Below are 121,896 nucleotides of genomic sequence, written 5' to 3' on the forward strand. Positions count from 1 at the left end.
CAGCTGGGGGCCGGGCCCCGCGTGTGTGCAGCCGTGCGCTCGGGCACATTACCCACACATGGGCACGCTCGTGTGCACAAGAGGAAGGCCTGCCTGGGGCGGGTCTTCCGAGGTCCAGGGTCGGGGCAGGTCCCGTCCTGCGGGCTCCCAGAGTCCAGGGCGGAGGCTTCTCCCGGGGTGGGGGAGGGGTGGCTGATCTGTGCTGCCCCCAGGGCCTGCCAGAACCCACAAGTCCCCCTGCACAGGTTCCCCCCCCCCCCCCCCCCAGGCTTCCCTGGCCTCCCCGCCTCCAGAGGCATCCGCCTCTCTGGGGAAGCTCTGGCTGGAGGAGAGAAGGAGAGGAAATAGAGAACCCTCCAGAGAACCCTCCGGAGCACGTGCGGGTTACAGCATCTTCCAGAGGGCTCCCTTGTCCTGTCCGCAGCCTCCAGATCCCTGCGTCCTGCCCCAGCCCCCGGATGGCGGTGACAGCAGCCCTGTTCACCAGCAAACACTCCCCACTATGTGCTGCCCTTCGGAGTAACTTGATAACCTGCGCTGTCACTGCCGGGATGGGTTTACCATTGTGAACAATAGTGATTTGCCACATTTTTCGTGTTACACTGCTGAGCTGTGGTCCTGGCTTGAGGAGGGGCTGGCAGAGCCGGGGGAACCCTGAGGGCTGAGTCATTAACGGAGTGATTAACAGTCCTCAGCCTGGTGGCACGAGAGCCCAGCGGGGGGGTGGGGGGGGGGTGGGGGGGGTGGGGGGGGGTGGCTTCCTGAGGTCTGAGGGTGGGGGCCCAGCTCCAAGCTGGCAAGGCATTGGGCGGGGGACTCCCGGAAGCTGACCTGAGGTCATGGGGCACCTCTGTCTGCCCTCCTCCCAAGCAGTGAGCCCAACTCCCCCAAAGGCAGATAGGATCCAGTGCTGTGTTTGGGGTATTCGGAGAGCACTTTCTGAGGGTATCTTCCCCAGACGTATTCCAGGTTTTGCCCCCAAAGCGGCAGGCTGTGGAGAGATGCTGGGATGGGTCCTTCCTGGATGGGCTGGCGTGTGACTGGTCAACATGGGACCCACCCTACTGCCCAAGCCCTTCTCCACCTTAGGCCACCTTGCTGTTCGGGAAACGCTTTACGGCCGCATCTCCCGGCCCCCCTGCCCACCGGCTCCTGTGCTGACCGCCCGGTCTTGGTGGGCGTCCCCTCCCGGGTCCCCAGCCCACAGGGGGCTGGAGGAAAGAGTGCTCCCTGCCTGTCGCTTCAGGAGAGGTGAGGCTCCCGGCTCTTGCCTGTCTCTGGGGGTCCCTCAGCCTTGCCCGCACGCCTGCAAATTTTCGTGTATGAGATTCCTTTATGTGAAGCCTGTTTCCTGCTGGTAGCCTGGGAGATACAGCGGCAGGAAGCGAGAGGGACCTCGCCACGGCCCCTGAAGACAGCCGTGAGCCCAGACGCACACGGGCCAGAGGCGAGAGGTGCTCCCGAGTCCTTTCCCTGAAAACCTCTCAGACGCCGGCTCTGCTCAGCACCGCCCACTCCGTGCCATTGGCAACAGCACCCAGTGCCCACACGGAAGCCGCACCATCACCACGGCAACGCCCACCGGGCACCGAACGCAGTGCCGTGGACTGGCCGTGTAATCTGTGGGGCCCGGTGCAAAACTCAAAACATGGAAACGGTGCCGTTACAGGCACCAAATGAGAGGGGTTTTTTTTCTTCCACAGCCTTCCTCCCTCCGTCCCTTTCTGCTCACAGAGGGTTTTCCACTCGGTACTTGATGCCGTTCTAACTAAATAAAAAATCGAAATTATAAGCACGAACTGTGCTGTTCCGTTACACCCTGTGACGCGTTTCAAATGCACGCAACAGAGCCTGTGATTCACAGCCAGCGTCGCCGAAACGGCGTGCTTCGCGTCATGCGGCTGGTCCCCGAGGGTGCCTCGACCTGCCACAGGGAAAGCACACACCCGTCCAGGGAAAGTCACAGGAGGAACGGGTCCCCCAAAGCTTGGAGCCTATTGTCAGGCTGCTCTCTGGGGGCTGTTGCCAAACAGCGAGATTTGATAGGAAATGTGAGGTTGGGCCAGGCCGGCAGGTCAGGGCCCGGCTGCCGTCGAGAAGAGTGTGTTCCTCGGGGGCCCAGAGGTGGGGCAGCCAGGCCACGGGGGGCATTCGGGGCCAGGAGGCCAGGGTGGAGGAGGCTGGGCCGGAGGCTGTCCTGGGCCGGGTGGTTTGCACGCCAAGGGAGCCCCTCAGGCAGGCTGTCTGCTGCCCCTGGGAATCGGCTGGTCCAGGAGGACGGTCCCTCCACCCTGAGGACAGCGAGGCCCAGGAGTCACGTCATCAGACACAGAAAGCCAGCAGGCGAGGTTCACACACAGGCCTGGCTTTTCCCTCCGCAGCAGCGGAATCAGGGACGGTCACTCCACCCTCAGGACAGCGAGGCCCCCGGTGCCCAGCTGACGAGAGGGAGAGCCCCAGGCCTGGGGGTTTCTGTGGGACCCGCGTGGCCCCTCCCGGGCGCCCAGAGCCCAGCCCTTTCAACGTGGGCCAGCCCTGGGACCGGACAATCGCCAGGTGCCCCGAGAGTCTGATGGCTGGGGCAGGAATAGGGGGAGTCGGATTAGGCATCTCTCCACAGACCCACACCACCACCCAGAACGGGTGGGTGACCCTTAAGGAATTAAATCTCCGCACCGGGCCACGTGTGGTTCCCGAATCCGGCACTAAGTCACAACCTCCTGCTGACACCCTGCCCTGCAGGGGGAGCCCCCAGTCCTGACCCTGACCCTTGCCCTGACCCCTCCGCCCTTGCCCAGGCCCCCGTTGGGGCGGCCAGCCAGGGTCTGGCAGGGGAGATGGTGGTGCAGAGCCTGTGCCGGGGAGGCTGGGCCCACACTCCTTTGTCCCATCGACCTCGTCACAAAACAAACCCCGGGACAAAATCACTGCAATGGTCACGACTTCGGCCAGGGAGCATTCAAGTACGGCGAGGTCCCCTTCGGGACAGGCTGGTGCCGGTGCAGGGCTCTCGGGCCCCGTGGCTTCGGAGACAGGGTTTGGATCAAGGATGGAGCCAAGGAACAGCAGTGCCAAGACCCTGTGGTTGCAGGGGAGTGAGCGAGGGGAGGCTGTGCCCGGAGAGGCCGCGGCAGGAGACCACAGGTGCACCTCGACCTGGAAATGCGCAGCAGCTGGAGGGGGTGTGGGTGGGCCAGGGCCTCCCGGAGCTGCTGCCAGCCCATCCCCCCCAAGGGGCTGGGGTTCACGGGCACAAGTCACAAGGCCGTTGGCTGCAGGGCTGGGAAAGCCCTCTTTCAGCAGCGTCTGCTCTTGTGAAACAGGAAACGAGGTCTCAAGTCGGCGGGGGGGGGGGGTGGGGGCGGGGGGGGGTGTTCAGGGGAGAGGAGAGCCGGCCTCCAACACAGCCCGCAGCCCAGAGAGCTGCCTGGAGCTCTGTGGCCGTGAGCCTAAAGCGAGACCAGTTGGCACATCACTCCTGTTTCCCTGCAGTGACTCAGCCGAAAGAGGCCAAGAACAGAAAGAGACCTGGATTTAACCAGAGTCGCCGATTTTCAGCAAAGCAGACGCAGGGTGTCAGGACACAGGAGCGGCAGCAAGCCAGAGTAGGAGCCCCGAGGCCAGGCCGATGGGGTGCAGCCTGGGGACAGGAGGCGAGGGTCATTCGTGGTAGGGGGACCCGTGATCCAGGCGGGTGCTTGAAACAGGTGTCGAGGGACCCAGAGGATGCCGGAGGGTCACCACCGTCGACCCTGAAATAGGGCCAATGGGGGCTGCCCCTGCACACGGGGGAGTGGGGACCTGGGAGCTGTGCCCCGTGGGACGTGCCCAGGCAAGCGCGAGCCCAGCTCGGGGAGGCTGCTCCAGGCCCCGTCTGGCCACACCTCGTGACACTAATCATTGTTGGGGACACAGGGGCTGCCCTGCTCCTGCCCATTCTACCAGGGAGGTCCCGTCTCCTGGTCCATAAGGGTCTGCGGGACAGGCTGCTGCTGCCCGCGCTGACGGTGGAGAAACGGTGGGGGTAGGGCGTCCTCAGAGCCCAGACACTCCCCAGGCCCTCCTGGGGTCAGAACAGGGCAAGCGCAGACCCCAAACCCGCGACCTCGGTGCCTCCACTGACCTGATCCTGGTGCACATGCGGAGGAGACAGCATAATTCCTTCCCTGTCACCTGCAAAGTTGGGGGGGTCACCAGGACCACTCCATTTCTGACTCGTGTGAAATATGCATTCACTTCGCTGTCTGTCTCGGGTGCGAAATCGGCTGCCTCCGTGGGTGGGGATCCCCCAGGCTCTGTGCTGCTGTCCTGTCTGCAGAGGGCCATTTGTGGGCTTTGTGGGGGGTGTGTGAGGAGCTGGAGAGGTGGAGGGCTCAGCAGGTGACAAGCCCGCACCCCATCACCGGGGGTCTGCAGAAGTCCTGGCTGGCATCCCGGCTCAGTCTTGTCGTCCGGGCACCCCTTGGCCGCTGACCCATACCGGGCCGGGCACTGATGTGTGAGCCACGCACGGGACTTCGGGCTGTCCCAGGGGCTGGCCCGTGTCTGGTGGGTCAGGATCTGAGGCCGTAGACAGCTGCTCCTAGGGAGGGAGGCGGGTCGGGAGAAGACAGCAAGATACGGCCCCCCAGCCCATGAGGGCCCCGGTCAAAGCTGCTGCGCGGTTGTCCCCAGCGGACCCTGGAGCCTGCCGGGTGGCTGTCAGGATGGCCCTGCACACTGGGAGGCACAGCAGGGGGTGGTGAGTCCTGTCACTGAACCGTGCCCCCTGAATGCCCACCAACACCCTCAATGCCCCCCCGTGCCCTGCCAGTCCCCCCCTGCGTGCCCACCGACATGCTCAGTGCCCCCCATCCCCTGCCCATCCCCAGACAGGGTGCCCTCTGCCTGTGGTACCAGCTCCCTCTGAACCCCAGAGGCTCCAGACTGACGTGGGATCCCAGCGGTGGCTCCCACACAGGGTCCTCGAACGCTCACCGAGTCCCCAGCCATCACACTCCTGTCTCACAGCCACAGTGCACAGAAGGGCACAGACTGGGTCTCCCTGCAGGTGCCCATGCAGCCGGCCCACCCACCACCCAGAGCCACAGGCCCTAGAAACAGCCAATAAACGCTCCTCTTGTCCTAAACCCCCCAGGACAAGTACGGTCCGCCAGAGCCCCAGAGGGACTGATCTCCTCCTGGAGACGCCTGAACCCGCTGGCCCAGCTGCTCAGGGGCCCCGCTGGACGTGGGGTGCCCCATCTGCCCTGGTGATGTTCCGGCACCCTGGCATCCACCACACGCTGCTGGCCCCAGAGGGCAGAGGTGGCCAGGAAGGCAGACCGGCCTGTGTGGGAGCAGCGGAGCCTGGCGTCAGAGGCCACGAGGCTCCCTCGCGGCGTCCGCTGCTGAGCACGCATCGATCAAACACCGGGCAAGACGCCCAAAGTACACACGACCTGCGTCTACCCAGCTTGGAGCAGCACCAGTACCCCCCAGGAGGGACAACTAGCCACCAGGAAGGCTGGGTTTTCAAAGCAGGCCACCTGAATGGGCTGATGTAAGAGGTTCTGAACCCCCACCCCACTGCGTGGACACCTCCTGGCAGGGAGGGTACCGAAGGCCTGCAGTGCAGGGGTAATCAGACCACCCCGGGGGGAGGCCCCCAGGAGTTGGGCCAGGCCTCATTGCCCCTGGGAGCCCAGCCCCCAAGGCCTGTGTCCCTCCCACCCCCCAGAGGCCAGTGGGGAGGAGAGTGAGACTGGGAGGGGCGGGGGGGGGGGGGGGTGTGTGACATCCTGACCTCGCCCTGGGGCCAGAGGGGAGGAGGGTGAACCTGGGGGGTGGGCAGCCAGGGCAGGGAGGCATCCTGACCTCGCCCTGGGGCCAGCCTGCAGGGCCATGGCCACCCCTCCCCGGGAGGCTCTGGGGCCTGCCCCTACCCCTCCTGGCCCCAGGACCACATCCGCTCCCTGGTCTCCAAGTGTCTGAATAGAGAGCATTTCCCAGTGTGTGGTCTCTGGGGGTTTCTCCAGGATTTCATTGATTTTCTACAGCACGCAGCCTGAACATGCTCTTAAATGGGAGGGACTGAGAAAGCCACGGGCCAGGGTAGTGGGAGGGGAACGAACGTGGCAGGGGGAGCCTAGGGGCCGCTGCACACACGCCCCTCCCCCACCAGGTGACCCTGTGACATCAGTGAAGGCAGGGAGCAGGGTGGGATCATCCACGGGGCGCTCGGCCACTGAGCACGCTGACCCCCAGGGACAGGCGGAGGCCAGGCAGGGCCACCTGGGCAGCCCAAGGCACATGGAGGACAGATGGACGGCTTTGGAGGTCAGGCCCGGGGGTCCCCAGACAAGATGTCCACGGCCACTGGTCCCTCCATCCCCTCCCCGAGACCCTCGGGTCCCTGGAAAAGGTTTCCAGGGCTGCAGCCCCCCAGCTACTGCGGCCCTCGGGGAGCAAGTGCGGAGCATGGAGGGAGGGACCGAGGCCCGGGCTCGGGGTCCCCAGCGCCGCCTCTGAGGGGTCACCCCCAGCCACTCCCTCCACGAGAGCTACACGGCACACTCTTCCACGGCACGGACACCTGCTTGTTGTCTCCACGGAAGGCGCCCTGACTCACTTAAGTTTTCACCTGTGGGCTCGTTAACCGTCTGGGGACTCCGGAGGGCCCTCTTCTCGCAGCCTCGTTGTGTCCCTCCTCCCCTTACAAAGACCCCGGTGCCTGGATTCAGGGCCCACCCTGATCCCATACGACCTCATCTTAACGGGCATCTGCGAAGACCCACTTCCGGCCCCTGGCCTCAGGCTGCTCCTCAGCCCCCAGTCCTAACACGGCCCCTCCCCCAGGAATCCTTCCCGGGTCACCTCCCCTGCTCACCCCTGAAGCCTCGCAGGCCAGTCCTCCTGGCTCTCCTCAGGCCCCTAAGGAGGCACCAGCCACCACACAGCTTGGCTCCTCCGGGCCACGAGGCCCCGTCTTGCTCATCTCTTGTGGGCCCAGATCCTGGCACGGCGGGGCCAACCGTGTGCCCCACCGACGTCTCGGGGTCCTGTGTGGAGGGCTGGGGGCTCCAGGGAGGGCTGGCCCCAGCAGCCAGGTTCCTGACCCACCGGCCTCTCACCAGCCAGCAGCAAGAGGTCGGGCAGGGAACTGAGTCCCGGAATCCCCGCGGTGACTCAGGAAGTGCATTCATCTGCAGTGAGTGGGGCTGAGCTGAGCAGGCCCTGTTACTCCCCCAAAGGGGGATTTGGTGAAGCCAGGGAGACCCGGGGCCGGTTCGCCACGGGCCCTGGACGGCCAGGCGTGGGGGCGCCCCACCCGGCCTGGCCCTGCCCCCAGCCTGCCGGCAGCGGCCCCGGTGAGGGCGAGCGGGCGCCCAGCCCCGGTGGTCAGGGGCCCCCATCCTTGGCCTGCGTGGGGAGGGTTAAGGAGACGTCTGGCCCACAGCGTGGGGGCCTGGGGCCCGGGGGCGGGCCTCCAGAGACGTTCCTGAGGACTGCGGCTTTTCTTCTGGGAGACGGTGTGTGGTGTGAAGGGGTCCCCAGAGCTGCCTGCTCCTTGGACCCCCCCGCTTGGCCGGGCCCGCAGATCCGCACGGGACCCACGACCCACCTCCGATCTCTGCTTCCTTCCCACTGCCCGGGAGCCCCCTCCTCACCCCTGCCTGCCCCTGAAGGCATTTGCCCTTCTCTGAGGGACAGGGGTGAGGAGCCCGAGGCGGAAGCAGGTCTGGAAAGCCCAGCTTCACAGAGACAGTGGGAGAGGGCTGAGGCTACCCAGGGCTCCTCCCCACAGATACAGGTGTCCGTGGGGCCAGGAGAGCGCTGGCTGCAGATGGGCGGCCAGCGTCCCGGGAGGGTCCCCAGGGAAGCCAGAGACCCTGGCCCCTTCGTGACAGCAGAGGCAGGTGGTGGGAGACAGGGGTCTGGGCAGCGCTGCCTCGGGGAGCAGGTGGGGCAGGGGTCTCCAGGGGCCTGGGGCTGCTCAGACAGGAGAGCTGCTGACTGGTGTAGGGCCCTGCTTTCTCTCTGCTCCAAGGCCACAGGGAAGAGACCAGGGGTGCCCAGGGGCCCCGGCAGAGACCCGGGATGCCCAGGGCCCCCCGGCGGAGACCAGGGGTGTCCAGGGGCCCCCGGCAGAGACCCGGGATGCCCAGGGGCCCCCGGCGGAGACCAGGGGTGTCCAGGGGCCCCCGGCAGAGACCCGGGATGCCCAGGGGCCCCCGGCGGAGACCAGGGGTGTCCAGGGGGCCCCGGCAGAGACCAGGGGTGTCCAGGGCCCCCAGCAGAGACCCGGGATGCCCAGGGCCCCCTGGCGGAGACCAGGGGTGTCCAGGGGCCCCCTGAGAAGACCAGGGATGCCCAGGGGCCCTATGCAGAGACCCCGGGATGCCCAGGGGCCCCCGGCAGAGACCAGGGGTGTCCAGGGGCCCCCTGAGAAGACCAGGGATGCCCAGGGGCCCTATGCAGAGACCAGGGATCCCCAGGGGCCAGGCATGAAGGGGGCACCAAGAGGGTTGCTGAAGACTTGCTGCCCTGAGCATTACACCAGCATGCAGGCAGATGGCCTGGGCAGGAGAGCCCTGTATTTGGAATAAACATGGGTGTTTGAAGTCTTAGGGTTACAGCTTTATAAGGAAAATCCTGGGTCTGTGTGTGAGTGTGTGAGCACGCGTGTGCAGGTGCACACCCAGCAGACGGGGTGGGCTATGAGGTCAGCCAGGAGCACAGCTTCCTGAAGTTCAGAGCAAGGGCCCACACGCATGCCCTGCTGGGTGTGGGGCGAGGCGAGGCCCGCCAGGCCCCGCTGTCCCCTGCGCTCAGGCCCCTCCTGGTGCAACTTTGCCGTCTCCCCGTCAGCTGGGGTCCACGTGCCCCAGCCCAGATCAGGGCCCGCCTTGTGTCCAGCCTTGACCATTAGGACGTGGGGAGGGATGCCACATGAGCTCCTGGCCCAGATCTCAGGGCCCTCAACAACCCTCCTGTCCTTGGGGAGCCCAGAGGCGGCTGCTGCAGAAGCCATCGGGTTAGCGGGCTGGAGAGCAAGAGACGGCGGGGGCAGGAGGGGCCCCTCGACGGCTGTGAGCTGGCAGCCAGGTCAGGCTTACAGCTGTCATGCTGGGAGGCTTCCTTCCAGGTCCGTGCAGAGACACCAGAGACAGGTGAGGTGGCTCTCGGAGGGTGAGGAGGCTGGCCCCAGGCCCCTGCGCGTGCCCCGCCGCGCCACCCAGCGCACAGAGCTCACGGCGTGTCACACGCTCACCTAAGCTCTCGTCGGGGGGCGGACAGCCCCCAAAACAATGTGCCCAAGCCCTCACCCCCAGCACCTGAATGCAACCTTATTTGGAAGAAGTCTCTGCCGATGTGATCAAGTTAAGCCGAGGCCTGGCTGCCACACTGATCCCAGAATTTATGAATATATTAGGTTACACGGCAGGGGGATTAAGGCTGCAGATGGAATTAAAGCCGATAATCAGCTGACCTTAAAATAGGATTATCCCGGATGAGCGGGTGGGCCCACTGTCTTCGCGAGAGGCCTCTCGGGGAGGCAGAGGAGCCCGGAGGGGGAGAAAGACGCCTGATGTGAAAACCAAAGTGTCCCTGGCGGCACGGTCACCCCCGGAGAGACCCCTGCACCGATCTGACGTGCCGGCAGGTGTCCACGCCATCCACAGGCCCAGGGCCGTGCGGGGCTCTGCTGCAGAGGCGGGGGCCACAGGAAGCCCTTCTCCCCTCCATCCGAGGGCCCTGGGGGGCGGGGGGCCCGGGAGAGTGGACCATCGCAGAAGGGAGACACGGCGCCCCAAGGAAGTCGGACACGAGGCGCCGGGAAGACAACGTCCCTCGAACCCCCCCCCCCCCCCCCCCCCCGGTTCCGCGTGTTGGAGGTGCCTCTGCACGCCTTCGCCCAGTCCAGGACCCCCAGGACGCTGGCGGCAGGTGGCGCTTGCTCCCGCCTCCAGGAAGCGTCGTGTGGTGTCACGGGACCCCTGGGACGGTAGTGACCCCGGGCCTCCCGACCAGAGCGGCCAACGTTTGCGAGCACTGACCTCGTGCTCACACCGTGCTCGGTGCGTCGTGGTGCGTCGCTTTTCTGCCGCCGCTAGACCAGCCACCCCGAAACTCGGCGGCTCAGTCCGCTACGCTCATTTCTTTCGCTCGTGAACCCGCACGTCTCTGCCCGGGACTCGGTCACCAGAGGAGCTTGGCCAGGCTGAGGGTGCACGTCCGCGGTGAGTGGCCGGGGGCCGAGGGCTTGGTTCCTCCCCCCACCCCCGTGGCCTCTCCCCACGTGGGCTGCCGGGGCTTCCTCTCAGCAGGGTGGCTGGCCCTGAGCGTGGATGTCCTAGGAGAGGAGACTTCGAGGGGCTGCTCCGGCCAGGGCACGAGCCCGCCAGGTTCCACTGCACGCGGACGGGAGGAGAGCACATGGGTGGGGGAGCTCTGTCGGCGTGTCTGGAGGTGCACCTGCCGTGCCGGTGTCACCCTGCCTCAGCCCTCGCTCCCCTTCCGAGGCAGACTGTTCCTGGTGAGGAATCGGGGACACAGAGTGGTCCGTAACTCATCCGAGGCCACGCGCAGCACGGCGCCACCTGTCCTCAAGGTGGGACACGACGTTGTTGGCACGGCCCTTGGGTCTCTCTCTGGGGGACCCCCCCCCCCCACCGCCTTCATGATTGGCACAGGGCGGGGCCACGCCTCCCTCCCACCGGCCTCAGCGGCTGCAGCTCATCCCAGAACACGTCGAAAGTCTGCCAAACATACTGCTAAAATGCACGTGGTCTTTTTTCTTTTTTTTAAAAATGGCTTTATTTACTTTTGAGACCGAGAAAGACAGAGCATGAGCAGGGGAGGGGCAGAGAGAGAGGGAGACACAGAATCGGAAGCAGGCTCCAGGCTCCGAGCTGTCAGCACAGAGCCCGACGTGGGGCTCGAACTCACGGACCGCGAGATCGTGGCCTGAGCCGAAGTCGGACGCTCAACCGACTGAGCCACCCAAGCGCCCCTAAAATGCACATGTTTCAATATCCAGTGAGGCTCTGTGTCACTCAGGTGTGGTGGGCAGAAGAGTCCCAGGGACACCAGGTCCTGCTCTGTGTGCTTATAATGTGAATACGTCAGATTGTCAGGCAAAGGGCCTTTGAAGAGATTGTTAAACTAAGGTTCCTCAGTGGGAGACTGTCCTGGATGACCGGGGAAGGGGCCCAGTCACCCAAAGGGCCCTTACCGTCGGAGGTGGGAGGGTGAGGCCCGGAAGGGGTCGAGGCCGCAGCAGAGGCTGGGGTGACGCAGAGCCGAGGATGAGGGCAGGCTCCAGAAAGCACACGGGGCGGGGGGTGCGCTCCCCCCAGAGCCTCCAGAGGGACCAGCCCGGCCCACGCGTGGGCCTCGGACGTCTGACCCCGGACGTGCCGCTCTGAGCCACAAGTCCGTGCAGATTAGGTAGGCAGCAGGGACGGTGACTGCTCCCTCTCTCTGTGCCCTGGAGCATCATTTCAGGTGAGAACGTCGCCTGAGGCCCGTGTCCCAGTGGTCCGTGGGCTCCATGCCCTGTGCCCTCGTGGACACGGGAACCTCCCTTGGTTTTCTCTGTGTCCCCAGCCTTGTCTCCCCAGCCAAGAGCCCTGCTGGCTCTGCTGGGGTGGGGGTGGGGGGCACGTGGACAGCCCAGGCCCAAGGTTCGCCCTCACCGCTCAGGGACATACAAGGCCGTGTCTGTTCAGAGAGCTGGGGAGCCGCCTGGCACCCCCTGGTCAGAGGTAGCGGCTGGGACGAGAAGGAATCGGGGAGGCAAAGGCAGAGCCAGCCCTCAATCCCGGCCCTTCTGGGGCCCAGCGCCCCACACAGCAAACCCGGGGAGCCCCGCCACAGGGAACCGCCTCCTCAGCGCCTCCTGCACCTGCCCCCAGCCGCCCCCCAGGACTGACTTTCGGGGACACCAGGCCTCTCTTGTTTGTAGGTCAGGCTTTAAGTTAAATTTTCATCTCGTTTAATTACCTTCATCGTCCGCGTATGTGTGTGCTCGGAAATGAGCGGTGCCGAGGAGCAAGGCAAGCACCGGGTCGCCCCGACATCCGCAGCCCTCAGCCTACCCCCTGCACTTCCTAAGACCCACGTCTTGATTTGCAGCGGTGGCCAGCGTGCACCTAAAGCCTGGCATGCACCAGCACCCCCCGGCAGGCTCGGTGTTTAGTGAGTCATTACTCGTGGGTAAGGGCCCCGCCCCCCGGGCCCAGCCCTTGCTGACCGTTTGGTGGCCCCAAAAGAGGTGTCCATGGGGCGCATGGACTTCATCTGGAAAAAGGGTCTTTGTGATGCAATTATGTTATGAGCCCAGATGAGGGTGGGCCCCAAATCCAGGGACACAGAGGCAGAGGGCACCTGACGTCGAGGCAGAGGTGGGCCGCAGCCATGGGACAAGGACACCAGCAGCCGGGGGGGGGGGGGGGGGGGCAGCGGCCTGTGACACCAGGATCTCAGCTTCCGGCCCCGGAGGGGAAACTCCTGGGCTCTTCGCCCCCGGGGCTGTGGACACTTGTCTGGGCCGCCTGTCCCGGCTGCCCGGAGGGAGGGGTGGGGGGGTGGCGGGCACGCCGATCTGCCCCGGACGTTCCTTCAGCTTCTGTGTTTGAAAGCTTTCATGACGAAGTGTTGGGAAAAAATAAAACTCTCCCGCCCCCCCACCCCCCCACCCCGCCGTTCAGTGGAACCGGAACGGATGTTGAAAGTCTGCAGCGTGAGGGCAGCTAAGCTCTTGCCCGGCCGGCTGGGGCCCCACCAGCGGGCAGAATCCAGGCCACCGGACTGTCCCCTGCAGCCTGTGCTCCCCAGCCCCTCCCGTCTGCCCTCAGCCTCGCCTTCCTCTCTCACTCCCAGCCCCCGGGTGCCCAGGTGAAGGAGCTCCCGGGGGCCCACACCCCAGCCCCGCCTGGCCCCATCGCGTCTCCCACAGAGGCTGCAGTGTCCCTGGCCTTGCGAACCCTCAGCAGGGGGCCCTGTGTCTCCCTCTGATGTGTCCGGTTGGACATTCTTGGAGACAGTCGCTCCAGAGGCCGCCTGTGAAAGCCCCACGCCGGGCAGGGCCCCTCACGTCTTGGCCTCTGCTGGTTACCAGCGCCCAGAACAGGGCCTGACCCACAGCACACGCACCGTCACCCTCGCTCACGAGCGGATGCAGGGATGAGCAGGTGACCTGGCCTCAGGCGGCTGTGGTGCCCAGGCCTCCTCACGTCCGTGTAGACAAGCCCCGTCGCGGGCAGAGCAAGTGACGCTGCCCTCTCCTCACGCCACAGCTGGTGTGGCTGGAAGCCACAGTCGATGCGACCCAGGGCGGCTGGCCTCCTGCCCCCGCCCTCAGAGCCCGCGGCCTCTGCCAAGTGCCGCTCTGGCTGCTGTTCCGTCTTCGTGCAGAATGGCCTGGAAGGGGGAGCACGGGCCGCTGAACCTCAGCAGCATGACTTCCAGCTGAGTGATCCGGGCTCCGACCGTCCGCTTTCACGGGAAGCCGGGCACGGTGACGCCTCCTCGGTGGTCTCGCGCCCCAGGGAGGTAACTGGATAAGGCGCCCAGAGTGCACGAGCCGCAGAGGCTGTCACTGTTACTCCAGTGACCACGTGGTGTTAGACATTTCCTCCTGAACAAAGTCCATGTGGGGGCGGAGGTGGCCTTAACCCTTCTATTCAAACCTGGGGACAGCCACACCACAGACACACTCCAGAGCCTGTGATCCCTCGGGAGGTGGGGGTCGGGGGGGCCACAGGGCTGCATGGAAGAGGAAGCTGAGCTGGGCGCAGGTCAGAGACCCGGGGACACGACAGAAGTTGGACGGGGCAAGAAGGGCCCTCCCCGGGGCTCTCCAGAGGGAGCCCGGCCCTGAGGACACATTGATCTCGGACGTCTGGCCTCCAGAACTGAGACACGACATGTCTCTTGTTTGAAGCCACGCGGCTGGTGGCGCTTTGTTACTGTGGCCCCAGGACACAAACGTAGCACCCCAAACCCGCCTCTCCCCCCGCGCCCCGGCTTGAGAACTGGCCAGTCCTTCCGGGTGGCTTAGGCCAATAGGAAACCCTTAAGGCCTTCCCGCGCGTCTGTCCTCTGGTCCACAGCCAGCTCGGCGGCAAAGGCCAGCGCCTTGCCTGGAGGGGGGTGCCGATGCGCACAGCAGGTCAAGGACGGGTCTCCGACCACGCCTCTCCTCTGGGCGGGCACCGGCTTCCCCCCGGGCCTCTTGCCTTTGCTTCTTTATAGGAGTTGGTTCCCTCCACGCTGGAGACTCAGCAGCCCCCGGCCGGCCGGCCGTCTGCACGTGGGAGGCCTGGGCAAGTCTGTGCCGCAATGCAGGCTGAGTTCTAGGACCGCCGGGGTAACCACGGTCCCGGCGCAGAGCAGCAGACACGAGGCGCCCCAGCTCACCGCCTCACCTGCTCCAGGCGAGGTGCCTCCCAGCGGGCCCTTCCCTGCACGCTCGCCCCCTACCCCTCCCGCCTTATTTCTCTCCGTGGCACCTGACGTGGCACCCAGCAGGCCAGCTGGTGCAGCTGCGTCCCGGGCCCAGAACGCGGGCCTTCGGCAGGGGCTCCAGCCACGTCTGGGCAACCAGTGAGCATCCAGCACAGCCCTGGGGCATCAGGAGGCCCCACACCGTGTGCTCGCCATGTGAGTCCCCGGTCCCCACCCTGGCCCGGAGCACAGACCGATCAGTGAGTGGCCTGGTTGGATGTGAGGGTAGGAGAGAAACTGGGGGGGCCTTCCAGATTCTAGGAAAGCCGTCAGGTCTCAGCAACAGAGAGCAAGGCTGGAGCTGGGCTGAACCCGCTCTGCCCGTGCCCAACCCCCTCCCCCCCCCCCCCCCGCAGAAAAGCTTTTGTCACAGGTGTGAGCCAGATGTCACATTCCGTCAGGTCTGTGCAGACATTGGGTCCCCCCCAGGCCGCAGGGACACCCTGCTTCTGCTTCGTCTGGATCCCAAGCACGTGGCAGGGGGCCTCTGAGGGGCTGAGGGCCCCATCACACGTGGGTCTGACCTTGACTCAGATCACCTGGGGCGCTGGGCTGTCCACCCATACCTTCCACGTCTGCCATACCCTCCCCCCCACATACCATCCACTCATGCTCTCTACTCGCCTCACCTCACACGGTCCATTCCCTCAGCTCCCAACACCGTGCCCTGCACTTCAGAGCTCTGCCCCCTACGGTCCAGCCTGATCCCACCATGCGCCCATCCCCCCGCGGCCACCCTGCATGGAGCCGCACGGCACTTGCTCTGCAAGCCCCTCCGCGAGCCGACCGATGTCCCTCTCTGGCCACAGCGCCCAGAGCGTCTGGAAGGACACAGCCTGTGGAGCCCTTAAGCAGCCCAGGCCACCCATGTGAACTGTGAGGGTGTACAACCCCCCGGGGCTCTTGCTGGAGCGGCAGGCAGGTGCTCCCTGGATTCACCCTCTGACAGCCTCCGAGGGGCACCTGGGACCGGGAATCGGCGCAGGCCCTTGGATCCGACTGCCGTAGCCACTGGTGCCAGGAGTGGCCCCAGCACCGCCCACAGCCCCCGGAGGGGCCCAGGGCAGCGGGCCTGCCGTCTGTCGGCCCAAGGCCGTCGTGGATGGAGAGCGATTGGAGTTTTCAGGTGAGTAACATCGGTTCGTAAATTTTATTAAATTTTCGGGGCTGGCTGTTTGCACACCGCCGTTCCCAGGGCGGGGTCGGGGTGGGAGGGGGGGAGCACACCATCGTTCCCCCCCCCCCCCCGGGGGTAGGGGTGGGAGACAGAACACAACGCTGCTGGGGGGGGGGGGGCGGGCAGACAATCTGCCCAAGGCGGTTACAAGGGCGGTAACTGAACACCCCAGGGGCTAGACCCAGACCCACAGAGAACAGCCTCCAAGGACAGGTCCAGCCTCCCTGAGGCCCACAAGCTGCAGAGTCCAGCCTCCCCGAGGGCTCAGGACAGGCGCAGGCCATTCGCCTGTACTTGTCCTGGAACTTCCGTCTGGACGCCCCAGCCTCCAGCCTCACCGTCCTGCTCGGCCCCAGAGCTGACGAGCTGAGTCGGGGGCCCCTGCCCTGGTGGCAGTGCTGGCAGGACAGAGACAGAAGGTGCTTGTTCCCTGGACCGGCCGCAGCCCCCTCCCCCCGTCCTTCCCTCCCTGCTCCCGTGTCTCTGCTCCAGCGTCCACGGCCCTGTCCCTCGTGTGCCGGCCCCAGGGTGGCGCCACCCTGGGGCCCCCGGCACCCCAAACACACCGGTATCCCTTTCAAGCGTATCAACAACATCTCTTGGAAAACATTTTTGGTGGTCAGCCTAGAGTTTGCCACGTGCCTTTACAACGAATCCGGGCCCACTGCCGGTAACCTGTAGGGGTCCCACCGGCAGTGCCACACCTTCGACAACCGTCAGGAGTCCCTCCCTGCCCCCGGCCTGTGACCTGGTGTCGCTCAGGCACCCACAGCTGCACTCACCCGGGTCGGTGCTCCCGGCTCCGTCCCGAGGAGACCGAGATCTGTTGGATCAATTAGGAAGAAGGGAGGACTCTGGTTTGCTTCTCCCCAGCACGCCTCCTCTCTTAGACCCGAGTCCCTGACTTCAGTCGTCTCTGGGCGCCCGCATCTTCCTGCCTGTCCTCAAGGCGCCCAGTGGAGGAGCCCGACCATCGCCACACCTGGCCGTGTCCCTCACCCTCGGGCATGGGCGTGATTCTTTGTGTTCTACAGATGAGGAGCCCAACACCCAGACTGCTAGTGCTTGAGGTCATCCACCCGCAAAACGTCAGGCCTGACCTCAGCCGTGCTCGGCCGCCCGGGAGAACCTAGGTGTCCGCGAGGAACGAGCTTCAGCCTGTCCCAGCCCTGCCCGGCCCTCCGTGGAGTCACCGTGGACACGCCCCCGGCCTGGCGCCCCCTGTCCTCTCCGGGGCGTGGGGTGTGGCCTCCTCTGAGAGGCTCATAAAGTGACTGCTGAACCCGGTGGTCGGCTGGTGCAGCCGTTGCCATGGAAAAGCTCGGGGCGCGGGGGCTGTCTGGCAGCCTGACCCCCCTGCGGCCAGGCCGGGCTGCTGGCCCAGCCCCCAGGGCGTGCGTGCGGCAGGGAACCCGCTCCGGCCAGGAGCCTCCCCTGGGAGGGGCAGGTGGGGCTCCATCCCTGCGTTTGTTGGGGGCACGGTAGTCTCTTTGTGGGGGACAGGGGCTCTTTCTGCCTGCTGCCTCCCTCCCGCATTTGCTAAAGGCCCCTCAGCCTGCTTTGAGGAGCACCCCCACCCCCCGTAAGTACAGTCTCAGGGGCCCTACCCTCACCATGGCCAAAGCCAGGTCTGGTAAGTCAGTGGGGGCCTGTGTCTCCCCCATTCATGACCTGGATGGCCCAGGTACGGGCAGGTAACCTTAGTCAAGCCAGCAATGCCCCCGGGTCAGTGCAAACAATCAGGAAGGAACAGCTGAGCACAGAGCCAGGGAGATCCAGACATGTTGGCCCGGGCTGACCTCTGGATTAAGCCATACCTGAAGCCAGCCTCCCTGACATTCCCATAGTTGCCTGTGCTAGCTAACATCGTTCCGTTTTCACTCACATCTGATGGGCTTGGGTTTTTCACTGAGTCCTTACGAATGCCCTTTGGCTCCAAAAACATCCGTGCAGGTGAGCTGTATCCTGGATCCACGCCCCGCCCCACCCCCCCTCCGCCGCCCAGTGAGACTCTGAATAAGTCCCCCCCCCCGGGGGCCTTGGTCTCCTTTGCCATGGGGACTGATGCCACAACGCCCCTACTCTGAGTGTTCTCCACTTCCGGGCTGTCAGGACCTCGAAAGTCCTTCCTTGTGACGCCAGCCTCTCTCCACCTTAGAAAAGTGTCAGGACGCACAGATGACCAAGGAGGGCTGAACACCTACCTGTTTAGCAGAAGTCTGAGCCTCCGGCCCCGCCGGGGCGAGAACAGTGCCGTCTCCGTACGTAACCCGCCGGGAAGTTCTTCGTGGTGACCACCCTCACGCTCCATCTTGGCCCAGCTGTCTGCCCCGGAATTCACTCCTCGCCTCGTCCCCACCCTGCCGTGGAGTTTCCCGGGCTGGCTTCTGCCTGGGCCCAGCCTGTGGGAGTCTCAGGTGGGGGACGGTCTGGGAGCCTGGCTAGGGGCTCTCCCACACCTCAGCACTTCCTCCTCTGGCGCGGGCATCCCGAGGGGGAGCTCAAGGGACGGGGAAGGGGCTGCTCCATATCCAGTTTGCCCTGTTGGAGGAAAATTCTACCACCGCCCCCAACTGCCTTATGTGAGCCAAGTCCTCCGGTCTCCACATCACGTGACATCAAGAGAAGTGATACTCTAGAGTAGGTGAGCCTGAGGCCAACATACGGATCCCCCAGCAAGGGCTCGTCCTAGCTCTCATGTTTCCAACGTGCTCCTCTGACTCTCCCCCCGGGCGGTACAGCACTCTTACCTGACATCTGGGCTGGAGGCCCGTGTGGAGGAGGAATCAAGTTATTCGAATCATTTGCTCCAGTTTCTTCACTTAGAAAACGAGGATTAAAAAAATTGATGTAGGGGCGCCTGGGTGGTGCAGTCGGTTAAGCGGCTGACTTCAGCCAGGTCACGATCTCGCGGTCCGTGAGTTCGAGCCCCGCGTCGGGCTCTGTGCTGACAGCTCGGAGCCTGGAGCCTGTTTCCAATTCTGTGTCTCCCTCTCTCTCTGCCCCTCCCCCGTTCATGCTCTGTCTCTCTCTGTCCCAAAAATAAATAAAAAACGTTGAAAAAAAAAATTTAAAAAAAAATTGATGTAATTGGGCTGTTGTGACAAACGTCTAGATAGAAAGATGGTTCCTTTGCACTTGATAAACACTAAGAACTGCTAACTCTCACTGTTACCGTCATCATCTCCCTATCAGTGTTTGATCAAGGATGGGCACGTAGCCCAAGTCAGTCCAATCAGAGTGAACCCTGGGATTTTAGCAGGACTGTCTTGCTGGAGTCACTACCCTGAGAGAGTGTGATCCTGGAGCTTCAGGTGAGGGCCGTGTTGCCACCCCAGGTGTGAGCCTGGCTAAGAACAGGGCCGACACAGAGGACAGTAGGACGGATGGAGGCGGGCGGGGTCCTGCTGGCACCATTTGAACCCCCGGGTCAGGCTGGGTTTACGCTCTACGGCCACATGAATCAAGTCTCTCCCTGTTACCTGAGCTGGTTGAGTTGGGTTTATGTCCTTCCCAACAGGAAGGGCCCTATGCAATTGCCACGAGCCTCTACAGAGGGCAGGTAAGACTGGGAAAGCTGAGCCAGGCAAGGTCTGAAGAGTGAGGTAAACTGGGGGGGGCTGGCACCGGGTGGTCACACGGTGGCCAGGCTCCTGAGCAGGGCCAGCGTTGCGCCCACGCTGGTGGTGCTCTGCACAGCTCTGGGCATGCCGAGCACTTAGGCTCCAGCCTGTATCCGGAGTGACGATCCTCAGCCCGAATCTCTAAAGGTCATCTCGGAGCAGGCTAAGTCATGGTTTGGGGAACTCTCTGGAAATACCTGAAACGAGGCCTGGAGAGTAAACTGACCAGGCAGGTAAGGGATCCGGCACCACAGACGCCTGTGCAGATGGACAGGAGACAGGCAGGCCAGGCACACGGGTGGAAGGGAAGAGGGAGGGGTGGGGACTGCGGCAGAGGAAGGTCCCATCTGCCCGCGGGTGTTCAAGCACCTTGGCGAGCGACCCCCTCCTACCAAACAGGCGAGCCTGCAGCAGAAATGAGATCAGGTTCGGAAGCTTTGAAACGGAGACTCCGTGTCGCAGGCAGGGACGGTGTCTGGTGTCTCCCCCAGAGGGCCCAGCGCAGAGGGGGTGCTCCGGGGGAACGCTGACCTGAACCACCCTGAAACTCAGACCTTGCCTGATCTCCGAGGGCCCAGAAAACAGAGCCTCCGAGTGTGAGTCTGGCAACTTACAAAGACAGGAGCAGCAGCCGGTGTGCATCGGGGCCGTCCACACACCAGCACCGTTACCCGCTGCTGCAGAGGTAGCCGCTGGCCCCCCAGTGCCCGGCTTCCTCTTGTATCTGGGGGGCTCCGGTGGCTGCTCTGTCACGTGTCACCTCGGGGACCAGGCATCGCACATCGGGGGGCTCCCTCTGGGCTCCCTTTCACAACTGGGGCCGTGGCAGACGCTCCATGTGCCCGGACCCCTGAATCACCGCGTGGAGCAGAGCCCCATCGCCTCCCCACCCCCCCGCCCCCGCCAGGCGAGGGGTACACTGTTACCCAGGCAACCAGAGCAGGTGGCCACGGCGCAGCCCGGCCCCTTGCAGCTGCATTAGGTGAGCCGTGGAGCAGGAAACAGCTAGCAAGGAGCACTGACGCCCGGCAGCCCGAGGTGCCCTCACACCCACGTCCCTCACCCACGCCGAGGCTGGGCGTCTGGGAAAAAAAGAGCTGGCAGATACAAATGCTGTCCTGCCGGACCTCAGAAGCCCCACAGAGCTCAGGAAGCATTTGCCGGATAAACAAAGAAACAAAAGCCAGCCTGGTGCCTGACAGCTGCAGGTGCCCACTCCCTGGAGACACTGCCCGCCAGAGCAGCAGCCCTGCCTGAGGGCAGTCAGGGGCCTGGGGAGGAGCATCACGCCTCAAGGCACAGGAACTAGAAAACCCGGGCTCCACCCCCCACCAGGCCCTGTGGCTTGCAGGGGCTTCTGACGGGTAACAGGGTCATCTCAGACAGCACTCTGCTGTGCTTGTGGCGGAAAACTCGACATAAACTGGCCTGAGCAAAAAGGGAATGTACTGAATCGTGTGTCTGTAAAGTCCATGGGAAGTTCTGGCCTCAGGCACAGCGGGATCCAGAAGTTAAAAGCGTCTTCAGGACGCAGTTCCCTCCGTCTCCTTGCTCAGCTGTGCTCCGTGTGGGATCCATTCCGGAGTAGGCACTCCTCCCCTTGTGATGGCCACGTGGCAGCCAGAAGCCCCAGCTGACACCCACCTGCCTCCAAACCCTGACGGAAAGAGTGATCGTCCCTTCCGAGGATGGCCACCCGTGCCTGGACCCATCGCTGGGGACAAGGAAATGGGATTTTTCCATTGGCAAAACTGAGTGATGAGCTTACACCTGGAGCCAGAGATGGAATTAACACCCCCCTAATTTCACCAAATGGGTATAGGAGAGAGTGACGCCAGAGGAAAATGAGGGTGCTGTTACCAAATCAGCATGATGGGGCAGTGCGCCCTGTCCCCAAACAGCCATACACACCCTGCTCCCCTGCTCACATAGCCCCATGTGTTCCCTAAGAGGCAGAAACCCCTTGACCACAGGAAAGATGGCCGTCTTCCTTTGGCCTTATGACGAATCACACTTGGTTTAAGGCAGACATAGTAAAGTCCTCCCCCACCCCGCCCCTTGCCAGATTTTCATTTTCCCAGCCCCCTTTACAACAATTAATGCCCACGAGACTACGTTCTGATCCATGAGAACTCCTGGGGCTGGCACCCAGTTTGCTTTCCTCTCTGCGTAGGCCTTTGGAGTGCGGACATGATGACTGGTGCTGCAGCAGCCATGTTGTATCCGTAAAGCAGCAACTAAGAAAAACAAAGCCAGTGCCGGGAGCAATGTTCTGTTTCTTGCTTGTTGCATGGATAACATGCAACACTTTTCTGGTAGGAGACTATGAAGAATTGCTATTAAGAATCAGTTAACACCACGATCTACCAACTAAAAGTCTCGTAAAGGTTAAAAGAGTTAACATAAGGAAGTGTTTGGAATCATATCTGGTAATAATAAGTTCCCAGCAACTGATAGCCGTCAGTATCATCAGCGTCATTATTGTCACACGGCCACACGGCCCCACAGTCCCGCCCAGCTGCTGTCCAGGTCATGTTCTCCCTCACGGTCACACTCCCTGGAAGAGGGGTTTGTACTTCCTCGCTCACTTCCACAAAGTCAAAGGTGGCTTTGTCACCTCTGCCCTGCGGAAACTGAAAGATGAAAGGAATCGGTAACTTGGGAGTGCAGTGATCTGCTAAGTACTTGCCTCGGCCAATCGCGGGCCCTGGGGGACCAGGTCTGCCTCTCTTGAGATCGCCACTCCCTCCCCGGCACAACATAGATGTTCTGAAAGTCACCCATGGCTTGCTTGTCCCTATAGCCTAGGCTGGCAGAGCAGAAACGTTTCAGTCCCCGAGAGGTGGGCTCAGCACAGTCTATGCCCAAAGGCACCCGGCCACCTTAGAGGAGCTATGCAAGGTCTTTCCCCACATGGTTGCCTGGCCCCTCCATGCCTCACCCCCACCTGCACCTGTCAGCAAGCCCACAAAAGTGCTGATTAACAAGCACCCCAGGATCCTGGCAGCTTTGGACAACCCATGTCTATGGTTCATATTTCTTTCTTTCTTTTTTTTTTTTTAAATTTTTTTAACGTTTATTTATTTTTTTGAGACAGAGAGAGACAGAGGAGCATGAACAGGGGAGGGTCAGAGAGAAGGAGACACAGAATCCGAAACAGGCTCCAGGCTCTGAGCTGTCATCACAGAGCCCGACGCGGGGCTCGAACTCATGGACCGCGATATCATGACCTGAGCCGAAGTCGGCCGCCCAACCGACTGAGCCACCCAGGCACCCCAATGGTTCATATTTCTGAATGTGGGCTGTGCCCATTCATGTCAACTGGACTCACTCCAGGGTGAGGCCTGGGCACCGTGACCACAGCATTAGTCCCTGGTGTCTGGGACCAGCGGGCCAGCCTGGTCACACCCTCCTCAAGGCCGTGGCAGAGGCATAGGACAACAGGCAGAAACACAGGGTCTCTCAAGTCTGGGCTCAGAGTGGGCACACAGCTGCTTCTATCCCTGCCACGGACCAAGGCAAGGCGTGGCCAGGCCCAGGTGGGGGCGCCAGGCAGGTGCAGGCCTGCGGTCATCTCCCGTGGCCACAGACTGGGTGGCTTAGAACGAGAGACACCTGCTCTGTCATGGTTCTGGAGATGGAGGTCCTAGATCAAGGTGTCAGCCAGGCCGGGCTCCCTCTGAAGGGTCTGAAAAAACTGTGACCATTGACCTTGAACTTGGCAGGCCGATGCCACGGCAGCCCTCACCTCCCCAGGCAAAGCCAGTCTCTTGAGCCGGTCCTACTTATGGCCCAGGTATACTCTGAAGCGCCACTGTGGACTCAGCCAGTTCGGGTTTGGGCTTTCTGTCGACTTCCACAGTCAGAGCCCGGAGAGTCCAGGGCGTCTGTCCCTCTCCTGCCTCTCACAGGCCCAGCCTGCTGTCAGCACCACTCAGACCACGCAGGCCGGGACCTCCCTGCCCTGCAAACACCCTGCAGACACTGCTTCCTCGCAGGAACCTCCCTCTCCCGGCCCGGGGCAAGGCCGGCTGGAGAGCACCGTCCAAGGACGGCCAGAGAGCGGCGATGACCGCTCAAAGCACACTTTGCTTACGGCCCCCGCTGTGCGCTGGCACTGAGTCGGGCCTGAGGCTGCTCTTCTGGAACAGACGCGCTCACAGAGGAGAGCAGGAGAGGCCACTCGTGCTGGAGAGGCCTCGGGGGTACCGTCTGTGGGACTGGGTTCCTGGCCTGCTATGACAGAGGGACCAGGCGGTGGGGACAGGAGGCTGGGTGTGGGCCTGTCTCCAGGGTGGCCGGCAGCCGCTGTGAAAATACTCCAGACAAACCCAAGCCGCCTCCACCCACATGACAACTACCCCGCGGAGCCCTCACCTCATGGGGACCAAGAGGTGGCAGGAGGTGGACGGGAGCCCTCTGGCTGCAGGCCTGGAGCTGCCCTGGCCAGCTTGGGGGCAGGGCACCGTGGATCCCAGCTCTGTGTGCGACAGGGGCAAACCTGCGTGCCTTGCCCGCCCTCTGGGGTGAATCGGCCCCGCTTTCACTTCTGCCTGCCAGGACATGCCGGTGGTTTCTCATGCGGGGCTCCCTGCTCAGCAGGAAGCCAGCCACTGGCCTCCGGGAGGGAATGCGGTGTCAGGACCGGTGACGGTGACGGAGGGTGTGGATGGGGGGGAGGGGCAGGATGTGGGGAGCCCCCAGGGCAGGAGCAGCCTCAGAAACTGACCACAGAGCAGGTCCTGAGGAGCAGGAATTAGGGGAAGGGGCGCATTTGGGATGGGTGCACCCCAAAGTTCAGTCTCTTGAACACAGGGCTCAAGACAGATTGGGATTCCAGGAACAGACTGTCACAAATGGGAAAATAGTCCCCAAATGTTTACTTCCTCTGTCACAGAGCCACACCCATTCCCTGCCGCGTGACTCTGCACTACCAGCCCCCCCGCCCCCCCCTCAGTGGCAGGCACGGGCTTCCGACCGACCGTGTGGGACGGTCTCGGCCACCTGACTTGCTTGGCATCGTATATGAACAGACAAGATGCCAGGCTTAGAGAAGAGGCTTTCAGGGTGTCTGTGTGGTTTGCTTGGCCCTGTGGGTTTGGCAAAGAGAATGCCCCACGTAGCTCATCTCTTGCCACCTGGGTCCCAGAGAGAGAGAGAGAGAGAGAGACAGAGAGAGAGACAGAGAGAGAGAGGAGAGAGACCCTTGGGGGTCTGAACCTGACCCACGGCCTGGAGCAGAGCCCCTCAGGTCAACCTACAGCCCTGGGAGCAAGAAAAACATGATGTTTTCAAGTCCTAGGGCTTTCTGAGCAGTGTGTGTTCTAAGCTTTTCTCACAGGAGCTGTCGTTATCTGCCCACCCTTGGCTAGGGGACGGCTAGGGGACAGAGGGGAATGGCTAGGGGACGAGGGGCATCTCAATGAGCTAACCCCCCCCCCCCCCCCCAACCGAGACTGCAGCCACAGAAATGGTCTCAAATACACTGACGTGCCATGACCTGAAGGAGGTGGGACGCATACCGGGAAGGCTCTGCGGGGTGGACCGAACCTCTGGTTCACAGATGCGGCACCAGGGGCCAGCCTGTTAGCCAGAACACGTTTTCCAGCTGTCACCCTGCAAGCAAAAAGCATGTCTGAACCCCAAAGGAGCAGCTGGCTCTGGTGATTTATAGGGCCTGAATCGGATCTGTGAGAGCAAATTGAATTTTGAACACAATTTCATGTCAATTAACTTTGCTCCCAGCCTTACAGAGGAGCAGTGACTCTGAAGCAAAACCCAACCGTGAAGATTGATGGGGCTGACGCGGCCGGGCTGTCCTGGAAGGAGCTACTTGTCGGCAATGTCTCCTGGAGCTCCGCTGGGGAGGGTGCAGTGTCACGTGCAGTGACCAGGTGAGGTCCGGGCTTCGGGGCCGCAGTGCTGGGCCAGCGCTCCTAGGGCAGAGGGGGTGGAGGGGTGGAGGGGTGGTGGCGGTGGAGACAGCGTTCCTGCCTGTGGGGAGGGGAGGACCCCTCTGCCCTCATTGCACTGGGAAGGACGGCCCTCAGGGATGCGACGAAGGGACAGCAGGGACCTGGGCTGGCAGTAGGGCAGAAGCCAAGCCCCAGGGGCCTGGGAGGGAGCCAGTGAGATGCCCAGAACTAGGGCAGAAAGGTGCAGGCTATCAAGGTCATCAAGAGCCCGGCCCTGGTGGGGATGGCCTGGGGGAGGTGGGGGCAGGGGGTGAGTGAGGACGCTGGTGGCTTCACATGAACAAGGGGCGGCACTCACGTGCAAGCCCTACTATGCGCCAGGTGCTGCGGTGGTGCGGAAACCTGTGTTTCCCCAAACCTGCCCACTGCAGATCCTCAAGACCGGACGACCCCGGAACTCCGGGGCCCTGAGATGTACGCTGGCGAGTCTCCCAGGCCCACGTGGCTGACAGCTTCAGAGCTGGGGAGCTCTCTGAACCCGCAGACGACCCGCTGCAGGGAGCAGGGTCATCACCGCCCGCCCTGCTCAGAGCAGGGACTCCAGGCCAGAGGAGTGAGATTATTCACCCGGTCTGCTTCTAGGCCTGCCTTGCCCAGCGCAGCCTCATTCTAGGAGGGTGGGGAAGGGGAGACGGGAGAGGTCCCATAGAAAGCGCCAGGCTGGGTGTAGGTGGGTCTCTGTACCCTCCAGAGCAGGTATGGAGCCCTTGGAACAGGCCATGGACCCAAAGGCCTGTATCCAAATGAAATCCGGAAGCGCTATCCTGGGACACCCTCCCACACCCACATTTTCTGGTCTTCTGTCTTCGGGGGTAACATAGGAAGAAGAAACAGAGACGTTCGGGTTCCATTTCTGTCTTCCTGATGAGGTTCTGACAAATCACTAGGGATGATGCTGATGGAGTCAGAGTTTTCATAACAAAACCCGGAATGCGAAGAAGGGAAGGGGAGCCCTGCCCCCACCCTAGGAAGGTTAGGAGGAGGGAGGGGAGGGGCCGGGGTGGATTGGAGGCTGGCAGTTCAGGGGCCTGAGAGCCCTGACCCTGCACCCAGAGTATGTGGAGCTGCCTTCCCAACTGCCCCCAGGGACAGTCCGGCCAACAGGGCCCCCAGACCACACACCTCCCTGCCCCTCCCCCCCACGTCGGGATCACCCGGACTGAAAGCCCAAGCTCCTGAACGGGAGGACAGAACATCCCTCCAGCCTTGCCCAGGGCAGTGCTTCCTCATCAAGCAAAGGGGCACCTTCCAGAGCTCATCCATTGTGTTTCCTTCACTCTCCACGCACACCAGCAAATGCTTCCCCGCCTCAGTGCCTTTGCAGAGGCTGTGCTCTCTGCAGGGAAACATGGTTCCCCAGTTCTGTGCACGGCCGGTCAGCTCCTTCCCATCTTGCAGGTCTCAGCTCAGATCCTCACTCGGAGGCATTCTGGGACCACCCAACACTCACTTCCTATGACAGATCCCTATTCAGTTTTCTTCATGTTATCATTAGATATTATCTTATTTGGCTCTGTGCTCATGTTCCCTCCCACTTCTGAAAGGGCCATCTGTCTCCTCCGTCACAGCATCACAGACGGTGCTGGTGCCTGGACGGGACGTAGTGCATTTGGTAAATATGTGCTGAATGAATTAATGAGCTTACGATTGAAGAAAACGGACGGCCTCTCCCCACCTGCGTGTCCCTCCTTACCCCAGGCGGTCTCTTGTTGGGGAAAGAGGAAGCTCACCGTTCTATGTAGCTTTCAACTCTCCAGCCGCCCCTTCGCGTCAGTTCCTGCTCCGCTGTAGCACTCAACCCCTGCGGCCCCAACTGCTATCTCTATGCAAACCAGGCAGCCCTGTGGCATCAGTGAGGCAGTCTCTACGGGTACATTCTGGGTTCCTCTGGCCTTGGGAGAGCCGCCTTACTGTAAAGTCTGAGCAGCCTGACCTAGAACCGCAACAGGAAGTCAGGGCTCCACCCGGGCGGGGAGCACTGGAGGCTACCTGGAGCTGAGAGCCTGCAGGAGACCCCCAGGGAGAGGGGCAGGGGGCACACGGAGAGACGGCTTAGACTGGGGGACGGAGTAGTGGAAGGCTGGGAAACGTGCACTGGGCCTTCACACACTCGCTCTCTGGGCCGCGGCGGTCCGTTCCCCTTCCACGCACATCCCTACACACGTGGGCAGGACTTCTAGGGTCTGCGAGAACTCCTCCAGTAATACCCCACCCCCGCCCCCATATCAGCAGTGGCATTGATGATGCCCTCCCCATCGGGAGCGGGGCCTAAGAAGCCCCATGCTTCGCACCCCACCACAGCCCCCAGCCCGGGTGTGACGGTGAGCTTGCCCCATCGGCCCACGTGTCTGGTTTGGCTGGAGAGGCCCCACTTTTCCGGCTTGAGACCCAGCCTGGAAAGGCGCAGAGACCCCCTGGACCCGGCACCTCCCACGTGAAGACGCGCCAGTCCAGGTGCAGGCATAGGGGTGGGAAGAGGCGGGGCCTCCCAGCTCCCTCCCCGAGAGGCGGAGCCTGAAAGGGCGGGGCGGGGCCTGGAGGGGCGGGGCCTCGGGTGAAGGAGGCGGGGCTGGGCCGGCCTGGGCGGGGCGGACGGCGCCTGGGGCGGAGCCTTGGCGCGGTAGGGCCCGCGGCGCGCCGAGGGGGGGCGGGGCCGGGGCGCGGTCGGGGCGGGGCCTGGGCGGGGCCGGCTCTGGGCTCCGCCGGAGCGCCCACTTCCTCTGGCGCTGGCTGCCGGGCGGAAGTACGTCAGTTGTTATCTGCTCCAGGCTCCGCCGCCGCCGCCGCTGCCGCCGCCGCCGCCGCCGCCGCCGCCGCCTCAGCCTCACGAGCCACGGCGCCTCAGCTCGGGACCCGCCCCGCCCGCGCTCCGCCCGCCGCCGTCGCCGCCCGCCGCGCATGAGGCGCGCCCCCGGGGCCGCGGCCGAGGGCCGCTGAGCGCCGGCCGCCCCGCCGATGCGCGCGGCCGCCCGCGCCGGGGCTCCCAGGCCGCGCCGGGCCCGGGGCTGAGGAACCCCGCGCGGCATGCCCGGCCCGGCCCGCCGCCCGCCGCCGCCCAGGGCCCGAGCCCGCGCGGCCCGCACCGAGCCCGGCGGCGCCGCGTAGCGCAGCGGCAGCGGCAGCGGGAGCGCGGGAGCCCGACGGCGCGGCCGCAAGGTCACCGCGCACCATGGAGGCCAAGGTCCGCCAGAGCCGGCGCTCGCGCGCGCAGCGGGACCGCGGCCGGCGCCGGGAGGCGGCCCGCGACGCCCGTGACCAGAGCGCGTCGTCGGGCGACGAGACCGAGCCCGGGCCTGGCAAGGAGAACGCGGGCCTGCCCCGCGCGCCCCCGCCCCGCGCCGCCGCCGTGCGCCCCCCGCGCCGCCGCCGCCGCGAGTCCAGCTCGCAGGAGGAGGAGGTCATCGACGGCTTCGCCATCGCCAGCTTCAGCACGCTGGAGGCCTTGGAGGTAGGTGGGGCGGCGGGCGGGGCGCGCCTGGGGCGGCGGCACACCCACCCCGCGGGGCCGCCCGGGGCCCGCGCGCCTCGCAGGTGGCTCCGGGAGGGCCCGGCCGCCTGCGGTGGATGCAGCGGGTGTTCGCGTCTGGAGCTGCGAGCGAGAAGAGTGTCTAAATTACACTGTCCAAACCGAAGGCCGTCTGGTTGCACACTCGCCTGTTTTCAGCTGTTTCTTTTTCCAAAATCTCACTTCATCCGGCTCAGGACGTGCCGGGGAGGGGAGCGCTGCTGGCGGTGGTGAAGGCAGTCGTGGAATGGATACTTTGAGATTCTTCCTGTTCCTTTCGTCCTCCTGGAGGTTTTTGTTTAGACGGAGGGGGAGGGGTAGTATCTAAGACCTCCCTCCCGGTTGTGTCTTCACCGGCTGGTAAATAGGGTGGCAAAAAATATTGCTTGTATGGCCGAGTTATCCTCCGAGTTATTTGCTCAGCAAATACTGCCCTTCTTGCATGGACCCAGGTGAGTGGAGAAGGACAGGAATGCTGACTGTCAGAGATCTGGCGAGTGGGGCGAGTGGTGAGCCCCTGTCTCCTAGAGCGATGTAGGCGTGCTGGCCAGCCCCACACCCTGCAGGGGCCCCATGCAGCTCTTATTTGGGAAGGCCGGCATCTGCTGCGTTTGGGGTCCCAGAGATGGCTCAGTTCACAGCCCCCTTCCTTTTCCTGGGCCTTGGGGCCAGTGGCCTGGGATCCCCAGTCAGAGGCTGAGCTTTGGGAGAGGGGACAGGCCTGCCTTGCAGGCCCCTGCAGCGCACCCTGTCCCTAAGGTCCTCCAGGTCTGTGGACAGTCTGAGTGTCAGACGCTGGCCGCCAAGGAGAGGTGGCCCAGGGACAGGTTTGCTGCTTTCTATCTGGGCAGGCGGATGCACAGAGGCGGGGCATTTACACCCACCACGCAGCCCCCCCCCCCCACCCCTGCATCCCTAGGGGGCCTGACATCATTCCCGGATCAAGGGGTCCCCAGCTAAGACGCTTTTTTGGGGGGGTGGCACATGCCACAGCTCCGAACTGAGAAGGGGTGGCCAAGTTGTGTCCTGTGGTTTCTGAGAGTGCTCACGCCAGCCACCTTCTGCACATGTACCTGCCCCGCCAGGTGGGGAACAAGCAAAACCCTAACTGGTCCCCAAGGCTCCGCAACCATCCGGTTGGCCTCTCCCACCCGACGTCCTCTCGAACCAGCTTGTTAGCCCCTGTGAGGTTCTGCTGCCTCGGGGCCCCCGTTCCTGCTGTCCCCTCTGCCGAGGTCTTCAGGAGCCTTTGTGTCTCAGCATAGATGTCACCTAGAGAGACCCCCCCCCCCCCACCGACCTTCTGAAGGGGCATCCCTCCTTCCCCACCTCTGCCCTGTCGATCTCCCACTTTCCTTCCTTCAGTGGCCACTCTCTGTCTGAAGCCATCCGGTGATTTACTCGCTCTCCGTGTTGGCCCTCTCCCCACCAGAACTTGTAGGCTGGAAGAGAGCAGGCAGCACGTGTGTCTTGTGTGTCGTTCGTGAGTTCCCCTGCCCCGTGCATGTTGCGGAGTGAAGGAGCGAGAGCAGACACCGCTGTTCAGGAAGGCTGCGCCAGAGGCCCCCCTGCGCCCCGCTGACAGAAGCCCGCCAGTTGGTTGCACGCGCTGCCCGCGGCGGCTTTGGCTGTAACTACCCCTCTGGCATCAGGAACACTGGAAGTGCAGCTGTGGGTTTGGGGGCTCAGACCAGTCCCGGTCAGGTCACAGAGGGCCTCAGCCTGCTTTCGGCTTGGCGTTCATACAGCCACGTCAGCAGGCCCCTCTTTCTGCCCTGCTGAGCCAGGGAGGGATCCGCCTGCCTTGGAAAGTACGGGGCTTCTGCACAAGTCACAACTTCTAGATGGGTTCCGTTGTTCGGGCTCTTTTCTTGCTAAAGCGTAATGGTTTTCCCCAGAATTCAGATAACTCATAAGGGCATTGAGTGACTAGCACGCAGCGAACACGTATCCGAGCGGACACCGTTCTGAGTCTGTCCCCGAACTCCGTGGTACAGTTGGGGACACTGAGGCCCAGTGCCGTGAATGTCAAGCTGCCAACCCCCGGGGCACGAACGGCCAAATGTCGGGTAGACCTGCCCAGGACATTTGGAGAGTGCCAATGTCCAGGAGTCCTCCTTTCCTTTGTCCTGAGGGTGCGGCCTACCCTGCCCCCGCAAGCCCCAGGCAAGCCCCTGGCCCCACCCTTCCAGCACCCCCGCCCCGTACACACCCGTGTTTGCCCCTAAGGGAGTACAAGTCCTTGCCCCGTGTGGCTGAGGATCGTAAGCCACTTCTGTGAGATGCCGTGGCCACACGCGTGGGGCAGTAGTGTTGTTGGCTGAGGAGAGGGCTCCCGGGTCCCGTCTGGCTCATGGTGTTGTCCCCACAGGAGTCCGGGGCTGGATGGCCGGAGCTCGGCGTCCGAGTCCAGGGTGTGCTCTCCTGAGCCCTCGTCTTTCGTCAACTTTCTGATTCTCCGTTTAACAGGGTGGGAGCAGGAAGCAGGTGGTGGTGGAACAGCGGTCTTGTGGTTTGGTAGCGGGACAGAGGCTGTCTTTGCTCTCACCAGCCGGGAACATTGGGGACAGATAGATGTTTCCTGCCATCCTGGTTCCTGTGACATCTCTGTCTCCAGAGGTGATGGGAAGGCCCTTGGAGGACAGACAGGCCAGGGCAGAATTGAAATGCTCTGCCTGGGTCTTCCTTCCTAATGCAAAAGGCAACCCTTAGGCCACAGGTCAGGTGGTACCAGCCCCTAGGTCCCCCGGGAGATTCACTTTGCAGACCTGCCGTGCGCCTGCCAGCACCTTCCTCGGGGTGCCTGTGCGCCGGCCCTTCCCTCCACACCGTGTCGGTGCCCAGCTCTTGAGAAAGCCGTGTACCGCTGGCACCCGGCGGAAACCGCCCTTCTGGTTCGGCACCTGTGTAATTCTTTGTTAATTTGATTTCAGACAGCAAGACACTTGCCCCTGGTTCAAAGGTCGGTATCAGTGAAAAGGGGTTGTCCTGAGAAAATTCTCAGCCCCGGCCCAGACGTCCGCAGTAACTTTTCTCACCAGCTCCTGGCCTTTCCAGAGCGTGTTGTGTAGATGTACGCACACAGACGTGTACTCTTACGTCCCTCCCTTTTTGCTAGAGAGAGAGGGTTATTCACCACTCCTGCGTGTGTGTCTAAGAGGTACGTACCCGAGAGTAAAGATGAAAAGGAAAACACCCAAAGTTCTGGCTGTGGTTAACAGGTGACTTCCTTTCTCTAATTCTGTTTCCCCCACCGATCACCGCGCCTTGTCTAGGTAACCCGACCAGCCGTACACAGAGCTGTGCTGAGAAACCCTGCCCCGGCCTCCCTGTGGCCAAATCAGCAGGTGAATGGCTGTGTGGGCAGGTGGTCCTGGCCTGGCTGCCCGGCTCCCAGTGCTGTCCAGGGGTGTGCTGTGCGTTTCTGCCAGAGATAACCAAGTTCTCCCAGCCTTAGGATGCCGGGGCCACTGGCTTCGAGGCAGGCAGGGGGGGGGGGGGGGCTGCCTCAGTCCTGATGGGCGGTGGCCCCGTGGGAGGGGTGTGCGGTGTGCCGGAACTCCCCTAGGCCACGTGCAGGGGGCTCCGTGGTAGTGATCTCTCTGCAAGCTGGGTTCAGTGTCCCCCGGGGCGAGGGGCACACAGTCATGCTAGGTCTGGTTGCTAAGGGCCAGGAGTGCGGGGGGTCAGGATGTGGCCCCGCTGTCCATGTGCAAAAGCCCACGCTGTTGGTCCCGCAGGCGGGGGCCTTGATCTAGGGGGCCATGTGCCGCGCCCGGCCCATCCCTCCGATAAGGGGGACAAAGGCGAGTTGGTGCTGAGAGGAGTGTCCGTGCCCACCAGCCAGAGCACCTCCTCCAGGCTGCCTCCTACTCTCCAGATGGGGAAACCGAGGCCCAGAGAGGGGGAGCATTTTGCCTGCAGTCATGGGACACAGGCACAGCCCCAAGCCTGGGACCTGCTTGGGCCAGCATTGGGTTGCTCCCCCGTCCTCCTGAGGGCCACCGCTGTTGGGGAGGGGCTGCTCCCGCCAAGGTGGGGACCCCCCCCCCCCCCCCGGCTGGGCGAAAGTAGAGGCGTGGCGTGGCGTGGCCTGCTCTGCCCGCGTGGACACCCGCTGCCTCGCCTGGACAGCAGCAGTGTGCTGGCTGTGGGGTGGGAGCGTGGACTGGGCTCTCCTGTCCTGTGGGTCAGCGCCCTGTCGCGGGAAGGTGTGTCACGGGAGCGGTGGTGACGCGGACGGCCGAGCGCGCTGTCCTCACACAACCCTCCGTAGATGCGGAGACTGAAGCCCAGGGTGGCCGAGCTCTCATCTGGGATCTGCCCAGCATAGCACCAGACCACAGACACCTCCTGAGTCTCGACCGAAACTTGCGTTGCGTCTTCTAGACGTTCTTTGGGATGAATCTGAGCTCGAGCAGAGAGGGCAGCGGTCTGCGTGACTTCTAAAGGGATGGCCTTTCCGGGCTGCAGGAGTGGCAGTGGGTGCCCACGCCGCCCTGGGTCCGCTGCCTGACCTCTGGGGAAGGGCCGCCCCGTCTGAGCTCCGTGGGCATCGACGGTCTGCAGAGCCTTTGACTACGCACAGGCTGGGAGGGGTCCACTCCTCGCCGCACTCCTGTCGTGGGCGGTGAGGCCATAGGGTGAACGCTCACGCACGGTGGCATGGCGCGGTGGAGGTGGCCGTGGTCCTCCTGATACGTGGTGGCCCTGTGTATCTGGTGGCCAGCTTGCTGTCCCTGCCACCCCTGGGCACAGGTGAGGGTCTTGGGCCTCAGTTTGCCTGTCCTGCCCACACCGTGGCCCTGCACGGGACCGACGGCGGCAGAGGCAGCTGACCTCGAGTGCCCGGAAGAAGCCGCGCTACACCGGGAGGTGGAGCCTCCCCTTCCGGCCAGTGGGCTTGGCCGGGAGGGGCAGCACGGGCCGTGGGGGCACCCCCGCGGCAGGCCACAGCCCACTTTCCCTCTGCCCTCGCTCTGAGCTTCCAGACAGAGTTTCAGGTCCACGGCAGGTGCGTGTGTGTAGCGTGTCCACGTCCGAGGTATATTCGTGTGTGCGCGCGCGCACATGTGGATACACACGTCTGTGGTGTGTCCTTGCCTGGGCACGTGTGTAAATCCCTGTGCATGTCTGTGTGCTGCAGACCCCGTCTGGGGCAGCAGCTCTGTGGCGTGGACAGAGCAGAGGACAGGCCTACACGTAGGGAAACCCCGTCCTGGAGCTCCAGGACAGGGCCTCACCCCCTCCATCCATTGTCCTGGGCCTGCTGCAAGATGGTCACCCCCACCCCCGCCCCAGCGGGCAGCAGATGCTCATGAGCTCACAGAGCTGGCCCCTGTCCCCACCGCCCCCCTGGCCTCTTGGGCCCATCAGCTTCTCTGCTCTAAACTTCTAATTCAGTAACCTTGCCCCTACTGGGGCCCCTCCACACCCCACCCCAGCCAGCCCCTCACTCCTGACCCCCCTCCCCCCCCCCCCCGAGAATCCTCAGACACACACATTGGCACACTTCTGGCCTTTGTTGTCTGCTCTGTCCCCTGCCCAGAAGATTCTTTCCCCAATTGTCAGGGTGACTCACTGTCCGATCACATACCCCCTTCCCTGGCAGGGAGTCTTCAACTCCTGTGTCCAGGCCGCCCCAGCCCCTCCCGGCTTACCGTCTGTTCCCCGCCCCGCCCTGCAGACTCAGGTGTCCCCCACCCAGAACCTCCTGTGTGCTTGTTTCCCGAGAGAAGCTCCTAGACCTGGGGCGGGGCTGTGGCGGTGCTCTGTTCATTTTGATACGTGGGAGGCCGTGGGAGGCCGTTGTCCTTGACCGTGGTACGGGCCTCTTCCTGCGGAGGGTCTGTGCATTTGCTGACTTGTCCTGCCTCGGGCCTGGGTTGTTCTGCTTTCTGATTGGCTGCTTCAGTGTTTGTACCCGGGCACTTTGTACAATTTCCTTCTCGGTTCTGAGAGTTTCCCGGCAGAGCGTCTAGGTTTCCCGTTGGCCACTGAGGCAGCCATCCCTGCTACCTCCCTTCCTGCCCTGTGGCGTCTGTCAGCACCTCCACGGTACCGCGTGGGGGCCCCGTCCTTTCCGGCGGGGCTCCTGCTTCCTCTGGACTCCCGTGTGGCTGCTGTGTCCCGCCTGGGAGGGGTCTGCGCTCACACCAGAAGTGATCCGTGTGCTGTACTCATCCTCCTGTGTGATGATTGTCTTCCTTCTCTGGACCCAGTGACAGCAGGCTGTCCCTGAGTGCCTTGCCATGTGGTCTCGTGCCCGCTGCATCTTTCCTTGTGCCCTGGAACAGAGTGGCATGAGAATCATCAACTCCTCCCACACCTGGAAAGAACACTTGGGGTCCCAGCTTTCCAGCCTCATTTGCTGGTGGCTGGTTCAAGACTCGTGTCAGCTCCCTTTGGGATGGGGAAGGAGGTGATGGGTAAGGGCTCTGTGGGACCAGCTTGCCGGAAACAGGGTCAGCAGGGCACTCCACCCCCAACCCCCGGAGCAGGCTGGCATGGGACAGGAGCTCCTGAGAAGGGCTGCCTGTGAGCTGGCAGGTGTGAGACCTCAGGCCCTGTCCCCCTGCATTCTGTTCGGGAGGGCAGTGGCTGCTTTCTGGAGGAAGGACACCAGAGTCCGGAAACTGCTCCCACCGTGGGCTTGGGCATTGGCATGTTCTTGGGGCAGCCCGAGAGGCAGCAGCTGCACAGTGACTGGGCAGGGCGTACACGGGAGCCACCATCATCCCGGCCTTGACCGCTGTGGTTCGCATGCCCTTCACGGAGCTCCCAGAGGCGGGGGCCATGGTAGGCCCTTTAGGGAAACTGAGGGGGAAACTGAGGCACCAGGCTTGTGTTTATAGTCCCTGGTGGAAGAGTAGCTGGGTCGGGCACAGGCCTGACCAGGGTGCCCTGACGTAGTCACAACCAGTTTGGGATGCCTAGAGAAGGTTGATGGGGCGGCCGGGCTGGCGCCCCAAGGGCACCCGAGGCACTTTCTCCCTTGGGATCCGGAATCTGAAACCCACATGGAATGAGTGCTCCGGGGACTCTGGGCAGGTGTGGCATCTGGTTCCACGTGGAGCCTGTTCTGGTGCCCTGGTTCACCCGAGCAGCTAAAGAAAGGAAACTGACCAGCGAGTTACCGGCCTTGTTCAGCTCCCCAGGACTGTGTACCAGGACCCTGCTGCCCAGCCCAGCACATGAGTGGTGTGTGCGTGGGGAGAAGGATCCCCCTGCAGAAAGGCCAGGGGGGGCACATCCACGTCCCTCCCCACACCCTCCCGGCAGCCCAGCGTAGACTCCAGCCGAGTGAGGCCCTGCAGGGGCCCCGGCCCTGCTGTTTTCTCGGAGCAGCTGTTCGGGTGGGCCGCTCCCTGGACTCCACGCGGCTGGCCGGAGCCGCGTACACTCTGACCGAGCTGCAGGTGCCCGTGGGCCCTGGACGAAGGCGGGCACTCTGGTGAGAGCGGGGTGTCAGCAGGTGGTCGTAGAGGCAGGGCAGCCATTGTGTGGGCACGGGGGTGGCCCTGCCGGAAGGCTGCCGCCTGTACCCCGTTGCCAGGGAGGAGCAGGAGGCCAGAGCCCAGCCCGAGGTGCAGCCGTGCTGAAAGTCACGAGGGTCAGGAGGACGGTGACCAGGGCCGAGGTCAGGGCAGAGTGCCGTGTCTCCTCTGCACCAGATGAGGCGTTCGCTCATTTCACCTCCCTGCAGCTCCTCCAGCAGGAGCCGTGCTGTCGCCGCTGTATAGACAAGGACGCTGAGGCAAGGGGAGTCAGTCTGCAGCCGGCACGGGATTGAAACCAGGCATGGGGCACGAGTGTGTGCACCTCAGGGGGGCTGGGGTTGGAGGCCACGGGTTGCATGGCCACGCCGGGTGCCATGCTGCCTTGAGTGGCCAGCACCTGCCACGCGCGCCCCCCCCCCCCGCCCCCCGCAAACACTCTCCAGCCTTGCGGAAGGCTGTTCATGTGGCCCTAGGGCTCCCACCCCTCAGACCTAGAGCCCCCACAGGGACCCTCGGGATCTGCCATGACCCATCAGCTCTCTGACCTTACCCATTGCAGCTGTCCCCTGTGGCCCCTTGCCCCAAACCCACGTACTGGTTGTCAGACCCTGACAGGCCTCTGGCTAGCCCTCAGCCAGTGCTGTTCCACACGCTGCATGCCTCCCCCTCAGCACCCGGTTCCATCTGTAGCCCCAGTGGGGATTTGTCAGGAATTCATGTAGATCGTCTCCTGGATAAAGCCGGGGGCCCCTGGCTCCTGAGGTCATCTCTCTGCCTGTCCCAGATCCTCTAAGGGCAGGCCCCTGTCTGTCATCCATGGAATGAACCCACATTCTCCGTGAGGCTCGGCCCTGCCCACCCCCTCACCTGGGGCCCCACACACTTCCGCCTCAGGGCCTTTGCACATGCTATGCTCGGGCCCATCTCCCAGGAGCAAGTTCAGGATGCTTCCTCTGACTCCTCCCCTGTCCCCCACCCACTGAGTGAGCCCAGTCCAGATGCCCGGTTTAAATTCAGTTCTCTTTCTCGCCATGCGGCCCCTAGGTAGCCCCCTGCCCGCTCTGGGCCTTGTTTTCCTCATCTGGAAAGTGGGGGTGATGAGCTAAAAGTTTTTGCCATATGGTCCTGAGCCCCTCCCTGTCCCCTCTCCAGAGCCCTTCTCTGAGCTGCCCCTGAGGTCTGTTCTCTTTGTCCCCCACCACAGGACAAAACAGAGGCAGGAGACACTTCAGCAACAGTGGCCCTGGCTTTGGCCTCCCTGGGCAGCCCCCACCGTGTGTGACAGCTGAGCAGGTCCCAGAGACTGAGGGGGGCTCGCAGGCGGAGAGCCTAGGGCCGGCTCTGGCAGTCGTGGGCTGGTGCACGGCGTGCTGTCTGTGTGTGGAGGGCTGGGGAGGAACTTGGCCAGAGACTCACCTCCAAACCCAGTTGCCGGGACAGCGGTTGTGAACACAAAGATCAGTCGAATGTGGGTTAGATGGCGGCCTGGGGGGTCGGCACAGGGTCACAGAGTGGGGTTGCAGCAGGGTGTGCGTGCGGGGACGTGGGAGGGTGCGTCTGTGGTGTTCAGGTGCAGACCTGGGCGGGCGGCCCGGAGCGGGGTCTGCCTGTCCCTTATCCGAGTCCCTCTTTGCTTCGGGCTCTGTGCCCGCCGCCCTCCTCCACCTCCATGCCTTGATCAGAGTGCCTGTCGCTGTCAGCATCTGTTCCACTTGTCCCTGGCCACGGGGTGGGTCTCCTCTGCCCCAGCAACCACGCAGTGTGTGATGGCTGATGGGCGCTGCGCAGACATGGGAAGGATGGAGTGTTTTCACAGAGCCTGAGGTGGGGGGTCCCCGCTAGAGTGCAGGGCAGGCTGCAGTGGTTCTGCGGGCAGCTGTCCTGCCCCTGCTGGCCCGCCTCCCAGCTCCCGGCTCTCTGCCTCGCCGGGTGTCCCAGCGTGTAGGACACCCTGTGAGCGGCGCCTGGAAGCAGGGGTGCCGAGGAGGAGTGCTGTGAGCTAGCAGGAGACTGGCCCAGAGGGGCCAAGGCTCACGAGGCAGGCTCTGGAAGGTTCTGGAGCAGCCGAGGTGTCTGTGAGGCCTTTAGGGGACGGTCCTCGAGGGCAGGGTTACGCTCGAGTAGCCACGGCACCGGGGGGTTGAGGGGCCTCTCAGGCAGGGAGCGCCGTCCGTCTGGTGTGGGTGTGCACTGAAGAGGGGACGGGTCAGGGAGGAGTGCCGTCCCAGCATCAGAGCCCGAGGTCCCCATGCCAGGGTGGAGGCCGCTGCCCGCAGGGACTTCCAGGCCATCTCCGTCGGCCTTTGAGTCTGGACGGTGGTCAGTGGCGGGTGTCAGCGGTGCCCCAGGCCTTGCTGCACCTGGACGCGGGGGGCCCGGGGCGGGAAGGTGGGCCCGGCAGAGGGACGCTGTCACCCCCACCTGTCTTCCAGTTTTTTTGTGACTCTGCTGAAGGTGGTCTGTAATAGGAGGGTGCTGCTGTTCTGGTTCACGGGGCCTCCCGTTTCTTTGGGACCTCCCTGGTTTTAGCACTGTGAGTCCCACATCCAGGGAACCCTCTCGGTCCCAGACAACAGGGAGGGTTGGTCAACTCGGGGGGGGGGGGCGGGGCGGGGGCAGTTGCTGGTGGGCAGGAGACAAGCTGCCTCCTTGGTAGCTGAGGTGGGGGAGGAAGGTGGTCCTTCTTGGGTAGAGACCCTGCACGGAACCATGCGCTCTCTTGACCACATGGAAGGAGACACCTGTACTGTGGTCTCTGCCCTGGGGCCAGAGAGAGGGACTCATGGCGCGGAAAGCAGGCAGGGCGTGGGTTTTACTTGCGGGGCGGGTGGAGAAGTTTGATTCAGAACTTAACCTGTGAAGGAGAGTGAGCCACATAGATGCCAGGGTGGAGGGAACAGCTGTGCCAAGGCCCTGGGGTGCATGTGTGCCGAAGGGCTTCCAGGTTAGGGATGACGGCCTGCCAGGTGAGCAGTGGGTGGAATTCGGCCTGAGCTTTTGGAACAACGAAGAGCTGCTGACAGAACTGTGAGCCAGCAAGGTCTGCTGGAGGCCCTGAGTCCCAGAGGTTCTGGGAGACCAGCAGCCCCGGCCAGGCAGGGCGGAGAGGTGGGGAGGTGGGCCGGGGAGGGTGAGTCCCAGGTGGGCCAGGCCTTCCACTCCACCGAGGGGGTGCCTGTGCTTGGCAATGAAGGGTGGGTTCTCTGTGACCCTGGGGGCTCAGACCCAGGTGCCGGGGGAGAGGCCCCAGCGCAGCTCCGGGAGCGGAGGGGGCGCCCACCTGGCTGCGGCACCATGCCTTTGCCTGCTGGGTCTGGGAGCTGGAGGGGCCCGGCCCACGTAGGAACTGGCAGCCTCAGCCCTCGGTGAGAGAGAATCTGGGTCTGTGTTTGCCGGCTATAATGACTCGTGTCTGTGCGCGGTCGGTTTACCGAAGTGCAGTCAGAGATCTTACTGGTACTGCATAGTGAGAACGGTTAGGGGAGCTAAAAACAGTCCCATAAAATTGCTACACGAAAATCTAATCACTGGTCTCACGCCACCAAGCACCCCTACCCCCTCGTGGCCCGGGGGGGGGCCAGGGGCCTCGCTGCTGCTGGGGGCGCTGGGAGCGTCGCCGTGGGGCCGTTGCCTCAGGCCTCGAGGGTGGGGGACCGCCGTGCTTGGCCTTGTCTGCCCTTCTGTCCGTGCGGCTCACAGACGGGTCCGTGGGCGGAAGGCAGCCCGTGAACACATGACCCGGCCCTGACCCCGACCGCTGGAGGTGGTCCCGGCTCGCCCCAAACCATCGCTGCGGCCTCGGCCGGGCGCGCGCTCCGCTCCTCCGGGTGCGTGGCGTGGGTCCCCGAGCAGCGCACCGCGTGTCCCGTGGCTCAGACGCCAGCCCACTGCTCGCCTTGGCCTCCCTCCCTGCGGATCTCTCCAGAGGGTCTCTCTGCTTGCGGACGTGCCCTGGCCCTTGGTGGGGCCGTCGTTGCTGTGACGGCTAGGCCCCGCCCAGGGCGGTCGGCACAGTCTGGGCACAGCTGCCCCAGTCGGGTGATGAGGGGGGCCCCGCGATTGGGACCGGGGGCAGCACTACCGCCAGAGCAGGCTCAGAGGGCGCAGAACTCTGGCAGCGTGCACCTGGGCTTGGGCGAGCCTCCAGAACTGGCCCAGCCTCGCGCGGGGTCGGGGTCAGCATAGCGAGGGAGGGCCAGCCCCGGCCTTGCGGTGCCAGGAAAGGGCCAGCCAGACGTTGCAGCAGTGCCCCGAGGCAGGGTCTATTGAGTCCTGTGGCTGGGAGCCCCCAGGACGCACAGCTCAGAGATGCCTGGGGCCACTCTCAGGGCAGTGGCTGCGTGGGGGGCTGCCGCCTCTGGATCCCGGTACGGCACCAGGCCTCTTGCCTGCTGGAGCCAGGAGGGAGCCTGTGGTGTCGCCGGGGCCTGCCGCCTGCCGGCTCGCCCTCTGCGGGGCCCTGGCCAGGCGCCTTCCCGGCTCCCGTGCTCTTCCACACACGGGAGCTCCTGCCCGAGGGCCTCACCTGCCCCCACTGGCCCGTGGCCTCCAGCCCAGGAAAGCGAGGGTGTCTGGCTGTGGGCGGGATGGAGCTGGACCAAGTCCAGGCGGGGGGGGGGAGGCCCCGTCACTGATATTTCAAGGGTTCTGACAGTTTAGTTTCCCGGTTTGTTGTTCAGAAGACACAAGCAGTGTCATAGCGGGTTTACAGAAGGTGTGAGGCGTTGAATGGCTTGTGGCTGACCGATGCGTGAAAGATGTGGTGACTGGGTGTGTCTGGAGAGGTGGCCTGGAGTTGCCCCGAGGCCATTCCGGAACCCACAGAGGGGCGGAGGCAGGGCCTAGACGGAGGCCTTCGTGGAGCCCACGGCCCGCTCTGCGGTTGACGGTTCACCACACGTGCCCTGCAGCGCGTCTGCCCTTCCGTCCATCTATCCTGCTGTGTCTGTTTTGATGACAAGTGCTCCTTAGAAAGACGGATCCCAGCCCAGCCCAGTGTCCCCGAGGGGCAGGCCGTTCCCACGGGTTCCGCGTGCCGGGCTCTGCTCGTGCCGATGGCGTGCCCCGCGGCCGGCCTGTTGTCCGCCCAGGGCTCCAATGGGGTGGGGGGGGGGGGGCTTCAGAGGCTGGCCCCCGGGTCAGAAACCGTGTCTGTGGGCTTACCTGGTGGGAAGGTCCTAGAAGCTGTTCCTGCTCCTTCCGTCAGAACAAGCGGCTGAGGGGGACTCACCTCACCGTGACTCAGGAGCGCGCCGTGTGGCCATGTGGAGTCACGCAGTGGCAGGATGCCCACTTCTCGCAGGAGGAGGCGGCCCCTAGGAATCTGGGGCGGGGGTACTGGCTGCTCTCTGCGGTGGTACGGAGGTGTGGGTGGCCCATGGCGGGCGCGCGGTGTGCGCACACCCGGGCATGGAGAGCCGGGTGGGGCCCCGGAGCCCATCCAGTGGGGCTACGGCACAGGGCGGGCCTGGCAGAGACACCCCCCCCCCCCCCCCCCCGTCCTGCTCGGAGACTCCCCCGGGCTGTGCGAGTGTGTACCTGTGTGAGCATTGTGCGTGTGCGTGCGTGGTGGGATGCCTCCGACTCCCGCCCTCCTCGTCGTGTCCACACACACTTGGGGTTGTGTCCGCACCTGCCCTGACATGGTCGGCGTCCCCCAGGGGCCCGGACGTTCGGTGAGGGTGTCTCTGGACGAGGCTAGCATGTACATCTGTGAACCCTGCCCCGTGTGTGTGTGTCCCATCTGATCGACCGAGGGCCTGAACAGAACAGAAAGGCCCGGCTTTTCCTGCTGCCTCGAGCCGGGACAGGGGTTTTCTCCGGCCCCGGGGAGGGAATCCACACCAGACCTCGGGGCATCCGGGCCCCCACAGTTGTGTGGCCAGCTCCCCCTAGCGAGGCTCCCCACATACACGTGCCCTGCCGCTCTGTTTCTCCGGAAAGCCCTGGCCGATACGCCCCTACAGCATGGTGGGCTCTGACACAGCCTGCTGGGCCCACCCTCTGTCCTGCGATGGGAGACTGGGGCCGGGCAGGGTGTCCGAGGCAGGGGCGGTGAGGTTCTGAGGCTCTGGCACCCTGCAGTTGACTGGCAGCATCCAGTGGGGGCCTTGCTGTTCTCTAGGGCCTGTGTGGGAGGGAACGGCCTGTTAGCAGCAAAGGCGACCCGGGGCAGGAGGCTGAAAGCTACGAGTTGGAGCGAGACTATCTGGAAGGAGGCACGGCACTCGTGTGTTGTGGGGGCACCAGGAGCCCATGACTATTCAGAGCCTTGCACGTGGAGAGCGGGCTGCGGTCTTTACTGAGACCTTCCCGTCCCTGGAGGGACTGCCTCGGTTTTCTTCCCCAGGGACGCCTGTGGCTGTATGAGCCAGGGAGGCAGGCACGAGAGAGGGAGCATGGAGCTCCTTGCCACCTCAGGGCCTTTGCACTGGCTGCTCCTCTCTGGGCGGCTCCCACGGGTCCTCCCTAAGCAGCTCTCAAGTGGGCCCTTCCCTTCAGCTCCCCTGCTTGGGTTGCCCTCCTGTCCCTTTGGGCCAACTCCCTTCTGAGCTGGTCACTGGTGCCTGGACTGGCATAGTCAGTGCTGAGCACCGGCTTTGTGTATGCAGATGTGGGGGCGGGGGGCACGGAGTCCAGAGTCCGCCTGATACCCACGGGTAGGGAGGGAGCGCGGAGGTCTCCGTGTGAGCAGGGCCGCCATGTTAGGGTGTGGGGGAGTGGCCCCTGTGTGCTGAGATAAGCAGGGGCGCCAAGAGCTTCAGAGGGGCACGAGGACTTGTGACCAGGACTCCAGGACAGGCTACAGACACGCCAGCGACCCGCGGTGTCCCTGGAGTCTGAGATTCCAGAGGGCGGGCGTGGGAAAGGGTCTGTCCCGTCTGGGAAGTGAGGGTCCACTCGCTGCTGTGGCACAAGCCCGCGGAGCTCTGGGCAGAGCCCTATAGCCTGGGTGAAGGTGGGCATCAGACTGAGGGCAGAGCTTCAGCGAGGGACAGTCCCTGACCGAGAGGTGTCCCAGGACGGGTGCCAGCTTGGTCTCCCTCTCCCTTCCCGTTGCCCCTTGGCCCTAGGGAGCGGGGAGGGGCGCAGGAGGGTGCACGCTCGGCCTTTAGCGTCAGTTCAGACGTGAGAGGCTTTGAGGGGCTGTCCTCCGTCCGTGTGACTGTGATTTCGGGCCCCTCAGGAGAGTCCTGGGGGCGTGGGGTGTCCCACCCTACGTGAGGGGGGTCTGCTGCCCCCACATGTGCGTGGTTGCTCCCGGCCCAGGCTGTGGAGTCACATGGGGCGGGACAGTCACGGGAGCTTCCGTGCCCGGACAGACGGTTCTAGTCCGGCCAGCCTGGTGGGGCCGCTGGCGCTGGGTCGGAGGACCTCGCCGGACGAGGAACAGCGTGTCCCTGTCTCCGTCACCAGGCCAGGGCACCGCAACAGACTGGGAATTTGGTTCTTGCTGCCACCTACCCGGGCGGGCTGAGGCCTCTGAGGCCTGGCGGTGGCCGGGTGCCCACCCGAGAGCAGAGGCCTCAGGAAGCATTTCCTGTGGGGACGTGAGGGTGTCACCTGGGACGTGGGGGAGCCTCTCCGCCATGGGCATCACTTTCATCCAGGCCCTCTTCCCCTCCCCCTGGGGTGAATGCTTTCAGAACCCTCCGGGTCCCTTTTTGCGGTTCCCTCCCTCTTCTTCGGCAGCCCAGTGGGGACGGTGCCTCCCACCCCACGGACCCAAGCGGGAGGGTGGCGGGTGACACTCTACCTGCCCACCACCAAGCAATGCCAGGCCCTCCTGGGCTCTGGGCTCACTGGCCGGACTGCAGGTGTGCTGGGTGCGGGACCACCTCTGCAGAGCAGGAGCAGTGCACGGTGGTGCGGGGACCCCGCGGGGGGCACGAGAGAGAGCCGGCTGCTGTTGTTGGCGTCTGCACGGCACATGCTCAGTAAATACCCGCTGCGTGCCGGGCCCTGCCTTGGGCACCAGGTGCAGCTACGAACGAGATTGGGCACAAGTCCCCGTTCTAGGGAGGGGCCTGGGGTCCCCGGAGGTCTGCACACCCGGCCAAGTCTGGGACTGATTTCCTAAGACGGGCCTCCGTGATATCAGGGTGCCAGGCTGCGTGCAGCTGGGCGGGCAGGTAGATCCCCGGGTTGCCCCAGGGGCCGGTCGTCATGTGCTGTGGCCACGGCCTGCAGTTCCGGAACCCAGGGCACCCTAGGCGGGGGCTGCGCCTCACCAGGGCCGGTGCAGCCATTGGTCCCGGCACCCGCCCGGTTCTGGGCCAAGGATCAGGGCCCCCCGTGACCAGGTGGTGCCCCTTGGGAAGCCTGCTCCCTTATGCAGCTTTGTTGCAGCTCCCCCTGCCCCCCACCTGTCCTGACAGGCCCACCCAAGTTTTCCCCGCCCCGTCCGCCCCTCCTCCTGAGCTGTGATCCCAGCAGGGGGGCCCGGCGCCTTCAGGCGGGTGCGGTCACACACCCGGGGCCCGCCCTCAGCACAGCATGGCCTGACACGGTGTCACTGGAGGGATGACACTGCCAATTAACCGGCCTTGTCCTTCTTCACTCGCAGAAGGACATGGCCCTGAAGCCACACGAGCGGAAGGAGAAGTGGGAGCGTCGCCTTGCCAAGAAGCCCCGTGAGTCAGAAAACTGCCCGTCTGCAGAACCAAGCGAGAATGGGCGGCCCCTGGAGATGGGCAGCCCTGAGCAGGACCTGGAGCCTGCCTGCGACCGGGGGAAGAAGAAGGTCCCCCTGCAGCCCACCAAGCAGGTGAGCCCCGGGCCCCGCCCCCACTCAGAACCGTGGTCTCTATGCCCTCGGGGCCACACCAGCACCTGGACACCACCGTCGGCATCCGGGCCCGCCTGGCAACGTGCTCCATCGTTGTTGGGCAGGGGGTGCAGGGCACACGTGGACTGGGGCCCCAGGCAGCTGCTCACCGTGAGCCCGGGGCCCGAGCAGACGGAAGACCCGCCCCCGGTGGGTCCCAGCCGGAGAGGCCGGGCTGGGAGCGCAGGCACTGGGGGTGGGGGAGCGTGCACTCGGGGCAGGAGGGCGCACCCGCTGCTAGGCCGGCCCCGTTTCCCCATCGCGTCTGTCAGGCTCCGCCGACCACGGGGTGTCCGGCGTGTCTGTAATGCGCGGGGGGCCAGGTTCAGTGCTGGGTGCTCTCCGCCTGCTGGACGTCTGTGGAGCGCAGCGTACCTGTGGGGGGAGAGGGGGCCACGTGACTTCGCGGTCAGGGGTCCAGGTGCGGGGAGCAGCCCCTCCGCAGCCCCTCCCCGCCCAGGGGCCTCCCCCCATGGCGGGAGGGGCCGTCCTCGCTGTCCCCAGAGCCCAGCCGGGATGGGACGGGGAGCCTGGGACCAAGGGGCTGTGTCCCGGGTGCCGGCTCGGTCCTGCAGCTGCTCTCCTCCTCGGGGACTCGCTGGTTTGCGCCTTCTTTTCAGAGAGGGGTTCTTCTCGCTGTTCCACGCTCCCCTTCAGCTCCCTTGGGGATTGGGCTGCTGGTGAGGGGCAGCATGTCTCCGGGCCCCGGGCTGGTCGGGGGGTGTGCAGGCACGCCTGCCCGGGTGGACACGTGCTCTTTCTTCCAGCAGGTGTGCTCCCCAGAAGGGGGGCCGCTCCCAGCCAGCCACTGGGACCAGAACGGCCCGGCCCAGCTCCAGCGGCAGCTCCAGCCCAGCCAGCCCCAGGGGTCACCCCCAGCCCCGTGTCAGCGCTGCCAGCCCCGTCGGGCTCTCCCGGACCCCGGGCAGCCCTGCCGGCCCCAGCCGCCACTCCCGGGTCAGCGCAGCTGGCCCCAGCGGTCACTTCTGGGCCCAAGACAGCCCTGCCGGCCCCGGCGGTCACTTCTGGGCCCAGGTCAGCCCTGCCGGCCCCAGCGGCTGCTTCCAGCCCCAGATGAGCACTGCCGGCCCCAGCGGTCACTCCTGGCTCTGCCCTGCCGGCCGCGCTGGGGGCTCCTAGGCCCCAGGCAACGCTGCCGGCCCCTGCGGTCCCTGCTGGCCCCGTGCCACCTCTGCCGGCCCCTGCGGTCCCTGCTGGCCCCGTGCCACCTCTGCCGGCCGCTGCGGTCCCTCCTGGCCCTCTGGCACCGCTGCCGGCCCCTGCGGTCATGGGTGGCTCCCTGTCTCCGCGGCCAGCCCAGCCGGGCGTCCTCAGGACAGCGGGGCCGGCCCCTACAGTCACTCCTCCTGCTGCGTCCACGCCGCCGGCCCGCTGCCTCACTTGCGGGCCAGTGCTGCTGCCCCCGGCGGGTGCTCTTAGCCCCGTGCCAGCCCCGGAGGTCCCTCCTGGGCCAGCCCAGCCACCCCCAGGGGTCACTGCTGGGCCTCAGTCAGCCCCAGCAGTTAGTTGAGGCCCCAGAGCACCCTGGCCCCCCGAAACCTTCGCTGCTGGGCCCCGGACAGCCGTGCCAACAAAAGCGGCCACTCATGGGCCCAGAACAGCCTCGTCCGCCCAAGCGGCCACTCCTGGGCCCAGAACAGCCCTGCCGACGAAAGCGGCCACTCCTGGGCCCAAAGCAGCCGTGCCAGCCCCTGCAGTCACTTCTGGGCCCCGGCCAGCCCTGCAAACCCCAGCCTTTACTCCCCATCCCTGAGCGCCCGTCACTCCTGGGCCGGCCTGCTCCGCCCCGCCGGCCCCTCCTGGGGCCCCTGAGCCAGCCGCGGCGCTCCCTGCTGGACCTGGTGCGGGCCCATCAGCCCCAGCTCTCACTCCTGGCAGCGGGCCGGCCCTGCAGGCCCCTGAGGTCACGACGGACTCGGTCCTCCACCCCTGCGGTGGCCCGCCAGGCCCCATCCGTGAGCCCTGGAGCCTGATGCCCGGTTTCTGTACCACCCTGGGTGTGGCTGTGCTGGGCACCTGTGTTGCCAAGACTGGCCAGAGGCCTTCGCCAGACAGGCCGGGCCGTTCGTGGTTGCAAACTGAGGTTTCAGCAGAGGCAGCCCCCTGCAGAGCCGCCACCGGGCTGAGGCCCACCTGCACCAGGAGGAGGGGAGAGGACCCCCAGCATCTTCCCCCCCGCTCCCCCCCCCCCCCGCCACACCCGCCCCCATCGTGCCCGCTACCCTGTGATGTACACGCCCCTAAGAGAGCGAACACGGCTGCCCCCGAGGGCTCAGGCTTCTCGCAGGGGGTCTCGGTGCCTCTGTGCCTCCGAAGTGCCCACGTGTCCTTGTGTGTCGGAGTCTTTGTGCACACCCGCCCCAGGTGTGTGCTGCCCCTCAAGTGTTTGTGTGCAGCGTGTGCGTGCATGTACGTGGTGTGTGTGCATACGTGCCGTGGGGCTTGCCAGCTGCAGGCCTGGCACTCCTTGGGCCCCAACCCAGCCGGCCAGCGCGCATCCCCCACCCCTAGGCCGGAAGCGGGCTCCGCTGGGGCCTGGCCACAGGTCCCACTCGCCTCCCCTCTAGCCCAGGGTGGGGATGTGTGTCCACCTCCTGGGTTCTGTGAATGCAGGGAGGGGATGGACGCAAGGGCGCTCAGGCTGTCTGTGGCCACTTAGGAACTGGTGGTGACAAGGAGGGCCCCCCCCCCCCCCCCCCCGCCTCCACTGAAGGAGGCCAAGCACTGAAGCAGAGGCAGAGTGTCCCATCCCCCCCCAGCTCTGGACCAGGAGGGCCCCGGGCTGTTCTCGGAGCGCCTCCTCCCGGCCTCCCACTCAGCCTGTGCAGCCGTCAGCTGCCAGCCCCCCAGGGTCTTCCCTCTTGGGACAGACCTCACACTACAGGGCTTTGCCTGCCCTCCGCCCACCCCACACCTGTGCTCAGGGGTTGCCCGTTCCTCACCCCAGACCCCTGGCTCGGGGCAGTCCCACACTGGTGCTCCCGGAGCCCTGGGCGTGAGGCGAGGGCTCAGCTCTGACTCTCCAGGATTTGAGGGTCTCTGGGAGAGGGGACCGCAGCCCTCTCTGGAGAGCATCAGCCACCTGAGGGTGGCCCGGCTGTGCTCCCGCCAGCCTTCTGTGTGCCCAGTCTCACGGGGCTGCGACGGCCACTCGCGTGCTGATCCTGTTTGCGAAGGCCTTGGAGGTGCCCCACCCCACCCCTCTTGCCCTTTGGGGTCCTGGCTGGCTGGGTGTGGGGTCCGCCCAGAGCAGGGCCCTCAGGCATCTGGTCCTCACCCGGGTCTCCCTCCCAGAAACGCGGGGCTTATTTTTCTGATTAAAGAAAATAAAAAGTGCCGTGCCATTATTTTTATAACAGCATCAGTGAGTGTGTGTCATACGTGAACTGACTTATTCCCACAAGTGGTTTTCTGCACATCTGGACTTGCCTCCCTTTACTGCACACCTGCTGAGCACCAGGAGAGCAGCCCGGGGAGGGGCTGCCCGGGGAGGGGTGCAGGGTCTGGACATGGCTCGCCATGCTGTGTGATGTGTGTTTGGGGGGGGGGGGGGACCGCGCTCGCCTTAATTGCCGTCCAGGCCTCCGTGGCCGGCCCGGCCCTCACAGCATTTCGTGTTCCTCTGAGTCCCTGCTCTAGAAGGGGTCTCTCTCTGGGGGCTGCAGAAGGGGCCTTGGAGGCTTGTCGATGACTGTACCGCCCCTCCCTCGCCCCGCCCCGGAGCCCTGCTGACCTGAGGGCCGCAGTGCTGGAATCTTCCCTGTTGGTTCTGTGCAGGCTCGTGGGTGGGGTCAGGCAGGTGTGAACCGTGCCGCCGCCACCTTCTAGGCCTTTCCGCTCTGGGAGTGTTGGCCCTGGCACTTGAGTGCCTATGTGGGGGAAACGGTGCTGGTCCACAGGAGAGGGTAGGTGACCGCAGCCCCCCTAGGCTGGGCCCACTTCTTCCCCTCTGGAGCGACGCCGCCATGGGTGACCCACGGCGCCCTCGGACCCCTGCTCTTCCTTGCCTGAGGACGTGCTGAGGAAGCAGCTCTTGTCCCATGAGAACCCAGAGGGGCCCCCGCAAGGCCCTAAGGGACCCCACCCCACACCGTGGCCGCAGCCGGCTTTGGGTTCAAAGTGACGGGTCCCCGAGGGGAGTGCACTCTGGGGAGACGACCACGTGCTGGGGGGGAGGGGCTGCACCACGTGGGCTGTGTCCTGGGGCGGGGGGGCTGTTGGCACCCTCGTCGCCCTGAGGAAATGAGGGTCCTGTGTGGCCACACCTTGGACGTGTCTGGCAGCTGGTAATCTGGGTCTTTCTGTGGGTTTGGAGATCGTGAACTGGCAGCTCATTCTAATGTTACGAATCACTCGTTGGCCAAAGGACACACCTGCACGGGCCCCTGCGTGGCCTGGGGTAGAGAGAGGCTTGGGCTCCAGCGGAATGTGGCCCCAGGGCCAGAAGTGTGGCCCACCCTGTTGTGGGGAGAGTGGGGCAGCTCTGCCTGGCGTTTGGGGGGTGGAACGAGTCCTCGGGTGCCATGGGTCCCAGGGGACCCCTCGGATGGGGACCGGAGCTGGGCGCCGTGCTTCGTGGGGGTCTTCCTCCGAGCCCCGCAGCCCACCTTTTGCAAGCCCGCACCTCCCCGTCAGCCCCAGCGGATGGGGCCCTGGGGAGGAGACCATGCCCCATCCCCGCTGTGCCCTGAGGAGCAAGGGCAGCGGTGGTGGGGCTGGGGTGGTGGTTCGCGGGGAGGGGAGGGCCCTCCTGAGCACGGGGGCCCCCTGGTGGGCCTCATCCAGCGCTTGCCCGGGCCGCCCCGGTCCAGGGCCCCCTGGAAGAGCTCGTCGGCCCCACGCGCACACCTGTGCGTGTGCGTGTGTCCGTCCGTGTCCCCGTCTGAGTGTGGCGGGGCTCTCCGAGCGGGCTCCCAGCTCAGGTGGATGCCCGAGCCCTCCCGACGCGTCCTGCCCCGTCACGCAGACGCCCAGGGAGGAGGAGCCCTGGGCCGGCCCGCCGCTCGATGAGTGAGGATGGCGCCAGCACCTCCATCACCAGGTGCTGCTCCGGGCCCTGAAGAGGCGTCCGTCCGACGCAGACCAGCCCTGCCCCCTGGAGCTCAGATCTAGCCGGGTGGCCTGTGGCTCGGTCACTCACTGGGTTAGAAGGGGCCGGCGTGCATCCAGGCTGCCCCTGTCGCGGCCTGAGGCTGTGGGGACCACCACCCATCCGGGCAGCTTGCCGAACCCAGGGAGGTTGAGCAAGGTGGCTTGAGGAAGGTGGCGTCCGTGTCCCGCCGCCCACTTGGCCTGGGGGCATTCGGCAAGAAGCCTGCCCCAGGCCCGGGTTGGGGCGCCCACACTTGAGGGGGCCCCGGGCCTTGTTCAAAGGCAAGTCTGGTCCTGCGGGTGGAGCCTGCCTGCAGCGTTGCGTGATGGGGTCCTGGCCAGAGCACGCAGCCGTGAACACTCTGGTGGCCACGTCAAAATTCGAGAAGGGACAAAATCCATCTAAATAACGTATTTTAACTTGGTGTGTTCTCAGTGGTATCTTTTCAACGCGCAATCAACGAAACTATCAGCGGGATGTTTGTCTCTCTCTGTAGCAAGTCTCGGGAAGGGGGTGTGGGTCTTGCCGGTATAGACCTCCGCGGGTCAGACGGGTGCGTTCACACGCTCCGTAACCGTGCGGCTTCCGGCCTGGGGGGAGTGGAGGGCGGCATGGCCTGGGAGGGTCCCCAGGGACCTGTCTCCCTGAGTCTCTCTCCTCACCCTCGTGACTCTTGCTGGATTGCTCACGCTCAGCCAGCCCATGGTTTGAATCCCCGGCACTGGGCCGCAAGGCTGAGCGCGGCAGCCCAGAGCCTCCCCGCGAGCCCTGAACCTCCCCCCCGTCCCGGGGGTGAGCTGGCATCTGCGCGAGAGCCGTCTTGTGCCGCTCACCCCCACCCAAGGCCGGTCCTCGCTTCTACCTTCCGAATGTCCGTCGATGAGATTTCATTAGAAGGGGCGCCTGGGTGGCTCGGTCGGTTAAGCGTCCGACTTCGGCTCAGGTCACGATCTCGCGGTCCGTGGGTTCGAGCCCCGCGTCGGGCTCCGTGCGGACGGCTCGGAGCCTGGAGCCCGTTTCGGATTCTGCGTCTCCCTCTCTCTCTGCCCCTCCCCCGTTCATGCTCTGTCTCTCTCTGTCTCAAAAATAAATAAATGTTAAAAAAAGAAATTAAAAAAAAAAAAGAAAAGAAAAGAACTCAAAGCGAACGGCTGTCAGGACGCATCATCAGCCGGGGAGTGTGCACTAAGCGGTGTTGGAACGACCCGGTGCTTGTGCTGGAGGACGAGATGGGCCCGAGACCGGTGGCCACGAGGAGCTGGAGAGGGTGGGTGTGAGGAGGGGAGTGACGCAGCGAACAACAGAGAGAACGACCAGGCCGCAAGCGCCACCGAAGTGACCCCGACCTGGACTGACGAGGAACGAAGAACCCCAGACTCATCCGGGATCGGGCCGGAGACAGGAGACCCCGACACGCCAGGGACGCACAGGGACCGCTCATCCTAGGGAGTCGTCAGCAGGGGGGAGGTGCGCGCTTCCCGAAACGTACGGCTTCCCCAGCGGACCCACGGCGAAGCCGACGAGCTGAACGGTCTCGTGTCCGTAACACGGGTGTCACCGCACCCCGCCCGCCACCACGGTCCCTGGGCACCTGACAGAAGCTGGCCTCCCCGCCGTCCAGGCCCAACACCGCTGACCCGCTGACGTAGCTGGCCACACCTAGGAGGTAGCAGGCGTTGCTGTCCCCGCGTCTCAGACGAATACGCTGAGGCCAGACCCCAGAAGCAGCAGCTAACGCGCCCAGGACGAACAGGACAGCAGGCAGCCGGGGTTGGAGCCCAGGCAACTCCCTCCCTGGAGTCTGTGTCCTTGACCTTGACCCTCCTCTGCAAGACCGTGGCGGTGGCACCTGCTGGCTTCCCGGGCTCCTGTCGCCCTGCCGTCCGCAGCCCATCTGAGCATGTCCTTCCCCTGCCGAGAGTGTTCTGGAAGGTTCCCTCTGTTCCTGGTGACCTGAGTCACCCTCCTCCCCCGACTTGCCTAGTTTCTGACTGACTGCCGTCCACATTCAGCTCATGCACTGTCCACCCTCCGAGCCCTCCCTGCCGCTCCAGGCCCCTCCAGGCCCCTCGTGCCCTGTGCACCTGTCCTCAGCTCACAGCCAGGCCCCGTGACCCCGAGCCTGGCAGAGGCAGGCGCTCAGGGAGGCGGGTTCTGGATGCCCCACATTGGCTGTCCGTGCTGTTCCCCATGTCCGTGTCACGTCAGTACTGCATGCCAGGGGACTGGTGTCCTGGCGGGGGCCTCCTTGGCACTCTGGGCAGCTGACTCCGCCCCTCGGTGCCTGGGTCTCCTCGCCCGTGCGGTGGGATAAGGACACTGCTTCCTCAGGGTGGTCGGGAGCGGAGCCTTATTTCAGTGAAGTCTCAGAACAGCGCCGGGTCCCGAGCCGATGGGAACGGCTGATTCCTACTCGGGGAAATAGTTCCCACCCGACTCATTCTCACAGCTGGCTTGCGGCTCAGGGACGCTCGCGGTCCCCAGGCTGGGCTGTGCCGCCATCGGCACGTCAGCGCACAGGTGCGGCCCCCCGGCGGGGGCTCAGCGCTCCCCCCCACCCCCGTCACCCTTCTCAACCCCCAGCCCCGCCTGCCCCTGCCTCTGGGCCCGTTTCCTCCTCTCTAAGGTGAGGTGCCAGCAACCCTACGCACCTCACATGCACGCGAGACGGCAAGCAAGTCTGTACGCCTGCCGTGTGCTGGGTCTGTTTTTGCTGCTGGCCTGGTTTTCTTACAGAAGGCTTCTGTGGCCTCCTTGCTGGACCCTCTCGGGTCCTTCCCCCAGGAGCAGCAGCAGGCTGGGGCGGGGCTGCCACAAGCCCTGGGCTCCTGTGAGCTCAGAGGAGGGGACACGGGGGGCCCGGGGTGGCAGGCACCCGGCCCGCCCGGCCCCACCTGGCCCTGCATCAGAGGGAAGGGCTCAGCATTCGGCGTGAGCTCCCTTGTCACTCCCTGTGTGGGGGGTGGATCGGGGGTAGCAGTGAACGTGACAGAAGACGGTCCCTACCTTCATGAAACTTACATTCCAGTTGGGAAGACAGGTGTGGAACAGGTGGAGGGATTCCGATGTGCCGACGGGTCTGCCCGCAAAGGGAGAAGGGGCCCCTGTAGAGCAGGGATCAGGGAGCCTCTCCCAGCCCGCCCGGGGAGGGCCCAAGTGCCCGGCTGTCCTGCAGAGGGGCTCCGGGGGTTGTGAGCAGCTCAGGGCATGAGCTGATGTACTGCCCCCAGTGGGCAGTGGATGGGTAGGAGGTTTCTGCAGGTGCAGGAAGCTCTGGGTGGCTTGAATCAAGTCCTTAGTCTTTCAGGTGATGGGGACGACATCCGAGTGGCTCAGTGGCCCAGCCAAAAAGAGCCCAGAGAACCCCACTCCAGCTTGGGGGCACCACTCCTGAGCCCACACTCTGATACATTCTGGGGGCCAGACATGGCTGCCCATCTTGTCCCTCTGGCAAGGGAGACCACGCCCAGGCACAGACGGGGCTCACAGGCAGCTTGTGTCCCCCAGGGCCTCCTGGCCACACGTCACCTGGGAGTTGGCCTCAACAGCATCCCTTATAATCTGTTGTGCATCTTACCCGTCTGTCCATCTGTTGGCCCATCCATCCCCCACCCATCTACCCACCCAAGTCTCAGTGGAAGAGCCTGGCACAGCGGAAGGGGTGACCAGCCTCAGACAGCGGCAGCCTGCTCCCTGGCACTGGGCATGGGGACACTTGCACTGCCCGAGCCCCCTTCCCTGCGCCGGACCCCGGGCCTGGGCATCGGGGACAGAGGACAACCTTTCCCACTGAACACTCACAGCATGATGCAGGGAGACAGACAGGGCAGCCGTGGTCCTGCTTCACTTTCAGAGGGACACTTGGGGCCTTTACGGTCGCTCACCCAGCCTGGTTGATGCAGGAGCGGACAGAGTATTGGGAAGGATTTCTGGAAGAAGCAGGGCCCAAGCTTATCACCCGAGTAGGTGATAGGCAGCGGGGGCACCAGGTTGCAGCTGGGAGGGCACAAGATGGGGTGGCAGCCTGGGAGGTGTCTTGGAAGGGTGAGTTGCCATGGCCTTGTTGTTACTGCCAGAAAGCTCAGGATCCCAGGTGCCCCTGGTATGCCCCAGTCTGAGAGTAGTGTCCCTCACCCCACTAGTCTGATGGCAGTGACCTAAACATGCTAGTTTAAGGGAATTAATTGTCCTCTCCCCACCCTTCTGAGAGCCGTGACCTGGCCCTGCCAGGCTGAGGGCAGTGCCTTATTTCTACGTGTCCCTCAGCCTGAAGGCAGAGTCCCAGCCCCACCAGTCCGAGGGCACGCTCTGGTGGCACACCACCATGTAGGAGCGGGCTGTTAGATTTGCAAGCCAGTTTCCAGACTGTTGGCAGCTGAGCCAGCCATGGTGTGTTTACATACAGAAGCTGCGGGTGCCCCGTGTCGGGGCTCTCCCCTCCCCCAGGAGGTGCCGTCCCGTAGTTTTCCTATCAGCCTTCTGACTCAGCTCCACGCCTTTACAGGTGCCACCTCCCCGGCTACCCTGTCCTTTTTCAGAATGCTGTGTTTTTGGTACTTGTGGCTGTTTGCCAGCCATGTGCCAGCCTCTACTTTGTAGGCTTCAGGAGGTGGGGGTGTGCCTGATGTGTTCACTGCCCAGAACAGAGCCAGCTCCTAGGCATCCAGTAAGCATCGGGTGGGTGGGTGGATGGATGAGTGGATCAATGGGTAGATGGATGGATGAGTAGGTGGGCGGGTGGATGGACGGATGGATGGACGGACGGACGGACGGATGGATGGACGGGTGGACAGACGGACATGCAGGTGGACGGACGGATGGACAGACGGGTGGACGGATGGATGGGTGGACGGACGGACGGACGATGGATGGATGGGTGGACGGATGGACGGACGGACAGATGGATGGACGGACAGACGGATGGACAGATGGATGGGTGGACAGATAAGTGGATGGATGGATGGATGGATGGATGAGTAAATGGAGAATGGATGGGTAGACGGGTGGTGCATTGATGGCTAGATGGGAGATGGACTGATGGGTGGATGGATGGATGGGTGGACGGACAGATGGATAGATGGGTGGATGGACAGATGGATTGACGGACAGACAGATGGATGGACAGATGGATAGGTGGATGGATGGATGGATGGATGGATGGATGGAAGAGTGAATGGAGAATGGATGGGTAGATGGGTGGTGCATTGATGGCTACATGGGGGATGGACTGATGGATGGATGGATGGATGGATGGATGGATGGATGGATGGACGGATGGACGGATGGGTGGATGGACAGACGGATGGATAGGTGGATGGATGGATGGACGGATGGATGGGTGGATGGACAGATGGGTGGACGGACAGATGGGTGGACGGATGAGTGAATGGACAGGTGGATGGATGGACGGACAGATGGATGGGTGGGTGGATGGGTGGGTGGATGGATGGATGGATGGATGGATGGATGGATGGATGGATGGATAAGTGAATGGAGAATGGATGGGTGGATGGACCTACTCTCCCAGGGCAATCAGGGCACCCTCTGGCCCTGGACATGGACTTGAAGGCCCAGGGACTCTGATCTCATCTCTCCAGCTGGAAACAGAGGTGTGCCAACCCTGACCCCCTAGCATGATTGGCCAGTGGTGTTTCTGAGCAGCTAGGGAAGCAGACAGGGCTACAAGACAGCCAGACTGCAGCTTGGGCTATTTGGGGTCCTGACCTGGGGACACAAGTAGGTGACCAGCCATCCCACTGTGTCTGGGATTGGGGTGGTTCCCAGGATGCAGGACTCAGTTTTACAGGATTTTCTGGGAAATGGGGCTTTCAGAACTAAAACTGGCCACCTGAGGAAGGGTGACAGACCCAGCCTGCCCCTCCTGCAGGGTACCACTGAGGAGTCTGGTTGAGGCACCCTTTCTAGGGCCCAGCTGAGAGAGGAGACAGTCTGTATGAGTGTATGAAGTAGAATTCAGGATCCTCCTTCCTGAGATTTCAGCTGCGTATGGGTTGTAACGTAGGCCCTCCTTCCCTTTTCCCCTAACCAGTTGTACTTGTGCAGCGGACAGCCTTCACAACTGTACGTGGCAGCCCTGTGTCGGTCCTTTCCTGTCCCTGTAGTGTCTTAGGGCTCAGCTCTTCTCTTCTGGGGCAGGGACCCTGACCCGGGCTAACCTGAACTGCTATCCCCCAGCAGTGAGTGTCGGGCTCATGGGGGCGATTGCTAATGATCAGGGCCGTGAGTCTCAGCTGGATCCACACCAGAGTCTCCCACAGGGCCTGATGACACACGGTTTGCGTTGCAGGTTCAGTAAGTCTGGGGTGGGGCCTGGAAATGTGTATTTGCGTTCCCGACGAGTTCCCGGGTGTTGCTGGTGCTGCAGGCCCAGGGACCCCGCTTTGAGAAGCACTGGACTATGGCTCTCGGCTTCTTGGAGAGGCTCCCCCAAACAAGGCAGAAAGGAGGGTCCCCTGTCTGTCCTGGGGTCCAGGGCAGTTAGAGCCCTGCAGGTGACAACAGTGACACCTGGCGGCTTCTCAGGGCTGGCCCTGGGCCCAGGCTGACAGATTCCTCCACCTCCCACACCCTCCACCCCCACCCTCCCCCGCATGTGGGAGGGACTCCGTCGGCTTCCCCATTTCACAGGTGAGGAAACTGAGGCTTGCCGACAGTCAGAAGAAGCCATTCTGGCCCAGGGTCTGTACGTTCACTGCCCAGCTGAGCAGCATGGAGCAGGGGAGGTGGGGGCTCGTGCCTGGGGTGGGGCTAGGACCCTGCCCTCGGCCTGGCTCGGGGAAGGAGGGTGGGAGGGTGCTGGCGAGGCTGGGCCTCCCCTGGGCCTGGGCCTGGGCCCCGGGCTGTGGATTGTGGGTACGAGTTCTGTCTTGTCATTTACGCTCTGTTGGCCAACAGCATGGGGCCTGTGGCTTTGAGGGGCTGTACCCCCATCGTGGGACCTGGGGTGGCCCTGGGGAGCCAGGGCTCTGAGGAGAAGCCTTGAGAGAGGCTGAGCCTGGCGTGGGGTCTGCAGGAGGAGGGGCCCAGGCCTGAGGGAGCTTCCCTGGGACTCAGGAATATTTCAGAGCATAGACAGTGCACCTTGCAGTCCCGTCCTGACCTTTGGCCCAGTCGGGGTCTCCAGGCTGGAGGGTGCTTGAGACGAGAGGGCTGGCTGTAGAGGACTGGCTGCAGGCTCTGGATCCTGGCCAGGGCCCCCTGACCCTGGTCGTGAGGCAGGTTCTGAGGGCTCCTGGAGGGCGCCGGTACTGGGCTGGGAGGCCTGGAGGCAAAGAGGAGGGTGGGACATTCACATGCCCTGCGGTGTCCCCACACTGTCCCAAGGGGTCTTGAACAGCACCAGGGGGAGGGGTCGGCTGGATGGTGAACCACCAGCTGAGTCTCCAAGGAGACACCAGGCATGCAGACGAGGTGCGGTCAGCGTGTGTCCCACAGACTGACACAGGACAGGGCTGCCGGGATGTTCCAGAACCGGGAGGCTGGAGGGGTAGGGAGGTGGTGGGACGGCAGACCCCAGCTGGTGAGTCAGGGAGGCTGAGAGGGCAGTCAGGAGCCCAGGAAAGCTGGGCCAGGTGGTTCGGGGCTGTAGGAGGTCAGGGTCGGGGCTGCGATGTCTTCATTGCCACGGCTCTGTGAGGTTTGACGTTATTTCCAAGCAAAAAAAAAAAATAGGAGCGAAAATTCCGGGTCTCCTTAACCTCTCAGGGCTTGGTTCGGTCCTCTGTAAAGTGGGCACAAACGTCTCATCAGGGCTTCTGGGGGAGAAGCAGAGAGCTGAGCACCACAGGCCGGGGGGGGGGGGGGGGACGCTGGACAGCGTATGACAAAGCAGCCGTCCCGCCGCCGTGGGGTGCTGTCTGCCCGAGGCGCAGGGAGGTCTAGGGCCGGCCGGGGTCCCGCGGTGGGGCGTGGCCCGCACACACCCAGCTGGTGGTGCCCTGGGGCCGCTGTGGTGGGCCCGGATGCAGAGAGGGTGGGTGAGCTGCCCTGGCCCGTCCTGGAGGCCCGGTGACCAGCTCCCTGGTGTAGTGAGATGGGGCGGGATGGCCCGCGGTTTCAGGGAAAGGGGACGGGGCTGGCGCTTGCTCTTCTGGGTGTTTCTCTCCATTCTGAGTAGTAAATGGTTAGCTCTGTCCCCGCTGCCCTCGCCCTGGGTGGTAGCCGGGGACCCTGTGTGGGTGAGCAGGGCAGGACAGGGGTGAGGAGCCCACAGGCAGAGGGTGGGTCTGTGTTTGCTGAGCCTGCCTCTCCCTGTCCCCAGATGAAGGCCACAGCGTCCAGAGGGGGCGACCGCCACAGTGGGGATGACAGCTTCCACGAAGCCACCAGCTCCCGGAGGAGCAGTTCTCGGGACCAGCTCAGTGACGTGAGTGCCCCGGCCACTTGCTCAGCCGCTCGCTCCCGAGTCTCTCGGGTGCCCCCCACCTCCAGCAGACGCTGCAGGCTGCGTGCTTAGGACCCCGAGAGGCTCACGAGAGGGCTTTGCCTTTGCAATTAGCATTTTGCCTTCATTAAAACGTGATTTCTCACTAATTAGGACTTCCCCACCAGGAGGGGTTTAAATGAGGAATGCCGATTAGGCCCCAGCAGGAGCCGCAGGGGAGGCCCCTCTTCCGCGGGGCCGCCCTCTCCCGCGGGTGCTGCTGGGCAGGTGGTGGGCAGGGAGGCGGGTCTGTGGGGGGACAGCAGTGGGTGATGCTTCTGGTGCTGAGGCAGCCTCGGGCCCCCTGGGAGCACGGTGCCCCGCGGAGGCACACTCAGTGCCTGATCTGGGGGACAGACAGTGTCCCAGAGGACAGGTCCCTGGGCCTCAGGCATCGTATGGGGGCGACCCTGGCCACACGCAGAGATTGCACTTGGGACTTGGCAGGCAGTAGCGGTCTGGGCACCCTCCTGGGTCTCCCTGGCTCCCTGGCCACAGCCACCTGGAGGAGGGGGTGGGTGGGCACAGCAGGAACTGGGACGGGGACAGGGGGATGGGGGTCCCTGGAGGAAGCCCCTCCCCCTCCCAGAGGCCTTTGTCTTCCTGGACCCTCAGCTGCAGATGCGGGGGGGGGGGGGGGGGGGGAGGGGCAGGGCCTGGTTTCTGGGTGACTGAATGGAGTTCGCCTCTCTCATTATCATCTCAAAAGGGGCGGGGGTGGGGGGGGCGCGGCCAGCAGGGGGAGGCCTGGAGGAGGGCCTAATTGCCCAGCTCTGAGAAGCTTGTCGCCACAAGATGGGAAAATAGGCTGGTAATTGTCTGGGGCCCAGGGCTGCCCTACTTCGGACTCTAATTGCTGGCGGGACCAGTGAAGACGGATTCTGAGCACAGTAGGGGCGGCCCTGAGGGCACGGGCTCCAGGGCAGTCAACAGCACCCCGCCCGCCCCCGTTAGCGGGGCTTGGGGGTGGCCCTCCCCCAGGACCTGGCAAGGGCCTGCCTGGGCTAGGAAGGGTCCCAGAGCCCCAGGCGAGGCTGCTTTGTGCAAAGCGGTGCAGGCTGGGCTGCGCTAGGAGGGGACCTCGCTTCCCCCGTGTTCACCCACCCTCCCCGAGGAATCTGCAGCCAGATCCCCCCCCCCCCCCCCCCCCCGTCCCCCGCAGCGCGCTCTGGACCCTGGTGTGCGGGTTCCAGCCAGCCTGCCTGGCCTGCCGCGCACGCGCCCCTCGCGCACGCGCCCCTCGCGCACGCGCTACACCTACCCCCACGTCCTCCCGGCCCGCCCTCTCCTGTGCCCTGTCCCCCATCCTGCCAGCCTGTGTACTCGTGGAACGCGCCTCCCCACGCGGCTGCCCCACGCTCCGTCAAGTGCTGTTGGGGTCACCCTCGGGGATCTCCCTGCGTGGCCGCTGGTCTCCAGGCACAGCTGGTCCTGAACTCTCACTTCCCTGACCCCGAGGCTATCGGTCCAGCTCCCTTGCCAGGACCCTGGGAGGCTGGGGGTGGTAAGGACCAGGCCAGCCTGGACACAGGGTCGTGGGGCTGCAGACCGGGCCCCAGGAGGGGCCTGCCTCCCTGCATTCCCGACGCTACAAGCTGTGAAAGGGGGTGGGGGGCCTCTTGGACATGGGCCGGAGGGCGGAGCCCATCACTGAGGGCACACGGGGAATCCGAGTCTCCTGAGGAGAGTTCGGTGCTCAGGCACAGCGCCAGGCTCCTGGGGCTCCGTGATGCTCTGCTCTACCCTCCCCTGCGGCTTGGAGTCACAGCATCTGCACCCAGGGATGGGGGCTCCGAAGGCTCAGGTCCTGGGTGGAGGGAGTGGTCCTGGGGGGGGGGGCGGGTGGGCAGCGGTTCTGGGGCCCTGACCCTCTCACTGACTGTCCTTCCTTCCGCACAGAGCTCTGCGCAGGCGGTCTCCGGCCGGGGCTACTCGGTAAGTCCGTCGCCTCTCCTCTGCCGTCTGTGCCCTGCATGCCACATCTCCCTGGAGCCCCCGACTGTCCCGAATGCTTCCCCCGGGGCTGGAGAGATGTCAGGATGGTCCTGGCCCTGCAGCGGGGCTGGGGGTAACTTGGTACCGGGCTGGGGTGGGGCCAGAGCCGCCAAGATGGGGAGGGAACATCACGCCCGCTCAGGGCCCTGCCCTGGAGAGACCTCCTCAGGGAGTAGGGGTGGGGGAGACCCTGCCTCTGGAGGCCTGCCAGGAAGCAGTTGGAGTGAAGGGCCCTGGGGCCTGAGTGACTGCTCCCCCCTCCCCCGGGGACTCGACTCCCCGCACCACAGCCGTGCTGGCAGGCAGCCCTCTGGCCTTAGCTCTGCTCGGGGCCAAGGGCAGGAGGGGCTGGCCTTGCCGAATGGCTCCAGCTGTGTGGGGACCCCCACTCTGCCCCTGGTCCGGGGGAGCAGCCCCTGCCCGGTCCTCACGACTTCATTTCATTTCCCCTTAAGTGTCAGGAGGAACGTTAATGACACCATAAAACCCAGAGCTCCGTAAAAGCCATTTCTGCAGATTTACGGCCATTTGGGCTCCCTGGAGGGCGGGGCCGGGGCTCCGCCCGCCTCATCGCTGCAGCCCCTGATTTACTGCGAGTTCCAGAGTTCCAGGGCCTGCTGGGCTGGTTGCATAAATCACAGTGGCTTTTTATAGGGTGTCGTCAACCCGCTGACTCGCTGTGTGGCATGGGCCACCCCGCACCCCTGGCCCTCCCTTGACCCCCGGCCATCCAACTCAGGGTCTGCTGCCTGGGCGGCTGTGCCTTCGGGTTCCGACCCGGATCAGGTGTGGTGCTTTCCAGCTTTGCCCATTGAGGGCCGTACGCTTCTGGGTGGTGGTCGCATCCAGACGCCAGAGGGGCGTCTCTCTGGGGGAACCCTGCCCTCCTCGGGCAGCCGTGACTCCCTTGCCCCCAGTCACAGCCACGGGTGACAACCTCCTCCTCCCACGGGCCTGGGCAGTCCCCACGCCCCAGCCACTCTCAGAGGTGACCACGCTGAGCACTCAGCCTCAGCCTCTGAGCTGTGCAGGCACTGGGCTCCGGTGAGGGACAGGGCCGGTGGGCCTGTGGTACGGGGGCAGCTGGCAGTAACGTGCTGTGGTCGGGATGAGAGAGAGTGAGGGGCCAGAACCCCCACCAGCAGGTGAGGTGAGGGACGTGGGCTGGTCCCACAGGGCCCCCTAGAGAGGCCAGGCCCAGGGATGCCCCATTTGGAGCCTCCTTCTATGTCCAAGTCTCCCTGGGCTGCTGGGGTCTCCCTGCCGGGAGCTTCCTTGCCAAGCCACTGGACAGCCCTTCTGCTCCCAGATTGCGTGCGTCATTCACGGTCTTCTCCCCAAAGAGCTTTTTTGAATGTTTCCTGGAGAAGAACCCATAATTAAGGTGCCAGCTGCTTGCAACTTAACCCCGCACAGCTGTTGCACGGGAGTGACAGGTGGCGGCAGGGACAGGCTCCGCCTGCTGCTGGGGTCGTGGGGGTTCCTATGTGTGCACACCAGGCCCTGGCACGTGCAGATGTGTGCACTAGGCCCTGGTGTGAGTGGGTGTGTGTGTTGGTCCCTGGCACGTGCCTGTGGGCCCTGCAGGGTGTGGGTGGTTGGCCCCACCCTCCCCGAAGCAGAGGTGTCTCTGGCCCCGGGGAGCCGGAACTGACCCAGGTGACCCTCGTCCAGTAGGAGCAGGCAGAGTGGGGCGGGTGGGTGGCCAGGCCCAGGCCTGGAAAACACAGTGAGCTCAGCACCCAGATCTCTGCGTGCCTCGGGCCCTCAGGGCTGTCTGTGGTGCTGGCAATGCCCGCCAGGGGTGTGAGGGCTGGGCCAGCTGGACTGGGCAGAGGGGTTGCAGCCCTGCCTCTAGACCTGGGCATCACCATGGGAGCCTGGACACTTAGGCGTGTGCGTGTGCGGGTGTGTGCGTCATGGGACCCTGGACACTTGAGTGTGTGCGTGTGGGGCATGAGCATCATGGGACCCCGGACGCGTGTGCGTGTGCGGGTGTGTGCCATGGGACCCTAGACTCTTGAGCTTGTGTGTGTGCATCATGGGACCCTGGGCACTTGAGCGCGTACGTGTGAGGGTGTGTGCGTCACGGGACGACCCTGGACCCTTGAGCATGTGCGTGTGCGGGCGTGTGCGTGGCGTTTCAGTGGGTAGGTCGTGTGGCTTCTGCGTGCCCTTGCCTTGTGTGCAGCTCCGTGTGGCTCTCGGTGAGAGGAGGGTGTGTGCCACGTCCCCCTGTGCGTTGATATGTGTCTGGCAGGTGGTCTCTCCGGGGGGCCGTGGTGGGGCTGTGCACACCAGCACCTAGAGGTGTCTCGTGTTTCTCCGTGGGCCGTGCCAGGTGTGGCACAGGTGCGTCTCGTTTGTGTGTGGCTGACTGCAGGCGGGCCACACGTGCCTGTGTGTGACCCGTGGCCCCTGCCGCTCGGGTGTGTCTGCAGTTGGGGCCTCGGCAGGGCTCGTGCCCGTCTTTGCCCGTCCCTGACAGCGTCCCTGCACTAGGTGCTTATAGACTGGACTTAAAGGGGCTTAATTCTGTGAGGTTCTTACCCCAGCGAATCCCCAATTATTGCCCATCCTCAACAGCTGCTGTCCCGAAAGCTTGGTGCAGCCTCCCCGGCTCACCGTCTGATGCTAGTGCCATGAGATTAGTTGGAAAGGAGTTCTCTCGATTTGGCTGCTTGCAACTGAGAGCATGATGACCCATCTCCCTCCCCAGCAGGGACTTGGGGTTCCCTTTATTAGAGAGAAGCGAGGGTCCGGATGGCTACTGAGCCCGGGAGGCCGGCCCTGCCCTCTGCATCCCGAGTGAGTGTGGTGGTCGGTGCTCACAGAGGTATGGGGGGCCTGGCAGAGCCCCGACAGGTGGGGCCGTCAGCCAGGCAGGTCTCAGGTCTCTCCGTGGTGGACATTGTTGCCATGGCGATGACCCCCCCCCCCAACCTCCAGGTGAGGACACTCAGGCGCGGGGGGGTCAGAGAGCCCCCCCCCCCCCAGGTACCCACTGAGGGGCCCGGCCGAGACGCGGAGCGCAGCCGGCGGGCCAGTCCTGCTCCGGTCTGTCACCATCAAGAGGGAGCCGCCTTCCCGGCACCTTGTCCCGCCCCTCGCTCGCCGGCCCCGCCCCCCGCCCGCTGGGGCTCGCAAACCTGTTCCGCCCTCGGTTCGGCCCCCCGGGCTCGGGCGATTCTCCCGGCCCACAAGGTGCTGGCGCGTTGTCCCCCCTCGACGAGCGCTTATAGTCTGTTCTGCACCCGTCACTGGTGCTGGGAAGGAAGCGAATGGCCAGTGTCCCTGCCCCGCGGGCCTCACGGTGCCGCGGAGAAGACAGTCAATAGAGCAGATAAGTAGCACTCCCAGGTGGAGGCGGTGAGCGCAGAGGCGGGAAGGCGGTAGGAAGGTGAACGTGGTGTGGCAGGGGAGGCGTCTGCACCACACCAGTGGCACCGGGAGCCCCCGGGGCCACGGCCCTGCCGTGGGAGGGGCCCACTCCGTGTGTCAAGAGGCGCGGGGCGGCCGCTGCTGCGGGAGGGGTCCCCACCTGCAGGAGGGTCCGGGCGAGGCTCTAACTGGACTCCGGGCAGGATGGGGAGGAAGGGGCGTCTGCCGGGCCAGGCAGCCGGGAGGGGAGGGGTGCGGTGCGTGTGGGAGAGCCGGCTCGTCTCGTCGGGGTTGAGCAGCGCCCCACCTGCTAGACCTGCCAGGGCAGTAGCCCCTCACGCAGGGCAGGGTGGACCGAGCCGCTTGGCCTGATCGCCTTGGGGGCATTTCTGGAAATTGACTGTAAGACTTTGGTTGGGCTACCGGACCACCGGCCGGTCTCAGCACCTCCTGCCACGGGCGGGCGGTGGGGGGAGGCTGCCTCGGACTGTGCTGTGCCCCAGGCTGTCCCCTTCATCTCAGTGCCTGGGCAGCCGGGCAGACCTGAGAGCACCTGGCAGGGCCCCAGCTGGTGCCGGGCCGGTGCCCGTCAGTTGCTGAGGAAGCCCGGAGGGGCTCGGTGTGGAAAGACCACTCCCTCGCCTGGGCCTCCGCTCCCCCGCTGTGGGCTTCCCTGGGTGGCCCCTGCGTGGGCCGCTTCGGCCTCCTCACAGCATTAGGGCGCCTTAGCGAGAGCCGGGAGGAGGCAGCGTGGGCGGTGTGGCTTCCACACCCTCTCCCGTCACCAGAGAGCCACTCGGACTCAAGGGGCAGGCCCGAGGCCCTCTTCCTCGGCAGGAGGGTGCCCACACTTCGTGAGCGGACACAGGCTGATGGGCACACACACCCCTCACCCGTTCCGACCCGGCCTCTCCTTCCCCGGGGGGCGGGGGCGCAGCAGGTCTGTGCCGGCGAAGACAGGCGCGTGCGCGCGTGCGTGCACAAGGCAGCTGGCGCCTGCAGCCGACGTCTGGCGAGTGCCTGCAGCGTGCCGGGCCCCGTGTGGCTGTGAATGAGGCTGACCTGAGCTCCGGCCAAAACAGCAGCAGCTGCAGCCACGGAGGGCCACGTGTGTGTGATTCAGCACACGCGTGGGGTCCCCCTGTGGCCTTGGGCCACCACTTCCTCCCGGGACAGTGGTGGTAGCTCCTGGCTCCGTGCGTGGTGTCCCGCCCTCCATCGTGCCTTCCGGGTGCTGAGTCCAGGTGGGCCCTGTGCTTGCTGGTGCCAAGCAGGTGGCCTCCCCGGGGACCGGGGACAGAGCTCGAGGTAACTGACGGGTGCATGCAGGCCGCTTGCCGGCTCTGCCTCCTCGAGCCAGGGCCATCTGTGGTTAAAGGTGGGGTGTAGCATGAGATGGGGTGGACCCGGGTCCCGGTGAGGTGTCAGATGGCTGGAGGGTGGGTGGACACGTGCAGCGGAACCCCGGCCAGCTGTCCTCTTTGGGGGAGCTGGCGGAGAGGTGCCCGGGGTGTCCCAAGCCGTCCTGAGACCTGCTTGCTCCCCAGGAGTGGCCGCCCCCGAACAGCGTGGGCTGTGTCTTTACGAGGCAGGTTTACGACATCCATTACCCTGCTCCTTGGGCCACTTCTGAGCGGCCGTAATTTGTACAAAAGCAATAAAAACCAGTCAGCCTGTCCCTGGAGTCAGGGAGCTGCATTCTCCTAACGACCTCTGAGCACAGGGCAGTCCTTGAGCCGCTGCTCGGGGGACAGCGGGGACGGTGGGGGTGTGCACTGAGCACAGTGTCCTTCCCTGTGACGCAGCCCCAGCCAGTGCCTGGTGTCTCTTTTCAGAGGATCCACTGTCTACCCACCCTTCATTCACTCAGCCCTCCGCCTAGGGCCCTGGGGTGCAGCCGTGGCCCACGTGTGTCCAGCTGGTAGAACACGGAGGCCCCTCCCTGTGGGTGGGTGAAGAGCCCCTGTGTCCCGGGCGCCTGTCACCCAGCGCTTCAGCCCGGCTGGGTCAGGGGGTATCAGCCCCAGCTGGGCAGGGCCACTTTCTCAGGCTGGTTGTGAGATTCCGAACGTGGCCCTAGGGTACCTCCAAGATTGTGTTCCCAGGGAAGCCGACCCTGATGTGGAGGCTGGAGGCTGACGAGGGTTTGACCCAGAACAGCCAGGCTGGCCCTTTATTGCTGTGCAGTCTGTGGATGGGGCACCGGGAGGGGCGTGGCCTTAGGGGCCTCTGCTCCCGAGCTCCCTTCCTGTGCCCCAGGGCTGCAGGCCCCACTCCCCGGAGCCAGGTAGCAGGATGTTCCTGGAAGGGGGCAGGGCAATGAAGTGCTGTGCACTCCCAGGTAGGGCAAGGACAGGACAGAGGATGAAATGATGAACAGGCGACCTACCCAGTACTTTAGTTGCTGGCGAATGGTCTTGGGAAAGATACAGGCGGAGGGGGTGCCGGGGTAGAGGGGGAGGGGTGCCCGGGTAGGGGGGAGGGTCCTCAATCTCTGACTTTATCTTGTATGAGCAGGTTCTGAAGGTAACTGTGTGTGTCTGACAGGTTCTACCTGCCTGGACAGTCACGTGGGCACATTTCTGTACCTTGTCTCTCTGTGGCCATTTTCTGCAGGTAGCCTGGGCCTTGTCCCCTTGCTCTGCTGTCCCAGGTGAGGTCAGCCTAGCCAGGGCAGGGTGTGCCCCAGGCACACCAGGGTTGCATGCCCTCCCCTTCCCGGGTTTCTGGGGACTCACCCTGCTGGACAGAGAAACTTCCCACCCCCACTCCTTTGTCCTGCCAGATGCTGGAGGTGGGAAGGAACAGTCCCCCTGGAGGGTCCACCCCCCCCCCCCCACCAGTGTTCTGCCCGCCACCCCCACTCACAGAGCAGTGCTGCGTGTGTGCTGAGCTGATCGGTCACCGTCGGGTCAGGGCAGCACAGCCCAGGACAGCCACGAGCGCCTCCGCCCCCAGCCCTGGGACCTGGTGCCGTGGGCAGCACCTGCCGTCCTGCTGGGGCCTCGCCAGAGCTGCCTGCAAGGGTCACGTGTGGCTCCTGCGCGCCAGCATGGGGGACAGGGACGGCCCCTGCTCGCGTTCCTCCCCGCGCTCCACAGCGCCACAGAGCCCCGTCCTAGAGGGAAGGGCCAGCTGGGTCAGGTCAGGCCAGGGTCTGCACTGCAGGGGAGGAGCGTGACGCTGCCCTGGGGCCGGGGGCCTCAGTGTTCTCTGGAAGAGGGCCAGGGCGGTAGCCCTACAGGGCCACAGAGACCGAGTGAAAGTGTTTGCTGTTCCTGTGCCGTCTCCGAGGGCACATGGTTCTGGAGCTCTGCGCGTCCGTGACGGTGGCCCCGGGAGCTCCCCCGCACCGACGGTGCAAGCAGAGTGGATCTCTGGTGCCTGCCCTTCTGGGCAGACGGCAGGAGAGAGCAGACCCGACGGGTGCTCTCACACAGTGTTGGCCGCCGGTAGGAGGCCCTCACTCAGAGAGGGGCAAGCACGGGGTGCCAGGCGGGGGCAAGGGCAAGGTCCGGACAGAGTGCTAGAAGGAAAGGGCCACGTGGAGGCTGAGGGGGCCTAGCCGGCTCATGGGGCCAAAAGGGATGCCAGCTTCAGGCAAGGCTTGTCCCAGCAGCCCAAACCCATGCAGCCCGTTGGCACTTCTCTGGGCAGATGGCTCCATGAGGGGTGGGGCGCTGTCAGCAAGAGGGGACGGGGTTCTGGGAGGCATCAGGGCCCTCCAGCTGCGGGCCTGGAACCCTGAGCACAGTTGTCTGTGCCTCAGGGGTCACACAGTTGTGTCACGGCCCTCGTGCTTCTGTCAGAGCAAGGGCCGGATTTAGTGTCAGGAGAGCGTACGTTTGTGAGAAACTGGCTTGTCTCTGTGACGTTTTCTTTTTTTTTTTTTTCTTTTTTTTTTTAATTTATTTTTGGGACAGAGAGAGACAGAGCATGAACGGGGGAGGGGCAGAGAGAGAGGGAGACACAGAATCGGAAACAGGCTCCAGGCTCCGAGCCGTCGGCCCAGAGCCCGACGCGGGGCTCGAACTCACGGACCGCGAGATCGTGACCTGGCTGAAGTCGAACGCTTAACCGACTGCGCCACCCAGGCGCCCCTCTGTGACGTTTTCCAACCGTCTTTAAAATTTCCTCCCCCATTGTCGTATTTCAAACTGGTAACAGGCGCACAAAAGAGGCTTCAGCCCCACTACAGGGGGAGCGCCTGAGGGCAGGTGTCCAGCCCTCCGGCCTCGGGGGGCAGCTGACAGAACGCCCCTAACTGGGCAGGTGGGGGTCTGGCACACGGGTGGGCCACGGATTGGGGCCCGCCCCGGTCAGTTTGCAGGGACTGCCAGGAGAAGCCATCCCGTGTGTCCCCTGCACCCCGTCCCCAAAAACTCCAGGCCTCACAGAGTCTTATCTTCCTACCTGCTCTCTGTAGGAAAGGCCCCACCACGGGCCACACATGTTCCAGCTGTCCCCTCGCTGCCTTGTGGACTCCAGGGCACCCACTTGGGGACATTTGGCCGGGGGAGTGTGAGTCTCGGACACTATGGTCACTCTGTAGTGTCCTCTTGGCTGGGACTACACATGGTGTGGACTCCAGGAAGGCTTGTGGGGGCCATTGCAGCCCCCGTGCCTGTGCCCTGCCTACGTCGCCGCCCCCCCTCCCCCCCCCCCCCCCCCCCAGCACGCGGGACACCTCAGAGGGGCAGGGAGGCTGGCACACTCCCTGCCTGCCTGGCCTGGGGTGCGGGGCAGCCCCTGCCCTCCCTTCAGCTGTAGGTCACCGTGGCTTCCCACCTCTGCCAGGCCCCGCGCTTCGGTTCCCCGTTCCTGCGTCCGGCCTCCAGGCGGGTGCCCGGGAGGGTCCCCCTTCTGCCCGGGACCCTGCTCGGAGCCACTGAGCGCGTAACTGCCCCGGGGCAGTTTGGTGCCGAGTCCTGGGACTCCAGTCCGCCCCCGTGCCCAGGCCCCAGCCCTGCCCCCAGAGGCCAGACACAGACTCTCTGCACAGGCCCGCAAGGACGCCTCCGGGCGGCGGCCACACGCGCGGGAGCCATGGCTGGAGGGAGGGCGACAGGCCGGGCCGCTGGGAGATTCAATTATGTGGGACACGCGGGGCTGTGAGGGCACAGGAGGTTAGGAATTAATGTTAACGCTGTTCTGGTTGAGACTTTTTGTGTTGATAAATAATTCATGAGGCAGTTAGCGCTTTGAGTCTGACAACACGGGAATATATTAATACAGTCGACGCCGCGAAAGGTCAGCCGTGTGCGGCGGGGCTGCGGCCCATCTTTTGTTCTCCTCTGACACGGGCTCGTTAATGATGCCAGCCCCGCGAGGGCTGGCGGGGGAGCCGCTAACGAGGGACAGGAAGAGGGGGTTTGTGCCGGCCGTGGGCACAGAGGAAGACACGGAGCTGAGGGACTGGCAAGGCCCCTGAGGCGGGAGCAGAGGGTCCCCGCCGTCCCCTTGAGGCTCGGGAGAGGCGAGCAGGGACCTGATCGTGAGGTGGGGCTGTTTGCCGTCCCAGGTGTTTGTTGAGCGCTTAGTGCAGGCGGGGGGCGGCCCCAGGCCCTGTGGTCAGGGGATTGGAGGAAGCCCAGGAACCCCTGCTCTCATGGGGGCCATGGGACAGCGGGACGGGGAGAGAACGTGGAGGGGCTGTCGGGCCGGGGTCCAGAGGTGCCACTGAGCACACTGGGGGAGGGCGTTCCACGGGGACGTGTGTGTGTGTGTCAGCGTGAGTGTGCAGGCATGCGCGTACGTGCGTTATTACGCTCACAGCGTGGCCTGCAGGTAGGGGAGGCAGGGTTAGCAAGGGGCCCTCGACACCTGTGGGGAGAAGGAGCTGCCGGTGGGAACAGAGGGGCCCAGGGCGGGGCGCAGTGGGGTGCACGGGCAGGCAGGTTTGGCCCTGTTGGGGCTCGGACTCCCGAGAGGGACAGGGCCACCCCGGCTATGACGGGAGATGGCGTCCAAGAGCAGGCAGCAGCCGGGGCGCCAGGCCTCGGTCCGTCCAGGCAGCAGTGTCCCCCATGCTGCCACCACCCTGGGGCACCACCCGAGCATCCTCTGCCCTGGTAGGCGATCTCAGACAAGCTATCCCACGAAACAACACCCAGCTCTCCTCGAGATCTTAGGGAACTGCAACGAGGGAATATTAAAAGTAATTTGTGTTTTTCACAGTGGTGTTGTAGGTTGGCCCCCACTGGGAAACCCAGAATCCCTCAGGAGTGCCATCCCCTTGAGCCCCTGCATCAGGAGCGGGAGGAGGACAGGACAGTTCAGACATCAGCGGTCAGAGCCCAGGTCATGCCTCCGTTCAGTCATCCGTCCATCCGGGCATCCGTCCCCTGCCTGCTCCACGTGGGTACTGTGTGCACCACGCTAAGTTTTCCATCCGTCCATCCAGGCATCCGTCCATCCATGCATTTGTGCCAGGCCTGCGCTGTCTGGGTTCTGTCCAGGGGCAGCAGGTGGGTCATGGGCCAAGCAGTGGAAGAATCAGAATGTTGCCCCGGGTCCTCTTGAGATTCAGAGGCTTGGGGTCTGGCTTCCCCTCTGACCGGGTGCTGGGTCTGCCCGGCGCCCTGTGGCCCGGACTTTCCTCGCTGATGTGGGCTCGTGCAGTTGGCTACTCAGAAGCTGCCGCGTTTCCCGCCTCAGCTCAGACTTGGGGCTCAGGGATGGTCCCAGGCTGCCACCAGGCCCCACACTTGTCACCTTGGTGACTGCTCCCAGCCAGGTCTCCAAGGAGGCCTGGGAGCAGGAGACAGAACGCCAGCCCACTTGTCTCTCAGGGCCCCAAAGAGCCCACTGCCCGCCGCTGCCCGTGAGGAGGCCTCCAGACGGGAGGCCGCCCGGAGCTCCCCATTGCACCCGAGACGCAGACTCCCTGGGCGGGAACAGCCTGGGGCCCCCTCCCACCGCTCCTGGCTGTGAGGGGCCGCGGGGCTGCCTAGGGGTGCGGCCTAGGGGAAGCAGCCCCGCCCTCGATGACCCCCCTGCTCGGGGAACGTGGCCCCGCCTCCCTCCTCCCACGCGCGCCTGCACAGCTCCAGCTGCGCGTCTCCGCTAAGTGGGTCTCGCTCACCATCAGCCCGTGGAGGCCGTCCGCGCTCGGGCTATTAGGCTGCAGTAACTTAATTGCTCGTTAATTGGGTGATTAGTGCTTTGTTTTGCTTTAAAGCCTAAATACTCATAAAAGTGAATTAGCTGAGTAAACAAGAATGGGATTTTCAGGGTCCCCATCCAGCTATCGTGCATAATTAATCAGGCTCACTGTGACTTTCTGGGCCAGAGTGGCCCGGAGCCCTTTGCAGGGTGATACTGTGTGATACCCAGCCCTGTGCCAGCTGCCATGAGGGCGTCCCCGGCTTGGGGTCCTGACCAGAGGGGTCAGATGGAGACCATGGGTTCCAGAGCCCCCTCACCCACTCACCTACTCTGCCTCAGTTTCCCCATCTGTACGCAGGTGGGTCTGTGGTGGCGCCTGAGTCGTACAGAGGTGACCCCAGTGAGCAAATGTGCCGTCAGCCTCACCCCCCACACCGTCCCAGGCCTCCCGCTGCTGGGATGCAGGGACGCCTCTGTCCTGCCTGCCCTGCCGGCCCAGCGGACCCCCAGGTCCTAGTGCTTGGCTCCTGCCTCTGGGCCACACGACTGCAAGCACGTCCCTTTAGCTTCTGAGCCTCCACTTTCTTGTCCGTGTAATGGGCCAATACCACGGCAAGCACTGGTTGGACAGCTCCCGCCTTGTGTCGTGTGACCCACACTTGTGGTGCCGTTCAGCACTTGAGACGGTCACCCAGCTGGTCCTGTGGCCGCCCCGGAGGAGACTGCGGCCCCCACCCCACTCCTGGCACCCTTGCCTGCCCATGGGGTCCCGAGGCATGGCCCTGCATTGGTGGTGCTCACTCACATGACTGGGGCGCCCCAGCCCCAGTGCCCAGCCTGTCCACGGCCCCTTGTTTAGCTTGCCCTGCTTACTGGGCGTGCTTTCTGAACCCCCGTGGAGTGCGTGCAGCACGATGGAAGGGAGTACCCTCATGTCCTTCTCCACGGAGGAGGGACACCCACGCAGGCGGAAAGGCAGCCGCTCCCTCCCCCAGGTTCTTCAGAAGCAGTGCCAGCAGGCACAGTGAGACCCGTGAGGGGCTACGGGAGGGTGAGAGCCCTAAGCACAGACGAGCTGTCGGCACGGCCACACGCACGGGGACAGGCGGCTCTGTCAGGTCCCCTGGGTGCACACGTGGCGTGCGGTGGGACACCCGTTGGACAGGATGCCCAGGCGCTCACTTGACAGAGGCCCAGAGCACACCCTGACACGCGTCGCAACATGCACACGCACGCGTGAGCCATGATGGCACACCCAGGGAAAACGACCACAGCAAGGATTCCTCGGGTGTCCCCAGGGCACATGGAAAGTGCATGGACACACCTCAGGGCGCATGGGTCCGGTCCAGGTGGGGTCAGCACTAACTGTCCAGCAGCTCAGACAGTCTGAGTTTCTGCCTCCACGCTCAAGTGAGCGGCATAGAATGTTCCGTTGCCTTCCACCCCCACGTAGACCATGGACCCTGCTGATTTTTCTGGTTTGCAGCTGCTTGGGCCTTTGTGAGCAACAGTGCCCTTCCGGAGTGAGTCCCAGACTGGTGAGAAGTAAGGTTCTCCTTTGCCCCCGGGGCAGCTCTGCCAGCTGGACCTCCAGAGGCGGTACCCCAGACTGTGGACCACACCACACGCCTCCTGCTTCGCAGGATAGAGTGGGGCACCGCGTGGGAAGCTGGAGCGGGGAGGACTTCCAGCACCCTCATCCAGGACAGGGCCCAGGACAGCCTCTGGGCCCCACGTGAGCAGGAGGGACCCTGCCCCGGCTCCCTGCCTCTCTCCTCTCCACTCCCCGTGGGCACCTCTGGGCCAGGCCCAGGTGCTGGAGCAGCTGACGGGAGCCGTGGGCTCAGCGTCAAGTTTCCCCGCCCATGAATTTTTCATGCCTTTGTTTGAGAAATGGAAGGCCAGCGGCCTTCCCCTAAGCTCCGCCGTGAAGCGGTAATTACGTTCGCACTGAGACGAGAAAAAGGCACATTTCTGTTGCTGTCGAATGACCGTGTTGATTTGCGTCTCCCAATGCTGGAGGGTGACAAGCAGCCCCACCCGAGCAAGCGGCTGCCCGGGTTTCTGGAAGAAAGGCCTGGTGATGGAGGCCAAGTTCTCCAGACCTCCCGAGCGGGTGCTCGTAGGGGAGCAGGGCACTGTCAGGTGAGAGGTGTCTGTGCCCAGACCCTCTGCGGGGCTAGACGCATCCCAGGGCTGTTCGGGTGATGTGAGGGAAGAGGCTGAGGCGGATGATTGCGATGGCAAAGACGGTGACGGTGACGGTGGTGACGATGCGACGATGGTGGTGATGGTGATAAAGATACCATCGTGCTGTATGTCATGCTGGCCTCGTACCCAGCACTGTTCTAGTGCTTTGCGCGGATTCGCTCACGCAACCTGCGCAACAGCCCTGTAGGTGCGCTGTTGTCTGTGTTTTGCAGAAGCACAGACTGAGACACAGAGAGGTCAAGGGACTTGCCCAGGCCTGCACAGCATAGGCGGTGGCACAGCGTCCCAGTGGGCGTCTGCTCCGGAGCCCGTGTTGTGGCCTCCCGGCCATAGCCAGCACGTCTCCTCGGGGCCTGGAGTCTGTCCTGTGCTCCGTGGACTCCCCGCCTGGACCCCCACCCACACCGGGGCCACCCGGCCCAACCCTGTGAAGGTCACCTCGTTCAGGCGGCCCCTGTAAGACGGATGTGGCTCTTTTTCCCTCCTTGCCCTGATTAATTGCCTCATTCAGTTCCGACTCTATTGCAGTTAAACATTAATTCAGTAGGACTTAATAACGCGAATTCATTTACGACGTGGCCTGTGCTGGCTGACAGGGGTGTGTGTGCTGTTTGGTTAATCATAGGATCCGCGCACTCGCCGCAACGCACCCTCACCCCGCCTTGATTGTCGGGCCATTAAGCTCTCATCGCGACACCTAAAGCCGTGGGGAGAGGTGTGAGGCAGCCCGGCCTGGGGGGTTCCGGGCGCCCCAACGCGGTCTGGCCGCACACGAGGCCCAGCCCTCCCGGCAGGGTGAAGGGACCGCGGTGTCCAGCCCAAGGGCTTGGTGCCACTAACGCAGCAGGAAGAGGCCAGCAGCTTGGCTGTTCTGCGCCAGCTGTGCACGGGCCCCCTTCCAGGGCCCCCTCCCACAGGCCACGACCCTCTGGCCCCCACCCCTTCTCTGCCAGCACAGAGACCCTGGCCTTCCCTGTCTCTAGGCCAGGGCTCCCACAGCAGAGTTCAGTCCCAGCTCACTGGGACTGCACAGTGACACTCCACGTGTTCTGGAATGTTCCAGCCCCTCCTCGCCTTCCCATATGCCTCCTGAGTTTCAGCCCCTCTCCCCTCTCCCCACCCCCGGACCCGGCCACGCAGGATTGCCCTGGCCTCTAGTAGCCATGCGGCCAGCACACTGTGGGCCCACCGGTCCCTTCTGTGAAAGGACCTCCCCCCGATTCTGGGGGTCGGGGGGCCTCTGTCCAGGCCCTGCAGGGGTGGGGGGGGGTCCGTGGGGCTGAGGGTGGGAAGCTCGTAGCCTCAGAAGATCCCCCCCCAACGTGCCCAGCCCCCAGGGTCACTTTCGGCTGCAGCGAGTGGCACACGTGCGCAACTCTGTGAGCTTTGTCGTGGAGCGCACCCCTGCCCTCACCCCGGCCCCCTCCCTGCACTAACCAAGTGGAGGGCACCGCGCGAGCAGTGCGTACCCGACTCCCTCCCACCCTCCTGCGTGGCCCCCGGAGATTTCTCTTCAGCGGGATAATTCATCCGACGGGACGTGTCGTAATTGCAGTTGCTGGAAAGGGATTATTTTTCTTTATGTTCTTGCAGGGGGGCATTGCTGTGGTTTCTAGAGGAGCAGTCTTTCTTTTTAAAGCTCTGCGTACTGAAAACGGAAAACAAAGATTTGTTCGCATGATTGCCAGCCTTCCTTTAAAGCAGCCAAGCTGACACGTGGAGTGGTTTATGCCCAGTCTGTGGCGGCTCTCCCGCAGGCGGTGCTGTGGCCACAGCCTGTCCTGACCCCCTTGTCTGTCCCAGGGGTCCGGGCCCGCTAGCCCCTCGCCCTCCCTGCCGCCCCTTCAAGCCGGGCCAGGCTCCCGTGTCCTTGCCCAGAGGGCACCCTCGATCCCTTCCCCGGGCCCCCACCCCCATCCGCGGGCCTCGTGAAGCGTGTGGGGTGTGGCCTGTGCCTGCCGCCCAGGAGACCAAGCTCTTCCCGCCTGGAGACCAGCATGTGGGAGGAGGCCTGAGGGGGTCGCAGGGTAGCAGCTCTGTCCCAGGACGGGGGTGATGCTGCTCCAGGTGTGGCCGGGGTGAGGAGGGGGCTGCACGGCTCACTCTGGGCCCCAGGGTCTGCCTGGCCGGCCCCACAGAGCCCTTGACCGAGGCCCCCTCTCCCCACAAGCCCCCCCCCCCCGCCCTGCCTAGGGGTGCTGCGGGGCTCTGACTCTCCTCTGTCTCTCTCCCCGCAGTGTGACAGCGAGAGTGAAGGGGACGACAAGGTAAGCCCCCCCCCCCCACCTCCTCCTGAGACCTCCACCCACAGGGGTGCAGAGGACAAGGGGCCTCGCCACAGGCTCCACCAGGGCTCCCTGGGATGGAGACCGCCAGGGGCAGAGCAGGGTGGGAGGGCAGCTTTCCAGGCTGGGGGCTGTAAACGTCACCAGAAAATAGAGACTTCCGTTAATAGCAGTGTGCTAGCACCTCATAATTACCCTCCTTTTCAGGAACAATGAAATTCCCATTAACTCAGGATTTATGCAGCTGGAGAAACCACAGCGCAGGCCTCCTTAGGGCCCTCGGTCCTGGTCATCTACCGGCCCTGGGGTGTTTTGTGGGGAGCAGGGAAAGAGGTCGCCCAGAGCCCTGAGCTCGGCAGCTGGGCGCCTTATGGGCAGAGATGCCCCCCCGGCCCCCGCCGGCCCAGGCTCCTACGCTCACTGTGGGCCTCTCCCCCAGCCCAGGGAGAGGGGGAGGGCACCGAGCCTCCCTGACGGATACCCGGGGACACCGAGGCAGAGGGAGGGTAAGGGTCACACGCCTGGACCCCAGGCAGGCCGGGTGCATAGTCCTCTCGGACACGTGAACGGCCCACCTGGGAAGAGTCGTAGCTGGTGATGAGGCTGCAGGTGATGGCCGTGCACCAGGCTGCAGCAAGGGGCTGAGCGGGTGAGGGGGACGAACGTCCAGGCCACGGGGACGGTGCGATCAAGCGCTCTTTTCGGGAGATGGGCCGAAGGGTCCCCCTGAACACCGGCTCTGAGGCAAGTTTTATGACACGGGGTAAAGTCCCACGGGACATCCGTGTGCTGTGTGACCTTGGTTCCCGCTTACCTGGTGTGTCCCCGCCTGTCCTGGGGGGACAGCCAGACGGCCCCTCTCGGGAGACAAGTACGTGAGCAAGTGTGCAAAGGACTGGAAAGCCGCACGTCCGAGGCAAGTCAGCCTGGAGGTCCCACGTGGGCTTGTCCCTGCGGTCTGGATGGTTTGGGGAAGGTGGCCGGAGGCCGGGCAGCTGGGAAAGAACGCCATCGCCGTCGGGGTCCCCTGAGGCACTTCCGTGGCTGTCATGGGCCCCGGGATGGGCGTGCGTCCACGGGAACAGTCGTTCCGAGATCTCCTGAGTGAGTTAGATTATGCGCCTGGGCCACCACGTCGCCCTCGGCCTGTCCTTGATCTCCTTGCAGGCAGCTCTCTCTGAGGCCAGGGCCTGCTCGAGGGGGTTCCAGAGGCCGCCGGCTGCCGCCATTAGGACCCCTGGCCTGTTTCCACAGAAGAAACTGAACCGCTACCCCCACGCTGGTTCCTTCCATCTGTCCAAGCCCTGACGCTGCTGCGGTTGGTACCCCGCCACCTAGAACCGCTGCCTCCTTCCCTCCGGCAGCACAGGGCCGACCCTGGCCCCCTAGGGGCCTCCAGAGCTCGGCCTGGCCCCTTGGTCGTGCCCCCGGTCCTGCCTGTTCTCTGCTTGTGAGTCCAGCCCTGCTACAAGAGGTGGAGACCGCGCCCCAGGAACGAGAGGTCACTGCTGACGTGGCCGTCAGTGCCCTGGAGCAGGTGGCAGGCCACGGCCGAGGGTAGCAGGAGGCCGGAGCTTTGGCCTCCTCCGCACTCACATCCAGCAGGGAGCCCACAGGCCGGTCCCGGCCGGGGAATGGGGGAGAGCAGGTGCGGGGTGGGCAGTGGGGTGCACCGCGGACGGGTGCAGGGCAGGGCCTGGAGCTGATGGTTCTCGTCTTCCTGCGGATCCCCTCGTAAACTGCTGCCCTAGAGGGTGTGTTAGGACAGCCAGAGTCTGGGTTCCAGGGCCCCCTGCCTGGAGGGGCTGGCTGGGGTCTGTGTTGGGGCCCATGTCTCTGCCGTGTGAGGTGTGGTCACTTGGCCCAGACCCGCCTCGGGCTGTGACTGGGGCCCGTAGCTGCGGGTCCTGGGAAGGAAGGGGGATGGTGGCCATGGGCAGGGCCAGCCTCCCCCACCGCTGTGTGCTGGGCCCCAGCCATGGCCGTGGTCTGCACGGGTGATGTGACCACACATCCCGCCCTAGCGTGTGACGGCCTCTGGCTCCATCGCAGGTCAGGTGGTAGGCCATGACTCCCCTTGTCCCCAGCTTCGGGGAGGCTGGGGCCAGAGGAGGAAGCAGGGCCGCCCCCTCCCCCCTTCCCCACCCCCATCTCCCGCCCCGGCATCCCTGCCCGCATCAGGGTCATAGAGACACCTGTCTTGGGCCACGGCAAGCTCTGAGTCAGTTAACTCAGAGTGAGTGAGCCACCGTGTTTCAGCAAGCCCTCGGCTGGAGGGCCCGGGAAAGGGCTCAGGTTGGTCCCTGGTCACCCGGGTTCGCCGCTCCCATGAGTGTCTGGATGGTCTGTGACAGTAGGCCGCGTCCCTGCGCAGCTTGGGAGGGAGGCCCAAGCCGGGGCCGAGACTCCACGCAGCCGACCCTGGTTCTGCACAGGCTGGGTGGGTGAGGGCCCGGACGGGGCCCTAAAGCTTCAGGATTGCTTCCCAGAGAGGCTGCCTGGAGCGAGGCCTCCCCGAGGAACGGTTCGCCACCCACCGCCGATGCGTGTCTGCATCTCTGCCTCTCTGCCCCTGGGGTGGGCCGTGCCTGGTGGACCGGCACCGGTCGGGCCACTGTACCTGTGCTGCAGAGGTCCAGCCCCGCCTCCCCCCGCCCTCCCTGCCTCGCATCTGGACAGAGCACAGGCCCTTTGGTCCCCTCCCAAGTCTGCCCTCATCCGACGCAGAGACCCATACTGCCCGCACACCGGGACCTCCCAGCCCTCAGTCCTGGCGCTCAAGGAGCACATGCCAGCTCAGCCACACGGCCCACGTTGGTTAGGGCCCGCGTGTGGCTGCCGTAGTGGAAACGGGAGTGAACAGTGATTTGATAGAGGACTTGGTCTCTCTCAGCTGAAAGTGCAGGCTGGGCGCTCAGGCTGCCGTGGGCTGTCCGTGCTCAGCAGGCTGCCGGCCAGACTTCACATACGGCTTTCCCCCCCTCACAGTGACCCCTTGCCCGTGAAGGCCGCGGTGCCACGTCTCCCGCAGCTCACCTCCCACCGCGGTGATCGCCTCCTGCGTGGTGAGGCGGGGAATGTTGGTGCAGAATGTCCGGTGGGGCTGGAGCAGAGGGAGAGAGAGAGGGAGAGAGAGAGGGAGAGTGCGTGAGTTCACACGGGCCCGTTGTGTAGATCATAGTGGGAAGCTGAGGGGGAACCACTGTCCCAAGAGGTCCCTGTCCCTCCGGGCTGCACGGGGATACCGCGCCCGGTGGGTGTTGCCTGCGGCACAGACCCCTTAGTTTCCCCCACGGCAAGGACACCCCCTTACTCAAAACCGCTTGGTTCTGGAGTTTAGGGGGGTGAGTAGTGAGTTCGGATAGCAAGAGAGACCCGACTTCCTTCTGCCTTCCTTTGCTGACCCAGGCTGGGTTTCTGGGTGATGGGTAACTTCCTCCCAGCCCATCAAGAGGCAGGTGCAGCTCAGAGGGTGTGGTGCACTCTCCTCCCCCACCCACCCCCTGGTCCAGCTCACCTGCACACTCAGCTCCTCCCCCCCAACCACCCCCCCGTCCCCCCCCCCCCCCCGCCTCCCATCCAGCTCACCTGCCAGAGGAGCCAGAGAAGGGCCTCTGCCCTCTGCAGCCCCGACCTGTCTCCAGGCGCACGGCAGGGTGAGGTCATTCGCCCCTTCCAGGAGGAGCTGGTCAGGGGAGGAAGGTCAGGTGTCCCCACAGTATTTCTGGAAGGGCAGAGCCCTGATCTTATAGGGCTGTAAGAGCACGGGAGTGAGAGAGCCATCCACCTGGGGCCTGGCCACGGGGTGCCTCCCAGACACTCGCTCAGCCCCGGGGCACTCGTGTACCACACAACGTTGGAACGGGCTCCACTTGTCACTCTGCTTGCTGTGTGGCGGGCAGAAGACGCCGACGCGGCTCTGGGGCTGGGGCGGGCGGGGGGGTGGGGTGCTGCATGTGCAGCCTGGGCAGGAGGGCGACAGTGTGCGGCTCGGGCCCTGGATCTGTCCGCGCTGGCAGGATGCGCGCACTGGGCCCGGGAAATCATGGCCGGTGGGCAGCACCCAGGGAGGTCACCCCCCGGACGGGGCAGCGAGCGGGCCAGCCTCCCTCTCTGCCAGCCTGTTTGCTCCTCCTAGACCTGCCAGGGTCTGAGGTCAGATGCACCCGCGCCTTCTGTCGGCCCCGCCGCCCCTCCCTCACCGGTCCCCTGAGCTGCTGCCAACCCATCCCCCAGTTCACCCCTGGCCTTGGGCTCTGTGTCCGCCCAACAGCATCCCTGGAGGAAGGCCTCCCCGTCGCCTCCCCCTGCGGGTGGCCACCCCCAACCCTCCCCGTCGCCTCCCCCTGCGGGTGGCCACCCCCCCCCCTCCCGTCGCCTCCCCCTGCGGGTGGCCACCCCCCCCCCCCGTCGCCTCCCCTTGCGGGTGGCCACCCCCCCCGTCGCCTCCCCCTGCGGGTGGCCACCACCCCCCCCCCACGTCGCCTCCCCCTGCGGGTGGCCACCCCCACCCCTCCTGACAGGCCAGGCTCTGCCCCTGAGCACCCCATCCCGGCCCTACTGCGGGCGCTGGCTGCTGGCAGGGAAGGCAGCCTGGGCTGCCAGATGGCCCCTCCGCAAGGCTGTGGGTGGTGTCTAACCGCTTTTTTATTGGAAAAGTATGGGGTGAAAAATTGCGTGGGGCTCACTAGGCAGCCTCCTGGGCCTGGACTGGCTGCCGTCTGCCCGAGTGGCCCCACCAGGTGGCCGAGGCCGCGCGCTCCCTCGTAGGCAGGCTGTCTGTCTGGCCTGCCAGATCCCCTGTGAGGACACACCCCCAGCGCCAGGCTCTGCCTGCTCCTGAGCAGCTGGCCAGCCGGTGGGGGCCGGGGTCGTCTGTGGCCACCGGCACCTGTACGGCCGGCCCGCACCCTCCGGGCTTCACTTCCTCTCTGCTAAGTGGGGGTCACAGGGGTGCCTGTGGTCTGGGGTGGAGGCAAGCGTTCCAGGCATAGGCGCGAGCATCTGGCCCGTACACAGCACGTTGGGGGCTGCCCCAAATGAGCCAAGCGGGCATCTGTGCCCCTGGGTCAGCCTCGCTCTTTGTGTGCTGTCTGCAGGGAGCACGCGCTCTGGACCAGGCTCCTCTGTGCCTGACTGGGGTCCTCTCTGAACCTCTGCTTTATCTCTGCAATGAGGCTCGCAGAGTCCACCTCCCAGGCCCCCGTGAACTGCAAGGAGAGGGCGCCGTGGACCAAATAGCGGAGCCCCCGCCCTCCGGCCCGTAACCTGAAGGATCCTGGGAGGAGGAGGGCCCGTGCTCAGAGCAGCACCCGCTTGTGTCCTGGGATCACCCCCCTCTGGTGGGGGCGGGGACGGGGGCGCTTGTACTTGCCCCCCAGGCCGGCTGCCTCCCGAATTAGCACCTGCAGCCCCTCCTGCAGGAAGCCTCCTGGCCCTCGGAGCTCCCTGCTTCCCCACGTGGCTCTCCTAGACCCGCTCCCGCGAACACCTGCCCAGGAGTCCGTAGGAGGCCCTCCTGTCCCCCTCACCTGCCGTCCTGCCTCCCAGCCAGCTGCCGTGGGGATGACGGTACAGGTAGCCTGTGCTCCCCTGCACCCCATGTGGGCGCTGGGAATGGCGTGGTGGTGGGGGCGGGGGCAGTGAAGCCAACCCCCACTCTGAGCTGTGCCCACAGTGTCTTTCCTGGGTCTGTCCAAGGCAGGGTCTTGGGCTGTTTGCTTACTGAGGGTCCAGGCAGGCACTGGGTGTGGCATGTAGGTCCCAGCAAGGACCATCAGCTCACCTGGCCCCAGATAACCCTCTGTTACCCGTTCTGAGTAGGGCATCTGAGGGACAGAAAGCCTCAGTGATATGCCCCGTGTCCCCCAGGGTGAGGATCCACCAGGACTGGAGGCCCCCCCCGGGATGGTCAGGCCATGGTGTCCTGGCAGAGGTGGTGTGGCCTGGGCTCTGGCTGCAGGGGTGGGGGTCACCTTAGCACCTGCTGTGACAACTTGTCACAAACTCAGTGGCTTCAAACAGCTCAAGCTTTATAGTTGTGGAGGTAGCGAGTGTGAAATGGGTTTCACAAGGCCAGAACGGAAGCGTCAGCCTAGGCGGCTCCTTCTGGAGGCTCCAGGGAGCACACGATTCCTTTCCAGCTGTGTGGCCTCCCCGCCGGCTCCTCACATCAGGTCTCCACCTCTGTTGTCACGTCTTCTCGGATCTGACCCTCCTCCTCCTCCTCCTCCTCTTCCTCCCTCTTGTAAGGACCCTTGTGACCAGGTTGGGTTCGCCAGGGTCCTCCAGGCTTGCGTCCTCCTTAACCCAGTGTGTAAAGCCCTGTGGCCTTGTAGGGTGACCGACGACATGTTCACAGGCTCCGAGGATTAGGACACGGGTGTCATAGAGACCGCCGCTCTCCTACTACTGCTGGGGTACGATGCCCAGGTCTCAGGCCATAGCACAGGGTGGACAGTGCTTTTACGACCAGGGGCCCAGAAGAAGCAGGGCAGGGTGAGGGAGGTGAGGGAGACCAGGATGCCTTGGGTTGCGAGTGACAAACACTCACCTCACAGGAGCCTGAGTGACACAGGGTCTGGGGGAAACAGGCTGGGGAAGAGGACGGGTTTCCCCTGCAGCCAGATGATGCCTCAGGGCCCCGCTGGTCTGGGACAGCCGCCCTGGGCCGCCCCACCGGGGCCAGCCTGGCCCCAGCGCTAGGGAGCACGCCCCCACAGCCCCGCTGGGCCCCTCCGTGGGTGCACACACGGCCCCGGCTGGAGCCGGCAGGACACAGCAGATGTGGAGCCACTCTCCGGGGACAGAAAGCGGGGGCGAGCACTGACCCCGGGACCCACGGCGTTCAGCAGAGAGCAGAGGTACTGAGGTCACGCAGCTTGCGTGCAGAGCCGGCCTGGAACCTGTCCCCTTCCAACTCAGTGGAGTGACAGGCCCAGATGGTGGGGGCTGTGTGTCCCTCTGTCCCTTCCAGAACTAGCTAAGCAGGACGTGGAGGTGTGGGGCCTGGGGCACCCCCCCCCCGCGTCCCCCCACCCCGGGGGTCATACCGGGCCTGCCTGGGGTGGGGGACCGAGAGAGGGGCCATCTGTCTGTTTGGCCGCTGCCCCTGTGGGTCTGCTCCCCTCTGTGCCCAGAGGGATCATAGTCCCTCCACACCCTACCTGCCCCACTGACCTCACGGGCCTGGTGAAGGCTTTAGGGTGGGTGGTGCTCACCTCCAGGACAGGTGGGGGCACGGTGGGAACCCCAGGGTCTTTCCGAGCCAGGTGTGGCTGGGCGCAAGTCAGCCGGCCGGGCGCTGGAAGAGACAGTGAGAGCTTGCAGACCAAGGGGTAGATGAGGCAGGGGTTAGCAGGGGGTCAAGCCCCGTGCCTGCTGGGGCCTCGGGTGGTCGGAGCTCCCACGCCCACCCTGGCCCCACCACAGTCCTCTGCCCCTTGGGGGTCCCCCAGCCCCACCCCCCCGGGGGCCTGTAGCCCCCTAACCCCAGAGGGGAAGGCCTGAAGAGCCAAGCCTCCCTGCCATCTGGTGACAAGGGCAGTGGCCAGTGCGGGGGGGGGGGGGGAGGGGGACAGTGAACAGCCCCTCTCCCACGGGTCTGGGGTCAGAAGTCCAGAATCCAGGTGTAGGCAGTGCATGTGCGCCCCCGGGGCTCCAGGGGAGGGTCCCTCCTGCCTCCTCCGGCCTGGGGGGTCTCCGCTCCACCCTCCCGTCTCTGCCTCCGTCGTCACGTGGCTTCTCCTTGTCTCTCCTCTTGGAGGGACAGAGTCCTTGGATTTAGGGCCCCCCTGATCCAGATTTCATCTCGATACCCTTATGTTAATCACCCCTGCAGAGACCCTGATGCCACCGTGGTCACATTCTGAGGCTCTGGGTGGGCGTATCGTATGGGGCCACTGTCCAGCCAGTGCAGCGGGCTGCCCTGTCCCTCGCATCCACCTCCTGAACGGCACAAGCCACAGAGCTGCCACGGCCACGGTGTTTGGACGGTGGACGGCCCAGGCCCCCTGCGCCCAGGCCGGGCACCTTCAGAGCCTTGTGGCTCCGGGCAGCGTCCCGGAGGCCGTTCTCCCGGTGCTGGCAGGCCCTCCATGGCCTTCCGAGGGGGTTGTCTCGGTTCTTTGAAACGCCGTGTCGCTGGCACCGTCTGGACTCCCCCATGGCTGTAGGCACTGGACTGGTAGCTCCCGGTCAGTAAGGAGGCAGAGCTCGCTGTTTGAGCGGGGTCTGATTTCAGCCTCTGTCAGCCTGTCGGTGAGATTTGTGGGCCTTTCTCTCCCAACACCGGACGCCACCCCCGCCCCCAGCGGGATCTGCCGGTCCTCCCCCAGGGGTTCTCCCGTGCTAGGCCACACTCCCAACATGGCCAGGACGACCAGGGAGGGAGGAGAGGGCACTCAGGCCTGGCCAGCCTGTCCCCTTCCCTGAGACCCCCCCGGCCAGGGCCCTGTCCTTGGTCTCCCTGTCACGGGCCCCATGCCTTTTTATCTGCAGCCTCAGCAGCCACTTACCCCCAGGACGTGGCCTGGGGTGGGGGGGAGGGGTGGTGGTGGCTGTCACCTGCACGGGGCTGATGTGGCTCCCAGTGCCCCCTCCAGGAACTCCCGTGACGACTCCTATCCTGGAGCTGCCTTGGAGCTGCCTGTGACGACAGCTGCTGGTGTGATGCTGCTTGTTGAACCCCGGGTGAGCCCTGAGCGGGTTACGTCTGATTAGGTCTGGCCGCCGCCTCCCTGTCACCTGCCGCTCTGTTTCCTTCTAGGTTTCCCCCCCTGTCAGACCTTTCATGTCGCAGCTGCCTTCCTTCCTAAACCCAGACCTGCCCTGGGTTCTCAGGCCACTTGTACCTCCAGACTGGAGGGGGTGGGGGTGGGGGCTCTCAAGAATAACCAGTGCCCGAGGTGGCCTGGGGGACGATGTTTGAAACGAAGACCACATTTTATAGGAAGACAGGCTTCTCCTGGGGCCTGGGGCCTGGGGCTGTGATGGGCAGGCCGGACAGAGGAGCAGGGGCCTTGTTGAGACCTCAGCAGCGGCCGGATGGCCAGACCCCGGGGCTCCCCCTCAGACAGCGCATCTCCCGGCTCTCCTGCCAGTGCCTGAACTGGCTCCACAGTGCCACGTGGTCCCCACCTGCCCTCTGCACCCCCACTGACTCCACCAGCGGTAAGGTGTCCAGCCACCTGGGTCCCTCCGCTGTAGGAGGCACAAGGGTAGAACACACCTCTGGGGGCCCCGAGGGTTCGTGCTCAGACTGCGAGGAGTACCCGACTTGGCGTATGTCTGCCCCCAGGAGGGTGGGGCCTGTCCGGGGTCCCGAGGAAATGACAGAGCCGGGACTCCACGCAGGCCTGTGTGCGCTGTCGTCCCCTCCCCCTCCTGCTTCCACGCAGGCCTGTCTGGGCCTCGGCAGCAAGCCCCTGGTGGACAAGAGTGACGGCAGGGCAGGGCCCCATGCAGGCCCCTGGCCAACCTCGCCCCACGGAGGTCCACGCTTCTGTCACCACTGCCACCTGTCACCTCTGATGGAACAGCCCCGTCACCACCCACTCCCTTTGGCCGCCATACCACCTGGCTTGTCACAGCAGCTCCCAGCTGGGCTCCTTGCTCCCCCCATCCCCCTCTCCCCCGCTAAAACCTGGAACCACTTCTCTTGCTCCCTCAAGGCCCTGCCAGGTTGTTCCTGCCTCAGGACCTTAGTACTGGCTGTTAGCTGCCCTAGAAGAGCTCTTCCCCAGGGTTCCCCTCAGCTTGGTCCCCCGCATCTCTGCTCAGAGGCCCCTGATTGCAGGGGCTTCCCTGACAGCCACTCGGAGGAGGACGCCCATCTATCTCCCCGCCCCATTTGCCCTTCCTGCCCACCCTGCGTGCATCGTCTTGCCTGTTTCCCTGAGCGTTGCCGGCTGCTCCCACTAGGCTGTAAGCAGGACCCAGGCCTGCCGATGGGCATTTGCATGCAGACTTGCGGGGGGCACCAGCTCTCTGTGGCCCAAGGGCCCGTCTTTCTGCATTCCATCCCCTCATCGGGGTCTCGGTCGCAAACCTAAGGGTTTCCTGTGGCTGCAGGGACAAGCTACCTGCACTTGGGGGCTGAACTCCCCACAGACTGGTTATCTCACACTTCTGGAAACCAGAACTCCAACACACATCACGGGGTTAAGTCAAGGTGTGGCTGGGCTTGTCCCTCAGGCTCCAGGGGAGGATCCCTTCCCTGCCTCTTCTGGCCGCAGATGGCACCCACACTCCCAGCTCCTGGCCCTGCCTCAGTCTTCACAGCTACTGGGGTGGCATCTTCCCATCTCCCTCCACTTGTAAGGACCCTGTGATTACACTACCACCCCCAAATCATCTGCCCATCTCAAGGTCAGCTGGTTAGCAACCTTAATTCCACCCTGTCACGTGGGTACCTATTCACAGATTCATGGGGTTAGGGCATGACATTTCTCAAGGCTCTTTAGCTGCTGAACACGGAGAGGCAAATTGGGACACTCCACTGCCAGAGGCCTTGGAGCCAGGGCCGTGTGGGAGCCCATAACCCTCTGGGGCACGGTGTGGCAGGTGAGAGGCACACAAGCCCGCAGACACCCACCTGGGAGGCAGAGCCCCGCCCCTGACCCTCCCACCGGGTCTGGCCTCTGCTGCCTTCCCAGAGGAAAAGAATGTCTTGGCTACACCCATGGAAAGCAGACTGCTGGGGTCCAAACCCCAGCTCTGCCCCCGAACAGCAGCATGACTTCAGGTGGGTCACCTCACGTCTCTACCCCAGTTTTCTCATCAGTAAAATGGGGATGACGGGGTGTCCTTAACGGGTATAGGCATGAGGGCCTGGCGATTTCGTAGTTGCAAGGCATTTAGCAGGATGTCTGACCCGCAGCAGTGTTTGCTGTTTTTATGGCAGGAAACAGCAGGACTTTGGGGGAATGGCGTTAATTTGCGGGGAGAAGGGAATACGTGTATTTGGTAAATAATTCAAACAGAACAAAAGGACTTAAGGCCCCCACCTGAGTGTCACTGTTAGTCATTTATTCTGTACCCTTGGAGCTTTCCCGCGCCCTATTTAAAGGTGTACGCTGTGGGTATTTAGCCGCTTTCTGAAAAGAAAGCTCGGGCCCAGCGCATAGGATCCTGGAGCTGGTGACCGAGGGTGTCTCCCAGTGGCTACGCGACACTCCCCCTCAATGGACTCAGACGCTGATTCTCACAGCCAGGGCCGGGTGTTTGCGAGTTCTGAGCGGGGGGTCCTTGGACGCCCCACCAGAGCTGATCTCCTGGTGCCCCGGAGCGTGTGGGTTTGCGTGGATTCCCTCACAGCGCGCTTTTCGCTCTGGGAAGCTGTACCCCGCCGGTGCGCCCCGGTCAGGGCCCGCACCTACTGGGCGTCGCCAGGGGCGGTGGTTCTGCCTTGATCACAAGGTGGGCTTCCTCCCACCGAGCGGCCAGGCGGCTCCGGCGGCGCGTGCTGCGCAGCAGGCGTTTGCACGTAAAGTAACTGCTTGGATCCTTCCCCACGGTGCATCCCCGTTTCGCAGGATGGTGAAACCGAGCCCCAGGGACGGCGGGGCTCACGTGAGCGGCCGTGCGAGTTGTGTCCTCTTTCCTCGCGGCTCAGTGACTCAGTTTCCCCCTTTGTAAACTGAGCTTAGAAGCCGTGCAGAACTTGCCGCGGGTGGGAGGGGTCGGGCCCATAAAGCGCGCCGCAGAGCGGGCGCGGCGCGCGCCGACCCAGAAGCGGAGAGGGAGCGTCGAGGCTCCGACGGGTCTACGGCCCGGCGCGGGCAGATCCGCGCCTCGGGGCTGGATTAGTCGGGCCTGCCCGCGCCCCGCCCCCGCCCCGCCCCGCCCGCCCGCCCGCGCTCTCGCCGCCGCCTGCGCGCCCGCCAGCAGTGCGCCCGCCGCCGCCGCCGCCGCCAACGCCGCCTTCTCCGGCCCGCGCCGCTGCCGACGGCGCCGGGGGCCCAGCGCGCCCCGAGAGCCGCCCGGAGCGCGCCGAGGCGGCGCGGCGGACATGCGCGTCCCCGGCGCGGGCTCCGGCTAGGCAGGGCGCGCCGGGAGAGGGGCCACCTCGACGGGCAGAGGCGGCGGGGGCCCGCGCTCCGCCGCCCGCGTCCATGCCGCCCGGCTCCGGTTCCGGCTCCGGCTCCGGCCTGAGGACTAGCGGCAACTGCCAGCAGAGCGCTTCTGACCCGGGGCGCCCGCGCGGTGAGTGCGCGCTGGTGGCTCGGGGGAAGGGATTCTGGACTTTGGGGGCCAGGGACAGGAGAGCGACCGCCCCCTCTAGAGGCGCGGGGGCCCAGGAGAGGCCCTCGGCGCTCTGCCCACCCCGTCTCTCCCCGCGAGCCAGGCGCGCGGAGACCCCGTGTCTCTCCGGCGGCGGCCCACGTGGCGGCAGGCGGGCAGGGGGTGCATCCCCGCAGAGGGTCCTGGGCCTTGGCCGGCGGGGGGCTGGTGGGGCCCGCGGCGGAGGCGGGGCCGGGCGTCGTGGGGGACGCGCGCTTTTGTCTGCGCTCCGGCGGGGTCCCGGCCACCCCGGTTCCCGGCGCCCTCCGCGCTCACCTGCCCGGAGTTGGAGTTCTTTGTCTGGGGCGGGGCGCGGCCGGCGGAGGCTGTGCCGCGTGTCTGAGCCGAGGCTGCCCCGCGGGGTCGGGTCCTCGCAGACAAAGCGCGCCGTGACCTCCGCCTGCGGCCGGGATTGTGCACCCAGGGGGAGTTAGTGCCGGGTTTTGACACTCACCCTTACGGGCGTGCCCCCTCCCCCGAGACCCTGAACCTGCAACCCGGAGACCTCCCACCTGTATTGTGGCCCTGAGTGACCCCTTCCTTCCACCCCCACACTGGCTCAGTGCCAGGTTTGGAGAAGATGTGGCTGCCTGGGTCACGTCCCAGTAGATAATCCTTGGGAAGTTATTTGCACGGCTCTGGGGGCTGCCCACCCGCCTTGGGTCAGCTGCCCACCCGCCTTGGGTCAGCTGGCCAGCTCCAGACCCCTCCTCCTGGAAGGGAAGGAACAGAGGGAGTGTGTGCCGGGTGGGATCCGGCAGGAGCGCGCGCCTGTTTGCCTGCCCTGGGAAGGGGGCTGGAACCTGGGCCACGGCCCTGCAGAGGTTGTGAGCGCCCAGCGTGCCTGCCATGTCTGTTTAGAGCCTTCCCAGATGGGCATGGCTGTGCCTGGCCAGATGTCCAGGCCCCTTCCCAGGATCCCTGCAGGGACTCAGTTCCCTCAACTTCCCCAAGCAAACTTTGACTTGGGTCCGTTGTGGCCGTTGGAGGTGTGGGGACCGGATGGACCTAGGACAGTGGCCTCCCTTCCTGCCTCTGCCAGGCTGGCATCCAGGGTTGGGAGTGGTGGGGAAGGCCCTCCCCCCTCCCCCTCTCCTCTGCTCCCCTTGAATTTCCCAGAGCCTGTGCGCCACCTCCTGGCCCTGGGAGTGGGTACTCGAGCCCCAGGCCTTGAACTGAACCTGTGCGGCCTTAAGTGAACTCGCTCCCCTCCACCCCCCCACCCCCACCCCCACCCCAGGCGGGGACCCCTGGTCAGCCGGGCCTGTGCTGGCTCTGGGCACCGCGGAGGGGGCGCCGCTGGAGCCTGAAGAGAGCAGGCGGTGCAGCCGGTTGGGTCCCAGATCGGGGAGGGGGCCCGGGGTGAGGTCTCCCACAGCCCTGCAGGGTGTGGTCGGGTGTTGAAGTCTGGGAGTGACTTGTGCTGGCTGACTTGATGATAGAAGGTGCTCTTAGCTTTGTGAGGAATCGGCTTGTGAGCATGTTCCCAAGCCTTGGTAAGGGCCACAGCGGGACGGCTGTCACTCCAGCACTGCTGTGTGGCCCTACGGGACCTCCTCCTTGGGTCGTGGTGAGGTCCGGCTCAGGACAAATGGGGGTCTTTGGGCAGGCCCTGCATCAGGCACCTGGCCTCACACCTGCACGTGCAGAGGTGGGGCCACACCTGCCATAAAGCAGCCTGGCATGAGCCGCCCTCGCCCTGGTCCCGGGATCCAGGTGGGCTGGGGGCCGGCGCTGCTGGTCTCCTGGGCTGCACTGCCCCCTCCCCACCAGGGCTGACGGCCTGCAGCATCTTGCCCCTGCAGCCCCCCAGCTCTGGTGGACTCCGCACCCCCATGGGGACGCCTCACTAGGTAGAATGTGCTGGAAAAAGCACACTGGCAAGGAAACAAACTTGGAAGGAGGTCACGGCTGTGGTGCCCCCGTGCGTGAGCGCGGGCGCGTCCGGCCGGGCTGGCAGTGGGTCAGGAGGTCGCACGCGGCCTCCGTGGTCTGGCGGGCCGGGCAGGAAGGACCCTTCCCAGCACTGCTGGCCGCACCCACCTTCCTCGTCTGGGACTCTGCTGCCTTGGGGGCCCACCTGCCAGGGGGCCTTCTCCCTGGCCACCGCGAGCTCCGTGACAGTGCATGGTGAGAGGCGTCCTGGTGCAGGGGCCCAGCTCCTGGCGCCCCAGCCTGTGTTGTGGGGGCTGCACTCACCGCTCTCTTTTCTTCCTGGTACCGGGACACGATTATAAAGGGCTAGCACCTCCTTCTGGTGTGCTCGTGAAGTGTCGCGCCGACACGTTTCCTCTCGCATCTCTGGTTCCGTGTTTCACGTTTACATCCCTGATCAGTCTGGGCGGGGGGCGAAACGGGGGTCTCGGCTTCCCCTTTTCCCAAGCAGCAAGCTCCCGTCACACACCGTTCGTCTGAACGACGTGCCCTTTCCCCACAGACTAGCAGCGTCCGGCCTGGGTCCCACATGGGCCTGGGTCTGTTTTGGATTCTCGTCTCTGTTCTGTCCACCAGTGGGCCTATTCTCGGGTCAGTGCCACATCTTGTGACTGTCCGGCACCATAATTTACCTGCCATGAGGTGCTCTTATTTTTTTGAAAAGTTTATTTCTCTTTGGGCGCCCCGGGGGACTCAGTCGGTTGAGCATCCGACTCTTGATTTTGGCTCAGGTCGTGATCTCGCGGTTCGGGAGGTCAGGCCCCGTGTGGGGCTCCAGCAGCACAGAGCCAGCTTGGGATCCTTTCTCTCCCCTGTCTGCCCCTTCCCCACTTGCACTCTGTCTCTCTCAAAAGAAAAAGAAAAATAAAGAGGGGCACCTGGGTGGCTCAGTCGGCTGAGCGTCCAACTTTGGCTTGCGGTCCGTGAGTTCAAGCCCCACGTCGGGATCTGTACTGACAGCTCAGAGTCTGGAACCTGCTTCGGATTCTGTGTCTCCCCCTTTCTCTGCCCCTCCCCTGCTCATGCTCTGTCTCTCTCTCAAAAATAAACATTATAAAAAATTTTTTAAAGTTTATTGCTCTTTAAGAGAGAGAGCACGAGTTGGGGAGGGGGCAGAGAGAGAGGGAGACACAAACCGAAGCAGGCTCCAGGCTCTGAGCTGTCAGCACAGGGCCTGTTGCGGGGCTCAAACCCACACACCGTGAGATCGTGATCTGAGCTGAAGTTGGGTGCGTAACTGATTGAGCCCCGCATGCGCCCCAGAGCACTCCTATTTTAAATGTACAGTTTAATGCACTTTGACAGATACACGTGTTTATGTTTCCACCGCCACAGTGAGATAGAGAACGTTTTCATCGGTCCAGAAAGCTCCCTTAGTGGGTTTTTAAATTTTGTGTTTATTACACATAACAAAATTTGGCATCTTCACCATTTTTAAGTGCACAGTTCAGAGGCATTAAAAGCACATTCACACTGCTGCACGGCCTCCGCCACCGTCCACCTCAGGACTCTCGTCACCTTTAAAGCGGACACTGTCTCTCCTAAACGTTAACTCCCCGGCCCGCCCGGCAACCCCGTTACTCCGTGCGGCTCTGACCCCTCGGATAAGCGGGATCTGACGTCCTCTGAGCAGATCCCACGGCGTTCGTGCTGGACTAGCCTGTCTCAGCATCGTGTCGTCAGGGTCCATCCATGTTGCCGCACCTGTCAGAACTGCCTGCCTTTGTAGGGCTGGTTGCACAAATGGAGCACATTCTGTGTGTCCATATATCTGCTGATGGACGCCGGGCCGTTTGTCGGCTGCTGTGAATACTCGTGTGCAAGTATTTGTGAAAGACTCTGCTCTCGGTTTGGGGGAGTACGTATCCAGAAGTGGGATCGCGGTATCCTGTGCTAATTCCGTGTTCCATCTCCCGAGGAGCCTCTGTCCCGTCCTCTACGGTGGCTGCACCTTTTCCTGTCCCCCCCCCCCCCCAGCAGTGTGCAGGGGTCCTGGTTTCTCTACATGCTCCCCAGCACCAGGTGTTCTCTGCTTGTCATAGCGGCTGGCCTCGTGCCCTCCGGTGTCACCGACGCCTGGCCACACCCACCAACAGCAGCCCGTGGGAGTGCGGCCCAGGGCCTCTGCGCACGCTGGAGAGGCAGTGGTCCTGCAGCCAGGGGGCACGCGGGTTGGGGCGATGGCTGAAGACCTCAAGGTTTCCTTTTGGGCTGATGAAAATGTCCTAAGCCTCACCGAGGGGACAGTGCTATGAATACACTAAAACCGCTGAATTGTCACCTTTGACAGGTAAATTGTATGGCATGTGAGTTTTAGCTCAGTGAAGCTGTTTTTATCTTAATTTTTAACTCTGAAATCGAGACTCGAGATGAGATCAAGAGGCGGACATTTAACCAACTGAGCCACCCAGATGCACCACCGGTGAAGCTTTTTTTTAAAAAAGTCAACTAGTGGGATGCCTTGGCTGGCTTGGTTGAAAGAGCATGCGACTCTTGGGGCGCCTGGGTGGCGCAGTCGGTTGAGCGTCCGACTTCAGCCAGGTCACGATCTCGCGGTCCGTGAGTTCGAGCCCCGCGTCGGGCTCTGGGCCGATGGCTCGGAGCCTGGAGCCTGTTTCCGATTCTGTGTCTCCCTCTCTCTCTGCCCCTCCCCCGTTCATGCTCTGTCTCTCTCTGTCCCAAAAATAAATAAAAAACGTTGAAAAAAACAAAATTAAAAAAAAAAAGAAAGAGCATGCGACTCTTGGTGATCTCGGGGTTGTGAATTCGAGTCCCACGTTGGGTGTAGAGATTACTTAAAAATAAAATCGTTAGGGGCGCCTGGGTGGCTCAGTCAGTTAAGCATCTGACTCTTGATTTGGGCTCGGGTCACGACCTCATGGTTCGGGAGTTTGAGCCCCACGTCAGGCTCTGTGCTGAATCCTGTTTGGGATTCTTTCTCTCTCCCCTCCCCCACTCGCTCTCTCTCAAAATAAATAAATCCGTGATTTAAAAAAATAAAATCTGTAAAAAAAATCAAGTAGCAAAAAAAGGTCTAGTCACGGCAGTCTTAATGGAGCTCCTTCCCATGAGCCGTGGCAAAATTCTCCACCCAGGACCACGTCCTCACCCCAATATCCTGCAACCCTGCGTGCATGTGGGTGTCTCCCCAGGAGGAGAAGCTCATAGGTGGGGTCCATCAGAAACCACTTGGAGTGGAATGCTCCTCCCTGGACAGCCGATACCTCGTCACAGCCATGGTCCCCAGACCTGTGACTTGGGCCAAACTGTGACCGCATTTTGTCCCGCGGCCCATTCGGTCCCAGGCTCTGCTCCCTCCTCCAGGCCCAGGCCCGGCGGAGTCATCGGGTCCCTGGGTCTAACACTGCCAAGAGACACCCAAGTCCCAGGTCCCAGCCCCCCACTGGCAGGGCCACCCTGAGCCCCCACATCTCTGCTGAGCAGGGCGTCCTTGGTTCACAGGCTGAGTGACCTATGTGCCCACTTGCTCAAAGCTGGGCCTGGGCATACTCGCCCTCCTATGTGGAGGCTGTGGGCACAGGAGGACACATTCTTCCCAGCCCTCGCAGGCACAAAACCTGCCCAGACCTGTTTCCTGGGGGCCGGGGTAAGAGCCTAGTTCACCCCAGGCCCTCAGCTCCCTCTGGTTTCTGATCCTCCTCTCTGTCTTCCAGGCATCTGTGGGCTCCGAGAAGCTCTTTGCCCCAGCAGCCGATAAAGGTAAGCACGTTCCTTAGCTTCACCTCCTGGCCTCTAGGAAGGGACAGGACACACTCCTGAAGTCATCGTTGGAGGGAGCAGTGGGCCTCTCAGGGCAAGAGAGTGGGCTCCAGGTTAGGCGCTATTGTGGGTCGGATTCTGGATGCAGAGCCTGAGGCGGGAGTTAGGTGCTATGATTTACAGCCCCCCCCAGCGAAAGCCACAAGGAAAGCAGAAGTCAGGATCAGGGCCAGCACTGGAAGAGTGGTTCCCAAAGTGGGGTTCCTGCCCTTTCCCCGGGGACTGTTAGTAGTACATGTTCCCAGACCCTCCCCCAGGCTCATGGGGTCAGGTGTTCTGGGGACAACTGGCAGGTCATGGTTTGGGGCCTGCTGAGGCACCCCTGCCACAGTGTAGGCTGGCCACCAGTGCCACCACTGCAAACGTGACTCACACTGACATGAAGTGACTAGACTCCCTGCACAGCAGCCCTTCCTCTGGCCGGTAGCCCCCATGCGGGTGGCACAGGTACACAGCGTTTCATGGTGCCCCAAAGCTGTCCTGGGCAGCACTGCTCCAGAGAGTGAACGCCCCAGCATCCAGCCATTCAAGGCCAGGAGGGGCCTTTGTATTCCAGCCTGCCAGTACCAGCTGTGGCCCAGGGGGGGATCACTGGACCCAGCACGGAGAGGGGGCCCTTTTGCTTGGAAGACTGCATCCAGATATGACTGCACAGGACGGGCTTTGCGGCACATGCAGACGGGCATCTGCAGCAACAGGTCCCATGCAGCAGGGTACAGCCTCCACGTGCTTTCAAGTGGAGAAGGCTCGTCCTCGCTTGAGTCAGAGCATTTCAGCCAAGCATCCAGGGTTGGGGATGCCAGACAGGTCCAGGGAGAGAAAGGCACTCTGCTGGCATTTCACACGGGGGGTAACACAGAACTGTCTCTTTTTCAACAAACGATCACGAACTGGGCGGCTCAAGATGGACAGACACTTACCCTCTCAACAGGTTTGGAGACCAGAAGTCTGAGGTGAAGGTGTTGGCAAGGCCACACTCTGAAAACTCTGAGGTTCCTTCCTGCCTCTTCGACTTCTGGGGGTCTCTGGGCTTGTGGCCGTCTCCCTCCCACCTCCCTGGCTGCCGCCTCCTTTTCTCTTACAAGGGCACTCATCCCTGGATCTAGGGCCCACCCCATTCCAGACTGATGTCATCTCAGAATTCTTAGCTTGGTGACATCTGCAAAGACCCTTTTTCCAAATTCAGTCACATCAACAGGTAGTAGGGATTACAGCTTGGACACAGCTTTTTGGCACAGTTCAGCCCACTACCGGGTCCCTCACTGCTGCAGGCAGAGCTCAGGAAACCAGTCGAGGCTTTGAGGGGCCTCGGCAGGTGCACACCAGGGGTGATCAAGAGTTGCTCGTGCTTTCCCAGTGAGGGGAGAGGCTCCAGGAGGGCCAGAGGGTTGGGGCCATCGGTCTGCATGGCCCACACCTGCCTCTTAGGTGGCTGCTCTCACTGTGCAAGGGGCCGGCCGGCCCCCGCAGGCTGTTGTGCGTGGGCAGAGGCCGTGCCGTGACCCATGGGCTGAAGCCAGCAGTGCTCGCTCCCCGTTCTCATGGCAGTGCTAGCGGCGGTGGCCTCCCCCTGGTTCTGCCCCTGAGCAGACCGATGAGGTGGTGGCTCAGGAGGGAGATGTCACTGTAGGGGACGCAGGAGGAGCCATTTCCTGCTGCCGCCTGTTTCTGCCAGGGAAGAGACTTCCCAGCAGTTCCAGCAGAGTCCTCGGGTCTTGCTGCTGGCCTGGGTCCCACAGCCATGTGGCTGCAGGGGGGATGGGCCCCTGGAGGACGTGAGGTCCGCCAGCAGCCCAAACAGGGTGACCACACTCAGCGACCTGATTTCCACTCCTGGGAAACTGGGCTGCCATCCCCTCGAGGCAAAGCCTCCTCTGGCCTGGACACATGCCCTCTGCCTAGCCTGCTTAGGGTATTTCTTAACCTACTGGGCCCCAGGGGCATGTAACCTGAGACACTGCCTGGAAAGGAGGGTTTGGAGTGAGTAGGTGGCAGTTCAAGGTCATGAGCACACCTGAGCACAAACGCTGGGTTCCCAGGGAGCGGCCTCAGGTGGACCTGCCGGGGTAGGTGATGAGGGACAGCGGATGTTGGGGGGGGGGGGGGGGGGGTTGCAGCAGCTTCCTCCCCCCAGGTCATGGGCCTAGAGAGGGCTCAGGCTATGGGTCACCCGGGTGGTTCCAGAAAAAAGGCCACTAGCATGCGTGTCGCTCGGTCGCAAGGGCAACGAGTGGAGGTGCAGCCGAGGCGGGAAGCACAGGTTCGGGGCCGGAACTCTGCTGGGGCCGATCCTGTGCTGCCCTTCGTCTCCCTTCCGTGAAGCGGGGTCGTGAGGCCCGCGCAGGGATTGCTGCGGGCCCTCTGCGCGGGGCAGCCCTCCTCCTCCCCAGCTCCCCAGCCGCAGCCCCAGCCCTGCGCGCTGAGGCGAGGGCAGGACCTCGCCGCGTGGGCCCAGCTCACTCCGCCCTCTCTCCCGCAGGCCCCGCGCTGGGCGAGGAGGCCGAGGCCAAGGCCGGGGCACCGCCCAAGGTCTCAGGCCTGGAGCGCAGCCGTGAGCTGAGCGCGGAGCCGCCGCCCTTCCTGCCCGCCGTGCGCAGCCCCGCACCCCCCGCCGGCCCCGCGCCGGACGCCCCGGCCAGCCCGCCGGTCAAGAAGGAAGCCCCCGCCCTGCCCCGCCTCACCCCGCAGCCGCCGCCAGCGCCCCCGCAGCCCCGTGCCCCGCTCCCGACGCACGTGCCTCTGCCCCTGGGCGCCTTCGCGGGCCCCGGCCAGGCCGCGCACAACGGCCTGCACAGCCTCAGGTGGGCGGGGGCGGGGGCGGGCCGGGGGGCGGGGCCGCGCGGGCCCCGCGCGCAGCCACTGAGCCCCCGCGTCCCCGCAGCAGGAGCAGCAGCGCCAGCAGCGGCGCCAGCCTCGGGCTCGCGAAGCACGCGTCCCTGTCGCCTCTCGGGCCGGGCCCCCACCTGTCTACCTCACACTTGGCGCTCCGCTCGCAGGCCCAGCACCAGCACCACGCGGCGGCCATGTTCGCCGCCCCCCCGACACTGCCCCCGCCCCCGGCGCTGCCGGCCAACAGCCTGGTCATCCCAGGACACCCTGCCGGTAGGTGCTGGCTGGGGCCGGGGTCGCTGTCCCCCTCCACTCTGATCCTGGCCTCTGGGCAGGTGGGGAGGCCTCGCCCCGGGGAAGGGGTGCCGGCTCCTGAGGCCCCTACCCCGCACCTGCTGGAGGACCCCATGGACAGATGGCAGGGCTCTGGGCCCCGCAGGCTGCCTTTCCCAAGGGGGCCCCACCGCCCAGTACAGACGCGGCGTCCTGCCTGCACCTGGGTCGTGCACGCGGCCACACCGAGCCCTCGGCTCCGCCCCGAGCCCCGGCCAGGCCCGGTCAAGGGGAGGGGCGCCTGGAGCTGCTCCACTGCCAATAGGGACTTCCAGGACCTGCTCGTCCCTCGTGTGGCAGGGTCGGGGGGGGGGGGGGGGGGCGTGTAGAGCGCGTCCTGGAGTAGGAGGGTCTCCAGGTGAACCGTGGCCGTCTGGCCTCTCTCCCCGTTTGGTTCTGGCAGGGCGCCCCCTTCAAAGCCGAACCTCGGGTCATTGAAGACTTCTTTTCCCGTGGGTCTTGTTTCCAAGTTCTTTTTATGATTCTGAGCGGCCCAACTCCGGTCTGGGGCAGCTCCGTGCCCCGGAATGGGACCAGGATGCTGGGCGGCGGGGCGGGGGTGGGGGTGGGGGGGCGGCGGGGCAGGGCTCCCCTGTGGCCGGCTCTGGGGGCCCCCCGGCGGCTCACGGTGTTCTTTCTTGCCTTTAGATGCCAGCCTGTTGATCTCATTCAGCCAGCCAATCATGTATTGCCAGCCTCATTCGGGGATTCTGATTGGTACTTGGTCACAGGCACCTCTCTTACCTCCACCCTGGGGCCCGCACCTAGCGAGCGGCCACCACGGCTTGGCCTGCCGAAACCGGGAGTGCCAGGTGACTATCCGCCTCGCCCCGCCGGGAGCCCGCGGCCGACGTGCCTCTCCGTCTCTCTCTCTTTTTCTCTTGTAGATCACGAGCTGCTCAGGCAAGAGCTGAACGCGCGTTTTCTGGTCCAGAGCGCTGAGCGGCCCGGCGCCCCCCTGGGCCCGGGGGCTCTGCTGCGGGCGGAGTTCCACCAGCACCAACACACACACCAGCACACACACCAGCACCAACACACATTTGCCCCCTTCCCCGCGGGGCTGCCCCCGACGCCGCTCCTGCAGCCCGCCGCACCCCCGCCGGTGCGTAGGCCCCCACCCCCCGCGCGCGCGGGCGGGCGGGCGGGGGCGGCCCGGGCGGCGGGACACACAGCAGGCACACGCAGACGCTCTCCGCACGCACGCAGGCCGACGCCGGCACCCTTGCCGTCCGTCTGTCCCTCTGGCCCCCCTCTGGGTGACGTCATGTCATGAGGTTCCCTGTCCTGGGCTTGGGTGGGTGCCCCCACATCCACACAGGTGACGTGGCCTTGGGGCCAGTTGTGCCCACACAGGGTCTGCAAGTCTCAGTTTGCAGCAGGTCCGGAGACTGAGGGCTGAGGGGCCGGGGAACCAGGATGCCCTCCCGTGGGGCCTGGGGCCTCGTCTCTTGAGCCAGCTGCTGTGTGGGGCAGAGTCTACCCCCACTAGGCTTTGCTGGGCGCTGGGCCAGTTTGCTGGGGGCCTGGGGGCGTCTCACTGCTTGACCACTGGCCCTGGGCGCCCCCCCCCCCACCAACCCCCGTCATGGCTGCAGCACCTCCTGGGCCTCAGAAATAGGTTCAGACTGTCCAGACCGGCCAGTTTGCAACTCCCACGGTGGGACCATTAGAACAGGGGCCCCTTACTTAGATCCGCCCAGTTTGAGAACCTGAGCCCAAGAGGCCAGTTCAAGGCCATTGGAAATGCCCTCAGGGAGACAGCTGGCCGCAGACCACCAGCTGTAGGAGGCAGGACAGCCAGCCGGGCCACTGCCTGGCCAAGGGGGGCGCGGGTGCTGGGCCCCGTGGAGGGTGTGGGCAGGCTCGGGAGGCCTCACGTCCACCTCTTTCCCTTCCAGTTTGACAAATACGCACCCAAGCTGGACAGCCCCTACTTCCGACATTCCAACGTGAGTGTCCTTCGTGGTCACTGCACTGGTCCATGGGCTGGAGGGGGCGGGTGAAGGGTAGAGCCACGCCTACCCAGAGGCCTTGTCAGGGCACCTTCTGCCAAGTGCAGGGGGCCGGGCCCCACGGCCCCCACCCGGGATGTCCGTGCTCCTAGCGGGGCCCCCGGAACGCTCCCCTCTTTCTCTTGCAGTTTTTCCCATCCTTCTCTTCTGCCATCCCCGGACTGCCCACCCTGCTCCCACACCCAGGCCCCTTTGGGTCCCTACAGGGTGCTTTTCAGCCCAAGGTACCAGCTGCTCCTGGGGTGGGACAGGGTTCAGGGCACAGCGGGAGGCCCCACCACGCAGTCACGTGCTGCGATCCTAGTGTGGGGGTGAGCCAGCGTTCCGGGTGGGATGCGTCTGTGCGGCCCCGCGGCGGGACCCCCCCCCCCCCCCCCCCCCCCCCCCCCCCCCCCGTCTAGATGGCAGTAGGGTGGGGCACCAGGGGACGGCGGGAGCCATGCTTCATGCATGCTTACTCCTCACCTGGGCGTGCTCAAGGTCAGGGTGAGGAGCCCCCGGGGCAGAGGTGAGGTCGTGTGGGGTGGCCGCTACGGGGCTGTCTGTGCCACAGGAGGCCCCGGGCAGGACTGGGCTTGCTTCTCTGACCCTCCCTGAAGCCGGGCTGTTTCAGCCCCCCAACCCAGGCACGGCTGTGTCGGGAGCCCCTTCCCACCTTTGCAGAAACCCTTGGGCTGAGTGAGGATGTAGGAACCCAGGCCTCCCCTTGTGGGGTGGGGGGAGGGGGGGCAGTGTGGAAGGTGGACTTGGGCACCTGGGGTCTGCAGCTGTCTCACACCCCGTTCTCTCCCTTCAGACTTCAAACCCAATCGAGGTAACGGGTCGAGCCAGTGCTGTTCACACCCTCCTCCAGAAAGCCCCCGGGGTAGGTGCGACAGTGACTGTCCCTCCCTGCGGTCACCCCAGCCGGCCCAGTGCCCCTCGCCGGGGGAGGGGGTGGCTGCTGTGGGGCACGTCCGTCCCCTACCGCCAGCCCTGGGACCCGGCCACCCCCAGAGCCTGGACCTAACTCTTTGTTCTCTCTCAACGGTAGGTGTCTGACCCGTACCGGACGGCAGTCAGGGTGAGTGTGTGGCACACGTCTGCGTGGACGTGCACGCCTCCTTGGGAGGAAGGGGTCTCGGGGAGGCCCGCAGCTGGGGAGGATCCTGGGTTCCGCCTGGATGGCCACAGGGGTGCCTGTGCCGGCAGGACTCTGGGGGTGGGGGGAGCAGGGTGAAGAGGTCCCCGCTGTGCAGCTGAGTGTGTGGCCCGCCCCGTCACAGAAACCCGGCAAGTGGTGTGCCATGCACGTGCAGATCGCCTGGCAGATCTTTCGGCATCAGCAGAAGACGAAGGTGAGCGCCAGCTGCTCCTGCTGCCGACGGGCAGAGCGCCAGGGCGTCCCTGATGCGCCCTTGTCTGGCTGGGGACCACGCAGGAGGCCCCCGGGCTGCGGTTAGGGAGGGGTGGGTGGTGCCAGCTGGGGGACCCGCCCCCACCCAGACGGGGGGGGGGGGGGGGGGGCGGGGCAGCCAAGGGCCTCGCCCCATCCCCACCCCGCCTCCGCACATCTCTGGTCACACACGCCACCTCTGTGCGCGGCTTTCAAAAACCATCACCAAAAACCATCATGTCCCGGGGGCTACGAGAAGTCGGCAGGGGCTTGCCAGGAGACGCTGGGTGCTGCCCTCCGCAGGTGTCCTGGCGTAACCCTGGGGGTGGGGAAGGGGCGGGGCGGCCTCCACACGCAGCAGCACTGTGGGGGTGCCCCCGCCTGGGCTGGGGCTCCCTCCCCCGTCACACCGAGCGTGCCCCCGCTGCCCCGATGGGGGGCCGGAGGGTGGCAGGGCCGCAGGGGCTGCGGGACCACAGTGGAACCAGGAAGCGCTCGCCCGGCCCCTGTGCCCGGTGTGGCCTTCAGCACTGAGGCGCGGGCTTTCTCGGTTTGTTTAACTTAGATAAACTTAAATGTTACTAGCGATGCCAAATTCAGTCACGGGGGAGCTTTTAAACATATTTAAAACAACGTAGGTACGTTTCAGCTCAGCTTTGCAAAATCTTAACCCAGGTAAAGTATTTCCAACGAAAAGGCAACATCCAAATCGAGATCTGCTTTAGCGTAAAACACACAGCTTTCAAAGAGCAGTTCACGAAACACCTCCTGCACCCAGCACGCGTTGTCACGGCCGCACTCCGTGCTGAGTCACGAGGCCTCACTGGGACCAGTGCCCAGGTGGCGTCACACGCTTGGTGGTGGTCAGGGGCCGACCAGGCCACAGGCCCAGCACACGCTCTGTCCCTTTCAGCAGGTGCAGCTGGAGCCCCACAAGCTGGAGGTGGGCGCCAAGCTGGACTTGTCCAGCAGACCCCCCGCCCCGGGCGTGTTTGCCGGATTGCAGTACCCGCAGGAGCTGGCCCGGCCCCTCTTCTCCGGCTCGGGTAAGGCGCCCCCGTCCAGAGCACGAGGAAAGGGGGTGTCCGGCGGGCGGGGGCGTTTTTGCCTGGTCCCTCTGGCCGGTCTTGGAGCAGGACCCCTCTAGACGCTTCGGCAAAGTTTGTTTTACTCACGCTGCAAGTCTGCCCCACCCTGCCCTCCGGCGGACTCTGCCTTGCCCAGGCTCTCCCTCGTCCCTGCTGAGGCCAGGAGGGCCAGGGGTCCTCCCGGCACCCAGACTGCCCCTCCCCCAGCCCCACCTCCCTCTCAGGAAGGGCTACCGCCTTCCTCAGAACGGCAGGACCCTGCCCCGAGAATTCCCGCGTCCGCCCTGCACTGCTGGGTGCCTGCTGTGCTGGGGCCCCAGGAGCACCCCTGGGTTCGAGGGTCATGAGCAGCCCTTCCACCTCAGTAGAGGTCACCCCCACAGCTAGCACGTGTCACAGGGGAGGGACGCAGCACGTGGGCGAAGGGGAGAGGCATGTGGGGCGAGATCAGCGGAAGCCAGGCGCAGGGCTCGCTGTCCTATGGGGTCCCGGAACAACACGTGCTTCACAGGGTTGCTCACGGACCCAGAGCCCAGGGTGTTTGTGGGCACCTTGGCCCGCACACACCCAAACCACAGACTCCCAGGAGGGCAGTGCTCCGTGTGAACCAATGTCTGCACGAGTGAGCGAGGTTCAGGAGGGACTCCTGTCCGAGAAAGGAGAGAAACCTCCCTCCTGAGACCCGAGCTCCCGGCCTCACGAGCAGGCCTTTCTGAGGTCGGCTGCCTCGGCCCAGGCTGTGTGCGCTCCCATGCGGTTCTCGTACCTCCTCAGGGACGGGCAGCCGGTCCAGAGAGCCCGCCCTGACCACCCTCCTCCACCCCCCCTCCCCGTCTTCACGAAGGCCCACCTCCACCCGCAGCCAGGTCGCACGGACACGCGTGGACAGTGAGGGTGGGCCTGTCAGCAGGCTGGGTGGATGGGCGCGGCAGGGTCCCCCGGGACCTGCACAAGCGTGGTGGCTCGTCTCGGCCCCTGGCTCCAACGCCCTGGCGTTCTGCAGACCCCGTCTAGGCTTCAGTCCCTGGAGCCCCGGGACACGAGCTGGGTGTGCTCAGGAGCCTGGGCTCCCCACTTGGCCCGCCACAGCCCTGCTGTGCGGTCCACACGCCCAGGACACGCCCCCCACAAGGGGCGCTGTCCCGAGGCTATGGCTGGGGGATTCCCTCTCTGCCTCTGCCCGCCCCCCGCCCCCCGCCAAACAGCATGAGCTGGAAGCTGGCCCGTTGACTTGTTGGCCTTTTCTCGCTGCCTGTGCTCTTTCCAGGCGACGGTTCACCCCCACGCTGGTGTTCGCCTTCGCTAGCAGTCGGCCAGCCACTTCTCTTTTCCTGATTTCCTGTTTGATTTCTTTGGCCCGGGGGTCATTCAGGACTGGGTTTATCTGGTGGGGGAGCTCCGTGCCTGCGGCAGCCCAGCAAAAACAAAAACGCTCCCCTGTGGGGGTCTCCCAAGATGGGGGACGCCGGAGAGACCGGTGGCCTCATCACTGGTCTTCACCGGAAACCCACCCTCGAGAAAGAGGCCGTGTGTCCCACCCTAGCGGCAAGGCCGGGCCCCTTGACCCAGTGCCCCTTCTCCACTTGCTGCCCTTGGGGTGGGGTCAGGGGGTCTCAGGAGAGCCAGGGCAGGGCCACGGGTGAGTGGCAGAGCAGACACCCGTGGGCTGTGGCGGGGGACCCCACGGGAGGAGCTGCTGTCTTCAGCCGTGACACAGGCGGCTGTGCACCAGGACACTTGCGTGGCTACGATGACACATTAGCTTCTAGTTGGAGGTTCCCCGTCTGCGTTTTCAGGGGCAGCCTTGAAGGCTCTCTGTGCCCCTTTCCCCAGGGGCTCCACCACCACCTGCCCCCTTCGGCGTGCTTCCGGTGGGAGGTGTGGACATCCCCAGAGGAAGCTGGGGTGGCCCCGCCTTGGAGCGAGCCACAAACAAGAGGCCCCGGTACATCAGGCTTCCACCACCCCACCCCCCCCCACAGGTGCAGCCCACCCCACCACCAACCCGTTCGGACCCTCGGCCCATCCCGGCAGCTTCCTGACCTCTGGTGGTCACCTGACAGGTAGGTGCTCTCGGGTCCCTGAAGTCGGCCTGGGTCTTTGCAGACCTCAGGGCTGGGGCAGGGGATGTCGGTGGGTGGGGAGGTGACCCTCAGATTGTATAGGTAGCAGTTGCTGGAGTCACAGCACAGGTCCTGGTGCACATGAGTCACACGGGAGCTCTGGCATGAGCCATGCAGAAGCCTGAGCCCCGCTGTCCCCACAGACCCGTTCGGCAGGTCAGGCACCTTCGGGGGCCTGGGGAGCCTGGGCAGCAACGCCTTCGGAGGCCTGGGGAGCCACGCACTGAGTGAGTGACCCCTGTGCTTGCCTCCCATTCACTTGCGTGCACGCCGGAGCTCCTCGTGGGTTTGGGCCACACCCTGACCCCTGGCTGACTGGTCCCCTCTGGCTGTCCCCCTGGGGTACACCTTCAGCACGTGGGAATGGAGTGCTTCCCCCCCCCCCCCAGCAGCCCTGAGGTTCCACGGGGTGCCCTGGGCAGGGATGGGGCTCCTTGGGCAGAGGCGCAGTGGTATCCATCCTGGCCTCGTGCCCCGCCCCCCCTCCAGCTCAGGGCAGCAGCATCTTCGCCCCCAAGGAGAGCTCCGCACTGCACGGCCCGCCCAGCCCCCGCGAGGCCTGGAACCGGCTGCACCGGGCGCCTCCCTCCTTCCCCACACCGCCCCCGTGGCCTAAGCCTGTGGACCCCGACCGGGTCTCGGCCCTGACCAACCACGACCGGGAGCCAGACAAGGGCAGGGAGGAGCGGGAGCGGTGAGTGGCGCCCAGCCGGCGTCGCAGGGCTCTGCCCTGATGACACCCCCCCCCCCCCCCCCCCCCCGCAGCACCCTCAGGGCTGGGCAAGGCCAGGGGAGAGTCCCGGACGGGGCAGGATGTGGGCAGGGGCCATCCAGAGGGGGGAGGGTCCACCCCTGGAAGGAGCGGCCGGGACACTCGGCTTGTTGACCACAGCAGGCCCTCTGCAGGGAGCGCGGGTTACAGGGCCACGGAACTGCCTGCATCCTCCAGGTGGGGGCCGGGTCTGGGAGGAGCGCCCGTGGGCGAGTCCTCTGGCCGGGAGGGTGCCCCTGGGCAGCAGGACTAGGCTGGGGCAGGGGAGGCGGGAGTCCTAGTCCAGAGTCGGCAGCAGAGTCTGGAATCTGAGGGGTTTTGAGCCGTGGCCGGCTGGCCGAGGGGACAAGGGCAGAGGAGCGTCCCCAGCCGAGGCCACGGTTCACACACCAGTCCTGAGAGCCGTGACCTCTTCCCTGACCCCGGACTCGGCCTCGTGAAGGAGAACGAGGGTCAGCCGTGGCCAAGACGGGACTCCAGGGTCCTCCCCTTCCAGTGACTTTGGTTGGGCCCGACTTCCTTACTGAGGGTCTACCTGCGGGCCTAGCCGCCTGGGTATGCGGGAAGAGCTGTGCAAAGCTGGCTTCCAGCAGTTTATCAAGGGGAGGGAGGCGTGGGGTGTCGGGGGTCCTTCGTGAGGGTGTGGGTTTGTTACCGTGTGTTGCCAGACAGGGTGCTAAAGGGGCCTCCCACCCCCACACACTCACCCCGAGGGATCTTGAGGTCCTGGAGGGTGGGAACTTGGCAGCAAACAGCTTGAAAGCGCCCCCTGGGCGGAGCCTGAGTGAGGTGTCTGTCTCCTCGCTCCCAGGGACCTCCTGGAGAAGACGCGCCTGCTGAGCCGGGCCTCGCCCGCAGCAGCTCCCGTGGGCTACCCGGTCAGCAGCTTCCTGCTCCGCGGCCAGGGCCAGGGCGAGCCGTGCCGGCCCGGGGTCCCTGCCGAGCGCGAGGCCGAGCCCCGCGTCAAGGAGAGCCGCTCACCGGCCAGGGAGGACGGCGCCAAGCCGGCCGCGCGCCCGGCGTCTCCCTACAGCAAGGCGGCCCTGGGCGACAGCCTGCGCCTGGCCGGCCTCCTGGGCCGAGAGCCGGGGAAGCCGCCCGAGGCGCCGGCCGAGCGGCCCCAGGGCGACGTGAAAGTCAAGGAGGAACGCAGGGAAGAAGGCGACGCGCCCGAGCCCCCCGGGGCCGGCCCGCACCCCGCGCCCGACCGCCCGCGCGCCGCCCCCGCGCCCCTGCAGCTCGGCCCCGGCCCCGCGGGCCGCGAGCGCCTGGGCTTCGCGTGGGAGCCCCTGCGCGACGCCTACCGCGGCCTGGAGCTGCCCCGGCGCGCCCTGCCCGCCGCCGCCGCCCCCGCCCCGGCCCCGACCGCCCTGTTCGAGCCCCCCGAGCGCCCCTACCGCGACCGCGAGCCGCACGACTACAGCCCCGAGCGCCTGCGGGAGGCGCGCCGCGAGGAGCTGGAGCGCGCGCGGGCCGCGCACCTGGGCGCCGCCGCGCACCTGCCCGACGGCGCCGCGCTGCTGCCCGCGCTGGGCGCCCTGCACTACCCGCGCCTCGGGCCCGCCGCCGCCGCCGCGCTGCACAACGGGCTCCTGGCGCGGACCCCGCCCGCCGCCGCCGCCGCCGCCGCGCTCGGCGCGCCGCCCCCGCTGGTGGCCGCGGGCGGGCCCCCCACGCCCCCGGGGCCGCCGCCGCCGCGGAGCAGGACTACGCCGCTGGGGGGCCACGGGCCCGAGGCGCGCGACTACTCCCCGTCCCGCAACCCCCAGGAGGTGGAGGCGCGGTAGTCCCCGCGGGACCCCGCGCCGCCTGTACAGAGACCCTCCCACAAATGCACTGCTGTTAACTTTTCTACGTGGACGTTTCTAGAACCTAAGCACAGCGCCGTCAGTCCTGGGGTGACACTCGCTTTCCGCTCGAAGCCCGCGGAGTCGGGGAGCTTCATCCACAGCCTTGCTGGGGGTGATCTTTCGTTTTCCGAGCTTGAGGTTAGACCACTGGAAGAGAATTCGAGTTTGTACATCTTTTCCCACAGGTGAGAAGCGTTTTTAATAGATTTGTATTTTTTTCAATTTTGTGCTCTTTAGACACTTAAAACAAGAAACTTTTGCTTTTTTACCTTCAGTTCGGATTTGCAATGTAAAGGCCTCAGATCCCTCTCTAGAGCCCCAGGATCTTGTCTTATTTATGGAGAAAACACGGTCATTTTGTCCAGCGCACTGTGAGGCCCCCACTCAGGGCCGGCCCTGGCCCTCCCTTGGTACTGGGAACCGAAGTTACAGATCTATATTAAAATAATAATAATAATAATGTACAAAACTTTTTTTGCCTTATTATGCAGAAGCGTAAGAGGATTTTTTTCGGTTTTTAAAAAAAAATGAAATATGTAAATAGTCTGTTAATATAAATATATGGCGTTATTAAACTCTTAACCTGGGTAGACTTTATAAAAAGTTTCTAGAAACCTCTCTGGTGATTTGTTTAACACGGTCACAAAAAGAAACCCTCGCTGTCAGTTGGAAACGCGCGCAAGTTTAACTGCAGCACCGACCCTTCAACTATGCAAGCGCTCTGAGGTGGGGCTGGGCCGCCGTCCGGGGAACGAGGCTCGGAGCGGCCACGCCGGCCTCCCCGGTCCCCAGCCCCGGGGCCCTGCCCTCCCCGGGACCGGCCGGCTCCGGCCGCAGGACACTTCTGTGGATCCTGGTTTCGTTTGCGCAGCGTTTTCGGAATCTGTACCTGACAAGCAGACTTTTAGGAGTGAAGAGTAAAGGTTCATCACAAAACGAAACGGTAACTGGTGTTTTCTCTCCTGTGCAAAGGCCGTCAGCAAACGTTTCTCAGCGTGGCCCTGCCCCGACCGAGGCCTTGGCATGATTTCCTTTTGCTTTCGGGTTTGCTTTCATAACCTCTCGAACGCCGCCTCGCCCTGCCCTCAGCGCCCTTTTCTGTTCCCCGGCGGCCACACGTGTGTCCGCCGCACTTTTGAGCCTTGTCGGTTCGACGTCCGCAGCCATTTGCTCCGTTCTGTACTTTCAACCCGTTTCCACTGTGGACTGTGGTTGCTTTAAACATTCAGTTCTCGTGTCAATCAACGAAGATAAATACAGTCTTGATTTCGATCACGAGGTGGTTGGGTGTTTTGTGTGGCATTGGAGAAGGTAGGGGGTCTTTCCCGGGTGCGTTGGGCGGAGCCCCGGGGTTGCCGGTCACCCCCGCCTAGGGGCGGAGCGCCTCGTGGGCTTCTAGACCTCCCCATCTCCGGCTTCACCTGGACTGGCTCCCCCAGGGCCGCTCCTGCTGCGGGATGCCCTCCCGGCCTTTGCCTGGGACCTATCCCTTGTCCCGTCCCGCCCCTTCTGCCTGCTCAGTCTTCTCTGCGCACCGGGTGGCGGCTCACCTCCGTGGAGGGCCGGCCTTGTTCCCGCTGCCCCAGCACCATTCAGAGCCGGGTGACCCGTCTGTGGAGAAATGAGGGCTCAGGGAGGGAGGGGGCAGAAACAGAACTGGCCACCGCCACCCCCTGGGGGAGAAGGGCAGGGGGCCATTTCCCCTGCTCCGTCCATGGTCCGGAAGTGGGGGCCCCGACGGAGCCCCCTGAGTGGATTTGCCTGTTAGGTGAGCAGCCAGGACCGGAAGTGCCCTGAGCCTAAGAGGCGCCCCCCCCCCCCCACCACCATGGAGAGTCAGGGGTGCCTCGCACGGAGCCCGCTGTGGCCAGCGGCCCGGGCTAAACCACACCACCGCCAAGGCCGAGCAGCGCAGTGAGAAGATGCACAGGGCTGCCGGCCCCCTGGCCCCCAGGGCTCTGGGGACGTACTCATGGGTGGGTCTGAGCAGAGATGCATTTCAGGCTCTTCCCTTGACTAGGACCACCTGCGGGTCCAGGGACGGCACGTAAATGCAGCATTTGCGTGAGAAGCCAAAACACAGTCTGCACTGAACCGCAGGGTGAGGGGAGCAGGCCAGTGCTCACCCCGTCCCAGGTAAGGTCCCCTGGTGGAATGGCACCCGCGGGAGAGAGTTGGCATCTGCACCGGGGCAGGACGTAACAGCCCTGAGGGATGTCATCGTCAAGGGGTCAGTTTCTCTAACGGTGTGTTATCCTTGAGGAGGGTGACTCATGATGGAGCAAAATCCATAGTGAGGTTCTGCTCCCTAGGGAGCACTGTGGTGGATATACTCCGGGAGCACTCTGGTGAAGCATCCCCCTGGGAGCACTGGGGTGGGTACTTCCTGGGAGCACTCTGATGAAGCACCCCCTGGGAGCACTGGGGTGGGTACTTCCTGGGAGCACGGTGGTGGATACCTCCTGGGAACACTCTGGTGAAGCACCCCCCGGGAGCACTGTGGTGGGTGCTTCCTGGGGGGCACTCTGGTGAAGCATCCCCCTGGAGCACTGGTGGGTATTTCCTGGGAGCACTCTGATGAAGCACCCCCCGGGAGCACTGTGGTGGGTACCTCCTGGGAGCATTCTGATTGAAGCACCCCCCGGGAGCACTGTGGTGGGTACCTCCTGGGAACACTCTGGTGAAGCATCCCCCTGGGAGCACTGTGGTGGGTACCTCCTGGGAACACTCTGGTGAAGCATCCCCCTGGGAGCACTGGTGGGTACTTCCTGGGAGCACTCTGGTGAAGCATCCCCCTGGGAGCACTGTGGTGGGTACTTCCTGGGAGCACTCTGATGAAGCACCCCCTGGGAGCACTCTGATGAAGCACCCCCCCGGGAGCATTGTGGTGGGTGCTTCCTGGGGGGCACTCTGGTGAAGCATCCCCCTGGAGCACTGGTGGGTATTTCCTGGGAGCACTCTGGTGAAGCACCCCCCGGGAGCACTGTGGTGGGTACTTCCTGGGAGCACTCTGGTGAAGCATCCCCCTGGGAGCACTGTGGTGGGTACTTCCTGGGAGCACTGTGGTGGATACCTCCTGGGAGCACTCTGATGAAGCACCCCCCGGGAGCACTGTGGTGGGTACTTCCTGGGAGCACTCTGATGAAGCACCCCCCGGGAGCACTGTGGTGGGTACCTCCTGGGAGCATTCTGATTGAAGCACCCCCCCAGGAGCACTGTGGTGGGTACTTCCTGGGAGCACTCTGATGAAGCACCCCCCGGGAGCACTGTGGTGGGTACCTCCTGGGAACACTCTGGTGAAGCATCCCCCTGGGAGCATTGTGGTGGGTACTTCCTGGGAGCACTCTGGTGAAGCATCCCCCTGGGAGCACTGTGGTGGGTACTTCCTGGGAGCACTGTGTTGGGTACCTCCTGGGAGCACTCTGATGAAGTACCCCCCGGGAGCATTGTGGTGGGTGCTTCCTGGGGGGCACTCTGGTGAAGCATCCCCCGGGAGCACTGTGGTGGGTACCTCCTGGGAGCATTCTGATTGAAGCACCCCCCGGGAGCACTGTGGTGGGTACTTCCTGGGAGCACTCTGGTGAAGCATCCCCCTGGGAGCACTGTGGTGGGTACTTCCTGGGAGCACTGTGGTGGATACCTCCTGGGAGCACTCTGGTGAAGCATCCCCCTGGGAGCATTGTGGTGGGTGCTTCCTGGGGGGCACTCTGGTGAAGCATCCCCCTGGAGCACTGGTGGGTATTTCCTGGGAGCACTCTGATGAAGCACCCCCCGGGAGCATTGTGGTGGGTACCTCCTGGGAGCATTCTGATTGAAGCACCCCCCGGGAGCACTGTGGTGGGTACCTCCTGGGAACACTCTGGTGAAGCATCCCCCTGGGAGCACTGTGGTGGGTACCTCCTGGGAACACTCTGGTGGGTACTTCCTGGGAGCACTATGGTGGGTACCTCCTGGGAGCACTCTGGTGAAGCATCCCCCTGGGAGCATTGTGGTGGGTACTTCCTGGCGAGCACTCTGATGAAGCATCCCATTGGGAGCACTCTGGTGGGCACCTCTTGGGGAGCACTCTGGTGGGTACCTCCTGGGGAGCACTCCCCACCAAAGGCCGTAATCCTTTGAGTGACCCACAAGGGACTGTCCTCTAACGCAGCACCAGACTCCAGGGACCCAGGGTCCACACTGGAGCATCACTCCCTAGGAAGTGTGTTTAAAATAAAAATAAATGTTTGTCAGATAAACATTCTCTATAAAAGAGTTAAAAGAGTTTATAAAATTTGTAAAATCTCCGAGAAGGTAAAACGAAAAGACAGTGAGTTGAAAAATTGAGGAAAAATAAGACAGGGGCTTTCCCAGGATGCCCATCCCCGACTCCTAGAATGTTCAGGAAAAAAGGCCTAACGACTTGGGGCATTTAAAAGAAGTGGTAGGAAGAACACCCCAGCCAAATGCCAGTCAAGAATAAAGGCATCTTCAGACATGCTGTTTATTCCCGTGCCTTTTCTTTGGAAGCTACTAGAGGAAAACTCAGGTGGGAGAAAGGCTGTAAACCGACAGAAAGGCCGCAAGTCAGGAGGGCAGCGAGGGGGAGACCCGGGATGACATCTGCATGGCAGGTGCGGGAGCACTCTGGCCCGGACGGTCTTGGGGGAACCTGCGTGCCGCGAGCACTTCGTCCTCCTTGCTGGCCCTTCTCCGCGTGAACTCTAGGGTTAGCTTCTCGGGGTTTTGTTCGGTTTTTTCCCTGTGAACTTTATTTTGGAATAGCACTGGATTCGTAGATTAATTTGGGGGGAGAACAGACATCTTTAAATATCGATTCCTCCCAAGCCACCACGCAACTCACTAATTTATCTGGGTTTCCTTTTCTGTTGTTCGGTAAAGGTTTTAAATCCCCAAGTTTGCAGCTTCTTGCCACATGTAGTCCTGTGTTCTTTAGGCTTCTAATAAAGTTGTAGGTTTGCACTGGCTTTCACGATTGCACCGAACCGCTCCTGGCCACATATATTTGTGGTACGCCTTGCTGTGGCGGATCAGCACTAGCTCCCCGGTCTTTTGGGTGCACGGTAGACAGTACTCCTGGCCCTTCGCGGCCAGGGGCGGGACTCACCCCGGTCAGTGCATCTGCCGTGGAAGTAGGCATCGACCCACCGGCGTGGGTCCCCCGCCTCCGCAGCCAGGGCCATAAGGGTGGCCGCTCTGGGCGAGGGGAGCACAGCCCAGCGTTGGCTGAGCCACGCTGGACGTGCGGCGTGGCCGGGAAGTGACCTTGGCCGTCAGGAGCCCCTGTGGCTGGGGTTTCCATCGGGGGGCGGCACAGCTGACCTCTCCTGACCTTTCCTGTTTACTAACCCTCCTACCGGTTCCTTACTTCCCGGGAAGAGGTCATCTTCGGACAGGGACAGCCCTGCGCCTGCTTCTCGCTGTGCTCGCCGTGCTGCCGTGTGAGCCGGGGCCTCCGGGACAGCACTGGCAGCGGGCAGTGACCTTCCTGTCCCTCGCCGGGGACCAGCTCCACGGTCAAGGGTGGTATTCGCTGTTCAGATGTGGCTGGAGCTTGATATCCAATTACTAGCTTTTCTTTTCTTTTGGCTTCCTTTTAAAGGTTTAAATCAGTCACGGGCGTGTAGCCTCACGACATTTTTGACGTCCGGGGCTGGAGCGCGTTCCTCCTTCAGTCTGGGAGCACCTGAGACCCCACACATGGGCCTTCTAACACGGTCCATCTTGGATTCACTGGTCCACGTTTTTATGAAATGACCCACACCGGTCAGAGTGACCTTGGGTGCACTCGGGCACCACGTCACTGCCTTGATGCAGGCACTCTTACTTTAGAAATGGTTTTAAGGGGCGCCTGGGTGGCTCAGTCGGTTGAGCGTCTGACTTCGGCTCAGGTCACGATCTCGCGGTCCGTGGGTTCAAGCCCCGCGCCGGGCTCTGTGCTGACCGCTCGGAGCCTGGAGCCTGCTTCGGATTCTGTGTCTCCCTCTCTCTCTGCCCCTCCCCCGTTCATGCTCTGTCTCTCTCTGTCTCAAAAATAAATAAACGTTAAAAAAAAAAAAAAAAGAAATGGTTTTAAAAGTTGCGCGCGTGACCACTTTAAGCAAACAAGTTGTTCCACGTCTCTGAATCCAGAGGGGGAAACTGGGACTCAGTTCCCCCGTGTCACCATGGCTACTTAACACGATGCCTGTTTGGCGACCTTTCTGAGGACTGCGCACTTTTGCCCCCGACACTGGCGGCCAGCCTGTCTGTGCTGTTCTCCCCTAGCCTGGCCTTGACACGCGGGGACGCCCCCCTGCTTGCCGTGTGCTCTGGCGAAAGCCCAGGAGGCCGAGAGCCGAGAGCAGGGCAGGGCGAGTGCGGCCGGGCACTGGCCCTGGTGTCGACAGGAACCAGTCTCCTGGGGGTCAGGTCCTGGTCCTAGGCTCCTCTGTCGTCGCCCTGTGTTCACCGCCCAGCATCCCCTCTGCTCCGTCAGGAGCCCGGGCTGCAGAGGGAGGGGGGGTCACTGGCGAGGGCCGGTGGGGGTCCCGCAGGACCAGGAGGTTCTGCTGAGCTCTGGTTCCCTCCTCTTTCCTGATGTGACACCCCGTGTCCGGAGCGTCCGGGCCCCCCACCACGTCATACCAAGCTGGTCCAGAGCGGACGCCTCGGGATAGCCGCGCTGGGGGACGCGAACCAGGGGGCTGATGCCTCTCGTTAATTCTTAGTGGTTTATTCTGGGGGGAGAGACCGTGTGGAGTAAGTTCCCGGAAGCGCCCGCGCCCCCAACCCCGCCCCGCCCATCCTGCGCTCGCAGAGGAGGGGACACCCTGTGCCCCCCTAGCGCCAGCTTCCCAGAAGCGGGACGTCTTCCCCAAGCCGGGGTCTCGGTCTCAGCGGAGCGGTCCCTTCCTGCCCGCCCCCCCACGACCATTTCTTCCATCCTGGCCTCACATCCTGCAGGAATGTCTGTTGTGGGATCCGCTTGGCTCAAGCCGGAGCTGTTGAGCGCAGAAACGTGAACGTGCCAGCACGACCTCTGTCAACAGCACTGTGCGGCGGGCGGCCGGCTTTCCCCTTCCCCTTCTCCTCGCGGGGGCTGGGGGCCGCGCCCCACCTTCCCCGCAAAGCCCCTCCGTCACACCCACACGTCCCACCCAGCGCCGCCTCCCGCTGGCGGCCGGGCCCGGGTGTCGGTGGATCCTGGCGGGTCCCCTCCTCCGAGGGGCTCTCGGTCTAAACCGAATAGGGCAGCCGGGTCCGGAGGCCAGAGTGGGGTGGCCTCGGTACTCGTGGAGCTGGCTGACGTGGCCTCGGTCCCTGTGGTGGCGGCTCGTGGCCTCAGTCCGTGTTTTCGAGGTCGACGTGGCTTCGCCAGATGTGGCACGTGCTCGCGTGGCTTGGCCGGTGTGGTCTTGGCCGTGCAGGCGTTTGGGTTAAGGCCTGTTTCCACGGGCGTGCGGGGTTTCCTAAGGCCACGCCAGATGACGGGGTGTGGACGGTCTGGGCAGCCGGGAGCTGGGAGAGGACGGTGTGGGGCCGGGGTCGGGAGCCAGACCCAAGCAGGTGAGGGGGGACCAGCCTCTGCCTTCTTCCGGGGCCTTGGTAGCACGGCCAGGCCCGTCACCCCCGAGGGCAGAGCAAGGACTTGAGTGTCCTGCTGGCTCAGAGCCTGGGCGGCCAGCCCCAGGAGACACAGGAAGCCTCGAGCTCGGTAACAGACGTCCACCCCTTCGGGCAGCCTGTGCAAATGGGGGGTGACGGTCGTCGGTGGAGAGCTGCCCCCCCCAAAAGATGCCAGCTGCGTGTGGTCACTGCACGCTTGAGGCTCTGCGGGGTGTGGGGCCGGGCCCTAGCTCCACAGGCCCGGACGGCCCAGGCTCCCCAGGCTGCCCGACAGAGCCCCGCAGGGACCAGCAGGCCCAGATACCCGCGAGGGGGCGGCTGTAGGGGCGCCGGACCCAGGAGGGGGCAGGTGGGTGCCGCTGGCTTCTGCCCAGCTCCAGCCTCCAACTCCACAAACGTGTGTGTCCGCCCTGAAGGCACGCCTGGAGGAATCTGGACGGCCCGTGGCATGGCCCCATGGGAGGTCGGGGATCCCCTCCGAGAAGAGACTCCCGGAGGCCTCGACCGCTGAAGAAGCGCCCAGTCCCCACAGGGACCGACAGTCCTTGGTGTCCAAGGAAGCCCAGAAGGCTGTTCGGAGTGTGGCCCCTGCACCCTGGAGGTTAAGCCAGACACCCCCCCCCCCCCCCCCCCGGGCCTGGGGCCAGCTCCCAGGGTGCTGACTGTGCGGGGGCGGGCCGGGGAGGGGGGGCAGGGGAGCCAGGCCCCAGAACAGGGCGTGTCCCGCCAGGCTGGGGGACAGTGGGAGCGGCTGGGGGGTTCGTGGCAGCATCCGCCTGTTTCCGAGCCTGGGCCTGCACCAAGGAATGGCAGACTCAGTGAGGACAACTGCGGGAGTGGGCACGTGGGCGGGGAGCCGGGCCTGGGGCAGGGCTGACGAGGCCCGGCAGCGGGGGGAGGGGGGGGGCTGGCGGGAGGAACCTGGAATCCTCAGTTCCCAGCGCTCAGCCCGCGGGAGGACTCGGATTGCCCTGCAGACCAGGCCCGGCTGCTGCGGGCAGGCGGCGAACGGACACCCGGGAGCCCGTCGGGCCTCCCGAGGAAAGGGTGAGGGCGCGCGGGCAGCTGAGGGCTGCTGCCTCAGAAAGGGGGTGCGCAGTGGGCTCCCTCCAACCCGAATTATGCCCGAGACGACAGGCCGGGAGGGAGCTGGCAGACAGAGGCCTGCAGGGGCCGCGACACCGAGGGGCCGGCTGTGGGTGCGCGGACCGCCGGGCACGGGGGAGGCGTGGACCCGAACCGGGGGACTCGCAGGGAGAGCCCGGGCCCCGACTGACCCCAACTCAGGCCGGAGAGCGCTCCAGGGATCTGGGAGGCCCCGGGGCCCACCGGGCATCCAACGTAAAGGGGACCGGCTGTCCCCAGCTTCCAGCTCTGCCTCGGATAGGATTTGGGGGTGTGACTTCTCTACAACCTGGGGATCGACGTGAGCCCGACAGGCCGGGAGGCGGGCGGGGGACACAGGAGGAGAGAGAGGGGCCCCTGGGCACGCTCAGCCGAAGGCCCACTGGGGACCCGCTACATTTGTTCCGGCTGCCGGGAGGCGCGGGGGTCCCGGGCCCCAAAGCGGGGGCAGGAGGTGGAGCCTGGGCGCCTTCAGGCAGGCAGCCGCCACCGTGGGGGCTCAGTGCCCCCTCAGAAACATGTTGTGGGGGCAGGGCTCCGGCCCTGGAAGGCCGTCCGGGTGCTTCTGGTGTGGACGGAGCTCCACAGGCAGAGGGCCCGGGCTCCACACACGGGGGAGGGGGGCCTGGTGCGCATGTGCGCGCCCCGCGGGTGCCTAGAATGGAGCGAATGTGCGGAGAGGTCTGGGGAGGGGAGCGGGCGCCCGGCTGTCCCAGGCCTCTGCCTGATTCTCCGCCCTCCGCTCCACAGTTGTGCCTATTTCACCCCAAAGGCAAAGGGGGGGAGAGCGCGCTGCCTCGGTCGGAGGGGCCGGGGTGGCTGGTTTCCAGCCAGAGACGCCCGGGAGCCTCGATTCCTGGTAACCCCGGGACCCCTCAGGCAGGCAGCCAGGCGCAGGGGGCACGGACTGCAGCGTTTCGTCACCTGAGAAAGTGTTTGGGTGGAGGGGGTGACTGTTTTCATCGTGGAGGCTGCTGGGTGATTCCGGCTCTTCCGGATTTCCACCGGGGTCCAGGGCTCCGCTGGCTGCCGGGGCGTGTATCCCGCTTGTACGAGCGGCCCGGGTCAGGGGAGCCCAGGACAGCGGGCGCGGCGAGGCTCGGCTGTAGGGGGTCCATGTGCCCTACATACTTGCGCCCCAGGTGGGTGCAACCTGCCTAGCTGGGTGTGCTACCCTTTCAGCCGGAGCTGGAGGAACTGGGACTGTCTGGCCCGGGTGGCCCTGAGCCCCCGGACGGTGCTGTCCTTTGATAAGAGACACCTGGGAGCCTTGAGGAGGGTAAGCCCGGAGCCTCAGGCGGCCGTTCCAAGCTGGGACTGCGCTTGGCCGCTTGAGAGGGGCATCCAAGAGAGAGGTGTGGGTGGTGGCCCCTCCAGGCTGCAGGCGGTGCATGTGGCCCCAGACCCCCCCCCCCCCCCCGCGCTCCACAGGCTGATACCCCCAGCTGCCCTCCGCGGGCCGACGGGGCGCCTACTGAGCAGGCTCCAGCCGCACAGGCGAGGGTCTGGAGAGGGTCTGGAGAGGCCGGTTCGCAGGCGTGGCCCGGTGGGGGACGTGGCACCTGCCTATTTGCAAGCGCCAGTCCGCACGAAGGCGTGGATCCCTTCTGCCGGAGGGCAGAGCGGAGGGATCTGGAAGCCTCGCAAGCACCGAGGCCAGCGCGCGCACCGTGGTACCCCTCCACGACAGGCACCTGGGAGCCTTGTTTGCTGCAGAGACCCGGGACTTCCGAACAGCGAGCTCACCTGGGGACTGCCTCTCACCACTTCCGGGCCGCCTGCAAAGCGATTTCAGAGGTGGGCGGGCTCCCTCCGTGTTTGACGCAATTGACGCAATGCAGAGGTGGGGGGAGGTGGGCCCTGGCTCCCAAGGCGGCGGACGGACGGGGTGAGTACCGTGCATGCGTGAGCCTCACGAGTGGGGGTGGGGGTGGGGGTGGGGGTGGGGGTGGGGGGGCAGGGCCTGGAGCAGGGCCGCGTGGGGCGAGGTCGGGACACGGTAGTGGGCTTGTGTGGACCCGAATCTACCTAAAGCCAAGCCCTGACCTGCACCAGTGTCACGTGCCCCCTGAAGTCTGGTGGGTTTGGGGACAAACAGTGCTGAGACTGATTGTCTTCGCCACCAGTGTCTTTTTGTTGTTGCTGTTGTTTGATACATTTAAAATATTTTTATTTATTTATTTATTTATTTTTGGGACAGAGAGAGACAGAGCATGAACGGGGGAGGGGCAGAGAGAGAGGGAGACGCAGAATCGGAAACAGGCTCCAGGCTCCGAGCCAGCAGCCCAGAGCCTGACGCGGGGCTCGAACTCACGGACCGCGAGATCGTGACCTGGCTGAAGTCGGACGCTTAACCGACTGCGCCACCCAGGCGCCCCTAAAATATTTTTAAATTCCAGGGGCGCCTGGGTGTCTCAGTCTGTTAAGCGTCCCACTTCGGCTCAGGTCATGATCTCACGGTCTGTGAGTTCGAGCCCCGCGTGGGGCTCTGTGCTGACGGCTCAAGCCTGGAGCCTGCTTCGGATTCTGGGTCTTCCTCTCTCTCTGGCCCTCTCCCCTCATGCTCTGTCTCCCTCTCGCCTTCAAAAGTAAACATCAAAAATTTTTAAATTTTTTTTTAATCCAGCACAGTTAAGGTAGTGTTGTATTAGTTTCCGGTGTGCAATGTGGTGATTCACCTGTTCCATCCATCACCCGCTGCTCATCGTAAGTACTGTCAATTCCATTCACCCAGTTCACTCATCCCCCACCCACCTCCCACCTCCACGGTTGAGTCTGTTTCTTGGTTTCTCTTTTTTTTCCTTTGTGTTGTTTCTTAAATTCCACATGGGAGTGAAATCGTATGGTATTTGTCTGTCTCTGACTTATCTTGCTTAGCATAATACACTGTAGCTCCACCCATGTCCTTGCAAGTGGCCAGACTTCGTTTTTGATTGCCGAGTAATATTCCGTTGCCTATATCCGTCTTCCTCTCCGTTCATCAGCGGATGGACACTTGGGCTGTTGCCGTATTTCAGCTGTTGTAGGTAATGCGCCTATAAAGGGCGCACGTATCCCCTTGAATTAGTGTTTTTGTATTTGGGGGGTAAATACCCAGTAGTGCGGTTACTGAATTATAGGGGACTTCTATTTTTAACTTTTGCAGGAAGCTCCACTCTTTTCCAGAGCGGCTGCACCTGTTTGCATTCCCAGCCACAGTGCACGAGGGTCCCCTTTCTCCGCATCCTCGCCAGCACCTGTGTTTCTCGTGTTGTTACCGTTAGCCGTTCTGGCAGGTGTGAGGCGGTATCTCGTCATGGTTTTCATCTGTGTCCCCGATGAGTGATATCGAGCATCTCACGTGTCTGTTGGCCATCTGTGTGTCTTCTTTGGAGACACGTCTATTCATGTCTTCTGCCCATTTTTTTTAAAATTTTTTTTTTAACGTTTATTTATTTATTTATTTATTTTTTAAATTTTTTTTTTTAATTTTTTTTTTTTCAACGTTTTTAATTTATTTTTGGGACAGAGAGAGACAGAGCATGAACGGGGGAGGGGCAGAGAGAGAGGGAGACACAGAATCGGAAACAGGCTCCAGGCTCCGAGCCATCAGCCCAGAGCCCGACGCGGGGCTCGAACTCACGGACCGCGAGATCGTGACCTGGCTGAAGTCGGACGCTTAACCGACTGCGCCACCCAGGCGCCCCAACGTTTATTTATTTTTGAGACAGAGACAGAGCATGAACGGGGGAGGGTCAGAGAGAGGGAGACACAGAATCCGAAACAGGCTCCAGGCTCTGAGCTGTCAGCACAGAGCCCGACGCGGGGCTCGAACTCACAGACCGTGAGATCGTGACCTGAGCCGAAGTCGGCCGCTCAACCGACTGAGCCACCCAGGCACCCCTCTGCCCATTTTTTAAAATGTCATTCATTTTTGGGGTGTTGGGCTTGAGAAGTTCTTTATAGATTTTGGATACTAACCCTTTATCCAATGTCATTTGCAAATATCTTCTCCAATTCCTATGCTGCCTCTTAGATTTGTCGATTGTTTCTTTGCTGTGCAGAAAGTTTTTATTTTGATGTAGTCCTAGTCGTCTATTTTTGCTTTTTTTGTTTCCCTTGCCTCTGGAGACGTGTTGAGTAAGAAGTTGCTGCAGCCCACGTTACAGAAGTTCCTGCCTCTGTTCTCCTGTACGATTTTTATGGTTTCAGGTCTTACGTTTAAGTCTTTCAGAGTTTATTTTTGTGTCTGGTGTAAGAAAGTGGTCCAGGCTCATTTTTCTGCCTGTCGCTGTCCAGTTTTCAAGGCACCACTTGCTGAAGAGACCGTCTTTATTCCATTGGATATTCTTTCCTGCTTTGTCAAAGATGAGTTGGTCATACGTTTGTGGGTCCATTTCTGGGTTCTCTATTCTGTTCCATTGATTGGAGTGTCCCTTCTTGTGCCAGTCCCATACTGTCTTGATGATGACAGCTTTGTAGTATAGCTTGAAGTCCAGGATTGTGATGCCTCCTCCTTCGGTTTTCTTTTTCAGGATTGCTTTGGCTATTCAGGCTCTTTTCTGGTTTCATACAAATTTTAAGATTGTTTGTTCTAGCTCTGTGAAGAATGCTGGTGGCATTTTGATGGGGATTGCATTAAATGTGTAGATGGCCTTGGGTAGTAGTGACATTTTAACAATATTTTTTTCCTGCAACTCACGAGCATGGAATGTCTTTCCTTGTGTTTCCATCATATTCAATTCTTTCATCGGTGTTTCACAGTTTTCAAAGTACAGATCCTTCGCTACTTTGGTTAAACTTATTCCTAGATGATTTATTGTTTTTGGTGCAATTGCAAATGATATCATTTTCTTAATTTCATTTTCTGCTTCGTTATTAGCGTATAGGAAACGAACACGTGTCTGCATATTGATTTTTATCCTGTGACTTTATTTTTTTAAATTTTGCAATGTTTATTTGGGTGGGGGGAGGGACAGAGAAAGAGGGAGACACAGAATCTGAAGCAGGCTCCAGGCTCTGAGCTGTCAGCACAGAGCCTGATGTGGGGCTCGAACTCACGAACTGCAGGATCGTGACCTGAGCTGCAGTCGGACACTTAACTGACTGAGCCACCCGGGCGCCCCCCCATCCTGCGACTGAATTCATTTATATCAGTTCTGGAGATTTTCGGTGGAGTCTAGGGTGTCTGCTTTCTGTCAAAGTCTGGACGTAGTGTGCATGGATGGATGGCTAACGACCTAATCGGGGACTATTGTTTTCTAAGCTCCTTGGCGGCTTCCCGCATCTCATCTGAACCCGGCCCCTGTTCTGAGGGCAGGGAGAGACCAAGGGTGGGGGCGGCCCACTCTGGGTGGGGAGGTGGCAGGTTTAAGGAGCGTGGCTTGTCTGGGGCGGCAGTAAAAGGAGTGGATCTCCACACCCGCCTGTCTCCTCTCAGAGGTTCATACAGAGGCCGTGACCGAGTTGAGTCACAGATACCATCCGGGTGGTCTGAACGCCACATGGCTGTCTCCAGGCCACATGCCTGGAGCAGCCTCTGGGAGTGGGGAAGGCAGGGGAGGCCCACGTTCCGAGGGCGGGGAGGGTGAGGGCCCCCCACCGCCCGGGGCCAGGTCTCAGCCAGTGGTGGTCACGGCCTCTCGCCAACCTTCTCCGACACCCCGGCCGCGTGCCCGGTGCTCGTGGGCCTCTGTTCTGCGGTGGCCCGAGCGGCCGGGAAGGGGCGGCACCGGCACGGACGCGCCTCCTGTGGCAGCTGTGTGGCTGCGGCGGACGCAGAAGCCACAGCAGTGACGCGGCCACGTGTGAGGGAGAGCACAGACGGGGACGGTGATTCCCAAAATGAGCCACAAGTTCTCCCAAGAGGCCCGCGATCCCAGCCGCTGGTTTATGAGATCCCCAAGGCTGGGCTCAGATCGCCCAGGGCGCTCACGGTGTCCTCGTGAGCCTCGTCAGGTCCGAACACGCAGAGCTCTGTTTGGAGCGGGGCACAGGTGCCTCCTTGGAGGAAGCGCAGATGTCTGCGGCCATCGTGGTTTGCAGGACGGCTGTTCTCATTGGAGACGCTTGGGTGTTCAGTGACGACAGACTTCCCGGCCGTCCCTCAGGGCTCGCTGAGTGACTGCAGCCCGGGCTACAGGAAGCCGATGGAGCGAAGGGCAGCCCATCAAAGACAGAGTGCGCCCATCCGGCCTCCGGAGAGGGAGCCTGTGCCCCGTAGTTCCCCGGGGCAGTTCTCCCGGGGCAGACCCAGGGGAAGGCCACGGCCAAACGTGTGCCAGGGAACGACGGAGGCCCATTAGAGGCACCCACTAAACACCCAGTGGGGGGACCGGTCTCTGCCCTTCGTGTGACAGGACGGCCGTGGCCCCAGTGGTATCCATTCCGTGTTCCTAATACGGTTGGGTTGATTTTGTTGAGGGTGATTTTTCTGTTTCCAACAGGGGTGACAGGACACCAAAATGTCCTTAATCCGGAGTCGGCCACATCAACCCACTCCAATTCTGAGCATAGCCACCCGTGACCGTGATGGTGGTTCTAGAGCCTTCCAGGGAGCAGTTTGATGGGCTGCATTTATAGTTTGTTGGACGGAAAAGCAATACCCGTGCCCAGTGCTCCGGACATGCTACGGGTGGTGCCGGATGAGAGTGCTGGTCCTCGCTTGCCCTCGAGGCCTTCCGACTTCTCCCCCGGAGGGGCGATACCCACCACTTTGGCCCAGGGAGGTGGGGCGTGGGCGGGATGTGGCAGACCGGGACCCCCGCCCTCCCCCCCCACCCCCGATGCTGTGTGTCATGCGAGGTGTAGTGCGTTTCAGTAGGTCTGACTGCGGTGGGACAGCGGGGCCCCAGCAGAGACGGAGTCGTTTCCCGCCACCCGGGGTGTGAAGTGACTCCTCTGTCTGGGAACTTCTCGGTGTGAATTCCAGCCCGTCCCTCCCCTCCCAGGTGTGACGGGGCAGCTGAGCTTGCCGATCCTCGGTGGAAGCCAGGCGTCAGCTATGTCCTATGGCTTCCGTGGTTATGACGCTGGGGCCCCGGTGGGGTTCTGTCTCGGTATGGACGACTGGCCATACAGGCTGACCCTGCGGAAGCATTAGAGCCCGGACGGTGTTAGTACCCGGCCAAGGTCCCGTTCCCTGTAACTCAACCTGCTGCTTTCCTGTTCC

General features: G+C 64.0%; 2 protein-coding genes, 1 long non-coding RNA gene and 1 other non-coding gene across 5 annotated transcripts; all 4 read left to right on the plus strand.

Annotated features, from left to right (window-relative positions):
• The first annotated feature begins 6,302 nt into the window (after positions 1-6,302).
• Positions 6,303-8,588, plus strand: LOC131489650 (basic salivary proline-rich protein 1-like). The gene is made up of 4 exons (XM_058691637.1): positions 6,303-6,450; positions 6,992-7,128; positions 7,787-7,942; positions 8,037-8,588. Exons 1-4 carry the CDS (start codon positions 6,303-6,305, stop codon positions 8,586-8,588), a joined length of 993 nt encoding a protein of 330 aa, XP_058547620.1.
• Positions 8,589-15,401: 6,813 nt separating this feature from the next.
• Positions 15,402-18,523, plus strand: LOC131489537 (uncharacterized). The gene is made up of 2 exons (XR_009250640.1): positions 15,402-15,619; positions 16,561-18,523. It is a non-coding gene; the product is annotated as an uncharacterized LOC131489537 (long non-coding RNA).
• Positions 18,524-28,297: 9,774 nt separating this feature from the next.
• FBRSL1 (fibrosin like 1) lies at positions 28,298-107,288 on the plus strand. 2 transcript variants are annotated; one of them, XM_058691557.1, is made up of 20 exons: positions 28,298-28,716; positions 44,839-45,039; positions 58,494-58,598; positions 60,555-60,590; positions 75,587-75,616; positions 93,526-93,571; positions 96,111-96,432; positions 96,513-96,733; positions 97,442-97,510; positions 97,681-97,895; positions 98,692-98,742; positions 98,934-99,029; positions 99,602-99,670; positions 99,839-99,868; positions 100,071-100,142; positions 101,094-101,226; positions 103,251-103,331; positions 103,535-103,618; positions 103,881-104,085; positions 104,975-107,288. In XM_058691557.1, exons 1-20 carry the CDS (start codon positions 28,438-28,440, stop codon positions 105,948-105,950), a joined length of 3,321 nt encoding a protein of 1,106 aa, XP_058547540.1. In that variant the 5' UTR covers positions 28,298-28,437; the 3' UTR covers positions 105,951-107,288. The 2 variants fall into 2 exon arrangements, with proteins under 2 accessions (XP_058547540.1, XP_058547539.1); XM_058691556.1 differs by lacking the exons at positions 58,494-58,598; positions 60,555-60,590; positions 75,587-75,616; ... (13 more) ...; positions 103,881-104,085; positions 104,975-107,288 and adding an exon at positions 45,870-48,481.
• Positions 107,289-111,862: 4,574 nt separating this feature from the next.
• Positions 111,863-111,947, plus strand: TRNAR-UCG (transfer RNA arginine (anticodon UCG)). The gene has a single exon. It is a non-coding gene; the product is annotated as a tRNA-Arg (tRNA).
• Positions 111,948-121,896: the final 9,949 nt, after the last annotated feature.

Source organism: Neofelis nebulosa, chromosome 11, assembly GCF_028018385.1.
Source record: "Neofelis nebulosa isolate mNeoNeb1 chromosome 11, mNeoNeb1.pri, whole genome shotgun sequence".
NCBI classification, from domain to species: Eukaryota; Metazoa; Chordata; class Mammalia; order Carnivora; family Felidae; genus Neofelis; species Neofelis nebulosa.

Coding starts and splice junctions, on each gene's coding strand:
- LOC131489650 (XM_058691637.1), top strand. CDS start 6,303: ATGGACGGCTTTGGAGGTCAGGCCCGGGGGTCCCCAGACAAGATGTCC. Junction 7,129..7,786: donor TCACCAGCCAGCAGCAAGAG/GTCGGGCAGGGA, acceptor TCCTCCCCACAG/ATACAGGTGTCCGTGGGGCC. Junction 7,943..8,036: donor AGCGCTGCCTCGGGGAGCAG/GTGGGGCAGGGG, acceptor CCAAGGCCACAG/GGAAGAGACCAGGGGTGCCC.
- FBRSL1 (XM_058691557.1), top strand. CDS start 28,438: ATGGAGGCCAAGGTCCGCCAGAGCCGGCGCTCGCGCGCGCAGCGGGAC. Junction 58,599..60,554: donor CTCGGGACCAGCTCAGTGAC/GTGAGTGCCCCG, acceptor CCTTCCGCACAG/AGCTCTGCGCAGGCGGTCTC. Junction 98,743..98,933: donor CCTACTTCCGACATTCCAAC/GTGAGTGTCCTT, acceptor TTTCTCTTGCAG/TTTTTCCCATCCTTCTCTTC.